Below are 144,179 nucleotides of genomic sequence, written 5' to 3'. Positions count from 1 at the left end.
AAAATCTCACTTTTACCTATCTGGCAGTTGTGCTGGAGTATGATTCAGTCTCTTCTGAGTCACACTGATTTTGGCCACAAATGTGGTCTCTCCCCACTTTATTTAAAAACACTTTGGCAATTTCCATTTCCACCTTTGCGGCTAGTTTTCACAAATCTGTTTGTGTTGTTAAAGCTTGTTTCATATCTGCTCTAGACTTTCATTTAAACCTAGTACAGCAGCACCGCTGGAATTATACAGCAGCACCCCTGAATTTATACAGCATAGGCAGCACCCCTGGAGTATTACACAGCACAGCAGACAGGCAACAGCACCCCTGGACTTAAATGGTAGTGGGGCAGCACCCCTGGAACTGATAGGGCAGAGGGGCAGCACCCCTGGAATGATGTGACAAAGAAAAGACATGCAAGATAGAATTGTCCTTGGGACCCACCACCCTTATGTTGTATAAACAGGACATGCACACTTTAACAAACCAATCATTTCAGCGACAGGGTCTGCCACACAACTGTGGCTGAAATGATTGGTTTGTTTGGGCCCCCACCAACAAAGAAGCAATTAATCTCTCCTTGCACAAACTGGCTCTACAGTGGCAAGATGTCGTCCCTCATCCTCAGATTCCTCACCCCTTCAGTGTTTACATCCTCATCCTCACAGAGAAATACTATTCACACAAATAAACCACATCATTTAGGTGTCAGTGGACTACTTACGCTATTACCAAAATTTTCTGAACTTGACGACTTATGATGAATGCGCTGAAGGTGACGTATAAAGGAGGATGTTTGTAGGTGGTTAACGTCCTTACCCCTGCTAATTATGGATTGACAAAGGCAACAGATGGCCTGACACTTGTTGTCCGGATTTGTGGAGAAATAATTCCACACCGAAGAGGTGGGTTTTTTTGTATTTTGCCCAGGCATGACAATGGGCTTTTTCATCCCATGGGCAACAACTGTCTCCCCAGGTGCCTTATTCAAACAAACCACATCACCATCAGAATCCTCATCGTTAACTTCCTCTGCAGCGCCAGCTACACCCATATCCTCCTCATCTTGGGTACTGCTACAGTGACATCCTCAATCTTAATATCAGCAACTGGACTGGCGGTGCTCCTCCCAGCACTTGCAGGGGGCATGCAAATGGTGGTAGGAGCCTCCTATTCCCATACAGTGTTGTGAAGGCCAGGCCTAGACATCGCAACTGCGGACAGTGCCAGATCCCCGGTATTTTCACAACACTCCTGTAATTTTACAGCATACAAGACAAGGCCAGTGTATATTTTCACTGCACCCCTGTATTTAAAAGCATACAGGACCTGTGTACTTTTATTTTAACATTAGCACCCCTGATTTTTTACAGCATACAGGGCCAGTGTACATTTATTTTCACTGCACCCCTGTATTTTTACAGCATACAGGACCAGTGTAGTTTTATTTTAACAACAGCACCCCTGAATTTTTACAGCATATAGGGCCAGTTTACATTTACTTTCACTGCACCCCTAAATTTTTTACAGCATACAAGACAGGGCCAGTGTACATTGATTTTCACTGCACCCTAGAATTATTACAGTATACAGGGCCAGTGTAATGTTATTTTAACAGCAGCACCCCTATATTTTACAGCATACAGGAGCAGTGTGCTTTTAATTTTTAACAAATGCACCCCTGAATTTTTACAGCACACAGGGCCAGTGTAATGTTATTTTAACAGCAGCACCCCTATATTTTACAGCATACAAGAGCAGTGTGCTTTTAATTTTGAACAACTGCACCCATGAATTTTTACAGCATACAGGGCCAGTGTAATGTTATTTTAACAGCAGCACCCCTATATTTAACAGCATACAGGTGGACAGGTACACCCATGTACAACTGCAGCACCCATACAGCACATGAAACACCAGTGACAGCCAGGACAGCACCCCTAACACAGCACAGGTACACCACAGTGACTGCAGAAGCGCCCCTACGGAGCACACCCTAACCCCACCCAACACCACCACCCACAGAGAGACAGAGGTCTGTCTCCCTCACTCTCCAAGTCCAGAGTGAAAATGGCGGCGACGCGCAGCTGTTTATTTGGAATCCAAAACCTGTGAGAATCCGACAGTAGGATGATGACGTTTTGCCTCATTCTGGTTTCCGAGTCTGGGGGAAGTCCTGAGCCAGACTCAGATCTGGGTTTGGAATGGGATGTTCGGGGGGTTCGGTTCTTTGAGAACTGAACCCGCTCATCTCTAATAATGAACAGATGTACCCTTTGGCTCATACTGTATATTGCATGTAAATCTGTCTCTGGTGCTAGCCAGTGGCTTCTGAGCCATTTAGCTCACCACACGTCCCTGATTTCTAGATGAAGATTTCCACTAAGTGGTGTTATACTGTACAGCCACCCCCACATGCTGTAGTGTAAGCCTTTCTTTACCAAGGGGTCTACATACTAAGCCTTGGAGAGAGATAAAGTGGATGGAGATGAAGTACCAGCCAATCAGCCCCTAACTGCATGTTACAGGCTGCGTTTGAGAAATGGCAGTTAGGAGCTGATTGGCTAGTACAGAGGTTCCCAAACTGTGTGCCGTGGCTCCCTGGGGTGCCTCGGGACACTTGCAGGGGTGCCCTGGGTTGGTGGTCCAGGACAAATTCAAATTATTCATGGTCAATGTAATAGGCAAAACCAGTGCTGGTGGCTGCCAGTCATAAAATATGTTGCCAAACAGAAGTCTTGTCCCTCACTACACAACTGACCCTAAGGATGACATATAAACGCGATCTACTTAATGTAATATTTCTTTCCAAATTTCTCAATAAGAAATTTTTGGCCTAGGGGTGCCGTGAAAAAAATTCTGATATTCTAGGGCGCCGTGATTCAAAAAAGTTTGGAAACCACTGGGCTAGTACATTATCTCCATCCACTTAATCGCTCTCCAAAGCTTAGTACATAGACCCCTAAAGGCCTTTTAAGCTGCATGTGCTATAGCGCTGGTGCAAGTTTTGATGATACGATCTTTAGATGCAACAAGGGAGAATATCAGAAATTTGGATGCAGCATTAGCATGCATGTTAGACAGCAGTATAATCGACCTACCAATAAGTTATATTATACTATACAGTATGTACAGTAATATATATTTTTTAAACATGGCGTAATATTTATTTCTGTTCAACACAATGTTAATACTCAGTAACATACAATAAATACACTGCTTTTGAGAGGTTATCTATTATTATAAAATTGGTCCCCGGTAAAAATTAGATGGTCTAGTTTCTGTGACGGCCCAATCGCAGCTACAGCATGCGCATGCTCTGGACAAAGAAGACCAAGAATGGGGGTATAACAGTAAGGTAGGGGGTATGGATGGGAGGGGGCTGGGATTGGATGGGAAGAGATGGGGCAGCTGAGGTGACCTGACTCCATTTATTAGTATAAACATAAGTCAATTTTATTATAGTAATTGTGCCAAATACATCACGGAGATGAAAGCATGCGCTGTGATATTAGAATATTGGGAAAAAATTAGTGATGAGCGGGTTCGGTTCCTCGGAAACCGAACCCCCCCCCCGAACTTCACCCATTTTACATGGGTCCGAGGCATACTCGGATTCTCCCGTATGGCTCGGTTAATCCGAGCGCGCCCGAACGTCATCATCCCGCTGTCGGATTCTCGCGAGAATCGGATTCTATATAAGGAGCCGCGCGTCGCCGCCATTTTCACTCGTGCATTGGAAATGTTAGGGAGAGGACGTGGCTGGCGTCCTCTCCGTTTGTGCTTATTGCTTAATTGTGGGGACTGGGGAGCAGCTGTATTATATAGGAGGAGTACAGTGCAGAGTTTTGCTGATCAGTGACCACCAGTTTTATCCGTTCTCTGCCTGAAAAACGCTCCATATCTGTGCTCAGTGTGCTGCATATATCTGTGCTCACACTGTGGGCACTGGGGACCACCAGTATATTATATAGGAGGAGTACAGTGCAGAGTTTTGCTGACCAGTGACCACCAGTATACGTTGTCTGCCTGAAAAACGCTCCATATCTGTGCTCAGTGTGCTGCATATATCTGTGCTCACACTGCTTTATTGTGGGTACTGGGGACCACCAGTATATTATATAGGAGGAGTACAGTGCAGAGTTTTGCTGACCAGTGACCACCAGTATATATAGCAGTACGGTACGGAAGGCCACTGCCCTACCTACCTCTGGGTCGTCAAGTATACTATCCATCTAGATTCTATACCTGTGGTGCATTTTAGTTTTGCAGTTTGCTGACAGTGACCACCAATATATATAGCAGTACGGTACGGAAGGCCACTGCTCTACCTACCTCTGTGTCGTCAAGTATACTATCCATCTAGATTCTATACCTGTGGTGCATTTTAGTTTTGCAGTTTGCTGACAGTGACCACCAGTATATATAGCAGTACGGTACGGAAGGCCACCGCTCTACCTACCTCTGTGTCATCAAGTATACTATCCATCTAGATTCTATACCTGTGGTGCATTTTAGTTTTGCAGTTTGCTGACAGTGACCACCAGTATATATAGCAGTACGGTACGGAAGGCCACTGCTCTACCTACCTCTGTGTCGTCAAGTATACTATCCATCCATACCTGTGGTGCATTTCAGTTGTGCGCAGTATATATAGTAGTAGGCCATTGCTATTGATACTGGCATATAATTCCACACATTAAAAAATGGAGAACAAAAATGTGGAGGTTAAAAAAGGGAAAGATCAAGATCCACTTCCACCTCGTGCTGAAGCTGCTGCCACTAGTCATGGCCGAGACAATGAAATGCCATCAACGTCGTCTGCCAAGGCCGATGCCCAATGTCATAGTAGAGAGCATGTAAAATCCAAAAAACAAAAGTTCAGTAAAATGACCCAAAAATCAAAATTGAAAGTGTCTGATGAGAAGCGTAAACTTGCCAATATGCCATTTACGACACGGAGTGGCAAGGAACGGCTGAGGCCCTGGCCTATGTTCATGGCTAGTGGTTCAGCTTCACATGAGGATGGAAGCACTCATCCTCTCGCTAGAAAACTGCAGTGCCACTCCTAGATGGGCCAGGTGTTTGTGTCGGCCACTTGGTCGCTTAGCTTAGTCACACAGCTACCTCATTGCGCCTCTTTTTTTCTTTGCATCATGTGCTGTTTGGGGACTATTTTTTTTAAGTGCCATCCTGTCTGACACTGCAGTGCCACTCCTAGATGGGCAAGGTGTTTGTGTCGGCCACTTGGGTCGCTTAGCTTAGTCACACAGCTACCTTATTGCGCCTCTTTTTTTCTCTGCATCATGTGCTGTTTGGGGACTATTTTTTTGAAGTGCCATCCTGTCTGACACTGCAGTGCCACTCCTAGATGGAAAAAGAGGGGGAATGGTCCTGCACAACCAATTATAAATGTAAATCAAAGGTATCACAATATGTAGGTTAAACCAGCAATAAAGAAAGTAGTTAATGGAAATAATCCAGATTTAATCAACCTGCTGGTGGTGCTACCCGAGGTAAATGACAAATAAATCACTGAAAAAAATTGTTCCTAGAAAGGGATCAGGGAACAGAGAAGTAAACCTCTTTGTGGGGGCACTCTTTAAATATTAATGTTATTATTGTTTAAAACGTAACTTTTATTATTTTTCAAATAAAATATAGTGTTTATCCTTTCCTTAACAGGGTTTTTTTTTGTAATTTTTTAGATATTTTTGTATATTTTTATTTATTTAAAAGTAATAAAGAAAATAAATCAAAAAACAAAAGGTAGATATTTTAATTCCCTTACAGTAGAGGTTTTATATTTTAATAATTCAGACCTCTATATGCGGGTTTACCCACGGGTGAAAATATAAGAGACTGTATAACAAATAGGTAATTCACAGCCAATCAGTAATAGAAAAATTTATATTTGTTAAAAAAGTGGTCAGAAACTAATAATCTTATGACCACAATGGCACTTTAGTGACCCAAACGGAGCTGCTTGCCTACAACATATTTCCTAAAGTATGAACATGAAAATTTGTATTTTTAGTATCTAAACAGTGCGAGAACTAGGTACACCAATTGCTATTAGTGTCAAATTATCAATCACGTCTTAGTTTCCAACGTACTCATAAAGTACCCTATTGTTCAATTTCATTGAAGACATAGGGCCTGAGCGCCACTAGTAGTAATCATGTATTATCAAGGATAGAACAGTAAATGTTTTCTGTTTAAGGGAAAATGAAGGGTAAAGGAAAAAGGGGACCCCACAGAGGTATTCAATTGTATTGCAAACAATTATTTGTAATTCCCTATTAAACATAACAGATCTGACGAGGATGTATAATCAATCGATATCATGCTGAAGATTTAAGCAAACAGTAAAGAAAGCTGATAAATATATCCTCTAATAAACAATTATCTGTTTCCTATTGGGAAGAAAAAGGAGAGAGAGAGAAAAAAAAGAGCTCCACGTAGATAGTAGCACTTATTTTGTGGCCACAGATGTATCAAAATGTTTCTTCTGTAACCTAGAAAATAATTTTTCATTCATTGGAAACATGACATTTGTTGCAAAAACAGATCAAGTGCCTAAGTGAGCTCAATCCCCCTGTAAATGAAAATAATCTATTGCATAGAACGTATCGCTTTAAGCTTGATAGTCTGGTTCCTTGGAAATATGACACAATAGTTACAAACTCAGATGTCACAGTGAGCTTAATCCTCCTGAAAATAAATTCACCTATAGCACAGACATATTACTAATGGCTGAGAATTATCATACTGGAAATCCTTGATAATTAGGTGCAATAGTGACCATAGAAAAATGTTTTCACATTTGTAATTTTTAAAGAATAATCTGTAGACAGTAAGTAGCCCGTCCCATGTGTCTGGCTAACTTCTGCTGCCTTCCCATGTGCGTGCTAGCACACAGTGCAGATGATGAGAGCACACTGAATACCTAACGGGGAGAGAGTATCCCCGTATGAAGCAGCCGCGGCAAGCGTCTCCGTCAGTGCCGATGGTCCGGTCCCAGTGACGTGTAGCGGGATTTCCGGAAATAGCGTCACATGACGCTCAAAAACTCCGGAAATCCCGCTACACGTCACTGGGACCGGACCATCGGCACTGACAGTGTGCTCTCATCATCTGCACGGCGGTACCTGCCAAGCCCTGCGATGACACTCTGTTAACAGGGCTGCAGGGTGCCGTAGCGGATGACAGCAGAATCACTTCTTTCTTCCTTCAGCCCGCCGCCGTCTGGTTAACTCTCTCACCTCCCATTCACTGTGTGCTAGCACGCACATGGGAAGGCAGCAGAAGTTAGCCAGACACATGGGACGGGCTACTTACTGTCTACAGATTATTCTTTAAAAATTACAAATGTGAAAACATTTTTCTATGGTCACTATTGCACCTAATTATCAAGGATTTCCAGTATGATAATTCTCAGCCATTAGTAATATGTCTGTGCTATAGGTGAATTTATTTACAGGAGGATTAAGCTCACTGTGACATCTGAGTTTGTAACTATTGTGTCATATTTCCAAGGAACCAGACTATCAAGCTTAAAGCGATACGTTCTGTGCAATAGATTATTTTCATTTACAGGGGGATTGAGCTCATTTAGGCACTTGATCTGTTTTTGCAACAAATGTCATGTTTCCAATGAATGAAAAATTATTTTCTAGGTTACAGAAGAAACATTTTGATACATCTGTGGCCACAAAATAAGTGCTACTATCTACGTGGAGCTCTTTTCTCTCTCTCTCCTTTTTCTTCCCAATAGGAAACAGATAATTGTTTATTAGAGGATATATTTATCAGCTTTCTTTACTGTTTGCTTAAATCTTCAGCATGATATCGATTGATTATACATCCTCGTCAGATCTGTTATGTTTAATAGGGAAATACAAATAATTGTTTGCAATACAATTGAATACCTCTGTGGGGTCCCCTTTTTCCTTTACCCTTCATTTTCCCTTAAACAGAAAACATTTACTGTTCTATCCTTGATAATACATGATTACTACTAGTGGCGCTCAGGCCCTATGTCTTCAATGAAATTGAACAATAGGGTACTTTATGAGTACGTTGGAAACTAAGACGTGATTGATAATTTGACACTAATAGCAATTGGTGTACCTAGTTCTCGCACTGTTTAGATACTAAAAATACAATTTTTCCTGTTCATACTTTAGGAAATATGTTGTAGGCAAGCAGCTCCGTTTGGATCACTAAAGTGCCATTGTGGTCATAAGATTATTAGTTTCTGACCACTTTTTCAACAAATATAAATTTTTCTATTACTGATTGGCTGTGAATTACCTATTTGTTATACAGTCTCTTATATTTTCACCCGTGGGTAAACCCGCATATAGAGGTCTGAATTATTAAAATATAAAACCTCTACTGTAAGGGAATTAAAATATCTACCTTTTGTTTTTTGATTTATTTTCTTTATTACTTTTAAATAAATAAAAATATACAAAAATATCTAAAAAAATTACAAAAAAACCCTGTTAAGGAAAGGATAAACACTATATTTTATTTGAAAAATAATAAAAGTTACGTTTTAAAAATAATAACATTAATATTTAAAGAGTGCCCCCACAAAGAGGTTTACTTCTCTGTTCACTTATCCCTTTTCTAGGAACAATTTTTTTCAGCCACTCCTAGATGGGCCAGGTGTTTGTGTCGGCCACTTGTGTCGCTTAGCTTAGTCACACAGCGACCTTGGTGAGCCTATTTTTTTCTTTGCATCATGTGCTGTTTGGGGACTATTTTTTTGAAGTACCATCCTGCCTGACACTGCAGTGCCACTCCTAGATGGGCCAGGTGTTTGTGTCGGCCACTTGGGTCGCTTAGCTTAGTCACACAGCTACCTCATTGCGCCTCTTTTTTTTCTTTGCATCATGTGCTGTTTAGGGACTATTTTTTTTGAAGTGCCATCTTGTCTGACACTGCAGTGCCACTCCTAGATGGGCCAGGTGTTTGTTTCGGCCACTTGGGTCGCTTAGCTTAGTCACACAGCTACCTCATTGCGCCTCTTTTTTTCTTTGCATCATGTGCTGTTTGGGGACTATTTTTTTGAAGTACCATCCTGCCTGACACTGCAGTGCCACTCCTAGATGGGCCAGGTGTTTGTGTCGGCCACTTGGGTCGCTTAGCTTAGTCACACAGCTACCTCATTGCGCCTCTTTTTTTTCTTTGCATCATGTGCTGTTTGGGGACTATTTTTTTTGAAGTGCCATCTTGTCTGACACTGCAGTGCCACTCCTAGATGGGCCAGGTGTTTGTTTCGGCCACTTGGGTCGCTTAGCTTAGTCACACAGCTACCTCATTGCGCCTCTTTTTTTCTTTGCATCATGTGCTGTTTGGGGACTATTTTTTTGAAGTACCATCCTGCCTGACACTGCAGTGCCACTCCTAGATGGGCCAGGTGTTTGTGTCGGCCACTTGTGTCGCTTAGCTTAGCCATCCAGCGACCTCGGTGCAAATTTTAGGACTAAAAATAATATTGTGAGGTGTGAGGTGTTCAGAATAGACTGAAAATGAGTGTAAATTATGGTTATTGAGGTTAATAATACTATGGGATCAAAATGACCCCCAAATTCTATGATTTAAGCTGTTTTCGAGGGTTTTTTGTAAAATACACCCGAATCCAAAACACACCCGAATCCGACTAAAAATTTTCAGGGAGGTTTTGGCAAAACGCGTCCGAATCCAAAACACGGCCGCGGAACTGAATCCAAAACCAAAACACAAAACCCGAAAAATTTCCGGTGCACATCTCTAGAAAAAATCACAACTGTTTATGTCCAATGCTCCTGCAGATGCTCCTCCAGCAGAGCAGCCAGAGATCCGAATAGTCTGCACAGTGTCACAATCTTTGCAGCAGGTATTTTAAACAGATGAGTTTTGTGGATCACAAATTGTTGTTTATAAAAGTGTGTAGGCCCAAATCGATACTTTGATCGGGACTTCCTGATCTCGTAATCGAAAGTAAAACATACTTGCCTACTTTTGAAAAGTAGTTACAGAGAGATTCCATTTGATGATGGAATCGCGTGCCGCGCCGACATGTGTGTGTGTCTTGCTCTACCCAAAGGTGAGCACTCAGTGGCAGTGAAGGTGTTAGCAGGTGACGGGGAAGATAGGGGCAGGTGACAGTGGCATGCTGTGGGGTTAGGCAGGTGAGGCAGAGCCTTTCCTGTCATACTAACATTTTTGCCAGAGTTTTAAGCATATAAAGTATATGAAAAATACAAAGAATATGGGGTCTATTCATGAAGCAGTGAAAAGAGTGAAGAAGTGAGCCTGTGGAGAAGTTGTCAACCAATCAGCTGCTCCGTACAACTGTACAGTATGCAAATTATTAATGTTACTTTAATGCTGATTGGTTGCCACGGGCAATTTCTCCACTGGCTCACTTCTCCACACTTCTCACTACTTCATGAATAGACCCCTATATTAGAAGTATCCTCTTTGTATAATTCTAATTATTTTTATAGTCAAAACGCTGGAGTAAAAAGTATATGGTAGGTAAGGCAGTGCCTCAATTTGTCTATCTTTTCTGGACCTCTCTGATTAAAACTCACCAAATTTCCAGCGGTATATACTGCTGCACCTGTGTATAATGCCCACATGAACCTTTTGGCTCATAAACTGTATTATGTGTAAATCTGGCTCTGGTACAAGCTAGTGCCTCCTGAGAAATTTACCTCACCGCACATCCCTGGCAGGTGAGTACCCAGTGTCTGGCAGGCAGGGAGTTAAGGGGGAAAGTGAGCACCCATTGGAAGGTGGTGGCGAGGGGGATGTGCACCCAGTGGCAGGGGGGTGCTATCAGGTAAGTACAGAGGAAGGTGGGAGCAGATGAGTACCCAGTGGTAACATAGTAACAAAGTAACTAAGGTTGAAAAAAGACAATTGTCCATCGAGTTCAACCTATTCATGGTCTCCTATGCAGTCTTATTATAGGACTAGTTATTTTTATGTTAGGACTAGTTATATTAACTATAATGCACGCCTATGCACCATAACCCTGAATATCTTTATCAAATAGGAATTTATCTAACCCATTCTTAAAGGTGTTGACTGAGTCCGCTGTTACTACTCTTTCAGGCAGGGAATTCTAAACACATGTTGTCCTTACTGGGAAAAAACCTTTTTGCCTCAATGTGCGGAAACTCCACTCCTCTAACCTAAGCGAGTGACCACGTGTCCTCTGTGCTGATCTTATAGAAAACAGGTCCCTCCCAAGCTCTGTGTATTGACCCCTTATATATTTGTAGATGTTGATCATGTCCCTTCTTAGTCTCCTCTTTTCCAATGTAAACATGCCTCGCCTTGCAAGCCTTTCCTCGTATTCCAGCGTCTCCATGCCCTTGATTAGTTTGGTCACCCGCCTCTGAACCTTTTCTAGCTCCAGGATATCCTTTTTGTAATATGGTGCCCAAAATTGCACACAGTATTCAAGATGTGGCCTCACTAGTGATTTATATAATGGGAGTATAATACTCTCGTCCCTTGCATCAATTCCCCGTTTTATGCATGCTAATATCTTATTAGCCTTCTTTGCTGCACTCCTACTTTGGGTACTGCTGCTTAATTTGTTATCTATGTAAACCCCTAAGTCTTTTTCCAGTACAGAATCCCCTAATATTACCCCATTTAGTATGTAGGTGTTATTTTTGGTCTTGCCCCCACAGTGCGTTACCTTACACTTATCTGTGTTGAATCTCATTCTCCATTTTGATGCCCAAGCTTCCAGTTTAGTTAAGTCGTTCTGAAGAGACGCAGCATCCCCCTCCGTATTTATAACCTTACACAATTTGGTATCGTCTGCGAAAATTGACACCATGCTCTCTAGACCTACTGTTAAGTCGTTGATGAAAATGTTGAACAAAAGTGGTCCAAGTACAGACCCTTGTGGCACACCACTTAGTACTTTAGTCCAATTTGAAAATTATCCATTGACCACAACGCGCTGCTCCCTATTATCTAACCAATTACTGACCCAAGTGCATATTGTGCTCCCTAGCCCTATTTCTTGTAGCTTATAGATAAGACGCATGTGTGGTACAGTGTCGAAAGCTTTGGCAAAGTTTAAAAAGATTACATCCACCTCCTTTCCCTGATCAAGGTTCACACTTACTGTTTCATAAAAGCCAAGTAAGTTGGTTTGACATGATCTGTCCTTCACAAATCCATGTTTGTTCCTTTTAATGACCGTATTTGCTTCAAGGAAACTTTAAATACTGTCCCTTAGAATACCTTCCAATACTTTCCCTACTATAGATGTAAGACTAACTGGTCTATAATTACCTGGTTCAGCTTTGCTCCCCTTTTTGAATATCGGCACTACCTCCGCTATACGCCAGTCTTTGGGAACCATACCCGATTTAACCGAATCCATGAAGATCAAAAATAGAGGTCTTGCTAGTTCAGCGTGCAGCTCCATAAGACCCCTCGGGTGAATTCCATCGGGACCAGGTGATTTATTAATCTTTAACTTTTTTAATCGGTCACCGACTACCTCCTCACATAAATAAGCATTTAGCAGTGGGACGTTATGTTTGTTGAGATTTTGTGTTAGACCCAGCATTTGGTCCTCTCTGGTAAATACCGTTGAAAAAAACTTGTTTAGTTTGTTTGCTATGTCATTATCATTTTGTCCTTTAAAGGGCCTATACTCCTTCTTTAGTCTCCTGCTGTTGATGTACTTAAAAAAAAATTTGGGATTCGCTTTGCTTTCCTTTGCTACTAGTTTTTCAGTTTCTACTTTAGCTGCTCGTATTCCTTATTTGCATAATTTGTTACAGTCCTTATAGTGCTGAAATGACTCCGCATCCCCCTCAGATTTGTATTTTTTAAATGCTCATCTTTTTTGTCCATTAATTCCTTTATATTTTTGTTAAACCACATTGGTTTGGGATTTTTATTCCTTTTTTTGCTGCTGGTGGGAATAAATTTACGAGTATTATTAATTAGCAGTGATTTTAATACATCCCATTTCTCTGTAGTATAGTAGAGGAGGGGGAGGAGACGGGTTCACTACGGCTGGCCGGCGGTCGGGCTCCCGGCGACCAGCATACCGGCGCCGGGAGCCCGACCGCCGGCTTACCGACAGCGTGGCGAGCGCAAATGAGCCCCTTGCGGGCTCGCTGCGCTCGCCACGCTACGGGCACGGTGGCGCGCTACGCGCGCCACACTATTTTATTCTCCCTCTATGGGGGTCGTGGACCCCCACGAGGGAAAATAAGTGTCGGTATGCCGGCTGTCGGGCTCCCGGCGTCGGTATACTGAGCGCCGGGAGCCCGACCGCCGGTATACAGAAGACCACCCGGAGGAGACAGGTGAGAACCCAGTAGTAGGTAGGGAGGGAATGGGGGGGAGGTGAGCACCCATTAGCTGGCAGGGAGGGTGGTGAGCACCCAGTGGCAAGGGGGTTGGGGGAGGTGACATCCAGTGGCGGTGGGGTGACAGCAAGTGAGTACATGGGAAAGTGGGGGCACGTGAGTACCTAATGGCAGAGGGGGTGGGGACAGGTGAGTACCCAGTAGCAGGGACACATACATAGTCTTACTTAATACTGCAGCTGATGCTTCTGCAGGCTACTGATATGGGCAGGCAGCTTGCATACTTAGGCCCACCCCTTGTGCTGTAATGCAGCAATTCGGAGGGGATACTGGAAAAGGGTGGGTCTTGTCATATTGGCCCCGCCTCTGTTGACAAGCAGTGTAGGTGGGAGAGAATTGGTGGCTGCGGGGAATTGAAAGCTTGGGGGGGGGGTCTGCAGCATGAGTGAGTTAGCTGTGAAGTACATGTGGCGGTGCATCAATTATAACACCTCAGCACATGTAGCTAGGGAACAGAAACTGCAGCAACAACGGGTGGGGGTGGGGGGCTGAACTGGAGTGTGATTATCCACTACACTTACATGAATGTATGAGTGCCAGCCACCAGGAAGAGTACCCGAGGGGGTTGGGCGCAGACAGTAGTAGAGCAGGTTAGTTGATGTTTCCACACTGAGGGAAGGGATCTGAGCCGATATCCCGCCCACCCCTAAGTTGGTTGGGCCACTGCTCCTGGCAGGGCTCTTCCCCCTCCTCAGTGCTGCAGCCACAGCTAGCTACCTACAGTATGCCCGGGGCTGGCCCTATCTGTATGTATACTGTGTACGACTGCAGGCAGCTGGCGGCCCCCCAAAGCTTTAATTGTACCTGGATGCCCTAGCCTGTCCATGGTTGCCAACTTCCGTCTCACTCTGCTTCACTATCAGTAATCAGGTGCTGCTTGCCGGGGAAGGGGGGGGGGGGGCAGTGGGGTTGAGGCTTGTGCTTGATGTCAGGGCTCAGGGTCCTCTCTTGGGGTTCACTATGGTATGCCGGCTCCCGGCGACAAGCATACCGGCGCCGGGAGCCCGACCGCCGGCTTACCGACAGTGTGGCGAGCGCAAATGAGCCCCTTGCGCGCCTCACTGCGCTCGCCACGCTACGGGCATGGTGGCTCCCTCCAGGGGGGTCGGGGACCCCCACGAGGGAGAATAAGTGTCGGTATGCCGGCTGTCGGGATCCCGGCGCCAGTATACTGTGCGCCGGGATCCTGTCAGTCGGCATACTGAAGACCACCCCTCTCTTGCAGGTTCCGCTACCATCACATTCCTGACAGGACAGGGACAGGAATCCGGTGTTTACTAGGTAAAAACCGGGGAAGCAGGAGACTCCACTGTAAATTGGGAGTCTCCCGCAGGATGCTGGAGGGTAGGCAACTATGAAGTTGTCCATCTCAGTGGCTGTGCACGGTCCATCTAAATGGCTGTGCTGTGTCCTATCTAAGTGGCTGTGCTGTGTCCATCTCAAAGTTGCTGTGTGGTGTCCATTGCAGAATGGCTGTGCTGTGTCCATGTAAGTAGCTGTGTGCTGTCCATCTAAGTGGCTGTGCTGTGTCCATGTAAGTAGCTGTGTGGTGTCCATCTCAGAGTGGCTGTGCTGTGTCCATGTAAGTGGCTGTGCGGTGTCCACCTCAGAGTGGCTGTGTGGTGTCCATCTCAGAGTGGCTGTGCGCTGTCCATCTCAGTGTGGCTGTGCTGTGTCCATCTCAGAGTGGTTGTGTGGTGTCCATCTCAGAGTGGTTGTGCAGTATCCATCTTAGTGGCTGTGCTGTGTCCATCTAAGTGGTTGTGCTGTGTCCATCTCAAAGTTGCTGTGCGGTTTCCATCTTAGAGTGGCTATGCTGTGTCCATCTATGTGGCTGTGTGCTGTGCATCTAAGTGGCTGTGTGCTGTGCATCTAAGTGGCTGTGTGGTGTCCATCTAAGAGTGGCAGTGTGGTGTCCATCTCAGAGTGACTGTGCAGTGTCCATCTCAGAGTGGCTGTGCTGTGTCCATCTCAGTGGCTGTGCACTGTCCATCTAAGTGGCTGTGCTGTGTCCATCTCAAAGTTGCTGTATGATGTCCATCTCAGAATGGCTGTGCCCATGTAAGTGTCTGTGTGCTGTCCATTCAAGTGGCTGTGCTGTGTCCATGTAAGTGTCTGTGTGGTGTCCATCTCAGAGTGGCTGTGCTGTGTCCATCTCAGAGTGGCTGTGCAGTGTCCATCTTATTGGCTGTGCTGTGTCCATCTCAGTGGCTGTGCACTGTCCATCTAAGTGGCTGTGCTGTGTCCATCTAAGTGGCTGTGCTCTGTCCATCTCAAAGTTGCTGTGCGGTGTCCATTTCAGAATGGCTGTGCTGTGTCCATGTAAGTGGCTGTGTGCTGTCCATCTAAGTGGCTGTGCTGTGTCCATGTAAGTAGCTGTGTGCTGTTCATCTAAGTGGCTGTGTGCTGTCCATCTAAGTGGCTGTGCTGTGTCCATGTAAGTGGCTATGTGGTGTCCATCTCAGATTGGCTGTGTGGTGTCCATCTCAGAGTGACTGTGCGGTTTCCATCTCAGAGTGGCTGTGCTGTGTCCATCTAAGGTGGCTGTGTGCTGTGTCCATCTAAGTGGCTGTGCTGTGTTCATGTAAGTGGCTGTGTGGTGTCCATCTCAGAGTAGCTGTGCAGTGTCCATCTCAGAGTGGCTGTGCAGTGTCCATCTTAGTGGCTGTGCACTGTCCATCTAAGTGGCTGTGCTGTGTCCATCTAAGTGGCTGTGCTGTGTCCATCTCAAAGTTGCTGTGTGGTGTCCATTTCAGAATGGCTGTGCTGTGTCCATGTAAGTGGCTGTGTGCTGCCCATCTAAGTAGCTGTGCTGTGTCCATGTAAGTAGCTGTGTGGTGTACATCTCAGGGTAGCTGTGCTGTGTCCATGTAAGTGGCTGTGTGGTGTCCATCTCAGAGTGGCTATGTGGTGTCCATCTCAGAGTGGCTGTGCGGTGTCCATCTCAGAGTGGCTGTGCAGAGTCCATCTCAGAGTGGTTGTGCAGTGTCCATCTCAGAGTGGTTGTTCAGTGTCTTTGTGGCTGTGCTGTGTCCATCTAAGTGGCTGTGCTGTGTCCATCTCAAAGTTTCTGTGCTGTTTCCATCTCAGAGTGGCTGTGCTGTGTCCATCTAAGGTGGCTGTGTGCTGTCCATCTAAGTGGCTGTGTGGTGTCCTTTTCAGCGTGGCTGTGCGGTGTCCATCTCAGAGTGGCTGTGCTGTGTCCATCTTAGTGGCTGTGCTGTGTCCATCTTAGTGGCTCTGTGCTGTCCATCTAAGTGGCTGTGCTATGTCCATGTAAGTGGCTGTGCGGTGTCCATCTCAGAGTGGCTGTGCTGTGTCCATCTTAGTGGCTGTGCTGTGTCCATCTTAGTGGCTCTGTGCTGTCCATCTAAGTGGCTGTGCTATGTCCATGTAAGTGGCTGTGCGGTGTCCATCTCAGAGTTGCTGTGCGGTGTCCATCACCTCCCACTGCATTCACATAAGCAGTGGGTAAAAAAAAGTTTTCAAAAAGTTAAAAATATTTGTATCATTTATGGCTCGAAGCTGAGTGAAGTGGGGTTCTATACTGCCCACTGGCTGGTGAGTGTTTACTAACAAAAGGGTAGCAGTGCAGGATGCTAGTACAGCTACTGTACATATGCAGGTATCTCTCTGGAGGTAAGTGTGAGACTTGTGTAGCAATCCCAGCACTATAAAAGTGTTACACCCAATTCACATTATGCCACACAGAAACCCCAGTTCACACTGTGTGCCACGATGCCCGCAGATTGGTGATATAGCTCTGTGCGGGGGGCGCCTGGGAGACTGCCCCGGCTGCCATGTTTTTAATATGGCACCGTCTCCCAATGTCGCTTGATATTATCATCTTGATTTAGATTTTTTTATGATCATTTGGGAAGCATCTTACTAAATATGCAAATGGTCTTACTATATTGCTAAATAAATTATAAGCCAACTCTGTGAATGTATGCTATCACAATTATTATGCTTTGAAATGTTTCATTGTATATTCCAATGCTCTTAACATTTTATATCCAGTTTATCCCCCTGTACACTGCTGCAGAATATTTTGGCAATAAATAATAATAATAATAATGATGATAACAATAATAATAATAATAATAATAATAATAATAATAATAATAATAAAAAGGGTACTTATAGATATTATATTGGGTACTTATCGATTTCAGCATATTTATTAAAATACAAAATTAATTATAAAATAACCTTCAAACACATACCCTAGGTAAGAGCTACATTTGGTCAAAACTGCCAACGGAGCATTATTATGGTAACTAATTTAAACAACTATACTTTTGATGAATGAAGAATTTCCTTTTGGGACAAAATTACAGGCTGTGTCAGAGCAGTTGTCTAGTGAACTGTTATTTGGAGTCAGGCCCCCTCCCCAAATTAAAAAAAAAAAGAAAGAAAGAAAAAAGTACAGTACACAAGTTAGCTGCAAACAGCTGCCACACACAGTTCAGTCATCCCTCGCAAACAGCACTGACATAAGATCCCCTCTTCCTTAGTCTTGTCTACTGGCTGCATAGCCTGTGTTATGTTTCTGAAGGTCTATTTAGATCCTTAATTACACAATTATACTACAAAATGACACTTCCCATCTCCTGCTTTTGTGCTGTAAGAAGAAATGTACAATCTTGTTTGAACACGAAAAAATAAAGATGAGAAGGGTTTTATATATTTTTCTCTTTTCAGAGAGCCGTGATTATCACTTTCTGTCAACAATTTTTGCCCTGTAGCTAAAAAATTTGCCTGTGATCCTCCCTCGGCTCCTTGAAGCAATGGAAAACTGTGTAATACATAAGCTGCACCAATTTGCTGTATGGTAAACTAGTGGCCCTACCTTAATGCCTTTTTCTTCAATGTAATATCATTTTGAATATCAAAAGTAAATTTCTGTGTGTTTATAATGATTATTAGTGATGTAAGACAGTAGGCTGTATTAATACCATACTAATAACCTTAACAAAATAATAATAATAATAATAATAATAATATTATTATTATAAGTATTATTATTATTTTATGAAATTGTGAAGATGCAATAAACATAGGCATATTTAATTGATTTTTTTCTTATTTATTTTCAGCGGGTGAAAATGGCTGGATATCGCAATTAATGCCTGATGGCAATTATCGCAGTATCCTATTACAAGCCGTTTTCATCGTCCGAAAAAACGGACCTGCTCCGGCAGCCGCTTATCGCCGATTATGCTTCAGGTGCCGCAAGCATAATCCAAGATAAGTGCTGGCATCGGGGGGAGAAGTCAGACACATTGAGGCTAATAGAATAGCCCCCGGCCATACAATTGCCCGCGGTCATCAACCCCCCCTTAAAGTAATTCACTGTCAGGTGGCACAACACGTTTTTTTTTTACCGATGCGGTAGACTGACGTGAATCTTTTACATGCTTACAAAGGAAAGGAAACAGGTCATTCCCACCATATCCCTATCTGTGTGGAGTTTGTATATTCTCCCTGTGCTTGCATGGATTTCCTCCGGGTACTCCGGTTTCCTCCCAAAATCCCAAAATATACTGGTAGGTTAATTGGCTCCCAACAAAATTAACCCTAACGTGAATGTGTATGCGTGTACATGTGATAGGGAATATAGATTGTAAACTCCACTGGGACAGGGACTGATTTGAAAGGACAAATATTCTCTGTGAAGCACTGCGGAATATGTGTGCGCTACTATATATAAATAACTGGTAATAAATATTATTAAATAATTACAGGATTTCTATTTTAAATCTCTTCTTAGAACGGTCACATTAACATACAGATATCAATTGTCTGACAAATTCAGGACCTACAAAAGGGTTATGAGAATGTACAATATGTACAGTATGTTACCTCTTATGTTAAGGTTTTACAGAAGGACATGGATAAGGGCATGTTATAGGAGAAGGGGAAAGATATGAGGGTATACTCATCATCATCCTCCTCCCCAGGGGATGTAGAAATTGTGACATCCATCAAACTCCGAAAATACATTATTTTCGGAGTTTGAAAGAGAAACTGTTTGCAATCTCTTTGCGGCAGCTTGTGCAGCGGAGGGGGGATGAGGCTGCAGCGATCCCTTCTGCAGCCAGGCTGTTCCAGCAATTAGGAGCCGCCTGGTATCCTTTGAGCTGCCCCGACAATTAGTTAGGAGCCGCCTAATCCATTGACACTGACCCTGATGGACTGCGCAGCTCTTCCCAACTCTTCCCAATCTATTATGTATATATATATATATATATATATACTAGAGATGAGTGGGTTCGGTTCCCTGAGAACCGAACCCCCTCGAACTTCACTACCCGAGCCCGGATCCGAGTCAAGCTCGGGTTTTCCTGCCTGACTCGGAAACCAGAACAAGGCAAAACGTCATCATCCCACTGTCGGATTCTCGCGGGGCTTGGATTCCAAATAAGGAGCCGCGCGTCACCGCCATTTTCACTCCGGCATTGGAGAGTGTAGAGAAAGGCCGTGTCTCCGTCCTCAGTGTCCTGCATCAGTTCAGTGGTAGTGTCTTGTGCTGCATCAGTCCAGTCACAGTGGTTGTGTCCTCTGTTGCCATATGTCCAGTCCAGTGGTGCTGTGTTGTGCTGCATCAGTCACAGTGGTGGTGTCTTGTGCTGCATCTGTCCAGTCACAGTGGTTGTGTCCTATGTTGCCATATGTCCAGTACAATGGTGCTGTGTTGTGCTGCATCAGTCCAGTGGTGGTGTCTTGAGCTGCATCAGTCCAGGCACAGTGGTGGTGTCCTCTGCTGCCATATGTCCAGTGCTGCTGTATAAGTCCAGTCCAGTGGTGCTGTCTTGTGCTGCATCAGTCCAGTGGTGGTGTCCTTGTGCTACATCAGACCAGTCACAGTGGTGGTGTCCTTTGCTGCAATATGTCCAGTGCTGCTGTATAAGTCCAGTCCAGTGGTGCTGTGTTGTGCTACATCAGTTCAGTGGTGGTGTATTGTGCTGCATCAGTCCAGTCATAGTGGTGGTGTCCTCTGCTGCCATATGTCTAGTGCTGCTGTATAATCCTGCATCAGTCCACTGGTGGTGTCCCTGTGCTGCTGTATATGTCCAGTGGTACTGCCGTATATGTCCAGTGATACTGCCGAATATGTCCAGTGATACCGCTGTATAATTCCAGTGGCACTGCCGTATAATTCCAGTGATACTGCCGTATAATTCCAGTGATACTGACGTATAATTCCAGTGATACTGCCCTATAATTCCAGTGGTACTGTCGTATAATTCCAGTGGTACTGGCGTATAAATCCAGTTTAGTGATACTGCCGAATATGTCCAGCGGTACTGCCGTATAATTCCAGCGGTACTGCATTATAATTCCAGTGGTACTGGCGTATAATTCCAGCGGTACTGCCGTATAATTCCAGTGATACTGCCGTATAATTCCAGTGGTACTGGCGTATAAATCCAGTGATACTGCCGTATAATTCCAGTGGTACTTGCATATAATTCCAGCGGTACTGGCATATAAATCCATTCCAGTGGTACTGCCGTATAATTCCAGTGGTACTGCCATATAATTCCAGTGATACTGCCTTATAATTCCAGTGGATCTGGCGTATAATTCCAGTGGTACTGGTGTATAAATCCAGTCCAGTGATACTGCCGTATATGTCCAGTGGTACTGCCGTATAAGTCCAGTGGTACTGCCGTATAATTCCAGTGATCCTGCCGTATAAATTCAGTGATCCTGCCGTATAATTCCAGTGGTACTGGCGTATAAATCCAGTGATACTGCTGTATAATTCCAGTGGTACTACCGTATAAGTTCAGTCCAGTGGTGCTGCCATATAATTTCAGTGGTGCTATCCTGTGCTGTATATTATTTACACCAAATAAAGGGGTTATTAATATTAAATCTAAATAATTTTCACAGGGCTTGCCCTGTGTGGTGTAGAGGTATGCTCTCCTGTACCAGTATGCTCTCCTGTACTGGTATGCTCTCCTGTACAGCATATTGTTATATGACTCCAGAAAAATAATGGAGAACAAAAATTTGGAGGATAAAATAGGGAAAGATCAAGAACCACTTCCTCCTAGTGCTGAAGCTGCTGCCACTAGTCATGACATAGACGATGAAATGCCATCAACGTCGTCTGCCAAGGCCAATGCCCAATGTCATAGTAGAGGGCATGTCAAATCCAAAAAGCCAGAGTTCAGTAAAAATGACCCCAAAAAATAAATTTAAATGGTCTGAGGAGAAACGTAAACTTGCCAATATGCCATTTACAACACGGAGTGGCAAGGAACGACTAAGGCCCTGGCCTATGTTCATGACTAGTGGTTCAGCTTCACATGACGATGGAAGCCCTCATACTACCGCTAGAAAATTAAAAGAGTTAAGATGGCAAAAGCACACCAAAGAACTGTGCTTTCTAAGATGGTATCACAAATCCCCAAGGAGAGTCCAAGTGTGTCGGTGGTTGCAATGCCTGACCTTCCCAACACTGGACGGGAAGAGGTGGCTCTTTTCACCATTTGCACGCCCTCTGCAAGTGCAGGAAGGAGCACTGACAATCCAGTTTCTGATATTCAAATTGAAGATGTCACTGTTGAAGTACACCAGGATGAGGATATGAGTGTTGCTGGCGCTGAGGAGGAAGTTGACGAGGAGGATTCTGATGGTGATGTGGTTTGTTTAAATCAGGCACCGGGGGAGAAACTTGTTGTCCGTGGGATGAATAAGCCCATTGTGATGCCTGGGCAAAATACCAAAAAAGCCGCCTCTTCGGTGTGGGATTATTTCTTCACAAATCCGGACAACAGGTGTCAAGCCGTGTGTTGCCTCTGTCAGTCTGCAGGAGTAAGGACGTTTACCACCTAGGAACATCCTCCCTTATACGTCACCTGCAGCGCATTCATCAGAAGTCAGTGTCAAGTTGTGAAACTTTGGGTAAGAGCATAAGCAGTCAACTTACACCTAAATCCCTTCTTCCTCTTGTACCCAAGCTCCTGCAAGCCACACCACCAACTCCCTTAACGTCAACTTCCTCCTCAGTCAGGAACATCAGTAGTCCTGCAGGCCATGTCACTGGCAAGACTGAGGAGTCCTCTCCTAATCGGGATTCCTCCGGAGGATCCTTGAGTGGTACGCCTACTGCTGCTGTTGCTGCCGCTGGGAGTTGATCGTCATCCCAGAGGGGAAGTCGGAAGACCACTTGTACTACTTCAACTAAGCAATTGACTGTCCAACAGTCCTTTGTAAGGAAGATGAAATATGACAGCAGTCATCCTGTTGCAAAACGGATAACTGAGGCCTTGACAGCTATGTTGGTGATAGACGTGCGTCCGGTATCCGCCATTAGTTCAGTGGGACTTAGAGAATTCTTTGCGGTAGTGTGTACCAAATCTCATCAAGGTTCCACATCACTCGGCAGGCGATACCGAGAATGTACAGAGACGTCAGAAAAAGTGTCCTCAGTGTCCTAAAAAATGCAGTTGTACCCACTGTCCACTTAACCACGGACATGTGGACAAGTGGAACAGGGCAGTCTAAGGACTATATGACTGTGACAGCCCACTGGGTAGATGTATTGCCTTCAACAGCAGTGGCACCAGTAGCAGCATCTCGCAAATATCAACTCTTTCCTACGCAGGCTACACTATGCATTACCGCTTTCCGTAAGAGGCGCACCGCTGGTAACCTCTTACGGAAACTGAGGGACATCATCGCACAATGGCTTACCCCAATTAGACTCTCCTGGGAATTTGTGATATCGGACAATGGGGGTCATACCGAGTTGATTGCTAGCTGCATTTGTTTGCAGCGCAGCGATCAGGCTAAAAACCGGCAGTTCTGCGCATGCGTATGCGGCGCAATGCGCACTCGCGACGTAAGGGCACAACAGACAATGCAGTTTTGCACAGGGTCTGGCGATGCATTTTAGTCGCACTGGTTGCCGCAGAGTGATTGACATGAAGTGGGCGTTTCTGGGTGGCAACTGACCATTTTCAGGGAGTGTTCGGAAAAACACAGGTGTGCCAGGGAAAATGCAGGCGTGGCTGGGCGAACGCTGGGTGGGTGGGTGGGTGACGTCAAATCCGGAACTGAATAGTCTGAAGTGATTGCAAGCAGAGTAGGTTTTGAGCTACTGTGAAACTACACAATTTTTTTTTGCAGGTGCACTGCGATACAACCGTTCGCTCTTCTCATAAGCTAAAATACACTCCCAGTGGCACAGCATTTGCATGGCTGCTAAAAACTGTTAGCGAGCGATCAACTCGGAATGACCCCCAATGCCACCAATATTGCGCGTGCATTATATCTGGGCAAATTCCAACACGTCCCATGTTTTGCACATACAATTAATTTGGTGGTGCAGAATTTTTTCAAAAATGACAGGGGTGTACAGGAGATGCTGTCGGTGGCCCTAAAAATTGTGGGCCACTTTCGACATTCTGCCACCGTGTGCCGAAGACTGGAGCGCCAGCAACACCCTTTAACCTGCCCTGCCATCAACTGAAGCAAGAGGTGGTAACAAGGTGGAATTCAACCCTCTATATGCTTCAGAGGATGGAGGAGCAGCAAAAGGCCATTAAAGCCTATACATACACCTACGATATAGGCAAAGGAGGGCGAATGCACCTGACTCAAGCGCAGTGGAGAATGATTTCCGTCTTGTGCAAGGTTCTCCAACCCTTCGAATTTGCCACACATGAAGTCAGTTCAGACACTGCCAGCTTGAGTCAGGTCATTCCCCTCATCAGGCTTTTGCAGAAGCGGCTGGTGAAATTGAAGGAGGAGCTAAGACGGAGTGATCCCGCAAAGTATGTGGGTCTTGTGGATGGAGCCCTTCATTCGCTTTGCCAGGATTCAAGGGTGGTCAATCTGTTGAAATCAGAACACTACATTTTGGCCACTGTGCTCGATCCTAGGTTTAAAGCCTACATTGTATCTCTCTTTCCGGCAGACACAAGTCTGCAGAGGTGCAAAGACCTGCTGGTGAGTAAATTGTCAATTCAAGTGGAACGTGACCCGTCAACAGCTCCTCCTTCATTTTCTCCAACCACTGGGGCTGCAAGGAAAAGGATGATTTCCTAGCCCACCCGCTGGTGGTGATGCAGGACAGTCAGGAGCGAGCGCTGACCTCTGGTCCGGACTGAAGGACCTGCCAGCGATTACTGACATGTCTACTGTCACTGCATATGATTCTGTCACCATTGAAAGAATGGTGGAGGAGTATATGAGTGACAGCATCCAAGTAGGCATGTCAGACAGTCCGTATGTATACTGGCAGGAAAAAAGGCAATTTGGATGCCCTTGCACAAACTGGCTTTATTTTACCTAAGTTGTTCCCCCTCCAGTGTGTACTCCGAAAGAGTGTTTAGTGCAGCCGGTAACCTTGGCAGCGATTGTCATAGGAGGTTACTTCTACAAAATGTGGAGAAGATGATGTTCATCAAAATGAATTACTGTATAAATTCCTCCGGGAAGACCTGTACCAGCAATTGCCTCCAGAAAGTACAGAGGGACCTGTGATGGTGGATTCCAGTGGGGACAAATTAATACTCTGTGAGGAGAAGGATGTACGCAGCGAAAGGGGTGAGGAATTGGAGGATGAGGATGAGGTCAAAATCTTGTATCTGTAGAGCCAGTTTGTGCAAGGAGAGATTGATTGCTTCTTTTTTTGGTGGGGGACCAAACAAACCAGTCATTTCAGCCACAGTCGTGTGGCAGACCTTGTCGCTGAAATTATTGGTTTGTTAAAGTGTCCATGTCCTGTTTACACAACATAAGGGTGGGTGAGAGTGCCCAAGGACAATTCCATCTTGCACCTTTTTTTCTTCGTATCATCATGTGCTGTTGGAGACTATTTTTTTAAAGTACCATCCTGTCTGACACTTCCGTATATATGTCCAGTGGTACTGCCATTTAACTCCAGTGATTTGGACGTATAATTGAGAGTTGATCACAGCAGCAAATTTGTTAGCAGTTGGGCAAAACCATGTGCACTGCAGGGGGGGCAGAAAAGGTGGTTTTGGCAAAAACAAGCCAAAACCAAAACACGAAAGTGGAATTAGAACCAAAACCAAAACACAAAACGCGAAAAGTGTCAGCCACACATCTCTACTTTTCTATGCTTTTCTGTAGTACTATGCAGATAATGTGTGTCTACCTGTTAATATATAGGGGCTAATTCAGAGTTGGTCGCAGCAGCAAATTTGCTAGCAGTTGGGCAAAACCATGTGCACTGCGGGGGGGGGGGGGGGGGGGGGCAGATATAACATGTGCAGAGAGAGTTAGATTTGGGTGGCGTGTGTTCAAACTGAAATCTAAATTGCAGTGTAAAATATAAAACAGTCAGTATTTACCCTGCACAGAAACAATATAACCCACCCAAATCTAACTCTCTCTGCACATGTTATATCTGCCACACCAGCAGTGCACATAGGGGGTCATTCCGACCTTATCGCTCGCTGCAGTTTGTCGCAGCACAGCGATCAGATTGGAACTGCGCATGCGCCGGCGCCGCAGTGTGCCGGCGCATGGCAGCTTTCGTTGCCTAGCGATCGCCTCTGGGACAGAGGCGGTTGCTGGGTGGGAGGGGGCTGAACGGCGGCGTTAAGCCAGACCGCCATTTAGGGGAGCGGTCTGGCCAACACAGGCATGGCTGGACCATTGGGGGAGGGCGGGCCGCGGCGGCTGCGTGACGTCTCACGCAGCCGCTGCGGCCAGCGGTGCGATGAACAATTATTCCTCACATACAAGGGCATCGCCTCTGTGCAATGCATTTGTATTTGTGCGGGGGGGGGGGGGGGGCCGGACTGACATGCGGGCGGACTAGCCCTGTGCTGGGTGTCTCCCCGCATGTCAGGGAACATGATCGTAGCTGTGCTAAATTTAGCACAGCTATGATCAACTCGGAATGAGGGCCTTGGTTTTGCCCAACTGCTAACAAATTTGCTGCTGCGATCAACTCTGAATTACCCCCATAGAGCTGTGCTTCTTTGCATGCAAACATTAATCTAACGTAGAGCTTTCTTGCACTCTGTGTATATTGACGCTTGTGCATAAAGGGGCTTTAAATATCAAGTGTCACGTTTTGTATGTTGCACTGCATTTTAACATATTTACAGCTATTTATAAAACCAGAAATCACCGAACAGCAAAAGAAACAGATTGTAAAAACAAGAATAAACATTGTAAAGTCAGTCTTCAACAGGATAAACAGAGCAATATTGTAACAGAATTTTAAGAAAAACAGCAGTAAAGCAAAAACAACTCACGACCAGTGCACATTGTTTTATTCTACAGAGGAAAACATATATTAGAGGAGCACAATATGGTCCAACCTGCTATGCTAAAGACTCTCACACAAGTCTAAAAATAGGGAAGGCAAGTTGCAGTTTTGTTAACAGAATTCTCTTGGTTATCACTGCACAGTTTAAAGTCACTTTATGAAATTATTTCCCCTTCTCCATTAACAGTAATTGTTCACTTTAGTGATAGGACTTCTCCAAGTGAAGATGTTTGCGTTTGAGCTTACATAAACTATAGATAGGCCAAACAGTCAAAACAAGCGTATGGATAAGAAAGGGTCAGGGCTGGCAGCTAATAGGAGTGATCAAAATGTAATGTGTCAGGGTAGCAGTATACAACAAACCGGCATCAGACAAGGGGCAGCCAGGGTTGTCAAAAAGCCATGGGTGACAAACCACTGGCACTGCAAAACAAAGCTAATGCCTCACAATCACAGAATCTCTCACTACAGCGCAAGTAACGATGGGTATCCATTCAGATGGTCGACAATGTTAAGGTCGACACTCATTAGGTCGACCACCATTGGTTGACGTTGACATGGACAAATGGTCGACACGTGAAAAGGTCGACATGGCTTTTTAAAAAAAAAAATATTTTTAACTTTTTCATACTTTATCATCCACGTGGACTACGCATGGGAATAGTAACCTGCCCAGCATGGCGAGCGCAGCGAGCCAAGCAAGGGGACGCGGTACACTAATTGGGGTTCCTGGTCATGCTATGGAAAAAATGACACCAAAAACAGGTCAAATATCCATGTCGACCTTTTCATGTGTCGACCATTTTCATGTGCTGATTATCTGTCCATGTCGACCATATCAATTTCGACCAATAGTGGTCGACCTAATGACTGTCGACCTTAACATTGTCGACCATTCATACCGGAACCGTAATAACGATGGACATGCAGCAGTGGCAGGAAAGACATTGCATACTGTATTTAAACAGGTGGCGGTCAACATCCTGCCGGACGGGATCCCGGCGGTCGGAATACCGACACCGGGATCCTTACCGGCAGAATCCCGACATATTCTCCCTCTGTGGGTGTCCACGACACCCATAGAGGGAGAATAAATTAGTGTGCTGAGCGTAGCAAGGCACCGGGTCCGCAGCGTGGCGAGCATAGCGAGCCCGCAAGGGGCTGCATTGCGTTCGCCCCCCATGTCGGGATTATGCCGGTCTGGATCCCGGTGTTGGTATTCCGACCGCCGGAATACCGTCCGGCGGGATCTCGTACTAATCCCATTTATACAAGGGAGTATTGGAATAACTGAGATTAGTGATGTTACTGTCTCTGAAACTGACACTACTCCTGAAAATGCACTATTGCAAATAAGTAAAACATATCTCCAACATTGTTTTTGCTGTTCAATTTTGGCAAATATAATATCACTATAAAAGTCTGTCATTGTGCAAAACATAAGACTTAAGTGAAGTACTATAATAAGTATACACAGTATATGAAATATTAAAAAATGGCGATTTAATCTCTTGCTGAAAGGCCAATCTTTAAAGTAGATACATGTAGCACTAGGGATAGATAAAATCAGGATTTTTTTTACCACTCCATGATTATGAAGACAGTGACATGCTTACAAGGCTCAGCTAATGCTGCGATAGTGACATTAAACACTCAGTTAATGCTGTGGTAGTGACATCACAAGGCTCAGCTAATGCCGCAGTAGTGACATCACAAGGCTCAGCTAATGCTGCGGTAGTGACATCACAAGGCTCAGCTAATGCTGCGGTAGTGACATTAAACACTCAGTTAATGCTGTGGTAGTGACATCACAAGGCTCAGCTAATGCCGCAGTAGTGACATCACAAGGCTCAGCTAATGTTGTGGTAGTGACATTAAACACTCAGTTAATGCTGCGGTAGTGACATCACAAGGCTCAGCTAATGCTGCTGTAGTGACATTAAACACTCAGTTAATGCTGTGGTAGTGACATCACAAGACTCAGCTAATGCCGCAGTAGTGACATCACAAGGCTCAGCTAATGTTGTGGTAGTGAAATCACAAGGCTCACTAATGCTGTAGTGGTGACATCACAAGGCTCAGCTAATGCCGCGGTGGTGACATCACAAGGCTCAGCTAATGCTGTGGTAGTGACATCACAAGGCTCAGCTAATGCTGCGGTAGTGACATCACAATGCTCAGCTAATGCTGCGGTGGTGACATCACAAGGCTCAGCTAATGCTGCGGTAGTGATTGCTAATGCTTACCTCTTTTACCACACATCAAATATTAAGTTAGGTTAGATAAATTAGGTAAAGCACCAAACTGTAAATATAAATATTTGACTATTTAGCCCAAATATCAGAATTTGCTATACAGTACGTGTAGGCCCATAAGGAGCTCAATCCCCCATTTATTTTATTATGATCCATCTGGCAACATGGAGAGTATCAAGGTAGAAGAAATTTACTAATACTAGTAGTAATGAGGACTGTACAGTACCACAGCTATATTACTGACACCACAGTCAAATGACCTATTTCACCTGTACCCACTTCAGTAGATGATTTCAGTGATAAACCATAACAGCTATGTTTACTACTTTGTAGCATAGTGTGTAGTTTGCGCTAGGCCTCTTTGGTTCCACACACGGTATTTACCTTGGTTGTAATGTTTGTCATGAATCACAAGTAATTGTTCTAAATTAAACATATGACTCACTTCGCCTGAATAGTCTACATGATCCATAGGTCAGAGTTCAAAGAAGGTGTTTTTTTCTGGACTTCCATGAAAAAATATCTGGTTGGAAAAGAAAACTGTTTTATTTGGGACTTGTAGACAGTGACTCAGATCTTTACTTTCCTGCTTCTCTCCCTTTACATATGCCTCTTGATAGACAGATATTTGACCCACACCTGCAATGGAAAGATCAGCAGGAGTTCAGTCAACCTTACTAAACAGTTACTCTCTTGTTCAAAAAAAGGGAATAACATTTAGCTAAAAACAGAATTTTGTGATATCTTTACATTGCAGTAGCTTGTACACAGGATGTTGCACTTTAATATCTTACAATTGCTCGCTACGTGTGTTGTCATAAAAATATCCTATGAAGAGCGTCTAGCGTTTCATCTTCTTAGAAGTCAGAATTAACTACTTGAATATTGCTGCTTTACTTGAAAGAATTTATATATTTGATTAACAAATTAAAAGTGTAATAAAAGTAACATCAGATCTACATTATTTGTTAACCCATAGAATACAGTATTAAAAATGAGCCCCAGCGTACACATACCGGTAAATAAGGTTTTATTTTACACGTAAATAAAATATAGAATACTAGTTAGCAAAGGTGCTTCTGTTAAGGGTGGTCCCTATATACAGTATGTTGGGTCACACATTCATGTGTTTGCAAATTGCGAGCTAACTTACCAGGAGGTACCTCAAGAGTCTTCAAAGTGACACTACAAGACTAATATACTACTTGTTAGCTACTGATCCCTTATATACTGTACCTCTCAGATAGCGATACAAAGATTGAAAGTTGTTCAAATCAATTTATAGGCTGAATTAGTATCTGCATTTTAATGATGCATATACAGTAATGCTTATGGTAGTGTTCAGGGTGCAATTTTTGTGTTTTCTTGTCTAGATAACCCCAACCTTTTGCACACCTGCCTCAGCCTATAAATTGATTTGTGCAATCTGTTTTAACATGACCATATACTGCAGTTATCGGCTGGATCAGCCAATAATTAGCTGATTGGGCCAATTACTGCACAGTGTAAGGTCATAAGCAAGCAGCAATTAACATTTTGTCAGGCATGAGATATCTTCGTGCATGCCCGACAGATGCAGTAATTTGTGTTTGGATTTGACAGTGGATATATTCACCATCGGACACATAGACCCATTATCATGGTAATGTCAGATGGTGAGTGTTATCTCACAGTGGGGGAGAAATATCAAACCTTGGAGAAAAAAAAGTACCAACCAGTGAGTGTCTGATTGCCATTTTACAGGCTGTATTTGAAAAATGGCAAGTAGAAGCTAATTGGTCAGTACTTTATCTCATCTCTCAACACTTTATCTCTCTCCAAGGTTTGATACATTCCCCCTGTGTATGGCCAGCCCACACCCACCCCCACCCCCAGTGTTTGGCCAGCAGTGTATGGCCAGAGTGGTATTGTGCTTCATGAATTTATTTAAAAATACCTCTGTGGACCTAGGGGGTAATTCAGAGTTGATGGCAGCAGCTAATTTGTTAGCAGTTGGGCAAAACCATGTGCACTGCAGGTGGGCTGATATAACATGTGCAGAATGAGTTAGATTTGGGTGGGGTGTGTTCAAACTGAAATCTAAACTGCAGTGTAAAAATAAAGCAGCCAGTATTTACCCTGCACAGAAACAAAATAACCCACCCAAATCTAACTCTCTCTGCAAATGTTATATCACCCCCCCCCCCCCTGCAGTGCACATGGTTTTGCCCAACTGTCAACAAATTTGCAGCTGCCATCAACTCTGAATTACCCCCCTAGTTCGTGCTGAATCATTTTTCTTTTGTAGTTGGCTATTCAAATATTTCACATTCATCAAGAAAATAAAAGTTATGTTGCATTGAAAACTAGTATATATTGGATAAAAAGTCAATATCTCAAACATATAGTAAGCGACAATGCCAGGATAAGATTAACAAACAGTAATAGATAATAGAGGAGGAAAATCAAGATGTAAGATGATGGGATGCAAATCAATCTATCTGCCCCTCAGGACCATGGACAGTGGATGGAGGAATAAGTGGCTTACACCGTATTGCACCATGTGGAAAAAATAATAATATATAAGGTGCTTTGAAACATAAAAAAAATCCCTGCCCGTCTCTTACTATGGGCAAACTTGGAAAGTAAAATGTTTGAATAAGAACATTTGGGAAAAAGCATAAATGCTGTATATTCTACAGTAACAGACTTTCCTCTTATTTGCCTAACTCATACTGGACTGATCAAAGATTATGTATCACTGGTTCCTTAGAGCTACAAAAAGTGTCGTTTGCATCTTGCTTAATAAATAACCCTTGTTATGCTTCTACCCTTCCGGATATATTCACTAGGTTTCTAATGTTTCCTGCGTTTACTGAGAAAGAAACCGTTCAAAGAATATTATAATAACGAAGGATAATTAATCAAAACTGTTTAGTTTACTTAATTCTCAAAATCTGTTTTATTTTGCAAACAAACCCACTGTAATAATAAACTGAAAGTGCAAAAGAGAAAAAAAAATCATTTTATCTTCTGTCATAACAACTTTATTTAGTTCACTTTGAAGCAGCAATCCCACAGACATGTTTTAAGTATCTGTTAAGTATGTATTTAATTTTTCTTCTACAAAACATTATCTCATTTTCAAAATATCTCTGGGGGGCAAACAAAAATAGTTAACAGTCAGTTTATGCAGGTGAACTAATTTAACGTGATAGCAAAAGGGAGAGATGGAAGATGTCACAGTTCAGACAGAGGGGGTAATTCCAAGTTGATCGCAGCAGGAAAATTTTTAGCAGTTGGGCAAAACCATGTGCACTGCAGGGGGGGCAGATATAACATTTGCAGAGAGAGTTAGATTTGGGTGGGTTATTTTGTTTCTGTGCAGGGTAAATACTGGCTGCTTTATTTTTACACTGCAATTTAGATTGCAGATTTAACTCACCACACCCAAATCTATCTCTCTCTGCACATGTTATATCTGCCTCCCCTGCACTGCACATGGTTTTGCCCAACTGCTAAAAAATTTCCTGCTGCGATCAACTTGGAATTACCCCCAGAGTTCAGAGGATCGTTTCAAACTTTCTCTGCTCACTACATCGTCTGCCATGCGACTGTGGTTACCATGGAAATCCAGAATCATTGGGGGTAATTCCAAGTTGATCGCAGCAGGAAATTTTTTAGCAGTTGGGCAAAAACATGTGCACTGTAGGGGAGGCAGATATAACATGTGCAGAAAGAGTTACATTTGGGTGGGTTATTTTATTTCTGTGCAGGGTAAATACTGGCTGCTTTATTTTTACACTGCAAATTAGATTGCAGATTGAACACACCACACCCAAATTTAACTCTCTCTGCACATGTTAAATCTGCCTCCCCTGCAGTGCACATGATTTTGCCCAACTGCTAAAAAATTTCCTGCTGCGATCAACTTGGAATTACCCCCATAGATCATTAGTAGCAGCCCGAAGGTAAAAAAACAAAGGGGAAGTTACAAATACAAACTTCTTTTCATACCTTGCCACAGTGATTTATGTAAAAAAAACCCAAAACATTTAATTGCTACTTTGAAATCAATGAAATAAGCATTCATTATTTTTCCCAAAACATGTACTATTAATTATATGTAAAACAAATTGCAGAATAATTTTAATTTACTTTTAACACTAAGTAACTGTATCATTGAATTTATTTAATTAAATATTTATTTATTTTTAAATATTGTTGCATTAGATGCATAATTGCAAAATTATATGGGGGCTTGTGTAATAGTCTGTGTGATACGATTCCAGCGAGTCTACACAGACTTTTAAAGCGGCAATCATTTTAAAAGCAAAATCAGGTTGGTTTTGTCTTTTAGATTATTTTTGCTTTAAAAATACAGTTAAACTTGCCAAATTTGCACCCGTGCCTGCATCTCACAGATTAAATTTATTATGCAAGCCCTATAGTCGGGACTCAGTCAATTTACCTGCTGTCGGGATCCCGGCGTTCAGGAGACTGACGCCAGAATCCCAACACCCAGCGATATCCTGACAGTCAGAATCCCGACCCCTGACGGATATTCCCAATCGGTTAGTGGGTCACCGCCACCATCCGAGTGGGAAAAAGAACCTGCGGTGAGCTCAGTGAGCACACGAGGAGACTCGCTGCCACGCCGCAGGGATTCTGGAAGACAGGATGCCGCTGTCAGTTTAGTGAAACCTAGTATCCCATCTGCCGGGATATTATTTATATCCCCTATAGCAGTGATGGGGAACCTTTGGCACTCCAGCTGTTGTTGAACTACACATCCCAGCATGCCCTGCTACAGTTTTAGCATGGCTAAATAGCATAACTGTAGCAGGGCATGCTGGGATCTGTAGTTCAAATACAGCTGGAGTGCCAAAGCTTCCCCATCACTGCCCTATAGCCTTATAGCATTATTAGGTCTTCAATGATTTATTAAAGAATGAATTAGCAGTCAACCATTTATTGCAATTGAGGTAAGAATATGTAAAATGCTGTACATATGTAATGCAGTGCCAATAGTAATTATAAGTGCCAATAACTTATTATACTGTGTTTATCAAGGGTACGCAATCATTGCACTAGAATACACACAGGGGGGTAAATTTACTAAGCTCCCGATTTTGACCGAGATGCCGTTTTTTCATCAAAGTGTCATCTCGGTAATTTACTAAGCAATAATCACGGCAGTGATGTGGGCATTCGTAATTTTTTGCAAGTCCAAGAAAAAAATTACGAATGAATACACCATCGGTCAAAACGCGGCTGTTTAAGTATGAATCTCGGTAATTTACTAAGAAGTGCAAAGCAAAAAAAAAACAAACACTGCCGTGAAAAATTACAACTCGTAAAAAAGTGCTAAAAAAAAACAGACCTGCTTTTTTTTTCCGTGATTGGATAGGCATGCAGGGATCCATGAGATCCGTGCATGTATATCAGTGGGAAGGGGTGGGAAAGTTGTTATTTTATTAAAATAAATTGCGTGGGGTCCCCCCTCCTAAGCATAACCAGCCTCGGGCTCTTTGAGCCGATCCTGGTTGCAGAAATATGGGGAAAAAATTGACAGGGATTCCCCCATATTTAAGCAACCAGCATCGGGCTCTGCGCCTGGTCCTGGTTCCAAAAATACGGGGGACAAAAAGAGTAGGGGTCCCCCGTATTTTTAAAACCAGCACCGGGCTCCACTAGCTGGACAGATAATGCCACAGCCGGGGGTCACTTTGATATAGTGCCCTGCGGCCGTGGCATCAAAAATCCAACTAGTCACCCCTGGCCGGGGTACCCTGGGGGAGTGGGGACCCCTTCAATCAAGGGGTCCCCCCCCCCAGCCACCCAAGGGCCAGGGGTGAAGCCCGAGGCTGTCCCCCCCCATCCAATGGGCTGCGATGGGGAGGCTGATAGCCTTTTGTGATAATAAAAAGATATTGTTTTTAGTAGCAGTACTACAAGGCCCAGCTAGCCTCCCCCGCATGCTGGTACTTGGAGAACCACAAGTACCAGCATGCGACGGAAAAACGGGCCCGCTGGTACCTGTAGTACTACTACTAAAAAAATACCCAAAAAAAGACAAGACACACACACCGTGAAAGTAAAGATTTATTACATACATGCACACAAACATACATACATACTTACCTTATGTTCACACGCAGGTCGGTCCTCTTCTCCAGTAGAATCCAAGGGGTACCTGTTGAATAAATTCTACTCACCAGATCGCGGGTCCCAGGCTCCTCGGGGCATCCATTTGTAATCCACGTACTTGCATAAAATAAGAAAACGGAAAGCCGAGCCACGAACTGAAAGGGGCCCCATGTTTTCACATGGGACTCCTTTCCCCGAATGCCAGAAACCCACTCTGACTGATGTCTAAGTGGGTTTCTTCAGCCAATCAGGGAGCGCCACGTTGTAGCACTCTCCTGATCGGCTGTGTGCTCCTGTACTGTATGACAGGCGGCACACGGCAGTGTTACAATGTAGCGCCTATGCGCTCCATTGTAACCAATGGTGGGAACTTTCTGCCCTGCGGTTGACCTAAAGTGACGTCACCGCTGAGCAGAAAGTTTCCACCATTGGTTACAATGGAGCGCATAGGCGCTACATTGTAACACTGCCGTGTGCCGCCTGTCATACAGTACAGGAGCACACAGCCGATCAGGAGAGTGCTACAACGTGGCGCTCCATGATTGGCTGAAGAAACCCACTTAGACATCAGTCAGAGTGGGTTTCTGGCATTCGGGGAAAGGAGTCCCATGTGAAAACATGGGGCCCCTTTCAGTTCGTGGCTCGGCTTTCCGTTTTCTTATTTTATGCAAGTACGTGGATTACAAATGGATGCCCCGAGGAGCCTGGGACCCGCGATCTGGTGAGTAGAATTTATTCAACAGGTACCCCTTGGATTCTACTGGAGAAGAGGACCGACCTGCGTGTGAACATAAGGTAAGTATGTATGTATGTTTGTGTGCATGTATGTAATAAATCTTTACTTTCACGGTGTGTGTGTCTTGTCTTTTTTTGGGTATTTTTTTAGTAGTAGTACTACAGGTACCAGCGGGCCCGTTTTTCCGTCGCATGCTGGTACTTGTGGTTCTCCAAGTACCAGCATGCGGGGGAGGCTAGCTGGGCCTTGTAGTACTGCTACTAAAAACAATATCTTTTCATTATCACAAAAGGCTATCAGCCTCCCCATCCGCAGCCCATTGGATGGGGGGGACAGCCTCGGGCTTCACCCCTGGCCCTTGGGTGGCTGGGGGGGGGGACCCCTTGATTGAAGGGGTCCCCACTCCCCCAGGGTACCCCGGCCAGGGGTGACTAGTTGGATTTTTGATGCCACGGCCGCAGGGCACTATATCAAAGTGACCCCCGGCTGTGGCATTATCTGTCCAGCTAGTGGAGCCCGGTGCTGGTTTTAAAAATACGGGGGACCCCTACTCTTTTTGTCCCCCGTATTTTTGGAACCAGGACCAGGCGCAGAGCCCGATGCTGGTTGCTTAAATATGGGGGAACCCCTGTCATTTTTTTACCCATATTTCTGCAACCAGGATCGGCTCAAAGAGCCCGAGGCTGGTTATGCTTAGGAGGGGGGACCCCACGCAATTTTTTTTAAGGATTTTACAGTGTTTAATTTAGAAAAAAAAAAAAAATGAACCCCAGCACGGATCACACAGATCCGGCTGAGATTCATTGTAAAAAAGTCGGCAGTGTTTTGCTAATCACTGCCGTAAAAATTAAAAAAAAAAACACGAATGACATCGACATCGGAACAAAAGAAAAACCCGAATACGGCAGCTTAGTAAATCCGTCATAACAAATTCAAAAAGTTGCAGTTTTACACTTTCGATGTCATTCGTGATTGAACTTTGACCTGAAACGGGAAAATACGAATGTTAGTAAATTTACCCCAATGTGTGCAGAGTGTATCAGATCATCTGTAAGCATTGGTCCTCCCAGGCTCTATACTAATACAGAACACATCTCTGGATGTGCAGTAACAGGTGGGTGATTATTTAGATGCAGTCATGAAAGAGACGGAGCAGAAATACTGCACAAAACAGATCAGAATTTAAGGGGCTAATTCAGACCTGGTCGCTGCTGTGCGTTTTCGCACATAGGGTAATCAGGTGTGAACTGAGTGCGCCGGCGCATGCCAGAGATGCGATTGGCATCTCAGCCTGATTGACAGGCAGAGGCGTTCGCTTGGCGGGAGGGGGGCGGTCCAGTGGCATTGAGGCGCCATTTTGGGGGCGCATTCTGGGCAACTCAGACGTGCCCGTACCATGCGGGGGGGGGGGGGGGCACGGCAGCTGCGTGACATCACACGCAGCCACTGCGACCCGGAGAGCGACGGGTAGCTTCCTGCCAGCGCACAGGAGCTGTGCTGGTAGGGAGCTACTCTTCAGGTACAGAAGCATCACCGCCGTGCGATGCTTTTGTACCTGTGCGGGTGGGGGGGACAGAGCCCTGTGCTGGGCGTCCCCCCGCATGTCTGTGAAAGTGATCGTGATGTGCTAAATTTAGCACATCTACAATCAAGTCTGAGTTACCCCCTAAATGCGCAGGAATTTTCACAGGATTGAGCACACTTACTACAGGACTACAGACATGACTGGTTGTTCTGCATTTTATGGCTTCCAATCCTTTACATCTAATTTGCTGGCAATTAGGTTTATGTACTGTACGTGACTGAATATATTACCATAATGGATGGGCCAGAAACCGCCTTGTGTCTATATTTATAATATTTGGACCATTGTCTACTCACTTATTAATAGGATGGGCACATCATATGTCACCACTGAAAGTTTCCATGGTGAACCACATCAGTGTGACATTTTAGAGAATCTACTATAGGTCTACTCTGGATAGTTCATGAGAAAAGGGCTCTTAATTTGTAACTTCCTACTGGGTAATATAAGGCAATTAGTAGTAGATGTTTAGATATAAAGTTTGATACCCTAGAATAGTTTTTATGTCTTATTGTCCTGAAGTTTGTCTTTTTTTCTTCTTGAAATAAATAGATCCAAAAAGTTTTTCTTGTAATTATTGTGTCACAAAGAACATTACTTTTCTGGCTCCTCCTAGTGATCTAATGTCTAAACCTTGTGGCTACCACTCCTCCTTGCCTGTTTGTTTGGTTACGTTCTGGAGAGCTGTATTGTTCTGACCACATCAGATCCTCTGCAACAGGGGTGGACTGGGAATTTTAAGTGGCCTTAGAAAGTGACCTCATATACTGTAAGTAGGGCCAAATCAACTGTAGTCAGGGCAACATCATTTTTGCAAGCAATGTAAAATAAAAAAATAAAAAAATCTCTTTGTGTACCTGTATCTAGAATCTCTAGCATCATAGTGACATATAATACTGAAAGCATCCTAGTGGCCAACATACAATTCAGAGGGTATACTAGTGACTGATATACAATACAGAGAGCAACCTAGTGACTGCCATATAATACACAGAAACAGTGGTGGTGGCTACCTGTTCACTACACTGGGGCTGCAGTCCAAATACTGGTGGTGGCATGGGACCCCTATCCATTTTGCATGTGCAAACAAAAAAATTGGTGCATGTGCAGAAAAATGGCATAGGTTATGGCAGGCATGTCCAAACTGCGGCCCTCCAGCTGTTGTGAAACTACATATCCCAGCATGCCCTGACACAGTTTTGCTGTCAGAGAATGCTAAAGGTGTGTCAGGGCATGCTGGGATGTGTAGTTTCTCAACAGCAGGAGGGCCTAAGTTTGGACATGCCTGGGTTAAGGGCTTCATGTGCTGCAGCCCAGTGGCGTGCGGTGAGGTCAGTGGCTGATGAGGCACTGCAGCCAAAATGTTCGACGAGTCCCGACGATGCCCGCTACCACCTCCGAGCTGAAGCCCGCTACCGCCACTGACCCTGCATGCCTTGAAGGCAAACGCGCTCCCAGAAAACTGGTTGTGGTCTTGCAGTGAGAGTGTGGCCTCACAACAAGAGGCGTGGCCGTGTGGAAAGGCAGAGGGTGACAGGAGAGAGATAGTGATGGGGAGACAGTGATGCAGGGGAGATACAGTGAGTGACAGGGAGAGGGTGATGCCAGGGTGGTGACAGGGAGATGGTGACAGCAGTGGGTGACAGGGAGAGGGTGATGTCAGGGAGCTGGTGACAAGAAGAGGGTATCAGTGAGAGGGTGCCAACAGTCAGTGCTAACTGTGGGTGACAGGGAGAGGGTGATGCCAGGAGAGGATGACAGGAAGAGGGTGACAGCAGTGGGTGACAGGGACAGGGTGCCATCAGTCGGTACCAGCTGTGGGTGACAGGGAGATGGTGACAACAGTTGGTGCCAGCTTTGGTTGACAGTAGAGGGTGACTGGGATAGGGTGATATTAGGGAGAGTACATTACTGTCCCACTCTGTCAGCAGTATTGCATACAGCACACAACATACGCAGTACAGCCTTGGGTCCCCCAATACAGCATGGGTGAGCTTAGCCCATGTCAAAATAAAGTACCCGCATATTTCCCCCATAAATCACAGCCAGACGCGGCTCATGCCGATAGCAGAGATAGGAATTAACAAATCTGCTCTCTGTGGTGGGGCTGCTCGTCCTCCAGCTGTTCCACTTCTAGAGGGCTGAGCGGCCTGCGCTGGCCGGTGAGTGCACCGCAGGCTGCTGGAGCCGGAGCAAGAGAGGAGAGGAGATAGCCAGGGACGTGCAGTCAGGGGAGGCAGGGGAGGCAGTGCCTCCCCTGTCATAATGATTAAAATAATAAAAAAAAGATATTTATAAGAGTCTGTTATAAATATTTTTTTTCATTATTTTAATAATTCCCCTGCCCCCCGTGGCTGCTTGTGAGGGTGGGCGGCAGCGGGAGAGGTGCCTCCCGCTGCTAACATTAAAACTCCGGGCAGCGGGGGGCGGGCAGGGGGCGGGGCGCAGCAATGGGCTGTGAAAGCCCATTGAAAATGAATGGGGAAGCGGCACCTATATTGGTGCCGCAATGACAGGGGCGTGCGATGAATGCACGCCCCTGTCAGTGCCCCAGATGTGATTGGCCCAGCGGATCCAGTGCTGGATCCGCTGTCCAATCACCCCCTTCCCGGCTGCAGCAGGCGCCGTGGCCTGTGTGGGCGCCCGCTGCAGCCAGCGCCGCTACTATGGGAGAGACGTCATGAGTCATGACGTCTCTCCCATAGTACAGAAGAGACGAGCCGGCGGCGGACGGACGGAGGACAGCGCTGCAGGAGCGGTAAGTATGTATGTGTGTGTGTGTTTTTTTTTTTTTTTTTTAAATGTGTTTGTGTTTGGGGGCAGCAACAGGGGCACCGCAACTGGGGGGCACAGCAACAGGGGCACCACAACTGGGGGGCACAGCAACAGGGGCACCACAACTGGGAGTCACAGCAACAGGGGCACCACAACTGGGGGGCACAGCAACAGGGGCACCACAACTGGGGGGCACAGCAACAGGGGCACCACAACTGGGGGGGGCACAGCAACAGGGGCACCACAACTGGGGGGCACAGCAACAGGGGCACCACAACTGAGGGGCACAGCAACAGGGGCACAGCAACAGGGGCACCGCAACTGGGGGGCACAGCAACAGGGGCACCACAACTGGGAGGCACAGCAACAGGGGCACCACAACTGGGGGGGCACAGCAACAGGGGCACAGCAACAGGGGCACCACAACTGGGGGGCACAGCAACAGGGGCACCACAACTGAGGGGCACAGCAACAGGGGCACCGCAACTGGGGGGCACAGCAACAGGGGCACCACAACTGGGGGGCACAGCAACAGGGGCACCACAACTGGGGGGGCACAGCAAAACCGCAACTGGGGGACACAGCAACAGGGGCACCACAACTGGGGGGCACAGCAACAGGGGCACCGCAACTGGGGGGCACAGCAAAACCGCAACTGGGGGGCACAGCAACAGGGGCACCACAACTGGGGGGCACAGCAACAGGGACACCGCAACTGGGGGGCACAGCAACAGGGGCACCACAACTGGGGGGCACAGCAACAGGGGCACAGCAACAGGGGCACCACAACTGGGGGGCACAGCAACAGGGGCACAGCAACAGGGGCACCGCAACTGGGGGGCACAGCAACAGGGGCACCACAACTGGGGGGCACAGCAACAGGGGCACCACAACTGGGGGGCACAGCAAAACCGCAACTGGGGGACACAGCAACAGGGGCACCACAACTGGGGGGCACAGCAACTGGGGCACCGCAACTGGGGGGCACAGCAAAACCGCAACTGGGGGGCACAGCAACAGGGGCACCACAACTGGGGGGCACAGCAACAGGGGCACCGCAACTGGGGGGCACAGCAAAACCGCAACTGGGGGGCACAGCAACAGGGGCACCACAACTGGGGGGCACAGCAACAGGGGCACCGCAACTGGGGGGCACAGCAAAACCGCAACTGGGGGGCACAGCAACAGGGGCACCGCAACTGGGGGGCACAGCAACAGGGGCACCGCAACTGGGGGGGCACAGCAACAGGGGCACCGCAACTGGAGGGCACAGCAAAACCGCAACTGGGGGGCACAGCAACAGGGGCACCGCAACTGGGGAGCACAGCAACAGGGGCACAGCAACTGGGGGGTCACAACTACAAGGGGCACAGCAACTGGGGGCACAATTACAGGGGTCACAACTACTAGGGGCACAGCGACTGGGGGCACAGCTATTGGGGTCAAAGCTACAAGGGGCACAGCGACTGGGGTCACAACTACTGGGGGCACAGCTACAGGGGCCACAGCGACTGGGGGCAAAGCTACAAGGGGCACAGCTACAACGGGCACAGCTACAGGGTCACAACTACTGGGGGCACAGCCACAAGGGGCAAAGCTACAGGGGGCACAGCAACTGGGGGCATAACTACAGGGGTCACAACTACTCGGGGCACTGCTACAGGGGGCAAAGCTACTAGGGGTACAGCTACTAGGCTCACAACTATTGGGGGAGCCTGCTCCATCCTCCCAGTTAGCAGCAGCACTCTCCTCTGTCTGTGCTAACGTCTTCCCGCGTCAGCGAGTGCATAATATTCATTCATTCTCTCTCTCTCTCTCTCTTTCTCTCTCTCTCCTCCTGTGGATTACTTTGTTTGTAAGTATAATTTTCATTTTTACAGGTACCGGCCCTATTGGATTCTACTGGACAAGTGGACGTGACCGGCATGGGATGTAGGTAAGTAATCTCTCTCTCATTTTTACAGGAACCACCTATTGGATTCTACATGGACAAGTGGACGTGACCGGCGTGGGATGTAGGTAAGTATGTGTGAGTGTGTGTGTGTTTTAATAAATTTTTACTTTCACGGTGTGTGTGTTGTGTTTTTATTTGGTTATTTTTTTTGTTGTAGAACTACAGGTACCAGCGGGCCCGTTATTTCCCCGAATGCTGGCACTTGAGGTTCTCCAAGTACCAGCAAGCGGGGGAGGCTTGCTGGGCCTTGTAGTTCCACAACAAAAAACAATATTCTTTTTCATACACACTTATGGCTATCAGCCTGGCACCCACCGCCCAGGGGTGCTGGGGACAGCCTCGGGCTTCACCCCTGGCCCTTGGGTGCCTGGAGGGGGTGGACCTCTTGATTTAAGGGGTCCCCACTCCTCCAGGGAACCCCGGCCAGAGGTGACTAGTTGGGGGGGTAATGCCACGGCCGCAGGGACCTACATAAATGTGTCCCCTGGCTGTGGAATTATGTCCCTGGCTAGTGGAGCCCGGTGCTGGTTTTAAAAATACGGGGGACCCCTACATCTTTTGTCCCCCGTATTTTTAGAACCAGGACCGGTCTAAGAGCCCGGTGCTGGTTGTCTAAATACGGGGAACCCCTGTCCAATTTTTTCCCAGTTTTTAAACAACCAGGACCGGCTCAAAGAGCCCGAGGCTGGTTACACTTAGGAGGGGGGACCTCACGCATTTTTTTTTTTTAATTTTTTAACCCATTGAGACCCTTCTCCATTAAGTTAATGGAAGCCCTGGACAACAAAATTGCATTCATGTCCTCCTCCCACTCCCTTCCCAAACACTAATTTTTATTTTTTTTCTATAAAAATGTACAATATATCACAAGTATGATGAGCAGGCAGGCAGCAGGCATTGGCGGCATCGGACTGAGGTGCAAATTAGTGGCGGACGGCTGGGTCAGTTGATGGTGGGCGAGTTTGTAAGCCATTGGCGGTGGCAGCAGGCATCGGCTCAGTGGCAGTAGCGGGCATTGGCTTGGCGGCGGTAGGGGTCATCGGCAGGATTCTGCGGACATTCTGGCTGTAGTGCCTCACCAGCCTCTGACCTCACCGCACGCCACTGGAGATAGCTGCCGTAAGGCTGGATTAAGCCTTCAGGGGGCCTGGAGCACCTCAGACAGGGGGCCATGTATCTCATGTCAGCATCGTGCCTCTGGATGTGCCCGCTGGGCCTCTGCCTCCTGTGCAAGTCATATATGTATATATATATATATATATATATATATGTGTAAAAACAAAATTTGATCTGGCGGCACTCGTGGTCAGTGTATAAATATTGATAAGGCGGTTACACCTATAAACTTCTCAATGTTTCAATTTTATATAAAAAAAATTCATCAAGATTAAAATAAGATAACTGTGGCTTGCCTGAAATACTCTTCACCAAGCCCCATGTGCAGTTATGCTTACTGCTGACCCAGACACCCACTGACGTCAGAATGGCGCCTATTCGCAGTGAGCATGACGTCAGCTGAATATTTTTTCATAAAATAAAATTGAAACGTTAAGAAGTATACATATGTAACCTGTAACCTCCTTATTATTATTTATACTGTGACCATGAGTGACGCCAGATCTCTTTCTTTAACCCCTGCATTGGAGGGCACCCACCAGGATGCTGGATATGAGTGGCGAGTCAATGTGTATATATACTCCCTTATATATTTAGTGCCCCCCCTCAACCCCACCCCTTATATATTTAATGATCCTCCCACCCAATAAATATTTAGTAACTCCTCTCACTCCCACCGTTTACATATTTAATTAACCTTTCACTGCCACCTCATCAAATATATGTAATGATGCCCCCAGTATGGCAAACCCCCCCCCCCCCACAAAAATTATCAATGGAAATCAAATTTTTTAACCCATGGAGGTCTGGATTTGGAGTCACACTCAAAATTAAAGTGGAAAAACACACTACAGGCTGATCCAACTTTGATGTAATGTCCTTAAAACAAGTCAAAATGAGGCTCAGTAGTGTGTGTGGCCTCCACGTGCCTGTATGACATCCCTAAAATGCCTGGGCATGCTCCTGATGAGGTGGGGGATGGTCTCCTGAGGGATCTCCTCCCAGACCTGGACTAAAGCATCCGCCAACTCCTGGACAGTCTGTGGTGCAACGTGGCGTTGGTGGATGGAGCGAGACATGATGTCCCAGATGTGCTCAATTGGATTCAGGTCTGGGGAACGGGTGGGCCAGTCCATAGCATCAATGCCTTCATCTTGCAGGAACTGCTGACACACTCCAGCCACATGAGGTCTAGCATTGCCTTGCATTAGGAGGAACACAGGGCCAACCGCACGAGCATATAGTCTCACAAGGGGTCTGAGGATCTCATCTCGGTACCTAATGGCAGTCAGGCTACCTCTGGCGAGCATATGGAGGGCTGTGCGGCCCCCCAAAGAAATGCCACCCCACACCATTACTGACCCACTGCCAAACCGGTCATGCTGGAGGATGTTGCAGGCAGCAGAACGTTCTCCATGGCGTCTCCAGACTCTGTCACGTCTGTCACATGTGCTCAGTGAAAACCTGCTTTCATCTGTGAAGAGCACAGGGCGTCAGTGGCGAATTTGCCAATCTTGGTGTTCTCTGGCAAATGCCAAACGTCCTGCACGGTGTTAGGCTGTAAGCACAACCCCCACCTGTGGACGTCGGGTCCTCATACCACCCTCATGGAGTCTGTTTCTGATCGTTTGAGTAGACACATGCACATTTGTGGCTTGCTGGAGGTCATTTTGCAGGGCTCTGGCAGTGCTCCTCCTGTTCCTCCTTGCACAAAGGCGGAGGTAGCGGTCCTGCTGCTGGGTTGTTGCCCTCCTACGGCCTCCTCCACGTCTCCTGATGTACTGGCCTGTATCCTGGTAGCGCCTCCATGCTCTGGACACTACGCTGACAGACACAGCAAACCTTCTTGCCACAGTTCGCATTGATGTGCCGTCCTGGATGAGCTGCACTACCTGAGCCACTTGTGTGGGTTGTAGGGAGGTCATACAGGCACGTGGAGGCCACACACACTACTGAGCCTCATTTTGACTTGTTTTAAGGACATTACATCAAAGTTGGATCAGCCTGTAGTGTGTTTTTCCACTTTAATTTTGAGTGTGACTCCAAATCCAGACCTCCATGGGTTAATAAATTTGATTTCCATTGACAATTTTTGTGTGATTTTGTTGTCAGCACATTCAACTATGTAAAGAACGAAGTATTTAATAAGAATATTTCATTCATTCAGATCTAGGATGTGTTATTTTAGTGTTCCCTTTATTTTTTTGAGCAGTGTATATATATATATATATATATATACACACACAATACACACACACAGACACACTAGTTTTACGGACCCAGCATATACAGGGTCACCTCAGTCCCCACCCCCGTGCTTGGCTCCACCCAATTCTGGAAACCCCCTCCATGCAAATCCTGCGTTTGCCACTGCCGAGAGCGGTGCCTCTGAAACACACAAAGCCAATTTTTAAAAGGCGGAAATGATTAAAATAATGTAAACGCTACAGCAGATACTTATGACACAGAATATGTGTCATAAGAATCTTCTGTGTATTATTTTAATCATTAATGACAGGGGAGGCACTGCCTCCCCTGACTACACGTCCCTGCTGCAGCCTCTAGAAGCCAAAAAGGCTGCTGTAATAAATGCAGAACCAGCTTCCCATTGTAAGTGCTTTCTGCAAATGACAGTCTGGACTGGCAGTCACAGAGGAAGAAACACCTCCCCTTGGTACTGCCTGTCTGACATGTGATTTGCAAAAAGCGTTTCCAATGGGAAGCCTCACAGGGAAGTGGTGAATTTTACTGGTGGGGGCTGCAGTCTTGCAGCTCCTAAGTAAAATCCACCACTACTTAGAAATATTTCTAGGGAAATGTACAATTCAGAGAGAATCATAGTATCAAATATTATAGACTACATCTTAGTGACATATAGAAAAACTCCTAGCTACTGCCATATAACACATAGAGCATCCTTAAGACCATCATACAATACAGAGATCATCCGGGTATCTGGCATCAGGGCCGTAACTACGTGTGTGCCAGCGGTGCCCGGCACACAGCGCAGTCACCCTGAGAGCGCAACTGCCCACAGCCCCGATTCCCCATTCAAGGGGCCCAAAGTCTGCGGCATTGTAATGAGTCAGACTGAGTCATTACAAGCCGCCTGTGATGTGTGCTGCCGCGGAGCGAGGGGAGGGGGACTCTGGAGCCGCAGCAGCACCCCTCACAATTGCCTGCTGCTGCGGACCCTCAGCTGCTGGGGAAGATAAGAGAGAGATGTTGTGAGAGCCCAAAGACAACCCCCTCCCCCCCTCCCCAGTTCACTCGATTAGTGGGGAGATCAGGCAGCAGGGAGAGGATGATCTTACCTTGGCCACGTTCCTGCAATACATCTGTCCAGGCCAAGCCAGTGGGAATGCTGGTGAATAGTACCAGTCACAGGCGGTAGCTATTACATTGCATCACTGGGGGGGGTGCCTTGAGCTCATGTCAAGGCACGCATGTCATAGCTGCCTCCCCTGGCATTGTTCCAATGCAGAGTTACAGCCTTTTGTGCGGCTCAGCCCACCAGCTCCAAGCACTTTCTGGTTACCAGAGGGAGGCAGAGCTATTGATGCCTCTACTCTGTCCCACTGTACGAGCAGTGAGTGCAACAACTTCATACTGCAATGAAAGCAGCAGATTTTTACACTCATCTGTGTTATAACACAGATCAGTGAAAAAATCAGCTGTTTTCACTGGAGTATGAAAGGTAAGGAGTATGACAGGTGACGATCCGTCTCTCCTGTCTCCCATAAATGCACATCCCAGTTACATAGCACACCTCATTCACATCATGATATGCTAATCTGCCCTCCTTCCCGTCTCAAAGTCAGTCTTCTTGTTCTCGACATTCTATTAAAATTGTCTGCCCAGCATCCCAGCCCAGTATGTCTTGCCAGCATGTCATAGACTGACACTTAGGGCCTAATTCAGATCTGATCGCAGCAGCAAATTTGTTAGCAGTTGGGCAAAACCATGGGCCTAATTCAGACCTGTTCGCTCGCTAGGTTTTTTTTTTTGCAGTCCTGCGTTCGCATAGTCATGGCATAAGGGAGTGTATTTACGCTTTGCAAGTGTGCGAACGCATGTGTAGCAGAGCTGTACAAACAGATTTTGTGCAGTCTCTGTGCAGCCCAGGACTTACTCAGCCGCTACGAACACTTCAGACTGTCCGGGACCAGAATTGACATCAGGAACCCTCCCTGCAAACGCATGGACACGCCTGCGTTTTTCCAACCCTTCCCTGAAAACGGTCAGTTGCCACCCACAAACAGCTTCTTCCTGTCAATCTCCTTGCGAATGCCCAGGCGAATGGATTCTTCACACAAACCCATCGCTGAGCGGCGATCACTTTGTACCCATGCGACGCGCCTGCGCATTGTGGTGCATATGCATGCACATTTTAGACCTGATCGCAGGCTGTACGAAAACGCAGCCTAGCGATCAGGTCTGAATTAGGCCCCATGTGCACTGCAGGGGGGGGGCAGATGTAACATGTGCAGAGAAACTTAGATTTGGGTGGGGTGTGTTCAATCTGAAATCTAAATTGCAGTGTGAAAATAAAGCAGCCAGTATTTACCCTGCACAGAAACAATATAACCCACCCAAATCTAACTCTCTCAGCACATGTTATATCTGCCCCCTGCAGTGCACATGGTTTTGCTCAACTGCTAATAAATTTGCTGCTGCGATCAGATCTAAATTACCCCCTTAGTACTATTACATACTAAAGGCCTGATTATGAGAGATAAACCACTTGCAGTGCCAATGTTCACGTAGTTGAGCAATTATTTCCTACTGCACATGTACAATTTATTTACCAAACCACTACTGCGCATGTGTTACTCTGCATGCACAAAGGTGCTGTTGCGTTCCGGTTAAATGGCATCAGAGAATGAGAAGAAAAGCAAAGGGCATTCCCAGGAGGTAGCCTGAAGTGAACGCATAAAACAGTCAGTCTAGTGGGCGTGTTATGGGGTGTCTCTAGTGCACCAATAGAAGCAGCAGCGTTCCCAAATGCATTGCCACTTCCACAGAGGCCATGTTCAGAGAAACTGCATTGGCAAGTGCAAGTGTTAATGGTGCCTCGATGGCGGAGTATCCAAAATTACCGGCACTGTTACAGCAGAAATGGGGTCAGATGTCTTAAGCCTGGAGAAGTGATAAAGTGGAAGGTGATAACACACCAATCAGTCAGCTTCTGTCATTTTTCAAACCCAGCCTGTTACTTGACAGTTAGGAGCTGATTGGCTGGTGCGCTATCACCTTCCACTTTATCACTTCTCCAGGCTTAAGACATCTGCCCCATGGACTCTAAGGGGGGAATTCAAATGTTTGAAAAGTCAGTTGGGTATCTGTTTTTTCCTGTCTATTAGATAGGAAAAAACAGACATCCAACTGACTTTTCAAACAATTGAATCTCCCCCTAAAAGTGGACGTCTCAGTGGTTGCACATTTAGGCGCATGCTAGTGAACAAGGGGGCATTTACATTTCATCCCTTAATTCTGACAGCAGGTGCTAGAGTTGGCACAGTAGCTCCTGTCACGATCCGGGTATCTGGACGCCATTACTTACCCTTCAGATGCCTCCTAAGGCTGGCTCAGCGTTCCAGGACCGGATCCCGCTGTTCCTGAGTTTCCACATGCAGAATGTCAGAGTGGTGATTTCATCAGCCGCGGCCTCCGCTGTGCCCGCGTGGTTAAATGTGCGCTTGTCAGTCTGGCGTCTCCTGTCTCCTGTGGCCGGCGTCGCCATTACTGTTTCAATTCTCACATGGATTACAAACCAAACTTCCCTCCAAGTGTCTGCATGGGCGCAGCCATCTTGGATTTTGTCATCTGAGCATTTCCACCAATCTGCTGTCTGTATTGTTGATTTGCATAATTGCCTAGCCAACCCCTTCCTTGCTGCAGGTATAAGTAAGCTGTGCCTGAGCAAGGAAGGTGTCAGTGCTTTGGTTGTCTAACCTAGTTCCAGTTTGTCTCTCTCCTGTGGTTGTCTTCCAGGTTCCAGCTCCTGTCTCCAGACTTCTGCTATAGAGACCCGCACCAGCATTCCATCTGCGGTGTAGCCTGACTCTCCGATCCATTCTGGACTCACCTGTTTCCAGTTACAACAATCACCTGCTTCCAGCCCAGCTTCCAGCAGTGTACAGCTTCTCTTAAAGGGCCGGTGTCCTTTCTGCAGTTTACCACTCTCCACCGGTATTATTATTTCACCGCTCTCAAACTCCAAACTTCATCAATCACCTGCTTCCAGCCCAGCTTCCAGCAGTGTACAGCTTCTCTTAAAGGGCCGGTGTCCTTTCTGCAGTTTACCACTCTCCACCGGTATTATTATTTCACCGCTCTCAAACTCCAAACTTCATTATTATTTCATCGCTCTCAAGTTCGTTTATTATTTAACTGGTTCCAGCCAGTATCCACTCCGTACCAACAACAGTCTGGTTCCAGCCAGTATCCACAGCAGCCGTTTTATCTTCAGCAACCCAGCCTTTCCTGGAACACCAGCTGGTACGATCCTGGGTTCTCTCCATTGCTACAGTCAGGTCTGGTAAGGACTTTCCAACTAGAAGATTATAAGAACTGTCTCACCCTACCAGTGCCTGTGGCCCTTGCCACCCTGTAGTACCCAGGAATTGTATTTATCCTCTGTTGACTTTTATGTTTCCTTTACTGCTGCTGTGTTACGGAGTTTGTCATAATAAACATCATTGACTTTTATCCTGGTTGTCGTGGTCACGCCTTCGGGCAGTTATTCTACATGTTACTTACATGTCTAGGGGTCTGATACAACCTCCCAGGTTCCGTTACATCTCAGCCCCTACAACTGAGGCTGCCTTCCGTCAGCTCAGGCCCTCAGTTGTGACAGCTCCCATCTCTGAATCATGTACTACACCTTTTTACAGTTTTGGGGATTTAAGGAAATATAGCAATTATACATAGGTATGGTTTGATTAGGTCGACAGTGTCTAGGTTGACCCAAAAGGTCAAAGAAAAAGGTTGACACAAGCAAAAGGTTGACATGAAAATGTCAGACATATGAAAAGACGTGAGTTTTTTTAGGTTTTTGGGGTGTCAATTTTTTACTTTTAGCACATAAACCCCCAATTAGTGTACCACGTCCCCTTTCATGGCTCGCGGCTTTGGGCAAGGTGCCTCACTCCCCTACTGGAGTGCACAGTTTACCGTTCCCAATCGTAATGCATCTGGATGGTAAAGTATGAAAAGTTCTAAAGATGAAAAAATTGTGAAAAACTCATGCCGTGTTGACCATTGTCCTGTCAACCTTTTGACCATGTCATCCTAATGCATCTTGATCAATGGGTCCAATCTATTGACTGTCAACCTTTTTACTGTCAACCTAAAGACCGGATACCATTATACATAATAGTAAGAAGCAAGTCGGCACTCCACAAAGAGTAACTTGCTCTGGTGCCCTCCCGGGTCAAAGGAGCCCAATAATAAGCAGTCTACACAGTCGGCACTCACGGGTCTTCACAGTTAGACTACACAGGACTACCAAGTCGTTTTGTTCAACGTTTCAGTGCTGCCACCTTTATCAAGATAAATACAGTATGTTCTTGATAAAAGGTGTCAACACTGAAACTCTGAACAGAACTACTTAGTAGTCCTGTGTATTTTTACTGTGAACACCCGTGAGTGCCACCTCTGTACACTGCTTATTATACATACTATAAATATTTCTAAATATCATGAGTGCCTAGCTCGAAAAATTATTTCCCAATTGAGCTGTTAATTACTACACTATCAGGTACATGTCCTGTCAAACTTTTCACACACACAAACAAGCACCACGTATTACCACGTATTACTTTATATTAATACCCCACACACAGGGGCTAGGGCAATAGCCTAACCGGCAATAGCCTAACTGGTTATCCAGCTCTACGCCTTCTGAAGAGCACATATCTAAAACCTTTTACACATATAGTATTCCTGTTTTCCTGTTATATATTTATACTACATGCAAGAGTTATACTGCGTAAGACCAATGAACTAATTTTAGTGGGAGTGAATGGGAAACACGAGTTATAAATATCTGGTAACCTCTCTGTGGATTTACTGTACCAGTGACGATTTATAGTATTAATCATCAACAAGTACAGAATAATATCACGCAATAGTTGGGTAGTATCACCAGCTCATGAAAATATTATTACTAACTTAGTCAGTGGCCCTAGTCACACCTGTTTGTCCAGTTTCTCATTTATTACACACATTATGGAATTATATTATGTTATTCATTTATTTTAGTAATGATTTTACAAACGTTTCACTTACATAAATTAACTTCTGTTATTTCACGCTATCACCTCTACGTCAGACCTGCGTTACTTTTCTTGCAATTTTGTGTAAAATTCAATATTTATTTCTTAAACGTATAACTGTTAGCTGAATTAGGGTTGTATATTACTGTTTTTTATTTTATATATGGATATCTGGATGCTGATCTCACTGAAGGGAGGGGATACGGAACGGCTGCTAGTGAGTTGAGGTGAATGAATCATCTAGGCACATTTTACAGATCTGAGTGATTCAGAACCCTCAAGAAAATTTGGAAAGTAATACAGCAACAGTAACATGAGACCAATTAGGATGTACTGTAGAAAGGATTTGTCGCATGGGAGTATTCTTAGTAAATGGTGGATTGATGGCAGTTCTGGACACAGGATTTTAAGATGCATTACTATTAAATGGAAAACACTTCCCGTTTTTTCAATTAATATTATTGCCCTTTTAAATACAGCAGCCAAAAAGTTGCTGTTTAGTAAATATGCCTCATGGTCTCAGATTCAAGAGTTTTTTTCCCCTAAGGAATCATTTACCATGTCAGTGTGTGTATATAAAACTGTGCCAGATTACGCTGATTACTGATTACATCCTACTGGGACTGCCCGTGGTACTTGAAATGGAGGATTGCTAGGATATTTCCATGGTAACAGGTGTTGCTAAGGAAGGTCAGTTATTCACAAGTGCCAGCAACAGTGTGTGTGCTAGGGTTTAGTTGGCGATTTAAAAAATAAGTCCCATTTCAAGTGTAATGAGCTATTCCTGTGTGCTGTAGGATCTAGCGTAATCATTTAATTAGGCAACATCATTTTCAGTATGGGTACCAGATGGCCATATTTCCCAGAGACAGTCCGCATAATAAGGGTTATATCCCTGGAAAAACCCCTGTGTGACCCTACCCCATTCTTAAATATGGGTGTTGTGGTTGTCCATAGCACAAAAGTACATAACACTGTACAATGTGATAGCATCTCTTACAAGTAAGCACTGTCATATGATGCAAATGCTTTGTTGGTACAGTATGAAGTGTGTAAATTTTTCTGTGATTGCATTTGGTTTTATGAAAAGTACAATAACCTCATGGTGGTGGAAATTGTGGGAGGTCAAAAAGTTTGCTTCTAATGATGGGCTGGCCAAATCAGGGTATTCCTACATATACTACTGCATGTGTGCTAGGTACTCCATGTACCTTGTCTTGTTCCCATATGCAAAGACATGACTTTGGGCAGGGCTGTAACTAGGGGGGGGGGGCGAAGGGGGCATGCACCCCGGGTGCAAGATTTGAGGGGGCGCCAAGGAGTTACAGAGGAGCAGGGTTTTTTTACCGGCAGTGCTGTGCTGCTCCAGTGAGACAGCAGACAGCTCCCAGGGCAATGTAGCTGACTCACCTGTCTGCCCGCAGCTGGCTCCAACGCTGTGCGGGTGACCTCCAGTACCTGGGATCTCTCCCATGTTGGCTACTGTCTTAAACTCTCTTCTTTGCCAGGCAGTGCTGCAACTAGCATGCGGTGCACCATACAAGCTACTATAGAAGCGCACTGTGCACCCAGTTAGCAGTATCAACCTACGCTTTGCCTCCCAGATGGGGGGATTTCGTGTAGCTTATAGGGGGGTGTAGTGCAGTGATGTAGTGTACCATATAGGGTATGTAGTGTGGTCATGTATTGCAGTATATAGGGGCATGTAGTGCACCGATGTGGTGTAGCATATAAGGGGATGTAGTGTAGTGATGTAGTGTAGCATATAGGGTATGTAGTGCAGTGCATAGGGGCATGTAGAGTAGTAATGTAGTTCAGCGTGTAGGGGATATAGTATAGTGATGTAGTGCAGTGGATAGGGGAGTAGTGCAGTGATGAAGTGTTATGATATAGTGCAATGTATGGGGGACACAGAGGAGCATGTAATTGAACACGCTGCTGGAGGTGCATGTGACGCATAGGGCATTTGAGGCACAAAGGGGAATATTGTCCAGTAGTATACCCTTTTTTCAAAATGTTTGATAATCTGATTATTTAAGTCTGATAGGGTTTGTTTGTTTTTTGTGTGTGGGGGAGGGGGGGTGAGGGGGTCTCCAAATTACTGCCTTGCCCCGGGTGACGAAAATCCTAGTTTCGGCCCGCTTTGGGCCTGATATAGCGGTCTATGTACTAAGCTTTGGAGATAAAGTGGATGAAGACAAGGGCCCTCATTCCGAGTTGTTCGCTCGCAAGGCGAATGTAGCAGAGTTACACACGCTAAGCCGCCGCCTACTGGGAGTGAATCTTAGCTTCTTAAAATTGCGACCGACGTACGCGCAATATTGCGATTACAAACGAGTTAGCAGTTTCAGAGTAGCTCCAGACTTACTCTGCCTGTGCGATCATTTCAGTGCTTGTCGTTCCTGGTTGACGTCACAAACACACCCAGCGTTCGCCCAGGCACTCCCACCGTTTCCCCGGCCACTCCTGCGTTTTTTCCGGAAACGGTAGCGTTTTCAGCCACACGCCCCTGAAACGCCGTGTATCCGCCCAGTAACACCCATTTCCTGTCAATCACATTACGATCGCCGGAGCGAAGAAAAAGCCGTGAGTAAAAATACTTTCTTCATAGTAAAGTTACTTGGCGCAGTCGCAGTGCGAACATTGCGCATGCGTACTAAGCGGATTTTCACTGCGATGCGATGAAAAATACCGAGCGAACAACTCGGAATGAGGGCCAATGTACCAACCAACCAGCTCCTAACTGTCATTTTTCAAACCCAGCCTGTAACATGGCAGTTAGGAGCTGATTGGCTGGTACTTTATCTCCGTTCTTTTTAGCTCTCTCTAATGCTTAGTAAATAGACCCCTGACTGTCTGTTTTGCTGATGGATCTTGAGATTTTTAGAAACTACCCATAAGTCAAAGCTTGTATGCGCACTTTGAGCAACTACTGGAAATACGCATCTCAGACACATCTCCACTTGTGGCTGAGTGGGTGTAACTGGACAGCAAATGGCCATTCCCAAGTATGTTCTGAGGGCATTTTGTGAGCATGGGGATTCTGATTGGCTGAGTCTTATTATGAAGATAAGACATAGCTCTTGATTGGCTGCCCAGCTATTAACAAACTGCATAGCCTGATTGATAAGCCACATCCATGGATCCTAAAGTCGCTTTGACCAGAAAGAAATATACTTCATTTATAAAACATAATGGATTAAAGCAAAAATTGTCATAATACATATTTGTGAAGACCTGTGTGTGTATGTATTTGTAACCCCTGGAAGTAATCAAACAGTGTGTCAGTAACACTTACATGTTCCATAAGGAAACTATTGGGATTACTTTTTCTGCAGGGAATCAACATAATACCCCTTTCACATTGCACAAATAACTCGGCATCGACCCGGCATATTGCCGGGTTGACATGGGTCAGTGTGTGGTGTGAAAGGGCCATGTCCAAATTCCTGAGTCACCTGACCCGGTAATTCAACCCGGGTAATAAGAAGGGTTATTCCCGGATTGAATACCGGGTCCGGCGCAGTGTGAATGGGTTTTCCGGGTTGATGCGACCCGGTACCCAGTCACAGCATAGGGAGAGGCGGCGCAGAGATGAGCTCATCTCCCAGCGTCACCTCCGCCCCCACTGCCGGCCCCGACCCCCACTGCTATGGCAACTGACCCGGTAATTTGCCGGTTCGGGAAGCCAGAAGATAGTCTCCAATGCCGGGTCCCACCCGGGAAGGATCTGTTTCCAATTCCCGGGTGGGATTCGGCATTGGAGATGTGAAAGCGGTATAACCAAATTTTCACAGATTTGCTGCTTGAGGGCCCTCAGGTCGCTGCCCTCTCCCATGCCCATCGATGACATAAACTAGGTACTATAAGCTTGACAAGTGGACAATGGATAAATCAAGTGGATTACCAGAAGTTAAAGTCAAGGTAGGTCCAGTCAGAACCAAACAGACAGAATCAGAGCCCAACCACCAGACAGGAGAAATGTTAGCAACCAACCCAGATCGGATGTACAGGAATCACTCACACACAACCAGGGCCTGGAATACAGGAAAGTAGGAGCACAGTCCAATATTCTGGCACAGATCTGTTGGAAGAGTAGCTTTAAATACCCTCCCAAGATTGAATGTCTCTATCTATCTACTGTATATATATATGTATATATATATATATATATTAGTGATGTGCACCGGACATTTTTCGGGTTTTGTGTTTTGGTTTTCGTTTCGGTTCCGCGGCCGTGTTTTGGATTCGGACGCGTTTTGGCAAAACCTCCCTGAAAATTTTTTGTCGGATTCGGGTGTTTTTTTTACAAAAAACCCTCAAAAACAGCTTAAATCATAGAATTTGGGGGTCATTTTTATCCCATAGTATCAGTGTCAGACAGGATGGCAGATTTAAAAAATAGTCCCCAAACAGCACATGATGCAAAGAAAAAAAGAGGTGCAATGAGGTAGCTGTGTGACTAAGCTAAGCGACCCAAGTGGCCGACACAAACACCTGGCCCATCTAGGAGTGGCACTGCAGTGTCAGACAGGATGGCAGATTTAAAAAATAGTCCCCAAACAGCACATGATGCAAAGAAAAAAAGAGGTGCACCGAGGTCGCTGGATGGCTAAGCTAAGCGACCCAAGTGGCCGACACAAACACCTGGCCCATCTAGGAGTGGCACTGCAGTGTCAGACAGGATGGCAGATTTAAAAAATAGACCCCAAACAGCACATGTTGCAAAGAAAAAAAGAGGTGCAATGAGGTAGCTGTGTGACTAAGCTAAGCGACCCAAGTGGCCGACACAAACACCTGGCCCATCTAGGAGTGGCACTGCAGTGTCAGACATGATGGCAGATTTAAAAAATAGTCCCCAAACAGCACATGATGCAAAGAATAAAAGAGGTGCAATGAGATAGCTGTGTGACTAAGCTAAGCGACCCAAGTGGCCGACACAAACACCTGGCCCATCTAGGAGTGGCACTGCAGTGTCAGACAGGATGGCACTTCAAAAAATAGTCCCCAAACAGCACATGATGCAAAGAGAAAAAGAGGTGCACCAAGGTCGCTGGATGGCTAAACTAAGCGACCCAAGTGGCCGACACAAACACCTGGCCCATCTAGGAGTGGCACAGCAGTGTCAGACAGGATGGCAGATTTAAAAAATAGTCCCCAAACAGCACATGATGCAAAGAAAAAAAGAGGTGCAATGAGGTAGCTGTGTGACAAAGCTAAGTGACCCAAGTGGCCGACACAAACAACTGGCCCATCTAGGAGTGGCACTGCAGTGTCAGACAGGATGGCACTTCAAAAAATAGTCCCCAAACAGCACATGATGCAAAGAAAAAAAGAGGTGCACCAAGGTCGCTGGATGGTTAAGCTAAGCGACCCAAGTGGCCGACACAAACAACTGGCCCATCTAGGAGTGGCACTGCAGTGTCAGACAGGATGGCACTTCAAAAAATAGTCCCCAAACAGCACATGATGCAAAGATAAATTAAAGAAAAAAGAGGTGCAAGATGGAATTGTCCTTGGGGCCCTCCCACCCACCCTTATGTTGTATAAACAGGACATGCACACTTTAACAAACCCATCATTTCAGCGACAGGGTCTGCCACACGACTGTGACTGAAATGACTGGTTGGTTTGGCCCCCCACCAAAAAAGAAGCAATCAATCTCTCCTTGCACAAACTAGCTCTACAGAGGTAAGATGTCCACCTCCTCCTCATCGTCCGATTCCTCACCCCTTTCACTGTGTACATCCCCCTCCTCACAGATTATTAATTCGTCCCCACTGGAATCCACCATCTTAGGTCCCTGTGTACTTTCTGGAGGCAATTGCTGGTGAATGTCTCCACGGAGGAATTGATTATAATTCATTTTGATGAACATCATCTTCTCCACATTTTCTGGAAGTAACCTCGTACGCCGATTGCTGACAAGGTGAGCGGCTGCACTAAACACTCTTTCGGAGTACACACAGGAGGGGGTGGGGCAACTTAGGTAAAATAAAGCCAGTTTCTGCAAGGGCCTCCAAATTGCCTCTTTTTCCTGCCAGTATACGTACGGACTGTCTGATGTGCCTACTTGGATGCGGTCACTCATATAATCCTCCACCATTCTTTCAATGGTGACAGAATCATATGCAGTGACAGTAGACGACATGTCAGTAATCGTTGGCAGGTCCTTCAGTCCGGACCAGATGTCAACACTCGCTCCAGACTGCCCTGCATCACCGCCAGCGGGTGGGCTTGGAATTCTTAGCCTTTTCCTCGCAGCCCCAGTTGCGAGAGAATGTGAAGGAGGAGCTGTTGACGGGTCACGTTCCGCTTGACTTGACAATTTTCTCACCAGCATGTCTTTGAACCTCTGCAGACTTGTGTCTGCCGGAAAGAGAGATACAACATAGGTTTTAAATCTAGGATCGAGCACGGTGGCCAAAATGTAGTGCTCTGATTTCAACAGATTGACCACCCGTGAATACTGGTTAAGCGAATTAAGGGCTCCATCCACAAGTCCCACATGCCTAGCAGAATCGCTCTGTTTTAGCTCCTCCTTCAATGTCTCCAGCTTCTTCTGCAAAAGCCTGATGAGGGGAATGACCTGACTCAGGCTGGCAGTGTCTGAACTGACTTCACGTGTGGCAAGTTCAAAGGGTTGCAGAACCTTGCACAACGTTGAAATCATTCTCCACTGTGCTTGAGTCAGGTGCATTCCCCCTCCTTTGCCTATATTGTAGGTAGCTGTATAGGCTTGAATTGCCTTTTGCTGCTCCTCCATCCTCTGAAGCATATAGAGGGTTGAATTCCACCTCGTTACCACCTCTTGCTTCAGATGATGGCAGGGCAGGTTCATGAGTGTTTGCTGGTGCTCCAGTCTTCGGCACGCGGTGGCTGAATGCCGAAAGTGGCCCGCAATTCTTCGGGCCACCGACAGCATCTCTTGCATGCCCCTGTCGTTTTTTTAATTAATTCTGCACCACCAAATTCAATGTATGTGCAAAACATGGGACGTGCTGGAATTTGCCCACATGTAATGCACGCACAATATTGGTGGCGTTGTCCGATGTCACAAATCCCCAGGAGAGTCCAATTGGGGTAAGCCATTCTGCGATGATGTTCCTCAGTTTCCGTAAGAGGTTGTGAACTGTGTGCCTCTTCTGAAAAGCGGTGATACAAAGCGTAGCCTGCCTAGGAACGAGTTGGCGTTTGAGAGATGCTGCTACTGGTGCCGCCGCTGCTGTTGTTGCTGCGGGAGGCAATACATCTACCCAGTGGGCTGTCACAGTCATATAGTCCTGAGTCTGCCCTGGTCCACTTGTCCACATGTCCGTGGTTAAGTGGACATTGGGTACAACTGCATTTTTTAGGACACTGGTGACTCTTTTTCTGACGTCTGTGTACATTCTCGGTATCGCCTGCCTAGAGAAGTGGAACCTAGATGGTATTTGGTACCGGGGACACAGTACCTCAAGCAATACTCTAGTTCCCTGTGAATTAACGGTGGATACCGGAAACACGTTTAACCCCGCCCAGGCTGCCAAGGCCTGAGTTATCCGCTTTGCAGCAGGATGACTGCTGTGATATTTCATCTTCCTCGCAAAGGACTGTTGGACGGTCAATTGCTTACTGGAAGTAGTACAAGTGGTCTTCCGACTTTCCCTCTGGGATGACGATCGACTCCCAGCTGCAACAACAGCAGCGCCAGCAGCAGTAGGCGTTACACTCAAGGATGCATCGGAGGAATCCCAGGCAGGAGAGGACTCGTCAGACTTGCCAGTGACATGGCCTGCAGGACTATTGGCTTTCCTGTCTAAGGAGGAAATTGACACTGAGGGAGTTGGGGGTGTGGTTTGCAGGAGCTTGGTTACAAGAGGAAGGGATTTAGTTGTCAGTGGACTGCTTCCGCTGTCACCCAAAGTTTTTAACTTGTCAATGACTTCTGATGAATGCGCTCCAGGTAACGTATAAGGGAGGATGTTCCTAGGTGGTTAACGTCCTTACCCCTACTTATTACAGCTTGACAAAGGCAACACACGGCTTGACACCTGTTGTCCGCATTTCTGTTAAAATAATTCCACACCGAAGAGGTGATTTTTTTTTGTAATTTGACCAGGCATGTCAATGGCCATATTCGTCCCACGGACAACAGGTGTCTTCCCGGGTGCCTGACTTAAACAAACCACCTCACCATCAGAATCCTCCTTGTCAATTTCCTCCTCAGCGCCAGCAATACCCACATCCTCATCCTGGTGTACTTCAACAGTGACATCTTCAATTTAACTATCAGGAACTGGACTGTGGGTGCTACTTCCAGCACTTGCAGGGGGCGTGCAAATGGTGGAGGCGCCACCTCTTCCCGTCCAGTGTTGGGAAGGTCAGGCATAGCAACCGACACAATTGGACTCTCCTTGGGGATTTGTGATTTAGAAGAACGTACAGTTCTTTGCTGTGCTTTTGCCAACTTAAGTCTTTTCATTTTTCTAGCGAGAGGATGAGTGCTTCCATCCTCATGTGAATCTGAACCACTAGCCATGAACATAGGCCAGGGCCTCAGCCGTTCCTTGCCACTCCGTGTCGTAAATGGCATATTGGCAAGTTTACGCTTCTCATCAGACGCTTATAATTTTGATTTTTGGGTCATTTTACTGAACTTTTGTTTTTTCGATTTTACATGCTCTCTACTATGACATTGGGCATCGGCCTTGGCAGACGACGTTGATGGCATTTCATCGTCTCGGCCATGACTAGTGGCAGCAGCTTCAGCACGAGGTGGAAGTGGATCTTGATCTATCCCTGTTTTACCCTCCACATTTTTGTTCTCCGTTTTTTAATGTGTGGAATTATATGCCAGTAATATATCAATAGCAATGGCCCACTACTATATATACTGCGCACAACTGAAATGCACCACAGGTATGGATGGATAGTATACTTGACGACACAGAGGTAGGTAGAGCAGTGGACTACTGTACCGTACTGCTATATATTATATACTGGTGGTCAGCAAAATTATGCACTGTTCTCCTACTATATATACTGCGCAAAACTTAAATGCACCACAGGTATGGATGGATAGTATACTTGATGACACAGAGGTAGGTAGAGCAGTGGACTACTGTACCGTACTGCTATATATTATATACTGGTGGTCAGCAAAATTATGCACTGTCCTTCTAATATATATACTGTGCAAAACTTAAATGCACCACAGGTATGGATGGATAGTATACTTGACGACACAGAGGTAGGTAGAGCAGTTGACTACTGTACCGTACTGCTGTATATTATATACTGGTGGTCAGCAAAATTATGCACTGTCCTCCTACTATATATACTGCACAAAACTTAAATGCACCACAGGTATGGATGGATAGTATACTTGATGACACAGAGGTAGGTAGAGCAGTGGACTACTGTACCATACTGCTATATATTATATACTGGTGGTCAGAAAAATTATGCACTGTCCTCCTACTATACATACTGCGCAAAACTTAAATGCACCACAGGTATGGATGGATAGTATACTTGACGACACAGAGGTAGGTAGAGCAGTGGACTACTGTACTGTACTGATATAATACTGGTGGTCACTGGTCAGCAAAATTCTGCACTGTTCTCCTACTATATACTACAATGCAGCACAGATATGGAGCGTTTTTCAGGCAGAGAACGTAGATATTTTCAGCACACTGAGCACAGATATTTGCAAGCACACTGAGCACAGATATTTGCAGCACACTGAGCACAGATATTTGCAGCACACTGAACACAACTGAGAGAACGCTGCACGTCCTCTCCCTATAATCTCCAATGCACGAGTGAAAATGGCAGCGACGCGCGACTCCTTATATAGAATCCGAATCTCGCGAGAATCCGACAGCGGGATGATGACGTTCGGGCACGCTCGGGTTTACCGAGCAAGGCGGGAAGATCCGAGGCTGCCTCGGACCCGTGTAAAATAGGTGAAGTTCGCGGGGGGGTTCGGATCTCGATGAACCGAACCCGCTCATCTCTAATATATATATATATATATATATATTAGGGATGAGCGGGTTCGGTTTCCAGAGAACCGAACCGTACTGAACTTCACCATTCGAGTCTGGTTCCGAGCCAGGCTCGGGTTTTCCCGCCTGACTCGGAAACCAGAAAGAGGCAAGACGTCTTCATCCCGCTGTCGGATTCTCGCAGGATTTGGATCCCACATAAGGAGCCGCGCGTCTCCGCCATTTTCACTCCGGCATTGGAAAGTGTAGAGAGAGGACGTGTCTCCATTCTCTCAGTGTCCGTGTCTTGTGCTGAATCTGTCCAGTCACAGTGCTTTTGTCCTCTGCAGCCATATGTCCAGTGTTGTCCAGTGGTGCTGTGTTGTGCTGCATCAGTTCAGTGGTGGTGGGTTGTGCTGCATCAGTCACAGTGGTGGTGTCCTCTGCTGCCATATGTCCAGGGCTGTCCAGTGGTGCTGTGTTGTACTGCATCAGTTCAGTGGTGGTGTGTTGTGTTGCATCAGTCACAGTGATGGTGTCCTCTGCTGCCATATGTCCAGTGCTGCTGTATAATAAGTCCCTTACAGGCCTTCCGGTGGGCGGGGCAGCTAGCCTGGCCGCTTTTTAACTTCTCTCTGCACAGGGGCTAGAGAAATCCACCTCAATCCTCCTTATCTTGCCTTCTAGGAGTTACATATTTTATGGGAGTATGTCCCCCAAGTGTGGAGGAACATTTTAATACCTTACAAGTCCCTGTGCACCTATTTTCCGCCGAAGTCGAGCCATTAATACTGACTGCGTGGGTAGATGCCTGGATTGGGCGCGAACTCCGGGAGGAACGCGCCTGAAGAAACAAAGCTCCGTCAGCTCTGCCCCCCCCCCCCCTCCCCACTGACTCTTCTCCTCAGCTCGTCTCTTTTTGGGAGACAACAATACTGGTTACTCAATACCTGCTTTGTGGGGCGGCGTCTCCACCATCAATGGCCGAGTCTCCGGCAGTGGGTCCCCGGGGCTGGGCTCTGGAGGCCTGAACCGTCGGCGGAGGATCACCCTGCCGTGACACCACTCCTGGATCTCCCGCCACGTACGGAGCTGCTATCTGTCGGAAAGCCTTCCTGCCTCCTCATATCATTGATCGGGGCGTGGTGCGAGCCGTCCCCTTGCCGCCGGCCCGACCGCTCCACAAACACAGCGGATTCCTCTGGGACATACGAGACCCACCCGACACTGTGCTGCTGGGGGTGCCCGCGGGGACTGCCGTGGCTGACCGCTCACACTGCCACAGACGCTTCACTGGCTGGAGCTACTGCTGCCCGCCCTGACCCGTGCCCTGGTGGATGACCGCGAGAGTCGGCGGGAGTGTATACCTGCCGAGCGGCTGTGTGTCCGTCCAGACGTGTTCCTGATTCCTATGGTGCCCCTTCTATACTTGTACCGCTGAGACCGCCCGTCCATACAGCTGATAACCAAGGGACCTCAGGGCTGCGTATCTCAAGGCCTTTGGTCGCTGGTGTTCCTGGAGCTGACCTGCTGCCTGCTGCTATTATTGCTCGCCTGCAAGGCCATGCAGCTACCCCAGGTACTAATATTGTTTGTCCCCCCTACTGCCTTTTACTAACAATCTCCCTGTCAGGGTTCTGGTTTTGTCTGTCCCCGGCGGGGGCACTAGTGGGTCAGTGTTAGTGCGATGTACAAAACGTGGAGGCAATATGAAAGTCCGGCGCATAAGCGCTGATGTTTATTACACAGGGATCACAGAGTAGATGGTATAGCAGTGAATGACAAACTGAAACCAGGCAATAAAGTAACAGTGATTGGTAATTGAATCCAAAATAACTGAAAAGTCTCTTGCAACAGAAATATATAGTAACTTGATGCTGAATGTGAATGAAATAAACAGAACTCCGGTAAGACTTGAAAAACACCCAGTTTCTGTATAACAAAGTCCTTATGGCCACACTAGGCCCAAGCAGGAGACAGTCTCTATGCAATGAGATGATATAACATGCAGAGATGCACAGATGATATGCAAATAGCAATGCACAGGTAGTAATGAATGAAACACCTGAGGACAGTCTCTTACTGCTTGATGAGCTGGTAACTGGCTGTGGCTGAAGTCTGAAGAAAACAGGAGAGCTGAAGTAAGATGAGATGACAGAAGGTAACCACGGGGGATTGCTGGAAACGGGAACACAGGAGTCCAGAGAACAAAGCACACCATATGTGACTCGTTGTTCAAGGCAATGAAACTGAACCAGGAACAGAGGTTTACACCTCTGGCTCAGTGATGATTGGATGCCAGATCCCTGAGTGAACACACCCTGCTGGATTAGATGTCCGGATCAGCTGAGCGCAGGTGTCATAGCAACAGCTGACCCGGACAGATGCCGGTACACAGCAGAGCACACGCTGGACGCAGTTCAGAGGCATGCAGTGACGTCAGTCATGGCGCTCGCGGGCAGTATACTCACGCAGCCGCAACTGGGGCCGTGACCTCCGGAGGCCTGCACACCAGCATGCTGGTAAGTGAGATGCTGCAAAACGCTGATTCCTGTCACTCCCCTTTCTTCTTCTACATTGCCCCTCACTTGGTACCGCCCCCTCCTGTGTGAACCTTTCCCCCCCCTCGCAATACATCCCTCTCCTCCTTGACCAAAAGCTACCCTCACTTGATCCTCTCTTTCCTTCTCCCCCCTTTTCAAGAGCCCCTTTTATACTAACGGAAGGGACTGGTCTACTGTGTTGCCATGGTCCTTGTGCCTACCATTTCTTCTGACGCTGCATAGCACCGGCTGGTGCTATATTGAGACATTCCGCTCCCATAGGAGGACTCTATACATCATTCCCCTGATTGCCGGGCTTAGGCTTTGTCTGCTATACAAGGGAAATCATATCACCTGACTTTGCGTTAAGGGTTGTGCAGCTTGCATAATGCTGCAACAGAGGGAATAGTGCCACCCAGTGATTCCTAGTTAGGAGACTCACAGAGAGATTGCATTCTTCTTCGGTGTCTCTTTGATTGCTTTAGCCATATATTCAGCATTGCTGGCTCCTGAAGCAACCTTTATGTACCATTTGTTATTTTTCTTATACCATTATGTGACGTTTGTTATTTTCATTCAGATACTCTATTCCGTATTGCTTGACATATCATATTGTTCGTAGATATATGTTTTCACCCCAGCCGAGAATTACCGTAGTTTGTTGTCGGGGCTGTTTCATGGGCTTTCTCGCAGGTTGCGGTATGCTCTAGATAATAAGATTTTGTTTAACACCTCCGCCCGAGCTTTATATGTAATCACCTCTGTTTTTCCACCACTGTCTATATCTGGGGGAACACTATTTGTAGGAGACATTGATTGTTCCACATTTCATTCTCTGGGGTATGGACAAATACCTCAACAAGACCATGCCTCCGAAACAATCCAACACCTCTTATAAAGCAGGGAAGGGGAAAGAGGCCCCCTGTAAATCAGGTCCACCCTCCCCGGTTGGACATGGGTCGGAATCACCTAGCTTACCTAGTGATAACCCCCCCCCCCCGCCCCCCTTGACGGCAAAAGAGATTTCAGATTTCCTTATGCCCTTGCTTGATAAGCGATTTGACGACCTACAGGCCCGCTTAGAAACGGGTTTGGCTCGCATAGACTCTCATGCGACGCATCTTACTGCATTGGAAACGAGACTGGGTGACACTGAGGACTTGGTCCAATCCTGTCAGGAGGAGATATCATCCCAATATAAATATATACAACAACTGTAGGATAAAGTTGAGGACCTGGAAAATAGATCTCGTAGGAATAACCTTCGATTTATGGGCATTCTGGAGTCCATGACGGGCCAAGCTCTCTCCTTCTATCTTTCTATAGATCTCCCTAACTCGTTGGGAATCATAGACGATATGGAAAACCCACATCTCGAAAGAGTTCATAGGCTGGGGGCGATGCAGGACGGAGCGCGGAAGTGCTCCCGCCCGGTCATTGCTCGCTACCTAGACTATAGGGCCAAAGAACAGGTTCACAGCTTATCGTAAAACTAGAGAATTGTTAGTCAAGGGTCACAAAATCTTGATATTTCAAGACTTTTCGACTGCAGTGGCTCAGAAAAGAAAGGAATTCTCTGACGTTTGTTCCCATTTACATAGTAAAAATATCAGGTTTGCCTTGTTGTACCCAGACAAACTGCGGGTCTCAGAGAATGGTAATCAAATGTTTTACACAGACCCGGAAGTGGCGAGATCTCACTTTCTGACTCACAAATCCCCTTCAAAGTCGCCTGTTAATTAGTGTATCTGTCGGTGAGGTGCCATGGGTTGACCGGTTCGGGTACTCCCGCCTCGGGCGGATGTGTGTTTGCCAATTATTTGGGTTTTTTTTCTTCTCCTATAGTTCATACTGTAATTTACTATAAGTATCTACTTTTACTAATTTAGTAATTACTTTGTTAGTATTTTGTGTGTGTACCACTATACCTAGTTGGTGCCCACCATGGTTTTTGTTGTTAGGAAAATGTTAGAAAATAGAGTTATGAGTCATTATGGTTCACTATTGTTATTTCAAACATTAAGACTGTGCTACACATTTCATGTTGCGCTGATGTTTATGCTGTTGAAATCACTGCTATACTGGCGGCCTTGGGTTGGGAGGGGGGCCGCCACTGTCCGCTTGAATTTATTGCTCGCCTATCAAGTTTCTCACAGCAGTTTCTTCCTCATCTGAGGTACTACCCCCGAAACCGATACAATTCATTTCTTGGAATGTAGGAGGACTTAATTCCCCAGTCAAACGACGACGTGTGGTCACGCACCTTAAACGCTTCCACCCGGATGTGATTTTCTTACAGGAAACACACTGGCTGGCGGGTGAGGAAAATGTATTGAAAGCACCATGGCTTGGTTCTTGTATCGCTGCTCCTTTTCGCACAAAAGCCAGAGGGGTAGCCATACTTTTTCAAAAAAACCTTCCTGTTACTGTTTTGACGGAAATCATTGATCCCGAAGGCAGATATATCATTATGGACATAGAGCTTTTTCATAACAAATATACCCTTGTCAACTTGTACGCCCTGAATGTTAATACATACACATTTATTCAGGACATTGCCCACATTCTTCTAAGCAGAACTAACTACTCCCTAATAGTAAGTGGGGATTATAACATGGTGGACGATCCTACAGTTGACATATCACCGACTGTGTCGAGAACCACTGACTCCCAGAGCAGACACCTGTTGGCATTTCGAGACTCCTTAGACCTCTCTGACCCATGGAGATTGCTACACCCAACTGACAGGATGCACACCCATTTATCGTTGGCACATGGAACTTTGTCTCGTATTGACAGGTTCTTAATTGCCGATGACTTAATGTCCCAGATTGCTGGGTTAGATATACTCGATATATTGATCTCTGATCATGCCCCCGTCACGCTAGCGCTGGCCCATCCCCATATGCATTCGACAGATCGTATTTGGCGATTCCCACAATACCTGACAGACTCGGAGGACTTTAAACTATACCTAACATATCATTGGACCAATTACGTTGATGACAACATAGAATATTGGGACAAACCCGAAATCTTTTGGAATGCCTCAAAGGCAGTGATGAGGGGTCACATTATTAGTTATGTCACCCGGAAAAAAAGAGATTCCAAATTGGAATACACTACGTTAAAAGCAACCATGTCCAGGGCCTTCCGAACATATACTTCTAACCCAACAGAGACTACCCTTAACGAATACAAACAGGCTAGACGCCTGCTTGAAACCTACTTAGCTACCCAAGCGAAACATTCCTTAGATTTCACCAAAAATAAATTTTATAGATGGGGCAATAAGGTTGGTAGATTATTGGTGGTCATTGCTAGACCCCCCCAAAAACGACATGTTATAACCACCATACACCACCCCTGGTCTGGCCGGGTTATCACTAAATCTCAGGAAATAGTAGAACAATTTTAATCCTATTTTAGTACTTGTTTCAATCGGCACAAAAAGATACTGATATACAAACACAGTTGCTCACAGATGAAGTATTGCCCCCCCTGACCAGAGAGAAGTCCTTGTGGGTCATATAACGGCGGAGAAAATTAACACTGCTATCTCCAATTTGCCCCATGGTAAGTCTCCAGGCCCAGATGGCTTGTCGGGCGATTATTACCGCATGTTACAGGCCCAAATTGTCCCCTCCTTACTGGAATTGTTTCACGCAATACATGAGAGGAGTTCTTCATCCCCGCTCTTTAATGAAGCCTTTATTACACTTATCCCTAAACCTGGTAGGGACACCAATTTCCTTTCCTCCTACAGACCAATTAGTCTCTTAAATGTAGACTACAAACTACTAGCCAAGATAATGGTGACGCAGCTTCAATCCATTCTCCCTGCTATCCTCACCACGACACAAATGGGTTTTGTAACTGGCAGACATGCGGTTAAAGCAATCCACATGGCTCTGGCGGCGGTAGCGGCGTCCCAGTCTCCCTGCACAGACTCAAACATGCTTCTTAGCCTCGATGCCAATAAGGCTTTTGATATGGTACTATGGCCACATTTGTTTGCCGTATTGGAGAGAAGGGGGTTTGACACAAGCTTTATTAACTATATACAATATATCTACAATGCTCCATCTGCCTCGCTATTAATTAATGGGATCAGAGGCCAACGATTCTTTTTGGAAAGGGGAACCCGTCAAGGATGCCCTCTATCGCCTCTGCTATTTAATTTGGCCCTCGACCCGTTGCTTAGGACATTACAGGATTGGTCTGTTTTTAGAGGTATAAAAGTGGGTGGTCAGGAAATTAAACTTTCAGCTTTCGCTGACGATATCCTTCTTTATATATCAGACCCCGAACATTCCCTTACTCAGATCTTAGACAAGATTCAATTATTTGGCCACATTTCGGGTTTTAGTATTAATATGGACAAATCTAAAGCCTTGTTGTTGTGTGGCAATGTGACGTGTCCGACTTGGGCCACACGTTTCCCCTTACACTGGGTGTCCACATATATTATATACTTGGGTATTATGGTGCCACGCTATATTTCAGAACTATACAAGCTCAACATACAAAAGGCCATACACACCCTAACTGATGATATTAAGAGGTGGGAGCGTCTTCCATTGTCATATCTCGGTAGTAGGGAAGCCAATCCCGGGCCATTTTTTCAATCCCGGGTATCGGGATTGAAAAATGGTCAATCCCGGGATTCCCGGGATACCTGGGATTGGCTTTAGACTGTGTCCGGCCGTCGCCCCGCCCCTCCCCACTCACCCTGCAGACATAAAAAAAAACTACAAACCTGCACAGAGAGGTAGCGGGTGAGGAGGATCCGGCGGGTGAGTGCAGGGGAGCCGGCGGGTGAGTGCTGGGGAGCCGGCGGGTGAGTGCTGGGGAGCCGAGAGGAGGCGGCGGGTGAAGTCTGCTGTACCTTCCGGCTCTGCGGGTGCTGACAGCGCAGCGTGACCTCACAGGCACAGGTCACGCTGCGCAGGGGGAGACAGGAGGAGGGAGCCGGGCAGCGTCTGAGCATCTGTGGATGCTCAACGCTGATCCCCCAATCCCTGGGATTGGAGCTTCCAATCCCGGGATTGAATCCTGGCCATTTTTGGGCCTAAATCCCGGGATCCCGTCGATCCCGGGATTGGCCTCCCTACTCGGTAGGGCTAACCTCTTAAAAATGGTGGCTATACCACGCATACTATACCCATTGTAAACGCTTCCCATACTGTTGACTAAGCAGGACTCACAACAGATTAATAAACTTATTAGAACCTTTATATGGAAGGGGGGCCGGGCACGTATTGCTTTGCGTAAACTTGCCCAACCTAAATCCAACGGGGGTATCAATTTTCCAGATGTAGTGGTTTATAATCATGCTGCTCTTTTGAGACATTTAAGGGACTGGCTGCAAAACAGCTCTATCTATACGAATACATCCCTCGAACAGTGCTTCCTACTGACTGTAGCCCTGACATGTTTCCTCCACCAACACGACTGGGAAATACCTGATCATATTCGGTCTAACACTCTTCTATGGTCTACTAGGAAAATGTGGCACATACTGTGACATGGGTGGTCATTCCGAGTTGTTCGCTTGTTGCCGAGTTTCGTTATATATTTGTTATGATTCCCGTACTCCAGACCAGAGGAGATCTTTATGGCAGAGGTCTGAGTACTGGAAGGATATGCTGGTACGGGAGCAGGAAAGCCTAGTAACCCCTGGCGCCCTAACTCCGTTGTCTCGCCCGTGTTATCAGAAATCCCCTGCGAGACTATGGTTGCTTGAGCCCATGGCAGCCGCGTTCGAAGGGCGGATTATGTCTGCCCAACCCCGATGCCCCCTCAGGTCTTAATGGGAGACAAAGGGAAATCCGAGACAGGGTGATAACAAGGGGCCCTCTGACTAAGCAACCAGGCCAGGGGTTACAAGCTATCTAACTTAAACCAAAAGTATGTGCGGACAAACCGCCAGGGAAAAGGACAACCAAAGATCCACTGATCCGTTACTCCTATCCAGCACCGCTGGATACCAGAGTGGATTTGTGGGAGCGGAATCCTCCGCAAAAGCTCCAGAACACAATAAACTAAATAATAAATAGTAGCGGTCAAGCCGCAACACACGGCTACGCCGCGACTCACGAACACCACAGGATGTTAAAGGTGCTCGGTCGGACTCCTGGAATAGATGACAAATTCCGAGTACTGGATCACTGAGGACAGGAACAACCGGGTTGAGCAGGACTGGAAACTCTCTGTAACTGACACAGCAAACAGGAAGCTATCACCGGCGTCTGTGAGAAGTCCTGAGAGTGCTTAAATTTGGGAGCCCTCCAATCATGATCCAGACAGGGTAATCACATAATGATGCCGTGCAGCTGCATGCTGCACGGCCAGAATACACAAGCACTGATTAATTAAGACCCAGCAACGGGGAACGCGGTCTGACCGTGGCGTCCCCGTTGCTAGGGTCTGAGCGGCTCCGTGCGCCCGGCGTCTAGCGTTGCTAGGGAGCCGGCGGCTGTCTGCCTGCGGCGTCCCTAGTTGCTAGGCGCCGGGCCGCACTGACGGGCGGACCCTCGGCGCCTAACAGTACCCCCCCCTTGAGGAGGGGTCAAGGAACCCCTAAGGCCAGGTTTCTGAGGAAATTCTCGAAAAAATGCCCTTTTGAGCCTCGGGGCATGGAGATCCTCATCCAGGACCCAAGACCTTTCTTCTGGACCATAACCTCTCCAATGTACCAAAAAATAAAGCCGACCCCGGGACAACTTGGAATCGAGAACCTTCTCCACTAAGAACTCCTGCTGACCCTGTACATCTATTGGTGATTTCCCCTGAGAGATCTTGCGAGGAAATCTACTGGACGAAACATATGGTTTTAACAAGGAGCAATGGAAGGTATTTCCGATCCGTAAAGTTTTTGGTAAACGTAACCGGAAAGCCACTGGATTGACTTTTTTGATAATATGAAATGGTCCAATAAATTTAGGACCCAATCTGGCTGAGGTTTGTCGAAGTTTAATGTTGCGAGTCGACAACCATACCCTATCTCCAACTTTAAAAGTGCACGGCCGCCGGAGCCTGTCAGAAAAAATTTTCTCCCGAAATGCCGCTTTTCTGAGAGCCAGGTGCACTTTTCTACAAATGAGTTTGAGATGAGAGGTCAAGGTCAGTGAGGAGACAGAGGAATGTTGAAAAAAGGAATTAGCTCTGGGGTGAAAACCAAAAACTGTAAAAAATGGAGATACATTGGTGGAGGAATGACAGGCATTGTTGTAAGCAAACTCTGCAAACGGAAGAAACTCAGACCAGTCATTTTGGAGTTTGGCCGAGTACAAACGCAAATATTGTTTTAATGATTGATTAACTCGCTCAGTCTGCCCGTTGGATTGGGGATGGTAGCCAGACGTTAAAGATAATTTCATCTTTAATGAGGCACAAAAAGACTTCCAAAATTGTGCAATGAATTGTGGACCCCGATCAGAAACAATATCAGTGGGTAACCCATGGAGTCTGAAAACATGGCGGAGGAACAAGACTGCCAATCCCTGGGCAGATGGCAATCGGGGAAGAGCAATGAAATGGGCCATTTTGCTAAAACGGTCCACTACCACCCATATGACTCGGCATCCGGCTGACAGAGGGAGGTCCACCACAAAATCCATGGAAATATGAGACCATGGCCTAAGAGGAACATTCAAGGGCATAAGTTGACCGATAGGCAAGGAACGGGGAACCTTATGCTGTGCACAGACCTGACAAGAAAAAACAAACTCCTTAATGTCTTTGGAAAGACCAGGCCACCATACCGAGCGGGAAACTAATTCAAAAGTTTTAGCGATCCCCGGATGCCCGGCAACCTTGCTATCATGAAACTCCGTCAAAACCGTTGCTCTCAAAAACTCGGGGACAAAAAGACGACCAGCAGGAGTATTTCCAGGAGCTTGATGTTGAAGCTGCTTTAACTGGGTAAATAAATCTTGTGTGAGACCTGCCCGAATGACTGAAGACGGAAGTATGGGAGTAACAGGACTGTTGTCTTGAACAGGAAGAAAACTGCGTGACAGGGCATCTGCCTTGGTATTCTTGGAACCTGGCCTGAAGGTGATAATGAACTTGAAACGAGTAAAAAATAAAGCCCAACGAGCTTGCCGGGCATTCAGCTGTTTAGCTGATTCAATGTATTGAAGATTTTTGTGATCAGTCAAAACTGAAATGGTATGAGTGGCTCCTTCAAGCCAATGCCTCCACTCCTCAAAAGCCCATTTAATAGCCAGTAATTCCCGGTTACCAACATCGTAGTTGGATTCAGCAGATGAGAATTTCCTGGACATAAAGGCACAAGGATGTAATTCCAGGGAATCCGGATCCTTCTGAGATAGGATAGCCCCTACTCCAACCTCCGAGGCATCAACCTCAACAATGAAAGGCAATTCTGGGTTGGGATGTCTGAGGACCGGGGCTGAGACAAAGGCTTGTTTCAAGGCCTGAAAAGATAACTCCGCTTCACGTGACCAGTTGGTAGGATCTGCTCCCTTTTTAGTCAGTGCCACAATGGGAGCAACTAGGTCAGAGAAAGAGTGAATAAATCTTCTATAGTAATTCGCAAACCCTAAAAAGCGCTGAATTGCTTTTAAATTGGTGGGTTGCGCCCAACTAAGGATGGCTTGGAGCTTCTTTGGTTCCATACAGAATCCCTGAGGGGAAATAATGTACCCTAAAAAGGATACCTCCGTGACATGAAATTCACACTTCTCCAACTTGGCATATAGGTGATTTTCACGTAATTTTTTTAGAACCTGACGCACCTGGGTAACATGTTGTTCAATAGAGTCAGAATATATCAAAATATCGTCTAAGTAGACTACAACGAATCTTCCAAGAAATTCACGGAGCACATCGTTAATGAGATCCTGGAAAACTGCCGGAGCGTTGGACAGGCCGAATGGCATAACCAGATACTCATAGTGGCCTGATTGAGTACTGAATGCCGTTTTCCACTCATCCCCTGACTTGATTCTGATGAGGTTATATGCTCCTCTCAGGTCAATCTTAGAAAAAATCACAGCCGAACGTAGCTGATCAAAGAGGACAGAAATCAGCGGCAAAGGGTAAGTATTCTTTACTGAGATTTTATTCAAGGCTCTAAAGTCAATGCAAGGTCTGAGTGATCCATCCTTCTTCTCCACGAAGAAGAAGCCTGCACTTAAAGGGGATTTAGATGGCCTGATAAATCCTTTCCCTAGGCTTTCTTTAACATACTCATTCATGGCCACAGTTTCAGGTCCGGACAATGCATATAACCTTCCCTTAGGCAAAGTGGCACCAGGAATTAACTCGATAGCACAATCATAAGGCCTATGGGGAGGCAGAATATCCGCATTGCCCTTGGAAAATACATCAACAAAATCCTGGTATTCCACAGGAATGGGTGCGGGAATGACAGCAGCTATTCTGATGGGAAGCGTAATACATTCCTTATTACAGATGGTACCCCATTGTAAGATCTCCCCCGACTGCCAATCAATGATGGGATTATGAAAGGCCAGCCAAGGGTGACCCAGAACCACAGGAACTGCTGGGCAATGGGTAAGGAAAAACTCAATCTTTTCAGAATGCAGAGCTCCTACCGAAAGTAGAACAGGAGGTGTACAGAGAGAAATAACCCCATTGGACAAGGGACTCCCATCTAAACCATGCATGGTGATACACCTACCCAAGGCTAACTGAGGAATACCTAAGGCCTTAGCCCATGTTAAATCCATAAAGTTCCCTGCAGCTCCACTGTCCACAAAAGCCGAGACCGAGGAACAGAGGCTGCCAAAGGAAACTTTAGCTGGAACCAACAGTGAATTATTTGAGGAGATAAGCTGCAGACCAAAGTGAACCCCCTCACAACTCACTTGGTCGAGGCGTTTCCCGACTTGTTCGGACAACTACGGGCAAAATGTCCCTTACCCCCACAGTATAAACAAAGACCAGAATTTTGCCTTCTGGTTCTTTCTTCAGGAGACAGTTTGGAGAGGCCTATCTGCATGGGCTCCTCTATGTCCACAGGAATGGAAAAAACACAAGGAGAAGACCCGACAGATGCTCCTTTTTCAGCCCTCCGCTCTCTGAGACGACGATCAATCTTAATAGAGAGCTCCATGAGTTTATCGAGAGTCTCAGGAGCGGGATACTGAAGGAGACTGTCTTTTATAGACTCGGATAAGCCGAGGCGAAACTGACTGCGCAGGGCTGGGTCATTCCATCCACAGTCGTTCGACCAACGGCGAAACTCCGTACAATAAATCTCTGCGGGATTCCTACCCTGTCTGAGAGCACGCAACTGACTCTCGGCGGATGCCTCTCTATCAGGGTCGTCATACAATAGCCCTAAAGACCCCAGAAAGGCGTCTACAGACAATAAAGCCGGATCGTCTGTCTTTAAGCCAAAAGCCCAGGTCAGAGGATCCCCCTGTAGCAAAGAAATAATAATTCCTACCCGCTGAGATTCCGTACCTGAGGAGACTGGTCTTAAACGAAAATACAGTTTACAAGACTCTTTAAAATTAAAAAACTGCTTTCTATCCCCAGAAAAACGGTCAGGCAGATGCATTTTTGGTTCAGGAATGACCCTCGGGGAAGTCCGTAACAGATCTTCCTGTGACCTCACCCGAAGGGACAGATCTTGAACCATCTGAGTAAGCTCTTGAATCTGGCTAACTAAAAGCTGGCCAGGATTTGGCCCAACACCGGAGGGATTCATGAGGCTGACAAATCTCCCAACAGAATAAGGGAAAAAAATTAACTCCTGTTTAATTTTAAATTTTAGTTTGGCCGGTGATAATGTTATGATTCCCGTACTCCAGACCAGAGGAGATCTTTATGGCAGAGGTCTGAGTACTGGAAGGATATGCTGGTACGGGAGCAGGAAAGCCTAGTAACCCCTGGCGCCCTAACTCCGTTGTCTCGCCCGTGTTATCAGAAATCCCCTGCGAGACTATGGTTGCTTGAGCCCATGGCAGCCGCGTTCGAAGGGCGGATTATGTCTGCCCAACCCCGATGCCCCCTCAGGTCTTAATGGGAGACAAAGGGAAATCCGAGACAGGGTGATAACAAGGGGCCCTCTGACTAAGCAACCAGGCCAGGGGTTACAAGCTATCTAACTTAAACCAAAAGTATGTGCGGACAAACCGCCAGGGAAAAGGACAACCAAAGATCCACTGATCCGTTACTCCTATCCAGCACCGCTGGATACCAGAGTGGATTTGTGGGAGCGGAATCCTCCGCAAAAGCTCCAGAACACAATAAACTAAATAATAAATAGTAGCGGTCAAGCCGCAACACACGGCTACGCCGCGACTCACGAACACCACAGGATGTTAAAGGTGCTCGGTCGGACTCCAGGAATAGATGACAAATTCCGAGTACTGGATCACTGAGGACAGGAACAACCGGGTTGAGCAGGACTGGAAACTCTCTGTAACTGACACAGCAAACAGGAAGCTATCACCGGCGTCTGTGAGAAGTCCTGAGAGTGCTTAAATTTGGGAGCCCTCCAATCATGATCCAGACAGGGTAATCACATAATGATGCCGTGCAGCTGCATGCTGCACGGCCAGAATACACAAGCACTGATTAATTAAGACCCAGCAACGGGGAACGCGGTCTGACCGTGGCGTCCCCGTTGCTAGGGTCTGAGCGGCTCCGTGCGCCCGGCGTCTAGCGTTGCTAGGGAGCCGGCGGCTGTCTGCCTGCGGCGTCCCTAGTTGCTAGGCGCCGGGCCGCACTGACGGGCGGACCCTCGGCACCTAACAATATTGCGATTAGTCGCTTACTGCGCATGCGCAAGGTTCGCAGAGCGCATGCGGGTAGTTATTTTACTCAAAAGTTAGGTATTTTACTCATGGCATAACGAGGATTTTTCATCGTTCTGGTGATCGGAGTGTGATTGACAGGAAGTGGGTGTTTCTGGGCGGAAACTGGCTGTTTTATGGGTGTGTGCGGAAAAACTCTGCAGTTTCTGGGAAAAACACGGGAGTGGCTGAAGAAACGGGGGAGTGTCTGGGCGAACGCTGGGTGTGTTTGTGACATCAAACCAGGAACGAAACTGACTGAACTGATCGCAGTGGCAGAGTAAGTCCCGAGCTACTCAGAAACTGCAAATAAATTTCTATTTGCAATTATGCTAATCTTTCGTTCGCAATTCTGCTATGCTAAGATACACTCCCAGAGGGCGGCGGCTTAGCGTGTGCAATGCTGCTAAAAGCAGCTAGCGAGCGAACAACTCGGAATGAGGGACATGATGCGAATTTGAACCCGTATCAATACTTACACTTACCCCTAATTAAAAACCCAGACTTTTTAGACGGCATGGCTGCCCACCCCTTCAAAATGAGGAGGGAGGATGGTATAACGTCAATTAGTTTATTGGTGTCTGTGGAAGACCACCGTCTGCTCACCCTTTCAGAGGTTTCAACGAGGCATGCTGTGATTGCTTCGTCTCCCCTTCCATTTCTACAAACACAATTCTATGTCAGGCATGTTCTTGCACACTTTGCGGATGGCGACTGGACCAACCCTCTGGATAGCCTCTTAACACACCCTGTACCGAGTCACAAGGCCATTTCCATCCACTATACTTTTTTGAGAAAAATATTAGATCACGCTACTGTGACAGGTGGTATGTCCACATGGTAGGCTCACTTTTCTGACCTGACCATATCAATTATGGAAAAATCACTACTTTACTCCCGAAAAGTCCTCCCAGCAAGCATGTACACTGAATTGTTTCTTAATGTGTATCATAACACTTACCTATCCCCATTGCGGTGCTTCCATATGGGAGCGACTGACTCACATTCTTGTCCAAAATGCCACCAGAGTGAGGCTGATACCTTTCATTGTTTGTGGGCATGTCTGATTGTGCAAGATTTTTGGCATCTAGTTAGGAGATATGTGGAGGCTAACTTAATAACCTATGTGCACTTTACCCCCGAATGGGCAGTTTTGGGTATCATTGACCCTGCTCTCCACATGCCATCGGAATGTAAAAAAATACTGATAGCCTTAAGTGCGGCGGGGAAAAAGACGATACTACAGGGATAGATAAATAGTACACCACCACAGATACCATTATTTTTAAATAAGCTAAATCATATTTTTAGGATGGACTGGGTGGAGGCCATTGTAGATAAAGGTAAACAAGTGGATCGATTCTTTAATCTTTGGGAATCCTATATCTCCACTTTGCCCCTTAATACACGTCTACCCATTCACAACAGCCTCAAGAACACCACATGGTACCTGACTAGATTGGCTGCACAGGACCAACCTATATCTTTGGTCTAGGAGCGGGCGATTGTGGCGGCCTCCCTCTTGGTTGCCTATACTGTGTACAATAACATCAGCGTAATACCTGTTGAATTCTTGGAAAGCTAATGTCTTTATTGTAAGAAAAAAAGAAAAATTGATGTACGTCTTTTGATTTTAATACCTTATTACTCCATGATCTATGTACATCTCACCTTGTGTTGTGATTTTCATGATGTCTCAATAAAAAAAAATTTTGAAAAAAAAAAGAAGTCCCTTACAGTGTTGCTGTGTTATACTGCATCAGCCCAGTGGTAGTGTCCTGGCCATCAGTCATTCCAGTGACCAGGCAGTCACAGTGGTATATGCTGCTGCTATATGTCCACTGCTGCCGTATTATAATAATAATAATAATAATAATAATAACAACAACAACAAGTCCCTTACAGTGTTGCTGTGTTGTGCTGCATTAGACCAGTGGTAGTGTCCTGTCCATCAGTCATTCCAGTGACCAGGCAGTCACAGTGGTATACGCTGCTGCTATATGTCCACTGCTGCCGTATTATAATAATAATAATAACAACAACAACAACAACAACAACAACAACAACAATAACAAGTTCCTTACAGTGTTGCTGTGTAGTGCTACATCAGACCAGTGGTGGTGTCCTGGCCATCAGCCATTCCAGTGACCAGGCAGTCACAGTGGTATACGCTGCTGCTATATGTCCACTGCTGCCATATTATAATAATAATAATAATAATAACAACAAAAACAACAACAAGTCCCTTACAGTGTTGCTGTGTTGTGCTGCATCAAACCAGTGGTAGTGTCCTGGCCATCAGCCATAAGTCATTCCTGTGTTGCATATTGTGTTATATAATGGAGAACAAAAATTTGGAGATAAAATAGGGAAAGATCAAGAACCGCTTCCTCTTAGTGCTGAAGCTGCTGCCACTAGCCATGACATACACGATGAAATGCCATCAACGTCGTCTGCCATGGCCGATGCCCAATGTGATAGTAGAGGGCATGCAAAATCCAAAGAGCCAAAGTTCAGTAAAAAGACCCAAAAAAAGAAATTTAAACGGTCTGAGGAGAAACGTAAACTTGGCAATATGCCATTTACGACACAGAGTGGCAAGGAACGGCTGAGGCCCTGGCCTATGTTCAGGTCTAGTGTTTCAGCTACACATGACGATGGAAGCCCTCATAACTGAGGCCTTGACACTTATGTTGGTGTTAGACGTGCGTCCGGTATCCGCCATTAGTGCAGTGGGATTTAGACAATTGATGGAGGTATTGTGTCCCTGCTACCAAAACCCATCTAGGTTCCACTTCACTAGGCAGGCGATACCGAGATTTTGCCATTTAATTCCAGTGATTTGGACAAATAATTCCAGTGATTTTGCCATTTAATTCCAGTGATTTTGCCATTTAATGCCAGTGATTTGGACGTATAATTCCAGTGATTTGGACGTATAATTACAGCGATGTTGCAGTATTATTTATTACAGTGATTTTGCAGTATAATTCCAGTGATTTGCCATTTAATTCCAGTGATTTTGGAAGTATAATTCCACTGGTAATTGTTTGTGTCGCTTGGCTTAGTCATACAGCTACCTCATTGCACCTCTTCAACATCTTTGCATGAGGTGCTGTTTGGGGCCTAGTTTTTGAAAAGTGCCATCCTGTGTGACAGTGCCATATGAGTCCAGGCGTACTGCTGTATTAGTCCACCAATTGCAGAATTTTTTTTTAAATGACAGGGGCGTGCTGGAGATGCTGTCAGTGGACCGAAGAATTGCGGCCCACTCTCGACATTCAGCCACTGCGTGACACAACTAGATGGGCCAGGTGGTTGCGTCGCTTAGCTTAGTCATACAGCAACCTCGGTGCACCTGTTTTTCTTTTTTGCGTCATGTGCTGTTTGGGGACTATTTTTTTAAAGTGTTATCCTGTCTGACATATCCGTATATGTCCAGTGGTACTGCCATTTAATTCCTGTGATTTGGACGTATAATTCCAGTGATTTGGACGTATAATTCCTGTGATTTTGCAGTATTATTACTAGAGATGAGCGGGTTCGGTTCATCGAGATCCGAACCCCCCGAACTTCACCCATTTTACACGGTTCCGAGGCAGCCTCGGATCTTCCCGCCTTGCTCGGTTAACACGAAAGGCGCCCGAATGTCATCATCCCACTGACGTATTCTCACGAGATTCGTATTGCATATAAAGAGCCGCGCGTCGCCGCTATTTTCACTCGTGCATTGGAGATGATAGCGAGAGGACGTGGCTGCGTTCTCTCAGTTTCTGTGTTCAGTGTGCTGCAAATATCTATGTTCTCTGCCTGAAAACGCTCCATATCTGTGCTGCATTGTCATTGTGCGCAGTATATAGTAGGAGGACAGTGCAGAATTTTGCTGACCACCAGTATATATATAGCAGTACGGTACAGTAGTCCATTGCTCTACCTCTGTGTCATCAAGTATACTATCCATATCTGTGCTGCATTGTAGTTGTGCGCAGTATATAGTAGGAGGACAGTGCAGAATATTGCTGACCACCAGTATATATATATATATATATATATATATATATAGCAGTATGGTGCAGTAGTCCATTGCTCTACCTCTGTGTTGTCAAGTATACTATCCATATCTGTGCTGCATTGTAGTTGTGCACAGTATATAGTAGGAGGACAGTGCAGAATTTTGCTGACCACCAGTATATATATATATATATATATATATATACTGTATATATATATATATATATATATACTGTATATATATATATATATATATATATATATATATATATATATATATATATATAGCAGTACGGTAGGCCATTACAGTACAGTAGGCCATTGCTATTGATATATTACTGGCATATAATTCCACACATTAAAAAATGGAGAACAAAAATGTGGAGGGTAAAACAGGGAAAGATCAAGATCCACTTCCACCTCATGCTGAAGCTGCTGCCACTTAGTCATGGCCGAGACGATGAAATGCCATCAACGTCGTCTGCCAAGGCCGATGCCCAATGTCATAGTAGAGAGCATGTAAAATCCAAAAAACCAAAGTTCAATAAAATGACCCAAAAATCAAAATTAAAAGCGTCTGATGAGAAGCGTAAACTTGCCAATATGCCATTTACGACACGGAGAGGCAAGGAACGGCTGGGGCTCTGGCCTATGTTCATAGCTAGTGGTTCAGCTTTACATGAGGATGGAAGCACTCATCCTCTCACTAGAAAAATTAAAAGACTTAAGCTGGCAAAAGCACAGCAAAGAACTGTACGTTCTTCTAAATCACAAATCCCCAAGGAGAGTCCAATTGTGTCAGTTGCAATGCCTGACCTTCCCAACACTGGACAGGAAGAGTTGGCACCTTGCACCATTTGCACGCCCCCTGCAAGTGCTGGAAGGAGCACCCGCAGTCCAGTTCCTGATAGTCAAATTGAAGATGTCACTGTTGAAGTACACCAGGATGAGTATATGGGTGTTGCTGGCGCTGTGGAGGAAATTGACAAGGAGGATTCTGATGGTGAGGTGGTTTGTTTAAGTCAGGCACCCGGGGAGACACCTGTTGTCCGTGGGACAAATATGGCCATTGACATGCCTGGTCAAATTACAAAAAAAAAATCACCTCTTCGGTGGGGAATTAGTTTAACAGAAATGCGGACAACAGGTGTCAAGCCGTGTAATGCCTTTGTCAAGCTGTAATTAGTAGGGGTAAGGACGTTAACCACCTAGGAACATCCTCCCTTATACGTCACCTGGAGCGCATTCATCAGAAGTCATTGACAAGTTCAAAAATTTTGGGTGACAGCGGAAGCAGTCCACTGACAACTAACTCCCTTCCTTTTGTAACCAAGCTCCTGCAAACCACACCACCAACTCCATCAGTGTCAATTTCCTCCTTAGACAGGAAAGCCAATAGTCCTGCAGGCCGTGTCACTGGCAAGTCTGACGAGTCCTCTCCTGCCTAGGATTCCTCCGATGCATCCTTGAGTGTAACGCCTAATGCTGCTGGCGCTGCTGTTGTTGCTGCTGGGAGTCGATCATCATCCCAGAGGGGAAGTCGGAAGACCACTTGTACTACTTCCAGTAAGCAATTGACTGTCCAACAGTCCTTTGCGAGGAAGATGAAATATCACAGCAGTAATCCTGCTTCAAAGCGGATAACTCAGGTCTTGGCAGCTGCGGTGGTGTTAAACGTGTGTCTGGTATCCACCGTTAATTCACAGGGAATTAGTGAATTGATTGAGGTACTGTGTCCCCGGTACCAAATACCATCTAGGTTCCATTTCTCTAGGCGGGCGATACCGAGAATGTACACAGACGTCAGAAAAAGAGTCACCAGTGTCCTAAAAAATGCAGTTGTACCCAATGTCCACTTAACCACGGACATGTGGACAAGTGGAGCTGGGCAGACACAGGACTATATGACTGTGACAGCCCACTGGGTAGATGTATTGCCTCCCGCAGCAAGAACAGCAGCGGCGGCACCAGTAGCAGCATCTCGCAAACGCCAACTCGTTCCTAGGCAGGCTACGCTTTGTATCACCACTTTCCATAAGAGGCACACAGCTGACAACCTCTTACGGAAACTGAGGAACATCATCGCAGAATGGTTTACCCCAGTTGGACTTTCCTGGGGATTTGTGACATCGGACAACGCCACCAATATTGTGCGTGCATTACATGTGGGCAAATTCCAGCACGTCCCATGTTTTGCACATACATTGAATTTGGTGGTGCAGAATTTTTTAAAAAACAACAGGGGCGTGCAAGAGATGCTGTCGGTGGCCCGAAGAATTGCGGGCCACTTTCGGCATTCAGCCACCGTGTGCCGAAGACTGGAACAGCAGCAAACGCTCCTGAACCTGCCCCGCCATCATCTGAAGCAAGAGGTGGTAACGAGGTGGAATTCAACCCTCTATATGCTTCAGAGGATGGAGGAGCAGCAAAAGGCCATTCAAGCCTATACAGCTACCTACGATATAGGCAAAGGAGGGGGAATGCACCTGACTCAAGCAGTGGAGAATGATTTCAACGTTGTGCAAGGTTCTGCAACCCTTTGAACTTGCCACACGTGAAGTCAGTTCAGACACTGCCAGCCTGAGTCAGGTCATTCCCCTCATCAGGCTTTTGCAGAAGAAGCTGGAGAGATTGAAGGAGGAGCTAAAACAGAGCGATTCCGCTAGGCATGTGGGACTTGTGGATGGAGCCCTTAATTCGCTTAACCAGTATTCACGGGTGGTCAATCTGTTGAAATCAGAGCACTACATTTTGGCCACCGTGCTCGATCCTAGGTTTAAAGCCTACGTTGTATCTCTCTTTCCAGCAGACACAAGTCTGCAGAGGTGCAAAGACCTGCTGGTGAGACACTTGTGAAGTCAAGCGGAACGTTACCCGTCAACAGCTCCTCCTTCACATTCTCCTGCAACTGGGGCTGCGAGGAAAAGGCTAAGAATTCCGAGCCCACCCACTGACGGTGATGCAGGGCAATCTGGAGCGAGTGCTGACATCTGGTCCGGACTGAAGGACCTGCCAACGATTACTGACATGTCGTCTACTGTCACTGCATATGATTCTGTCACCATTGAAAGAATGGTGGAGGATTATATGAGTGACCGCATCCAAGTAGGCACATCAGACAGTCCGTACGTATACTGGCAGCAAAAAGAGGCAATTTGGAGGACCTTGCACAAACTGGCTTTATTTTACCTAAATTGCCCCCCCTCCAGTGTGTTCACCCGAAAGAGTGTTTAGTGCAGCCGCTTACCTTGTCAGCAATCGGCGTACAAGGTTACTTCCAGAAAATGTGGAGAAGATGATGTTCATCAAAATGAATTATAATCAGTTCCTCTGTGGAGACATTCACCAGCAATTGCCTCCAGAAAGTACACAGGGACCTGAGATGGTGGATTCCAGTGGAGACGAATTAATAATCTGTGAGGAGGGGGATGTACACAGTGAAAGGGGTGAGGAATCGGACGATGAGGAGGAAGTGGACATCTTGCCTCTGTAGAGCCAGTTTGTGCAAGGAAAGATTGTTTCTTTTTTGGTAGGAGCCCAAACCAACCAGTCATTTCAGTCACAGTCGTGTGGCAGACCCTATCGCTGAAATGATGGGTTTGTTAAAGTGTGCATGTCCTGTTTATACAACATAAGGGTGGGTGGGAGGGCCCAAGGACAATTCCATCTTGCACCTCTTTTTTCTTTAATTTATCTTTGCATCATGTGATGTTTGGGGCCAATTTTTTTAAGTGCCATCCTGTCTGACACTGCAGTGCCACTCATAGATGGGCCAGGTGTTTGTGCCGGCCACTTGGGTCGTTTAGCTTAGTCATCCAGCGACCTCGGTGCAAATTTTGGACTAAAAATAATATTGTGAGGTGTGAGGTGTTCAGAATAGACTGGAAATGAGTGGAAATTATGATTATTGAGGTTAATAATACTATGGGATCAAAATGACCCCCAAATTCTGTGATTTAAGCTGTTTTTGAGGGTTTTTAAAAAAAAACACCCGAATCCAAAACAAACCCGAATCCGACAAAAAATTTTCAGGGAGGTTTTGCCAAAATGCGTCCGAATCCAAAACGCGGCCGCGGAACCGAATCCAAAACCAAAACACAAAACCCGAAAAATATCCGGTGCACATCTCTAATTATTACAGTGATTTTGCAGTACAATTCCAGTGATTTTGCCATTTAATTCCAGTGATTTGGACGTATAATTCCAATGATTTGGCCGTATAATTCCAGTGATTTTGACGTATAATTCCAGTGATTTTGCAATTTAATTCCATTGATTCTGTCGTATAATTCCAGTAATCCTGCCGTTTAATTACAGTGGTACTGGCGTATAATTACAGTGATCCTGCCGTATAAATCCAGTGATCCTGCCGTATAAATCCAGTGATCCTGCCGTATAATTCTAGTAATCCTGTTGTATAATTACAGTGATACTGGCGTATAATTACAGTGATCCTGCCGTATAAATCCAGTGATCCTGCCGTATAAATCCAGTGATCCTGCCGTATAATTACAGTGGTACTGGTGTATAAGTCCAGTCCAGTGATACTTTGTATATATATATATACCCTGTTGCAAAGCTGATTACTGAGGCCATAACAACTATGCTGGTGTTAGACATGCATCCGGTATCTACCATTAGTGCAGTGGGACTGCAGTGCCAACCCTAGATAGGCCAGGTGTTTTTTTTCCGCACACTTGTGTCGCTTAGCTGAGTCATACAGCTACCTCATTGCCCTATTTTACTTCTTGGGATGATGTGCTGTTTGGGGACTATTTTTTGTCTGACATCCTGTCTGACACTTCCATATATGTCCAGTTGTACTGCCATTTATTTCCAGTGATTTGGACTTATAATTCCAGTGATTTTGACGTATAATTCCAGTGATTTTGACGTATAATTCCAGTGATTTTGCCATTTAATTCCAGTGATTTTGCCATTGAATTCCAGTGATTTGGCCGTGTAATTCCAGTAATTTTGACGTATAATTCCAGTGATTTTGCGATTTAATTGCAGTGATTTGGATGTATAATTCCAGTGATTTGGACATTTAATTCCAGTGATTTTGCAGTATCATTCTAGTGATTTTGCCATTTAATTCCAGTGATTTGGACGTATAATTCCAGTGATTTGGACGTATAATTCCAGTGATTTGGACGTATAATTCCAGTGATTTTGCAGTATAATTCCAGTGATTTTGCAGTATAATTCCAATGATTTTGCCATTTAATTCCTGTGATTTGGACGTATAATTCCAGTGATTTGGACGCATAATTCCAATGGGAATTGTTTGTGTTGCTTGGCTTTTTCATACAGCTAACTCATTGCACCTCTTCTACATCTTTGCATCATGTGCTGTTTGGGGCCTAGTTTTTGAAAAGTTCCATTCTGTCTGACACTGCAGTGCCACTCCTAGATGGGCCAGGTGTTTGTGCCACTCACTTGTGTCGCTTGGCTTAGTCATACAGCAGCCTCGGTGCACCTCTTTTTCTTCTTTGCATCATGTGCTGTTTGGGGACTAGTTTTTGAATAGTGCCAACTTGTCTGCAACTGCAGTACCACTCCTAGATGGGCCAGGTGTTTATGCCGCACACTTGTGTCGCTTAGCTTAGTCATACAGCCACCTCGGTGCAACCTTTTGGTCTAAAAACAATATTGTGAGGTGTGAGGTGTTCAGAATAGACTAGAAATGAGTGCACATGAATGTTATTGAGGTTAATAATACTGTAGGATCAAAATTACCCCCAAAATCTATGATTTTCGCTGTTTTTATGTTTTTTTCAAAAATCATCCAGATCAAAAACCAAAACACAAAAGGGTGGTTTTGGCCAAACCAACCCAAAACTAAAACACGAGCGGGGAATTAGAACTAAAACCAAAACACGAAAAGTGCCCGCCGCACATCTCTACTTAAAACGCCCCTGCTCCCAGGTCAACTTGTGTGCATCATGGTGAGAAGCAGGAGGCTCAGTCAGCTCAGAATATAAGAGTTAAATTAGACCTTTTGATGAGGATCTCGAAGACATAACGATTTGACCATTGTATGGGGTCTACTCGAGAGACGATATTTAACCTTGGAGTGAAAATGCCTTATCTGGAAGAATTTGTAAAGTTTTTTTAAAGGGACAGCAAATTTGACTTGGATTTTTGGGAATGAGGGGAAAATATCACATTGAGGGTCAGATGTACTAAGCTTGGGAGAGAAAGTAACAGCCAATCAGCTTCTAACTGTCATGTGACAGGCTGTGTTTGAAATATGACAGTTAGGAGCTGGTTGGTAGTTTCTCTCTCTCCACTTTATCACTGTCCACAGCTTAGTACATCTGCTCCTGAGTGAGGTCATATAAGTATCTGACACCGCCTGCTGTCCATTGAATAAATCTGTTAACTGACATACCTGGGGGGAAGTCGTGGAATACGAAGTATTGGGATAATATATTTTTTAGATTATTATTATTATTATTATTATTATTCCTACTACTACTACTACTACTACTACTACTACTACTATTACAACTATATAATAATAATAATAATAATAACAATTAGCTGATGTGCCCAGTTTCAACCAGGCAGATGCTTGCAGCACAGGACATTTTATCCCTTTTCCACAGGATAAGTTCACCAACTGTCACTTTTTCCAGTGCACAATGGCGATGCTTAGTAAATGGCAGGTGGACGCTTTGCCACATAACTCTGAAACCAACCAACCAACCAACCAACCAACCAATTACAACGCCAATATTTATCTGTAAATCTAGGGACCAAGGCCTTTAATTTGGTATATGTGGCCTGCTCACACAAAGGCATCATATAACACTTATAAAAGGCGTTCTTTTGCTATTAATATATAGATAATTTTATAAGGAGAGATGATATGGAATGATTTATAAAAGCTGGGAGAGAGATAAATTGGAGAGCTATACATTGGAGAGAGATAAAATCAATCAGCTCCTCTCATTCTTCAAACTGTAAAATTACAGGATCTGACTTGCTGGAACTTTATCTCTCCCCAGTTTATCTCTATCCAAGCTTTGATACAGCTCCCCAATAGTGATGTACACAGAAGATTTATGAAACATAAATGGACTCTCTCTATGTAAAATTGCAAATTGTAGGATATGAGTGAACATTTCAACTAGTTAATCACCCTTACATTTAACACTTAGGTGGCCTACAATCATCTACTGAGAGGGGAGTATGTGATGGTAATATGTTTCCTCATACCATTTTCTAACTAATTCACACAAAAAAATTCAAAGGTATTTAAGTGCAATAAACACCCAAGAACATACTTGCCTACCTTAAATTTCTCCTCTCCGGGAGAAGCTCAGAGGGGAGACGCTGCAGGAGACTTTGGGGGGCGGGACCGGGCTGTGACATCATCAAGTCCCATCCCCACTTTGGAAAAGCCACGATTCGCGGGTCCGCAGGAAGGGGGGGGGGCTAAAATAACGCAATTTGCATAATTTTAACCACTTCCCCACCCCACGGACCTGCGTATATGGGAGATTATCTCTCCATCCTGCCCGCATCACTAGGGTGCGAGCAGGATGCGGGAGACCTGCCTACTCTTCCGGGGGTGCGGGGGGCTACCCAAAAAAATGGGAGCCTCCCACAGCTTTTGGGAGAGTAGTAGAAGTATGCCCAAGAACCAATCCTACTAAATGTAAGAATTCTAAATGATTAAAAGCATTTTTCAGGCATGGGGAGATGTACGAAGCCTTGAAAAATGATAACTTTCATGATGATAAAGTACCAGCCAATCAGCTTCTAACTAGCATGTTACAGGCTGGGTTTGAAAAATGACAGGAGCTGGTTGGCTGCAGGGACGTCCAGTGAGGTAAATGGCTCAGGAGGCAATGGCTTGTACCAGAGCCAGAGATACACACAATATATGAGCCAAAGGTTTATGTGGACATTATACACAGGTGCAGCAGGATATACTGCTAGAAATTTGGTGAGTTTTGATTAGAGACGTACAGAAAAGATAGGTGCCTCACCCCACCGCACGTCACTGGTTGGCCGGTATTTTATCACTGTGAAATTGATCACTTTTCAAGGCTTAGTACATATCTCCCTTAATCCGTTAGACCACAGGTTCTCAGACTTAGTCCCCCAAACTGTAATGTTTTCCAAGTAAACTAGCTAGGCACACTGCCGTGTTTCAGGCTGTGGCCCCCATTCAGCTTCATTTGTTAATTTGAGAAAATCGCAGATACAGTAGCTGCTTTTGAGTGTCTCCCACATTGCTAGCAAAGCATTATGTACGTATCTATATTTTACACAAGTCTTGGGCTTTATGATCACCTATATATTGTAACGGGTACCCATGTAGTGTGCTGGGCTATGCTGGACTCATATGCCTATGTCTTTGTCTATGATGTTTTTGCTTCAATAAAAAAATCTAAAATATTTTTCAGGATATTAAATTATTAATGCAATTATTCAGTCATGTCGTACATTGCAATATGAATCACTTTAAGGCAAAGCATAATCATTTTTGTATTTGTCCGTACAAGAATAAGTATGTGTTATTGTAGCAATAATAACACATTATCTTGATCTAGACCTCCTGGAAATATTTATGCCTGTTTATTAGTTTCCATGCTGCAAAAATAAAGCTATACACATACTCAACCCTGAATATTCTGACTATCCGAAAGACTCACAAAGCCTTACCTAGCTACAATCTGTAGACTGTGTATGCAACTTCTTTGGGAATTGGTGTTTGCTTTGGGGATACCTAGCTAATTCTTTAATCTGTAGACAATCTGAATGTGAATATGTAGGAATGTAAGAAGTGACAATATCCTTGGCACCGGGAGCTGTCTCTCTGAGCTCTGGGCTACAATCAAGGGAGTGTACCATGCCTGGCAGCTTTCTGCAGAACTCTATTTGTTTTTGTACAAATATAAAGCATATGCTATACTGTACATATGCTGTGTACTCTAAAATTATTTTATTTCAAAAAGAAGACATTTCTATAGCGCTATTATATAGAAAATATTTTGACTTTGATTATCCCATGGGTCATGTTATGTACCCATGGAGATTGTAAACATAGAACAGCTGTATGTACATTCACCTTTGGCCTTTATTATTACAGAATTGTGTAGATGACTGCCACCTGGACTGTTACTTTTATTACAGTTTGCAATCTATTATATGTCTCTGATATGGAATGTCATCTTTCAATTTCTATATAGAGATGTCCTTAAAAAGAGAATGAAAAGTAAATGTATGTGATAGATAGATATATCCTCACTATATATATATATATATATATATATATAGATATAGATATATATAGATATAGTGAGGATATGGAGTAATTAGCCAGGTGTGTTGGTGTAGTGTCCAGGTGCACCGTCTGTGAGGTCATGCTGTGATGTCATAATGGTAGCAGCTGCCTTTATCAGGACTTTGCTGCTGCTGCCCTGTGTCATACTCCTGCAGAGACATGGCAACACACGGCTCACCAACAGTAGGCGATATCACCGGAAAAGCTACTCACATAAGGTTAGTGACTGGGCAAAGATAAGGGCTGATTTAGTGCAATGTGGCAGCGTCAGACTTGTAGTTTGATTAAGGAGAGTAAGAAAAAATAGAAATTATTGACAGTTACACATACCCTTCATTATCCAACTAAAAATACTGGCAGGGTTTCAGTTAAAAAATTCACCCCTTCCAGGGCAGGGTACATCCTATATAATAAAAGACTAATGCTGCTGTTCACCTCTGTGGTGCTCCGGCCGTGCCTGATGGAGCAATTCAAGTGTTTTTCCCTTTGGACACACCTATCATGATCATGATGGAAGGAAGTGAATCTACTGCACTAATTAGTGTGTGTGTGTATTGTGGCAGGAGAGTTTTTTGCCACCTGTAAGCTACACACAGGGTCCTGGGGGTAGGTGGGAAGTGTGGATCGACTGGGTTCCCATCCATTGGGCCCCGACCAGGTCTTATAGGCTTCTTAGCCCAAAAAGCTGCTTCATCAGCCAGCACCAGGCTGCTGGGTTTAAAGCAGAGTCTCTCCCATGAGTCAGGGCTCCTGAAGGCAGTTAGTGTCCAGGTGATAGGCCTGCTAGGGACAGTGGGATCCAGAGAGCTGGGCCACTAGTGTCAGGATGTGGCCCAGTAAGAGGCAGTGTAAGAGGCAGTGAGGCAGGGCCTAACCTCCCTGATAGTTAATACTAAAGGCAGTGATCTTTGTTTTATGTATATCTTTGTTTTTGAGCTATCTGAATAAAAGGTATTTGTTGTTGTTGCATAAGACTGGAGTCGGTCGTTGGTGGAATTTTTGTAGTAGAGTGCATTCTAGCAAGACTCCTGTTACAAATGGCGCCTGAACAGGGACCCTTCTGCTAGTCGTGCCACATGTGGCAGAGGACCCAACAGCTGCAAGGTAGCGGCACACATACCAGCGAAACCCAGACCAAGCTGAACTCGTGGGCATCAGTACCAGACCAAGGGTGTTGTGAGTAGTGGTTAAACCCAACCCCACGGGGTAAAAATAATGATATGTTTTGTTTAAAATGAATGTGTTTGATTTTGGTGCAAAGGTTTGCATTGGCAGCAAAGATGTTAAACAGGGTGCATGGCCTGTTCTATCTTATATGCTTTGCATCATTCATTGAAAGTAGCTGTGCTGATTTGCTCTAAGGGGTTGCAAGCAGCTGATAATTGATGACTGAATTTCTTTTCCAAGCGTATATTTACCTTTGACTGCAAAATCTGGTAATGGGAGTCTGGTGTCCCTGTTAATTACTTCATTAAGACCAATCAAGCAAAGTTGAAACCTTTTATAAATGTGGTTCTATTTAAATAGAAAAAAATTGTGGCACTATGTGTCCCAGCAATCCCTGAGTTCTAATTTAAAGAGCCTGAAGGGAGAAGTTATTTATTTGCACTACCAGTGTAAGGTATATGTACATGCTACCTTTCAGTGCTTTGTTAAAAGCTTAATCTATGCTAAAAAGAAAAAAAAATGAATTTTTATTTTCCCTTTCACTTACAGTTTTCAAAGGTAACAGAGTGAATAAATATTTTCAGATATACAGCATATTCTGAAGTGTATAAAATCAAATCCCCATAGAGAGGGGAAAGGAAGGAGAAACCAGGTACAATTGAGGTGCACTCAACCCAACTGACAAGTTTTGATATAATTGTTATTATCAAGATATATATCCACAGCAATAATATCAACTAAAGCCTTGAATGCCCATTCACCTTAATTTCTATTTAATTTTTTTTTTTTTTATTATGGGACTTATCATGTCCTTTATTAACAATAGAGCGAAGTATTAAAATCCAAAGGTAAAGAAAAATTAAATGTGTTAAAGAATAAACCTAATGTGAATAAAGATTAAAAAAAACAGCAAATGTGTTATTCATTCTGTATATTGCTTTGTATTTGTTTCAAATGTGCATGAACATGCATATATTAATATGCAGCACTATATCAGTGCTAAATTTTCACGAGACCTATAATTTCCATGTTAGCTGGAGCTTTGGAGCTTTTACCATATGTCATAGAAGAGAATTTATTAACTTATTTTTTAAGTCACAGATGGTTACATAAAGTTGTAACCGTGGTATTAAAATATTGCAACCATGAATCTGTACACCTGCCACTCAGGCTGTGAGTATTCTGTATTATAGGTTAATGATATAATATAAAAAGGCCGAGCGTTAGCACGAGCAGGAGAGTCCAGCAATCAACCACGTCATCTAGCCGGCGCCGACGAGAGCAAAGACAGAGAGACGGTGTGCGGGAACCAGCCGGGCGGAGAGAGAGATAGAAGATTGAAGTCTCCGTACAAGGTAGGCAGAAATAGGGAAAGTTAGCCAGCTAGCCTCACCACCGCTGCTTTGCGGGATACGGCTTACTCACGGAACCCGCCTATGGACACCTGCACATGCACAAAAAGTGCTGTAAACATTACTAATAATTCTTTTTTACAGGTGTTTGCCATTCATTCTTTATTTTTTATACACTAAGTGCCCCAATTTTTATATTATAAACTGTATTATTTTATGGGAGCTGCTGTTTAAACATCTCAAGCGCGGGAAAATTTTATTACTTTTACTGCTATATTATAGGTTAATGGATGATTGAAACAATGTTGCTGAATATGTGGCCAATATATTAGATCATAAAACACCACGTAGTCCAACTAGACTTGCAATCATACATATACTACTTTAACACTGAGAGAACTGATTGAGATAATGTAAATGGTTCAATGAATCTGCACTTTTTTTTTCTTCCCCCCCAATGTGTCTTAAGATGATAACACATGTGGGGCCATATACAGATTTGTAAGTTGGTACTGTACAGCACGAGACTCAATTGCTGCTGACGTGCATTATATATGAGACACTAGTGCATATATATATTTCAGCAATAAAATGTATATACTTTCCCTGCATACTTACCAAGTATCCTCCTGTATAAGGAACGATATATCACCAGCACGGTTAACAGATAGTGGAGCAGATGTATTAACCTGGAGAAGGCATAAGGAAGTGATAAACCAGTGATATGTGCAAGGTGATAAACACACCGGCCAATCAGCTCCAATATGTAAATTAACAGTTAGGAGGTGATTGGCTGGTGTGTGTATCACCTTGCATTTATCACTGGTTTATCACTTCCTTATGCCATCTCCAGGTTAATACATCTGGCCCACTATTTGCTGCCGTGACACACTGAACAAATATAAATCAACACAGTGTAGTAAGATAGTCACTTACTTGGAATTTGTATTATATGGGAGATACCAACTTACCTTTTCTGCACATTTATTAAATACCTCTCTGCAATATATTACAAACACGGTCAGCGGATATTAAACGCTGCCGTGACATATTGAGTGGATACAGCTCAGTACAGTGCAATAAGGTAGTCAATCAGTATGGGTTCATATTACATATGAGATACCCACTTACAAATCTGTATATGATCCCACATGTGTTGTCATCTTAAGACACATCGGGGGGGAAGAAAAAAAAAAGTGCAGAATCATTGAACCATTTACATTACCTCAATCAGTTCTCTCAGTGTTAAAGTAGTATATGTATGATTGCAAGTCTAGTTGGACTACGTGGTGTTCTATGATCTAATATATTGGCCACATATTCAGCAACCTTTTTTCAATCATCCATTAACTTATATACCTGAGTGGCAGTTGTACAGATTCATGGTTGCAATATTTTAATACCACGGTTACAACTTTATGTAACCATTTGTGACTTAAAAAATAAGTTGATAAATTCTCTTCTATGACATATGGTAAAAGCTCCAGCTAACACGGAAATTATAGGTCTCGTGAAAATTTAGCACTGATATAGTGCTGCATATTAACATATGCATGTTCATGTACATTTGAAACAAATACAAAGCAATATACAGAAGGAATAACACATTTGCTCTGGGTTTTTTTTAATCTTTAATCACATTAGGTTTATTCTTTATCACATTTAATTTTTATTTACCTTTGGATTTTAATACTTCGCTCTATTGTTAATAAAGGACATATTTAAGTCCTATAATAAAAAAAATGTAAATATAAATTAAGGTGAATGGGCATTCAAGCCTTTATTTGATATTATTGCTGTGGATATATATCTTGATATTAACAATTATATCAAAACTTGTCAGTTGGGTTGAGTGCACCTCAATTGTACCTGGTTTCTCCTTCCTTTCCCCTCTCTATGGGGATTTGATTTTATATCCTTACCTAAACCAGTTGGTAGCACCTCTTCAGCCTTCAACTTTTCTCTCACATATATATATGTGAATCCCCGAAACAAGGGTTTGATCAGATTTGATGGAAGGCACCCCAACTTTGTAACATACATTACGACTAATTCATCTCGGTGCGGGTTACTCTCCTGACCTGGTGGGAGCTCTTTGCTCTACCAGTTGAAACCCCCATATTCTGAAGTGTCTCTTCAAATGGGTAACAAAAAGAGAATTCATGCTAAAAAAACAAAAGGGGTGACAGCGCTAACACCTAAGGTCAGAAACTTATGTGACCCTATTAAAGCCCCACTGTTGGAGAGTGAAGTGGAGAGCTTTTTGGGGAGTAATCCAGATCTTGGGGAAGATTTTAGCATGGAACCTTTTTTTTGTGTCACACGATAACTGACCTTGAAAATAATGTCCAATTAAAGGACCAGGAGCTAGAAGAGCTTAAGGAAAAATGTGATTTCTTCAAGAGCAGGTGAACACCTTAACGCAAAAGCTGGAGGAGAAGGAATCTCTTTTGTCTGACTCTCTGACCAAATTGGGAAGGAGTAGAGAAGAGATTTCCAAGCTCTCAGGCCAGGTGTCAGAGTTGCAGAAAACCTTGGCAAAGGCTAAACCCAGATCTGAAAAGTTTGTAGTACATAGCCAAGGACTATTAGAGGAAATCTCCTGTGACCAGACATGATATGGGAGTTTGGTGCTGGCCAATAAGGCTTTGTCGCAAGACTTGGCGGAGCTTCAGGAGGAGGTTTGTAAGCTAAAACTGTTGGCTATGCCTAGCTTCAGTTCAGAGACAGGTGTAGCTACACCAATTGCTGAAGACGTTGTGCTGAATGTTGGGTCAGAGAAATTATCAGCCGAAATGGAAATGCCATCTTCGGGGGAAATTACGGCAACGGTGGTGCAGGCTGTGGAAGAATGGTACCGTACTGCAGGCTATACTGGATTCCCTGTTCCAGCCAGAAGGAACAGAAAAGTTGAGCCAGAGCTGCCAGAGCCTAAGGCCCGGAATGCTCCCTGCTATGCCACTAGTAAGGCCATCTGCCTGGAAAGTGGAAATGAGGGCCCTTCCTCAGAGGTAGAGCATTTACAGGCACTAATGTCCATTCAGTTGGTATTGCCGTTCCAGAGCATAGAGGAAGCTGCAGCCATTATTGTGCAGCGCACAGAAAATCCACGGGAATTTTGCAAGCAGCAAGAGAGAGCCACATCAGATGGCAGTGTTTTGTTGTTAACCCCTAGGACGGCAGTGAGAAGTTCCTCCAAAGCAGGACGACCTCATTCTTTGGAAAAAGAATGTCGTAGTAGCTTGGGTGATGAGTGGAACAAAGCCCTGAGTTCAGTGGAACCTGTTCAAGATGGAGCATGGCAGCCACAGGGGCTCACAGAAGATGTGTTTATGGAGACACGAGATGAGGATGTGGGATTCCCGGCTGCTCCTCAGTTGACAGGGATTGAGGAGGAAGTGATAATGGAGCTGGGAGAGGTTTACTTGATGTCAAGTGATCATTCACCTCCAAAACAAGAATCCTATAATCTGGTGTATCTGTGGCAGAATGATGAATCCCAGGAATCTACCTGGACAGATGGCAATTTGATGACTACTCAAGAGCCCATCCTAGAACAGGAAGTCTTATCTGAGCTGGAGATAGCTTCTGTTGAGGTCTTGGAAACCCAGGTTCCTTCTCCTGTTGATGCGATGTACGGTCAGAAGTCAATCCCAGAAGGGACATCACAGGTTCAGAACCCCTGGTTCTGGATATTCAGTACACATGTGAGGCTTTCTCAGACGAATCACAGACAAAGACCGTACCTTTGGAGGTGTCTCGCCCAAGTGAGCTAGTCATGGCTGAGCTAGTGGCAATACAGGAGTCTACTTCCGAAGTCATCCAGGAACCTGCTTCTGAAGGAGTTCCACTCATGTATGAGGAGGATAAAGTGCAAGATTTCAATCTTGGGGTTGTTGCAACCCGGCATTATCCACCATGGGAGGCTCAAGATCCAATTGCTGAACTGGGACAGTTCATAAAGGACACACTAAGTAAGGAGCAAGAACCTGTCTAAGAGGAATTGGTGCAGAGTCCCATTTCTGAGTTTGCTCTACCCAGGGAGAGTTCTCTATATGAGACATGAGAGCTGGAAAATTTAAGGGGAGAGTTCCAAAAGCTGGCCCTAAGTAACAGCCTGCTAAAAGAAAACGATGAAGGAGATTCCTAAACTACAGAGTCGAATAAGAGACCTGGACAAGAGACTCAAAATGGGTTATGTGCCAGTCATAGATGGGAGATCGGAGGACGAAGCAGTCACGTTATTGAAGGAAATGTTATCAAAGCTGGAAAGACTGAAGGAACCACTAAAAGTTCAACAAATTAAAAGACTTTCTGAGACTCGGGACCAGTGCCTCACTCTGAGGGAAAGGGTGGGGGCAAAGTTGGACCATGACCTCAGAACAATTAAAGTCAGGGCAGAGACTAGGTGTTACCGGTGCCAAGAGCTTGGCCATAAAAGGTGGAATTGTCCATATAGGCCAAAACCAGTGAGGGGCGGGTGACTACTAGGACCAGAGGGGACTTAAAAACCTTCCCCAGTCCAGAGTTGGTTAATGTCAGGTGTCACAAACACCCAGAAAAGAATGAAGCGACTTCCTCAGTAGCCAGTAAATCCGAGCCCGATAAGGGAAACATCACTAAAAGTGGAAAGGTGAAGAGAAGGGGAAGTTTAGTAGGCAACAGGAAGTTGTCCATTAAAACGACCACTTCGGCCACTATGCCAAAGTGGAGGGAAAGGAAAGGTGGCACAGTGGAGTCGATACCACCAACCTTTAATGGAAATAGATTCCAAGGCCAGTTTAAAGGGCCTCGGACGTGTACTTGCGAGAGGAACTTGGGACCCAGGTGTATGGGCCCAAGTTATGTCCCAAAGATTTGTCAGCCCAAAATAATTGGCGAAGGTGAAACCTTGCCAATGTCACATGCTGCTTTTCTGAGCCACGAAAAGCTGAGGGAAAGGGTATGTGGCAGGAGAGGTACTTTGCCACCTGTAAGCTACACACAGGGTCCTGGGGGTAGGTGGGAAGTGTGGATGGACCGGGTTCCCATCCATTGGGCCCAGACCAGGTCTTATAGGCTTCTTAGCCCAGGAAACTGCTTCATCAGCCAGCACCTGGCTGCTGGGTTTAAAGCAGAGTCTCTCCCATGAGTCAGGGCTCCTGAAGGCAGTTAGTGTCCAGGTGATAGGCCTGCTAGGGACAGTGGGATCCGGGCGGCTGGGCCACTAGTGTCAGGATGCCGGGACCTGAAGGGTTCCTTATTATGTAAGAGGGAGTGAGGCAGGGCCTAACCTCCCTGGTAGTTTTATATATAGATATATATATATATAGATATATAGATATATAGATATATATATATATATCCACATACTGTCCCGCACTCTCATCTCAAGCTTGCTTACTTCTGTGGGTGCTCCCAATAGGTCATAGTCTGGTCCACTCGAATACCGCAATTTCCACCCAGTGATGGGGTGCTCTCTCACTTTAAAAAGAATGTCAATTCAGAACGTTCATTCAAAAGGTTCATTCAGGTCACAGGATGCTTTTACAGGTGACGTTTCGGTTCGATCACTAACCTTTATCAAGACAGGCTGTACATCATAGTTCAGAAAATCAGCAGTTACTTAGGTGTATAACACATCTGTAAGACAGAATACACAATCACGACTATTGCCTACCAGGCACCAAAGCGAACCATACATCAATATACAGAAAAAAATAACTACCATAGTCATGGAGTGATGTGTGTGTTTGTGTACATGTGTGTGGGGAAAGAGGGGGGGGGGGTCAAGAAGGGTTGCCCTGCATGCTTTATTGGTACTAGGCCTTTATTGGTACTAGGTTTGGAAACTACATAATAACCGGGTACTGTGTAGTAAAGCAAGAAAAGAACATCATAGGACCTAATGACGTGTCCCTTTTAATGTTATTTACTAAACTATCAACCATACGTCATCTGCAGATTATTATTCCTTTCAGTGTTTGGAGGGGGGCACAGTGCGTAAGTGTGACACAGTGGCTAGTATTGTTACCACATGGCAGAGGGATCTTGGGCCCAATTCTGACCAGGGCAGTATCTTTGTGGAGTCAGCATGTTCTCCTTGTGTTCCTGTGGGATGACTCCTGCTGCTCTGTTTTTCCTACTCCAAAAGGATAATGGTAAATTAAGTGACTTCTGACAACAACAACAAAAAAAAATGTATCCTAGTGTTTATGTGGTAGATAATCTAGAGTTTAAGCTCCGATAGGGCAGGGACTGATCTGAATGGTTCAATAGTCAACATGAAGGAGGTGCACACAGTACATTTATTTTCTTGAGATTTGCAGCATTAATGTAATAGATCATTTAGTAATGACTGTTCCATTTTAAAAGAATCAGCAATACAAAATTTTCTTTTTCTGCTGTGACTGGGCTCCACAGGGAATAACATCGGGGTGTAGAGTAGGATCTTGATCCGAGGCACTAACAGGCTCAAAGCTTTGATCTTCTTCCCAAGATGTATACCGCCACCTCCTCTATAACCCCGCCTCCGTGCTCAGGGGCTCAGTTTTGTAGTTGGTGCCATGCAGTAAGCAGGCATACAACAGGGGGTCTGCTCCTGCAGCCCTGAGAAGAGCTTTTCTAAGTGAAAAATGAAGACTTCAGGGGCTGCAGCAGTGACTCTGTGAGTATTAGATGTCAGTCTGACATCTCCTGCTGCAGCTCCATCACCTCCCCCAGTGGCGCTGTATACTCCCGCGCCCTGGTTGCCGGGTACTTACAGCGGAGTCTCCAGTTTGCTTCTCGTTAGTCACACACCTGCCGAAGTTCTCCTGGATCGCGTGGCTGCACTCAGGGAGGAGATAAGTGGGTCCCCTAGGCAGGTCCCGCTAAAATCGCGATCCGGCAAAAGCCGGTGGGAGGCGGGCCGCGCGCGCTGGCGTGGACACTGTGGTCGGACAGGGACTCCACTAAACCACCAGGGCAAGGGCACAGGTCGTTTTTTTTACCTCACAAAAAACGTTTTATTAATAGCCCATAGTACTAGTGGTGAAGTCCAGCAGGGGGATAAGGCTTGGACCCGTAGCCCCTCCCCCAGCCCCAGGGCGCCATTTATAGTAATGTACCACCCTGGAGCTGCATATATCTAATGTTCCCACCCTGGAGCTGCATATATCTCTCTCCCTCACTCCCAGTCAGTGTTTGGGCGCCATTACACAGAGCAGCACTGTTCCTGGGACTGTTTGGGCAAATCCTCCTTTGTAAAGCCACCTGCATGTCAGCGCTGTGCATTTTACAAGACACTTAAGTATTCTACATGTCTGTTGACAGTGTTCGTTAAGAAACAGTGCATTTGGTCAAGGTTATATAGTACAAGTACCCTGTGATATACTTCCAGTCTTTACTGTGCATTGTTATATCTGTTGAGTGTATAGCTATACTTAATACTACTCGGTATTGCTAGTCCTGTGCAGTTTTATTGCATGTCATAATTTCTGCATTGTACATTGTGAGTGACTATATGTGTGTGCATGTAGCTGCTGTGTGACCTCCATTTCGTGTCTCTCACTCAGATTGCTATACCTATATTCTATAACCTGAGGGGGCTAGGTGCGTCAGGTTTATCATTTAATATAGGTAGTTCACAGGATATACTTATTGAGTATTTTTCTCTGTGATTTTCAGTCACATATACCTCTTGAATTCCCTGTTTGTGCTAATACACTGGTATTGACAGGTATTGTGCTGCTGATATTGTACTGGGTTACCCTGCATTGAGCTTTCGGATATGTCAGCTACAAAGGGCAACGGCGCTGGGCCTGATCCCACATTGAGTGGTGGTGACGCTACACACACATTTGAGGAAAACATAGCAGCTGAGGGTTCAGGTTCTGGGGGTTCCTTACCCTCCCAGTGGGATCGTAGCAACAGGGTTCAAAATTACTCGCCTTGGGCTACCTTCTCCACGCTATTGAATACGCTGGTAACTAGACTAACGCCCCCTATGGGACCTCCTGTGCCGGTACAACCGCTTATGGTCCCCGTGGTTAACCCGCTATGGGCAGATTAGCTGTCTGCTCAGTTACAGCAATTGAACCAATCACTGACTAAGCAGAAGTCTAACCCTCGCCCGCCTAAGACCAAGGGATCCTCTAAGCGGGCTATTACTTCCTCACAATCCACCAACGTCACAGACATCTCGTCTGCTAAGAATGGTGTATATACTGACCCCACAGATTCTGACCCTGATGCTTCTGATGGGGAGTCTGTCTCACAGCTGGATGTTCCTGACTTGCTGGAGGCTATCAGGCTCATTCTTCAAATTACTGATGAACCGGAACCTGATACTGCTCCTTAGAAACCGGACAGGATTCAACGTCAGAAAGTGGTTAAACAAGTTTTACCTCACTCTGACCATTTAGTTGACCAACGTCAGGAGTACTGGGAAAATTTCCCAGGAAAGAAATTCACGCCTCACAAAAAGATGCTGGCTCGCTATTCCCTCGCTGCGGAGTTCAGTAAAAATTGAGAAACACCCTCGCCAGTGGATTCGCAGGTGGCGCGGCTGGTGGTATCCTCAGCTCTGCCAGTAACTACCGTCACGTCTCTGAAAGATCCGACGGATAAGCGTGTGGAGGGTTGTTTAAAGGCAATTTACACCCTAGCAGGTGCTGCGCATCGGCCCACCATTGCAGCGACTTGGGCTGCAGAGGCTATTGAAGCATTGGCTCAGGAGTTGGAAGCTGAGATGTCTTCCAACGCTTCTGATCATGCTAGACAATGTCTATTGTATATTGTCACAGCTTCTCATTACATTAAGGAGGCGGCTTCTGATGCCGGTATTCTGTCGGCCAAGGCTTCTACTATGTATATACTGGCTCGCCGTATTCTATGGTTGCGGTCCTGGTCCATGGATCTGGACTCTAAGAAAACCCTGGAGGTACTCCCTTTTAAGGGAGACATCCTTTTCGGAGAAGACCTCAACAAGATAGTGGCTGACTTAGCTTCTGCTAAAACAGCTTATTTACCTAGTACTGCTCCTTCAGTACCGAAGGGTAAGACTACTTCTTTTCGCTCCTTTCGTCCTTCAGGGAAAGCAAAGGGTCAGGCATACCCAAAACAGGCTCGCACTTCCAAACACAATAAGCCCAAACCCAAACGGGTTGCTTCCAAGACTGACAAGCCTGCCTCATGATGGGGCAGGTCTCCCTCTGGGGGATCCCAAGGTGTGGGGACGATTTCTAGGGTATACCCAGGGAAGGTTGAAGACCACTTCCGATGCCTGGGTACGGGATGTCGTCACTCGAGGTTACGCCGTACCCTTCAAAAATCGTCCCCCTCATCGATTTTGCCTGACAGACGGCCATTTAGATCAGGTGAAGGCAAAAACTCTTCATTCGGTGGTACAGTCCCTCCTGGACACAGGAGAGGTAGTACAGGTGCCTCTGGCTCAGAGAGGCAAGGGGTACTATTCACCGCTGTTCCTAGTCCCGAAACCGAATGGGTCCTCTCGGCCCATTCTCAACCTCAAGTCCTTGAACAAATTTGTGAGGGTCTCCAAGTTTCGTATGGAAACTCTTTGCTCTATTGTTCTGGCCTTGGAACCTGAGGATTATATGGTCTCCCTGGACATACAGGATGCTTACCTGTATGTTCCCATTGCAATGTCACATCAGCAGTACCTGAGGTTTGCGGTTGGCAACCTCCATTACCAATTTCAGGCGTTACCTTTTGGTTTGACCATGGCTCCGCGAGTCTTCACCAAGGTGATGGCGGTAATGACGGCTGTACTCCGTCGTCAAGGGGCCAGGATCCTGCCGTATCTGGATGACTTATTGATCCTGGCAAATTCCCCAGAAATTCTCCTACGCCATATAGATCTGACTGTCCAGTTTCTGCAAGCCCATGTGTGGCTCTTCAACTGTAAGAAATCTTCCCTGGTCACTGCGCAGAGCATGGTGCACCTGGGAGCATTGTTGGACAATCACAACCAGCGGTTGTTCTTGTCTCAGGAGAAGGTCCTAAAGCTTCAGGACAGGATTTGATGCTTCCTATCTCATCCGCAGGAGTCGATACATTCGGCGATGCAATTACTAGGTCTCATGGTGTCGACTTTCGACATGGTGGAGTACGCTCAATTCCATTCACGCCCTCTGCAGTAACTGATTCTTGCCAAATGGGACGGCCTGCCTCACCGGATCAGGTCTCACATGATCTCCTTGACTACGGAGGTCCGTCTGTTACTGAGCTGGTGGCTGCAGGACGGACGTTTGAGCTGGGGTCGTCCCTTCTGGATCTCCCAACTGGGTCCTTCTGACTTTGGATGCCAGTCTGAGAGTCAGGGGCGCAGTGTTGGAGCAACACTCCCTTCAGGGTCGGTGGACCAAGGAGGATTCTCTCCTTCCGGTCAACATTCTGGAACTGCGGGCGGTGTTCAATGCTCTGAACCTGGCCCAGCATTTAATTCAGAACAGATCTGTTCATGTACAGTCAGACAATGCAACCAGGGTGGCGTACATAAATCAACAAGGCGGCACTCAACTGGGAAACCGGGGGTCCTCAACTGGGAAACAGACTTTCTTAGTCGTCAGGATGTACACGCCGGAGAGTGGAGCCTCCATCCAGAAGTATTTCAACTCCTAGTGGACAAGTGGGGCCTTCCAGATGTGGATCTGATGGCGCCTCGACACAATCACAAGGTTCCGGTCTTCGGAGCAAGAACAAGGGATCCTCAAGCAGCGTTCGTGGACGCACTGGCAAGCCCATGGAACTTTTGTCTGCCATATGTGTTCCCTCCAGTGTCTTTACTGCCCAGAGTGATAAGGAAGTGCAAACAAGAAGGAGGCATACTACTTCTAATTGCTCCCACGTGACCCAGAAGGCATTGGTTCTCAGACCTACAGGGCCTCTAGTTAGAGCGCCCCCTTCTACTTTCACAACAGCCAGACCTCCTTGTTCAGGGCCCTTGTTTGACACAAGGGCCCTGAACGAGGATGTCTGGCCATTGTGGAAGGATTTGGCCTGACTGGCTTTGACGGCGTGGCTCTTGAAGTTCCGTACTGAGGGCCAAAGGTTTTCTGAGGTGGTCATTCAAACTATGTTGAAGGCCCGTAAGCCAGCTTCTGCTCGGATTTACCATAGGGTCTGGAATTCTTACTTTGATTGGTGTGCAAATACCAATCATTACAAGTTTAGTACGGCCAAACTTTTGGCCTTCCTACAGCAAGGCCTGGACCTTGGCCTTCGTCTGGCCTCACTCAAGGTTCATATTTCTGCCTTGTTGGTGTGGTTTCAGAGAAAAATTGCAACTCTGCCCGATGTTCATACCTTCACTCAGGGTGTGTTGCACATTCAGCCTCCTTATGTCCCACCTGTAGGCCCTTGGGATTTGTCGGTGGTTTTAGAGGCCTTGCAAGAGTCTCCTTTTGACCCTCTTGCATCTGCGGATCTTAAGTGGCTTTCCCTTAAGGTCTTGTTTCTGCTAGCGATTGCTTCTGCTAGATGTGTTTCAGACTTGGGTGCCTTATCCTGTAGGTCCCCTGGGTGCCTTATCCTGTAGGTCCCCCTATTCTAATTTTTGCACAGTGATCGGGCAGTTCTTAGAACACACCCTGGTTATCTACCTAAGGTGGTGTCTTCCTTCCACCTTAACCAGGAGATTGTGGTTCCTGCCTTTTATTCTCCTGAGTTGTCTTCCAAAGAGCGGTGTGTGGATGAGGTACGGGGGCTCTCTGTATCTATGTGAAGAGAACTGCACAGAAGTTTGACTCTCTCTTCGTACTGTTTAGTTTTCACAAACGAGGCTGGCATGCTAACAAGCAGAACTTGGCCAGATGGATTAGAATGGTGATTGCACATGCTTATGTACAGGCTGGTCTTCCAGCTCCTGCTACCATTAAGGCCCATTCTACTCGGTACGTTGGACCTTCTTGAGCAGCCCGCCCTGGTGTGACCCTTGAACAATTGTGCAAGGCGGCTACGTGGTCCTTAGTGAACACGTTCATAAGGTTCTATGCCTTCGATACTTCCGCCTCCCAGGATGCTTCCTTTGAACGCCGGGTTCTTGTTCCCGCTACAGTGCGTCCCCTCCCATAAGGAACTGATTTAGGACATCCCCGATGTTATGCCCTGTGAAGCCCAGTGCACCCCGCAGCAGAAAATGAGATTTACGGTAAGAACTTACCTTTGTTAAATCTCTTTCTGCGAGGTACACTGGGCTCCACAGGGCTCCACAGGGCGCCCACCCTGACGCACTTAGCTTCTTTGAGTTGGTATGGCATTAGCCGCTGACACCCTCTCATGTCGTGAGTGTGTGGTGTATGTGGCTGCTAACGATAGTCGTCTCTTTTACCTGCTACTGCATGGGACTGGTTAACAAAAACTGAGCTCCTGTGCACGGAGGCGGGGTTATAGAGGAGGCGGCGCTATGCATCTTGGGAAGAAGGTCAAAGCTTTGAGCCTGTTGGTGCCTCGGATCAAGATCCTACTGTACACCCTGATGTTATTCCTTGTGGAGCCCAGTGTACCTCGCAGAAAGAGATTTAACAAAGGTAAGTTCTTACCATAAATCTCGTTTTCTGGGAGATAAAAGTGAGTAATTTCATATTACCATGATTTGGATATGTGCAGCACAGATGTTGTAATGGTTAGTATTACGGTCTGACAGTACTGAGGTCCTGGGTTTAAATCCAGGGAGAAAACGCAGGATTTCTACAGGAGGCTTTCCTAATGCTTAATTTTAGAGCGAGAGTGGCCAGCACATGAAGAGGGCTTAATTAGAACATAAGAAGCAGTAGTCCGCTTCATACAAAGTGCAGTGTACGTAATACAGTAAGGGAGAGAGTATAAAAACCTTTTGTACCAAACATACAGATGTAACAAGACTCATTCTTACACACATGCGCATGCATTGCAGCAACAACTATGTACCCTGGGCTGCGACTATTTGCACCTGTGATCGCACAATGGTGGTCATTCCGAGTTGATCGCAGCCAGCAACTTTTGCTGCTGCTGCGATCAACTAGTCCACGCCTATGGGGGAGTGTATTTTAGCTTAGCAGGGCTGCGATCCCTGCTAAGCTAAAAAAATGTCAAGCAAAAGTTGACTAGGCCTGGACATACTTACCCTGTGCGACGATCTTTGCAATGCTGGAGCAGGTTTTGACGTCAGACATCCACCCTCCGTTCTGCTGGACACGCCTGCGTTTTCTTCTCCACTCCCCGAAAACGGTCTTCAATGGTCCGAATCCGCCCAGGTACGCCTTCTTTCTGTCAATCTTCTTTGCGGTTGGCTCTACGACCACTTCCTTCATAGGACGCGACGTAACCCGGCAACCCCTGTGACCGGGCAACGTTGCGCACGCGCACTGCGGCCGCCGTGCATGTGTATTCCGGACCCGTTCGCACCGCAGCGACAAACTGCTGCGTGCGAATGGGTCGAAATGACCCCCAATGTCAAGTGAATGGACCGCATGTATGCATATATGCACATGCCTGTGCGCGTGTACTGCGGCACACTGGTCACGGGTGTGAATAGCCGCGGCGTGAATTAACACAGATAGGTACATCTGTATATATCTCATATAAATAACATAAGTGGCCAGGAAAAGGTTAAACACCCCATAAATAATGTACATACATATTATATAATTGGGTGGAGACAACTGAGCTTTCCAAGCACACATTCTCCCACTTGATAGTGAGACGCCCTTCCCTTCTTGCTGGCAGCTGCTTTTTGCTCACTCTGGTACAGTGCCCTGATTGAGAACTCAGATCCACACATACGGTAGAGTTGATAGGAGAAGCTAATGCCACTGGGCACACACAGGAACTCCATTCCTTTTGCTGCATGCTATGCCGCAACTCTTGTCAAATCTGCTATTGTGGTCATGTTTTGGACCGCTGGCCAGGCTGGGGGAAGGTTGGGAGGTTTCAGGCAACTGCGGAATATGTGTACACTATATATAATAACTGCTATTAAATACATAATAATAATAATAATAATAATAATAATGAATAATATGACTCCTTTACTTTTGACTGTGTGTCATACTGTAGGTAGTAAAAATTGACATAGAATATGTTTGCATATTACAGCATTGCCAAATATGAAGCAAAGCACATCGCTAGCTACTATTGCAACAGTAACAAATAACTGTTAAAAAAAAAAGAACAAAAAAAAAACAAAAATTATTGGTGGATTTTTTTCAGTTCCTACAACCCAAAAATAGTCCAACGGCTCACAATAACCAGCAACAGAAAATCATCCCAGTGTCAATGAGGGTCTCATTCACAAGCTTCTTAGGGCATAATTCAGACCCGATCGGGGATCTACAATCAAAATCTCTGACATGTACAGGGCAGATGTGAAAGCATTGCCCAGCAGCGATGCTTTTGCTTCTGCCAAGTAGCCCCCTGTCTACGCAGCCTAACTGTGCGAAGGCAGGTTTTTCGCCGCAGCGGCTGCGTGTGACGTCACGCAGCCGCACGCCCCACAAACGGTCCGGACACGCCTGTGTTGTCCGGACCACGCCCCGAAAACGCAGTCAATAAGACAGAGGCCTTTGCATCTCACTGTGTGCAGACACAGTGCGGCTGCTGGGGGCACAGAGCACAGGACTTCAGCCTGCAACCGCTGTTGTAGCAGCATCCAGGTCTGAATTAGGCCCTTAGTCCGCTCTCTATTGTACCTTTAGTTAGTTCTGTCAGTAATTACATAATTTTCAAAATGACCTATTAATTGTATTAGATTAAGTGCCTTACACAACATCAAACAGACGTTTCCCAGCCAGCCCAGGCCAGTAAGATCGAAGCAGTTGAAACCCTCAGATCCGATAACTGCTGTAAACTGAGGGTGAAAGTTCAAGCTTCTTGTTTGTAGAATTCATTTTAACAGTACTGTAAATACTGCTGACTGCCAAGGGGTGGGTACAGTATGTAATTAACTGTCTTTCTTGCTTTTGACCCTTTGGCTACTAAGAACACATTAAACCTGTCCTATATGTAAGAGTCAGTACTCATGAAGATCGGTCCCACTTGTCCTGGCATGACGAAAAACGAAAAAAAATCACAGCACACGAGAATTTGGAACAAAAATTCCAAATGTTTCTTCATATAACAAATGACACGACGGGACCCATTTAATAACGATTCTTTCCAGCATCATATTTCATTTAGTAATGCAGTAATACTATCGGATATGCTGTTGATATTTAGCATTACTTACCTTGTTGGCGAGGTCCAGCGACGTCCCACTCCTCAGCTGCGTCCTCCTTTTTGCTGCTGGCACAGTTGATGCTAGATTCAAGTGGCCTAAGGGACCTTTTACCTCAGGGGGAGGAGCGAGGCCAGTGGGATAGTTCCTCTACTATCCACGCCACCAACTATTACCCTTTAGAAATCAGGTGGAGCAGAGGGAGCCACTGAGCCCGAAGCGTGGCGAGCGTACTTTTCGAGTACCCTGTTCGGCCGTAGCTCCTCCCCCTGATGATGTGTCTCCTCCCCTAGTGATGTCAGAAGGTCCCTTCTCCCACTCCGATTTAGAACCAACCCTGCTGGCACCCTGCCACTGCCAGTGCAGTTGTGTCATACGCATGAACGATGGACACTCTGTGCATGCGCAGGACACTTTTACCCGGCAGGCACTGGGCAACGCCTGGAAGGCTTCACTAAATCCAGAACCACATTGCCAGCAATAGGGACTGTAGCAGTATCGCCACCTATAGATGGCGCAAGCAGTATAGTAACAAACAGTGGTAAGCTAAGCTTCCCATTGTTTGTTAAATACTGAAAGGAGAACATCATCACTTTAGCTTGTGCTAAAGGGGTTATGTCTCGTGAAATAGAGCCCTATATACATAGGTGCATATCGTTACTAAGCTCAACAAGTTTTTGCATACATTGATTCTCATACACAAGGCCACTCCTGCATCACCAGGCACCAGAGCAGCTACCTTACATGCTGACATTGGAACTATTGCCACTACAGCTGGGTATGGCCACTATGGCACTCGGATGTGAAAGGGGTCTAGCTGTTGGATCACCTAATCAATGCCCAACTCTGTACTTTCTAGAATATATAGGGGCTGGAGCATGCAAAGTGGAGCCCCGTTTGGGCTAATTCATGCCTCCCCTCCCTAGTGCCCGTGCTCTCATTCGGTTAATACAAAATAAAAGGCACGGTGACACAAAGGCTAGTTGCTGTGCACCTCATCCCGAAGCATTATTCCAATGGCTACCTCCTCTGCTAATCCTCTGGACAATCCTCTTCCAATGGCTACATTCTCTGCTTAACATTGTTATTATTTAGTATTTACTAGGTAAAGTACCCGGGTTTACATTTTCAAGTTCTTAGGTTATCACAGAGTTGGAAGTAACTGTAAACATTTTAAAATATCAGCTCTTCCAACACACCCATGGGGTGGCTACTTAGTGCCTTTTTTTTTGTGGGGGGAGGGGGGGGGGTTGTGTTGCTCGTGGCCCTTATCCTCAGTTTTACTTTCAGTTTAGTTTTATAGTCAGTTTTACATTGTGAGATGTGATTAAAGTTCTCCTTCTGTTATCAATGTTGCTACAGTATTCCAAGGCTTTTGGGTACACAGTTATTTCAGGTCATTGAATTATGGTTATTCTGTCAGTTATTACAGTTCAATAAAGTTTTCATCAAAGTCCATCCTGTGGAAGGACCAGAACAGGCGACCTTTGTCAAACTTCTGCCTGGGGTACACCATCGGTAGGTCCGACCATGACCTCATCCCTTTAGTATGTCTTCTTGGACCCAATTTTATCACTCTGTGAAGTTTTTTTTCGGTGGGAGGCCCAGAACAGGCTCAATGGGTCAAAGTTCTGCCTGGTGAACACTAACAGGAAGTCCAACTAAGACCCCAACCTGATAGTATGTCTTCTGGGATATAATGTTACCACTCTGTGAGGTTATTATCCAGTAGAAGGCTCAGAACTGGCTCCTGGCTCAAATGTTTGTACAGCATACACCAAAGTATAGGAACAAGAGTACAGGTGCACCATACACTATTAGAATAAGAACAACCATCATATCCGAGGTTCTTGGCATATATTGGTCAATATATGAGCCTGCCCACCTACTTCACGGTGACCTCAACAGACAAGTACCTAACATTATAGGGGTTCACCTCTATAATGTTAGGGACCTGTCCGACGAGGTCCCTAACACTCATATCGCTCAGTGTGTACAGTGTGTACAGTCGGCCGCCGACCGACCGGCCCGGGAGGGGAAATATTAGACGACGTCGCTCATAGAGGTTGTTTTAGTCATTAATTTCACACCAGTCCCTACCCCAGTAGACCTTACAAGAAATATATACAGTATGCCCTAACACATGTACACACAAATGTACTATGGCTATTTTCTTTTTCTCAGAACCCAATTATCCCACTACCTGTAGTAGGTTTTTGGCTTGTGGGAGGAAACCAGAGCACATGGAGGAAATACACTGAAACACGGGGAGAACATACAAATTCCAGATTTATAGTGCCTTGGTTGGAATTGAACACAAGACCTCAGTGCTGAGCCACTCATCTTCATGCTAGAGAGATGACTAAATGGCACAGTTTCTCAGGTTTTTTGTTTTTTTTAAAACTTAATTGGTAGTCTACCACTTCCATTAAGTCTGACTTGTGTAAGCACAACGATATCACATACCCAGAACTCACAGAAAAAAGCTTGAAATCTACAGTAAAGGGGCTAAAAATTATGAATCTTATTTTCCCAGACCAGTGTCGCAATTTCATGCATTTCATAAATTCATTTCCCATGTTAGTTTTTTTTTCCACTTAATGAAAATGTTCCAATTTTAGACGCATTCAATCATTTTCTATTTTTATATCATAAAACCCCAAGCATGATTGTTGACCTTAAATTTAGAAAAATATGTTGCAGATATTTTCTAATGAAGTTAGCAGATACTATACATAACACAGTATGGTGAGACAAAGTTACATTTTATAATCCCCAAGATATTTGACCATATTTAGAAATCGATATAAAGTGTCTGCATCTGGAAATGTCATATCCCACCTCATGCTGTATCTTGCTGTATCTGTTCTATGTTTTCTTTGGGTTACGCGCTTTGCCACATATTTTGCTTATTGACATTATTGCATTAAAACATGGTTTCCAAATGGAAACATTGCTAAAACTATTTTAATATATATATATATATATATATATATATATATATATATATATATATATATCTTAAATGGCACTCTAGTGGAAACATATTATTACCAAAAATTATGGCCATGCATTAAAATGTCACTATCGTGCTACATAATATGTCAGTATATTAACTATGAAATTTTATTTTTTATCATAAACTTAAAAAACTGGGACATTTAGTTTGGTGAATAGTATGTGGAACTCGGATGAACTTAAAATGAATTTTAGTATGTAGACTTTTAATATGAACATATAGTGGATTATACAGCATTAGGAGGCGTATCCTATGCACTTACTATGAGGTAGGCGCATGTACATTTTATTGATGATAATCTGTAGTTAACCCATCGTATATTTTGTAGAGATGAGCGGGTTCGGTTTCTCTGAATCCGAACCCGCACGAACTTCATGTTTTTTTTCACGGGTCCGAGCGACTCGGATCTTCCCGCCTTGCTCGGTTAACCCGAGCGCGCCCGAACGTCATCATGACGCTGTCGGATTCTCGCGAGACTCGGATTCTATATAAGGAGCCGCGCGTCGCCGCCATTTTCACACGTGCATTGAGATTGATAGGGAGAGGACGTGGCTGGCGTCCTCTCCATTTAGATTAGGAGAGAGAGAGAGAGATTGACCTGAGGCTGATACTGTAGAAGAGAGTGCAGAGTTTAGTGACTGACCACAGTGACCACCAGCAGTGCAGTTGTTTTATTTAATATATCCGTTCTCTGCCTGAAAAAAACGGTACACACAGTGACTCAGTCACATACCATATCTGTGTGCACTGCTCAGCCCAGTGTGCTGCATGCCTGCATCATCTATGTATATATTATATATCTGACTGTGCTCAGCTCACACAGCTTATAATTGTGGGGGAGACTGGGGAGCACTGCAGTGCCAGTTATAGGTTATAGCAGGAGCCAGGAGTACAAGACAGTCACATACCATATCTGTGTGCACTGCTCAGCCCAGTGTGCTGCATCATCTATGTATATATTATATATCTGACTGTGCTCAGCTCACACAGCTTATAATTGTGGGGGAGACTGGGGAGCACTGCAGTGCCAGTTATAGGTTATAGCAGGAGCCAGGAGTACATATTATATTAAAATTAAACAGTGCACACTTTTGCTGCAGGAGTGCCACTGCCAGTGTGACTGACCAGTGACCTGACCACACTGACCACCAGTATAGTTAGTAGTATACTATATTGTGATTGCCTGAAAAAGTTAAACACTCGTCGTGTGACTTCACTTGTGTGGTGTTTTTTTTTTTATTCTATAAAAAACTCATTCTGCTGACAGACAGTGTCCAGCAGGTCCGTCATTATATAATATATATACCTGTCCGGCTGCAGTAGTGATATATATATTTTTTTTATATCATTATTTATCATCCAGTCGCAGCAGACACAGTACGGTAGTTCACGGCTGTAGCTACCTCTGTGTCGGCACTCGGCAGTCCATCCATAATTGTATACCACCTACCCGTGGTTTTTTTTTCTTTCTTCTTTATACATACATACTACTACATCTCTTTATCAACCAGTCTATATTAGCAGCAGACACAGTACAGTACGGTAGTTCACGGCTGTGGCTACCTCTGTGTCGGCACTCGGCAGTCCGTCCATAATTGTATACCACCTAACCGTGGTTTTTTTTTCTTTCTTCTTTATACATACATGCTACGACATCTCTTTATCAACCAGTCTATATTAGCAGCAGACACAGTACAGTACGGTAGTTCACGGCTGTGGCTACCTCTGTGTCGGCACTCGGCAGTCCGTCCATAATTGTATACCACCTAACCGTGGTTTTTTTTTTCTTTCTTCTTTATACATACATACTACGACATCTCTTTATCAACCAGTCTATATTAGCAGCAGACACAGTACAGTACGGTAGTTCACGGCTGTGGCTACCTCTGTGTCGGCACTCGGCAGTCCGTCCATAATTGTATACCACCTAACCGTGGTTTTTTTTTCTTTCTTCTTTATACATACATACTACGACATCTCTTTATCAACCAGTCTATATTAGCAGCAGACACAGTACAGTACGGTAGTTCACGGCTGTGGCTACCTCTGTGTCGGCACTCGGCAGTCCGTCCATAATTGTATATCACCTAACCGTGGTTTTTTTTTCTTTCTTCTTCATACATACATACTACGACATCTCTTTATCAACCAGTCTATATTAGCAGCAGACACAGTACAGTACGGTAGTTCACGGCTGTGGCTACCTCTGTGTCGGCACTCGGCAGTCCGTCCATAATTGTATACCACCTACCCGTGGTTTTTTTTTCTTTCTTCTTTATACATACATACTACTACATCTCTTTATCAACCAGTCTACATTAGCAGCAGACACAGTACAGTACGGTAGTTCACGGCTGTGGCTACCTCTGTGTCGGCACTCGGCAGTCCGTCCATAATTGTATACCACCTACCCGTGGTTTTTTTTTCTTTCTTCTTCATACATACATACTACGACATCTCTTTATCAACCAGTCTATATTAGCAGCAGACACAGTACAGTACGGTAGTTCACGGCTGTGGCTACCTCTGTGTCGGCACTCGGCAGTCCGTCCATAATTGTATACCACCTAACCGTGGTTTTTTTTTCTTTCTTCTTCATACATACATACTACGACATCTCTTTATCAACCAGTCTATATTAGCAGCAGACACAGTACGGTAGTTCACGGCTGTAGCTACCTCTGTGTCGGCACTCGGCAGTCCGTCCATAATTGTATACTAGTATCCATCCATCTCCATTGTTTACCTGAGGTGCCTTTTAGTTGTGCCTATTAAAATATGGAGAACAAAAATGTTGAGGTTCCAAAATTAGGGAAAGATCAAGATCCACTTCCACCTCGTGCTGAAGCTGCTGCCACTAGTCATGGCCGAGACGATGAAATGCCAGCAACGTCGTCTGCCAAGGCCGATGCCCAATGTCATAGTACAGAGCATGTCAAATCCAAAACACCAAATATCAGTAAAAAAAGGACTCCAAAACCTAAAATAAAATTGTCGGAGGAGAAGCGTAAACTTGCCAATATGCCATTTACCACACGGAGTGGCAAGGAACGGCTGAGGCCCTGGCCTATGTTCATGGCTAGTGGTTCAGCTTCACATGAGGATGGAGGCACTCAGCCTCTCGCTAGAAAAATGAAAAGACTCAAGCTGGCAAAAGCAGTAGCACCGCAAAGAACTGTGCGTTCTTCGAAATCCCAAATCCACAAGGAGAGTCCAATTGTGTCGGTTGCGATGCCTGACCTTCCCAACACTGGATGTGAAGAGCATGCGCCTTCCACCATTTGCACGCCCCCTGCAAGTGCTGGAAGGAGCACCCGCAGTCCAGTTCCTGATAGTCAGATTGAAGATGTCAGTGTTGAAGTACACCAGGATGAGGAGGATATGGGTGTTGCTGGCGCTGGGGAGGAAATTGACCAGGAGGATTCTGATGGTGAGGTGGTTTGTTTAAGTCAGGCACCCGGGGAGACACCTGTTGTCCGTGGGAGGAATATGGCCGTTGACATGCCTGGTGAAAATACCAAAAAAATCAGCTCTTCGGTGTGGAACTATTTCAACAGAAATGCGGACAACAGGTGTCAAGCCGTGTGTTCCCTTTGTCAAGCTGTAATAAGTAGGGGTAAGGACGTTAACCACCTCGGAACATCCTCCCTTATACGTCACCTGCAGCGCATTCATAATAAGTCAGTAACAAGTTCAAAAACTTTGGGTGACAGCGGAAGCAGTCCACTGACCAGTAAATCCCTTCCTCTTGTAACCAAGCTCACGCAAACCACCCCACCAACTCCCTCAGTGTCAATTTCCTCCTTCCCCAGGAATGCCAATAGTCCTGCAGGCAATGTCACTGGCAATTCTGACGAGTCCTCTCCTGCCTGGGATTCCTCCGATGCATCCTTGCGTGTAACGCCTACTGCTGCTGGCGCTGCTGTTGTTGCTGCTGGGAGTCGATGGTCATCCCAGAGGGGAAGTCGTAAGCCCACTTGTACTACTTCCAGTAAGCAATTGACTGTTCAACAGTCCTTTGCGAGGAAGATGAAATATCACAGCAGTCATCCTGCTGCAAAGCGGATAACTGAGGCCTTGACAACTATGTTGGTGTTAGACGTGCGTCCGGTATCCGCCGTTAGTTCACAGGGAACTAGACAATTTATTGAGGCAGTGTGCCCCCGTTACCAAATACCATCTAGGTTCCACTTCTCTAGGCAGGCGATACCGAGAATGTACACGGACGTCAGAAAAAGACTCACCAGTGTCCTAAAAAATGCAGTTGTACCCAATGTCCACTTAACCACGGACATGTGGACAAGTGGAGCAGGGCAGGGTCAGGACTATATGACTGTGACAGCCCACTGGGTAGATGTATGGACTCCCACCGCAAGAACAGCAGCGGCGGCACCAGTAGCAGCATCTCGCAAACGCCAACTCTTTCCTAGGCAGGCTACGCTTTGTATCACCGGTTTCCAGAATACGCACACAGCTGAAAACCTCTTACGGCAACTGAGGAAGATCATCGCGGAATGGCTTACCCCAATTGGACTCTCCTGTGGATTTGTGGCATCGGACAACGCCAGCAATATTGTGTGTGCATTAAATATGGGCAAATTCCAGCACGTACCATGTTTTGCACATACCTTGAATTTGGTGGTGCAGAATTATTTAAAAAACGACAGGGGCGTGCAAGAGATGCTGTCGGTGGCCAGAAAAATTGCGGGACACTTTCGGCGTACAGGCACCACGTACAGAAGACTGGAGCACCACCAAAAACTACTGAACCTGCCCTGCCATCATCTGAAGCAAGAAGTGGTAACGAGGTGGAATTCAACCCTCTATATGCTTCAGAGGTTGGAGGAGCAGCAAAAGGCCATTCAAGCCTATACAATTGAGCACGATATAGGAGGTGGAATGCACCTGTCTCAAGCGCAGTGGAGAATGATTTCAACGTTGTGCAAGGTTCTGATGCCCTTTGAACTTGCCACACGTGAAGTCAGTTCAGACACTGCCAGCCTGAGTCAGGTCATTCCCCTCATCAGGCTTTTGCAGAAGAAGCTGGAGACATTGAAGGAGGAGCTAACACGGAGCGATTCCGCTAGGCATGTGGGACTTGTGGATGGAGCCCTTAATTCGCTTAACAAGGATTCACGGGTGGTCAATCTGTTGAAATCAGAGCACTACATTTTGGCCACCGTGCTCGATCCTAGATTTAAAGCCTACCTTGGATCTCTCTTTCCGGCAGACACAAGTCTGCTGGGGTTGAAAGACCTGCTGGTGAGAAAATTGTCAAGTCAAGCGGAACGCGACCTGTCAACATCTCCTCCTTCACATTCTCCCGCAACTGGGGGTGCGAGGAAAAGGCTCAGAATTCCGAGCCCACCCGCTGGCGGTGATGCAGGGCAGTCTGGAGCGACTGCTGATGCTGACATCTGGTCCGGACTGAAGGACCTGACAACGATTACGGACATGTCGTCTACTGTCACTGCATATGATTCTCTCACCATTGAAAGAGTGGTGGAGGATTATATGAGTGACCGCATCCAAGTAGGCACGTCACACAGTCCATACTTATACTGGCAGGAAAAAGAGGCAATTTGGAGGCCATTGCACAAACTGGCTTTATTCTACCTAAGTTGCCCTCCCACAAGTGTGTACTCCGAAAGAGTGTTTAGTGCCGCCGCTCACCTTGTCAGCAATCGGCGTACGAGGTTACATCCAGAAAATGTGGAGAAGATGATGTTCATTAAAATGAATTATAATCAATTCCTCCGCGGAGACATTGACCAGCAGCAATTGCCTCCACAAAGTACACAGGGAGCTGAGATGGTGGATTCCAGTGGGGACGAATTGATAATCTGTGAGGAGGGGGATGTACACGGTGATATATCGGAGGGTGATGATGAGGTGGACATCTTGCCTCTGTAGAGCCAGTTTGTGCAAGGAGAGATTAATTGCTTCTTTTTTGGGGGGGGTCCAAACCAACCCGTCATATCAGTCACAGTCGTGTGGCAGACCCTGTCACTGAAATGATGGGTTGGTTAAAGTGTGCATGTCCTGTTTTGTTTATACAACATAAGGGTGGGTGGGAGGGCCCAAGGACAATTCCATCTTGCACCTCTTTTTTCTTTTATTTTTCTTTGCGTCATGTGCTGTTTGGGGAGGGTTTTTTGGAAGGGACATCCTGCGTGACACTGCAGTGCCAGTCCTAAATGGGCCCGGTGTTTGTGTCGGCCACTAGGGTCGCTAATCTTACTCACACAGTCAGCTACCTCATTGCGCCCCTTTTTTTCTTTGCGTCATGTGCTGATTGGGGAGGGTTTTTTGGAAGGGACATCCTGCGTGACACTGCAGTGCCACTCCTAAATGGGCCCGGTGTTTGTGTCGGCCACTAGGGTCGCTAATCTTACTCACACAGTCAGCTACCTCATTGCGCCTCTTTTTTTCTTTGCGTCATGTGCTGATTGGGGAGGGTTTTTTGGAAGGGACATCCTGCGTGACACTGCAGTGCCACTCCTAAATGGGCCCGGTGTTTGTGTCGGCCACTAGGGTCGCTAATCTTACTCACACAGTCAGCTACCTCATTGCGCCTCTTTTTTTCTTTGCGTCATGTGCTGATTGGGGAGGGTTTTTTGGAAGGGACATCCTGCGTGACACTGCAGTGCCACTCCTAGATGGGCCCGGTGTTTGTGTCGGCCACTAGGGTCGCTAATCTTACTCACACAGTCAGCTACCTCATTGCGCCTCTTTTTTTCTTTGCGTCATGTGCTGATTGGGGAGGGTTTTTTGGAAGGGACATCCTGCGTGACACTGCAGTGCCACTCCTAAATGGGCCCGGTGTTTGTGTCGGCCACTAGGGTCGCTTATCTTACTCACACAGTCAGCTACCTCATTGCGCCTCTTTTTTTCTTTGCGTCATGTGCTAATTGGGGAGGTTTTTTTGGAAGGGACATCCTGCGTGACACTGCAGTGCCACTCCTAGATGGGCCAGGTGTTTGTGTCGGCCACTAGTGTCGCTTAGCTTAGTCATCCAGCGACCTTGGTGCAAATTTTAGGACTAAAAATAATATTGTGAGGTGTGAGGTATTCAGAATAGACTGAAAATGAGTGGAAATTATGGTTTTTGAGGTTAATAATAATATGGGATCAAAATGACCCCCAAATTCTATGATTTAAGCTGTTTTTTAGTGTTTTTTTTAAAAAACACCCGAATCCAAAACACACCCGAATCCGACAAAAAAAATTCGGTGAGGTTTTGCCAAAACGCGTTCGAACCCAAAACACGGCCGCGGAACCGAACCCAAAACCAAAACACAAAACCCGAAAAATTTCAGGCGCTCATCTCTAATATTTTGCTAATGCAGAGGTGTAAGTATGTTGAGATGTTTGAAGTTCTGCGTATGTGTGGAAAGATATTAGTTTTCAAGTACGCTTCTATTAGAAACTCATGGAGAGATGTATCAAACATCTAAAGAGGATAACTGGCTAATACTCCTTTCAGACTGCCAACTTTGAACATGGGTTATTGGCACATGAGCGCACCTAGCCTGTTTTCATGTGCGGTCTGTAAGGTGCCAGGGGAAATATGCCGGTATTTCAACCCTGGTAGCGAGCAAAGTTGAACTCGTGTTTAACACGGCTCGCTGTGCGGTGTGAACGGGAGCCGGGTCGATGTGACCATTTTCCCGCTCACACTGTGTGGATGGGCAACGCTTGGAGATCATGTGATCTCCTAGCGCCGCCTAAGGTGGGTCGCATCCTGGGAGCTCCCTTGTCAGACTCCCGGGTGCGACTTGCCTCAGGCGGTCTGAAAGGGGTAAGTAGTGCCACAGTGAGCTGACCTCAGCATTGGCGTTTCTATAATGGGTGCAGTGTGTGCGAGGCACACGGGCCCTCAGGTCCAGGGGGGCCCACCCCGCACACACTGCACCCATTTGCTTAATACTTACCTCTCTGAAGTCCCCCGTCAAAGCCATCCCTCTTCGGCAGCGCAATAGAGTTTGAACACTAGGGGGAACAAACTCTATTGCGCCTGCTAAAAACTCCGGAAAGATGGCACGGCGGTCATTTTTCCGGAGTTTCGCGCATGCGCATTAGCAAAATCTTTGGGAAAATGGCAGCCGCGCCGTGTTCCCGGAGGTTTGCGCATGCGCAAAAGAGTCTGTTCTCAGACTCTATTGCCGCTGCCGCGGAGGATGGCACCGCCGGGGGACTCCAGAGAGGTAAGTATTAAATCCTGTGCATCAGTCAGAGAGGAGGGGGCCCTGAAGCAGAAGGCTACACACGGGCCTCCTCCTCTCTTAAAACGCCCCTGCTCCTCAGAATATCATCTCCGTTTGATGATATTCATAACAGCTTCTTTGGAGCATTTCATTTGTAATCAGGAGCACTTGGAGAACATATCACTTATAGGGGCAGATGTACTAAGCCTTGCAAAGTGATAAAGTGGAGAGAGATAAAGCACCAGTCAATCAGCTCCTAATTGCCGTTTTTCACATGGCTGTTAGGAGACGACTAGCTGGTACTTTACCTCTCTCCACTTTATCACTCTCATAGGCTAAGTACATCTCCCCCATAATGCAGGTCAATCATTTCTTATTTAAAGTATCCAGTAGAAACGTAGAAGTTACAGTATATGAATGGAACACTAAGAAATATAGTTTGTTTAGGTTGAGGTGTACAATTCCTTTGTGCCATGGCATTTAGTGGTGACAGCTTGAAGAGCATATTGTGGACATCAAAAACTATAGTGTCATTGAATTTACACCTTTTGCTAAAGATAAAATTTGTGTTTTTTACCATTAAAATGGTATCAATAAGCATCACATATGGTGTTCAATGTGGGGCTCTTTATATTATAGTATGTAATATAGTGCATGGGGAAATGTTTATTGATCTCTTCTTAAATAAAATGAAAATGTTTTATTCACTACTCTCAGATGGCTTCCAAGACCACAGCTTTTGATTGGTCTTTCTACTCATACGCCTCCTTTCTCTTTCTGTTAGGGGACTTAGCAGGCCATGATTGGGGAGAGGTGTTTGGGGTATGCTGTCCTGCATGTTCTGACTGTGTCAGAACACAAAGGGCTACGTCAGGCAACTGATAAATGACTGGCAGCTAGTTCCTACTCTGAAGAACCAGCTGCCAGTGCCTGAGCGGCTAATTCCAAGTACTCCCTCCCCTCCCTGGTACACTGCCCTTTCATCCGAATCCCTGCCCCCTTCTCTACTTCACTCTGTCTATTCAGCTACTCCCTCCTATTCCTGCCTGAGACTCCACACTCTTGAGTCCCCACCCTTTGCTCTGCTGTAGCCTTTCTGCATATATTTCATTCTGTTTCCTGTCATAGAGGAGTAGCATTACAGATGCAGAACACTCTCGAGCTCTGCAGGGACCAGACATATCCTCCCTTTGGACAGATAAGTGCCAGTGGAGGCGTGACAATGTTTTAATGTTATCTGTAGAAGAGGATAAATTTATACACTGGGGAGAGTTGTATTTGTATATTGTTTTTTGGCAGGGTTGATGTGAGTTTTAATACTGTCTGCGCACTCTGTATTATTTGGTAGTCACTGCAATGCTCTCTGTATTATATGGTGGTCCCTGCATTGGCTCTCTGTATTAAATGGTGGCCCCTGCATTGTTTCTGTATTATATGGTGGTTACTGCATTGCTCTCTGTATTATATGGCAGTCACTGCACTGTTATCTGTGTTATATGGCAGTCACTGCATTGCTCTCTGTATTATATGGTAGGCACTGTATTGCTCTCTGTATTATAAGGAAGTCACTGCAAAGATCTCTGCCTTATATGGCAGTCACTGTTGGTCTCTACATTATATAGTGGCCAATGAGTTGCTCTCTGTTTTGTATGGTGGTCTCTGTGTTGTCTCTGCATTATATGGCAGTCATTGCTCACTTTATAATATTGTGGATTTTGCAATGCCACACCCTTCAATCAGCTGGCCACACCTCTTCAGCTTTGCAATGCATCTCTTCAGTGGGCCCCTACCATTGCATTCCCAGTGGGCCCTTCATGCCCCAGTACGACACTGCTCGAACCTGATACAGCTGTGCAAATGGCCCCTTTTCGAAAAAATACACAGTACATTAAGTAGAGTTTAGTAGCAGTTAACATATTTCACATATTATGTTCGGAGTTGATAAATGTTTTCACTGTGCACCAAGTATGCCAATTTCTTTCATTCTCTGAGGTCCTGTCTCTCATGGCAAACCATCCTGCATTTTCTCTTACTTTAGATGTCATGAGCTCCAGAGCATCTATAGAAGCCCTTTATCCCTCATTCTGTTAGTGCAGTGTTTCCCAACCTCGGTCTTCAAGGCACACTAACAGTCCTGGTTTTAGTGATATCCAGGCTTGAACACAGGTGACTTAATTAGTAGCTCAGTTATTTTGATTTAACCATCTGTGCTGAAGCCTGGATATCACTAAAACCTGCACTGTTGGTGTGCCTTGAGGACTGCGGTTGGGAAGTCCAGGAGAGATATGTAGATATATAGCCAGGGGGTGGAAGAGGAGGCGGGGGCGCAATAATTAATGCCCAGTGGTACTGCAGTTATGTCATGTAGATAAGTCTAACCCTAATTTCACAACTTTACTTATTTTATGTCAACCCCATGAATACGTTTTTCCCAGACATAAGAAAATGTCTTTTTAATTCTTGCATCATCAAAAACAACCTGCACCAAACAGGTGGCAGACGGCTCTGGGCAAGCCAAGACATTAACTAAAAGTGGAGACTGTTGCCATGGAAAGAATGTTGACATGCTATTTTTCCATCTGTTTAAATAAACTCCAGAATAAAGCATATTAACATGTTTCCCTTACTAAGATTTCTGGAACAGAAAAACTTAGCAATTAATTAACATCAAATGACAACCATTGATTGGATCATTCATCAACCCATATATCAACTTAAAAATGGAAACATTTGCCTTACACATCATAATAATTATTCCCTGTCACTAGAAAGGTCATATTGGATCATCGCCCCATTTCAAATATATTTCGCTTATCTCTCAATACAGGGATTCTTATTACAGTACATGGATATGAGTCTCTTTTCTTTCATATTCCATCTGCATTAAGAACATGTACATAACATTAATGACTCTAGTGATCACTATTTCAAAAATGTGAATTCCTAACATATCATTCTATCAGAATATGTTGTAGGTGAACTATTGCAGAATAAATAGTCTGTTACTTCTGGTAACGATAATAAGATTCTCAGCACATATTTGTTCTTCCCTCAGGATCATTTGTAAAAGTCCGCATTCAGCAAATGAGTCAGAAGATAGCAAGCTGAGCAGTGTATAGAAGGAACGTCAATTCATTTAAGAATAATATGGAATTTGACATAAGTTAATACAGGTTGAGTATCCCATATCCAAATATTCCGAAATACGGAATATTCCGAAATACGGACTTTTTTGAGTGAGAGTGAGATAGTGAAACCTTTGTTTTCTGATGGCTCAATGTACACAAACTTTGTTTAATACACACAGTTATTAAAAATATTGTATTAAATGACCTTCAGGCTGTGTGTATAAGGTGTATATGAAACATAAATGAACTGTGTGAATGTAGACACACTTTGTTTAATGCACAAAGTTATAAAATATATTGGCTAAAATTATCTTCAGGCTGTGTGTATAAGGTGTATATATAACATAAATGCATTCTGTGCTTAGATTTAGGTCCCATCACCATGATACCTCATTATGGTATGCAATTATTCCAAAATACGGAAAAATCCCATATCCAAAATACCTCTGGTCCCAAGCATTTTGGATAAGGGATACTCAACCTGTATTGAATTACTGTATTTGTGTTTTACATTTTAAGAAGCAAAATAGAAAATGAAATAGAGATATGTAAAAATAAATGATACATTTATTTTGTAATAGAAAGTGGCAAAAAAATGACATGAAGAAGTGATATTTAGGGGGACATTTACTAAGCAGTGACAAGAGCGGAGAAGTGAGCCAGTGGAGAAGTTGCCCATGGCAACCAATCAGCACTGAAGTAACAGCTATAATTTGCATACTATAAAATTATACAGCGCTGCTGATTGGTTGATGGAGCAATTCTCCACTGGCTCACTTCTCCACTCTTATCACTGCTTAGTAAATGTCCCCCTTAGTTCCTTTCGGCAAAAACTGCTACTTATGTATTAATTATAAGCAGATGCATCCAGTGGGCGCTCCAGAGGTGGGGCTGCATGAGTACCATGGTGTCTTTACGCAGGATGTAGTTATGTGACCGGCGGTCAGGAGACTGACGGTCACAATACCAGCTTCAGCATCCCGCCCCCTCACAATCCCAACAGTCGACATACCGACTAGCAGGGACTATTCCCAATAGAACGTGGGAATAGAGCGTTTGGCAAGCGCAACTCACCACCGAGCCCACATAGTGGCGAGCACAGCAAGCACACAAAGGGCTTTGTTGTGCAAATCCCCCCCGCCCCCCCGGAGGCATTCTAATCCCCAGGATCCCGGCATTGGTACGAGATCCCAAGCGCGGGCCACCCGTGCCCAACCCCTTTACGCAAAGCGTTGCAGGACCGATTGAGCCGCATGCACCCTGGCATTCCTGTGCAACGACAGGGAGGTGGCTATGCAGACGCACAAAAATATTCTGTGTTATGGGTGGGTTAAGGGAGTGTTGTGGGTGTGTTGTAGGAGTGGAATTGCGTACATTGGAAGGTATACTCCGACGGAGATAATACACATAGCATGGGGTTGAACTTGATACAGGTCCCAACGGTGCTTCCAATGGTTGCGACTGCAGCTGCTCAAAGTGCACACCCCAGTGCTTGTGTATTCACATTGCGGCAACCCCAACATAGCTAATAGGGGGTGTAGTTGTGTGACCAGCGGTCAGGAGACCGCCGGCCACAATACCTTCGCCGGGATCCCAATATTTGTCATGCCGACTAATAGGGACTATTCCCAATCGTGGGTGTCCGCGACACCCATAGAGTAGGAATAGAACCTGTGGCAAGTGCAGCTAGTCACCGAGCCCGCAATGGGCTTCGTTGCGCTCGTCTCCCCACAGGCGGTCACACATACCCAACCCATTAATAGGACACTTCTGACATTAAGCTGCACTACCACCTAGGACAATATTTCCTTTAAGGATCCTCCTCTCCGTACCAGAGCTGCTACATGCTACAATTTTCTCCATGGACTTTTCAATAAAGCTTCCCAGATTTAAATGGTGGTGGAGAGGTGTATGAGCAGATCCACCAATCAAAAGCCACAATCTCTTGTTCTCTAGTCTCATAGTTATAAATCAATAAGCTATGCAGTCAGTGCCAGATTAAGGTCCACATGGGCCTGGAGCTGAAATTTCTGAAGGGCCTATTGTGTGCCGCCAGAGGGGAAAGGGGGTGGGGGGGGGGGGAAGGGGGTAAATGAAGACATTTTTTCCATCTTGCATTATATCATGCTGGCTGCTCACTTCTATCCGAAATCAACATTGTATAAGCCTGGCACTCCGCTCATTAGGTGTGTACGGCTTGCCTCATGCAGGATATATATATATATATACGTGAAACAAAAGAGGCGGCACTCAGAGACTAGTGAAAACATAATCCTTATATTGGCAAAAGGTTAACGTTTCGGGGACGTGCTCCCCTTCCTCTGAGGAAGGGGAGCACGTCCCCGAAACGTTAACCTTTTGCCAATATAAGGATTATTTTTTCACTAGTCTCTGAGTGCCGCCTCTTTTGTTTCACGTTTATGCTGGGGTATCCCCCCTGGGTGGAAGGCACCGGAGCAAGGCACATGTGGCCAGTCTAGGAGTGCCGGAGTTCACAACAAGTATATATATATATATATATATATATATATATATATATATATATATATATATATAATATATATATGGTAAAAACAAAGGCGGCACTCACGCAGGCTTTTGCAGGTGTGGAAAAGTCAGTTTAATTTACCGACATGTAAGGCCATGCATTCTCGGAACTGCCGTATGGTCTTGCCCACATAACCTATGTGGGCAAGACCATATGACAGCTTTTGATTGACCAAGTTCCTGCAGGGCGCCCGGATGATCAGACTGGCGCCGTGGAGGAGGTGAGCTTTATTCCATCATGATTGCTTGTCCGGGTTAGGTATAAATGTTTGTTTGTTGTTCAATTTGGGTTGTTAGGGCCCTGAGGATGGGGCTAGTCCCCGAAACATGTTGGTAAATTAAACTGACTTTTCTACTCCTGCAAAAGCCTGCGTGGACCCTTTGAAGAAGTCTGGTGTGACGAAACGCGTTGGGTTCCCTGCAGTGACCCCCTTGCCTATCTTAAAGTTAAGTCAGAATTCCTTACTTTTACAAAGACCTTTATGCTTTTACCAGTGTTTGTGAAACTTTTTATGTTTTATTCCACTTTTATATATTATTAAAAAACTTGTTTGTAATATTTTATATATTTTTTGGCTCATAAATTTTAAGTTTTAATGATCATGTTTTAAACAACACAAGTCGCCGGTACCCTTATCCCCCCACTCTATACTCTTTTTAGCAGTACTGTACCAGTACTGCACTCTTAAGGGGTGTCGTACGGTATGCCGGCGCTCGGGCTCCCGGAGACCAGCATACCGGCGCCGGGAGCCCGACCGCCGGCATACCGACAGCGTGGCGAGCGCAAAGGAGCCCCTTGCGGGCTCGCTGCGCTCGCCACGCTGCGGGCACGGTGGCGTGCCACACTATTTTATTCTTCCTCCAGGGGGGTCGTGGACCCCCACGAGGGAGAATAGTTGTCGGTATGCCGGGTGTCGGGATTCCGGCGCCGGTATACTGCGCGCCGGTATCCCGACATTCGGCATACAGAAGACCACCCCTCTTAAGGGTTGGCAGACACCCACAGTTAGGTTACGTGTGTGTTTTTAGTTCTTTAATTATTATAAGTGATTTTTAATTCACTTCCCTTACTGAGACTATACCCCACATGTGGCGCTGTATCATTTTTCTGCTTTTTATATATATATATATATATATATATATATATATCTACAGTATATGCACACGCCATGCTGAGTAGTGCAGAGGCTGCTCAGGGACAATATCGATGTGGACTCCTGGAAGTGGGCTCATTTCCAGCACTAAATACAGCAGCAGGGAGGTTCAGAGTCAGCAGATCCATGGACTGCTGGCAGGGGTGTAACTAGAACATTGTGGGCGTCCTGCTGTTGTCACTACAATGCCCATTGGGTGGGCAGGAGGGAGTGAGAGACAAGGAGAGGGTTTCATGAAAATGAGGGAGTGGGAGGAGAGAGAAGAGAGAGAGGGTGTCAGGTAGAGAGAAAGGGATAAGAGGAGAGAGAGAGGGCAACAGGGAGATAGAGATAGGGGAAGAGCAAGAGACGGAGGGTGCAAGCAGGAGTGAGTGAGTGAGAGTGTATCAGTGAGGGAGGGGGTGAGAAAGAGTGAGTTTCAGGGAGAGAAAGAGGGAGAGGAGAGTCAGTGAGAGAGAGAGAGAGTGCCAGGGAGAGAGAGAGGGGGATAGAGAAGGCAACAGTGTGAGAGAGAGAGAGTGAGACAGGGAGAGAGCAAGACAGTGTCAGGGATAGAGAGACAGTGCCAGGGAGAGAGAGAGAGAGACTGTCAGGGAGAGAGAAAGGCTGGGAGAGGAGCAAGAGAGAGAGAGATAGGGAAAGGGGGTGAAAGGAGGAGCAAGCAGGTGGCACTACTTGACTACAGCACTGGACGAATGGAGTTAGACGGACAGACAGATGGGGGGGCCTGGACAGACAGAGCACCATGTGGGGGCATAGACTGACAGACAGACTGGGGGGCATAGACGGACAGAGCACCATATGGGGGTATAGATGGATATACTGACAAGGGGCGGGGATGGACAGGGGGCATAGATAGACAGATGGATTTGCAGAGCACCATATGGGGCATAGACAGACAGGCAGATAGACGTGGGGGCATAGATGGACAGACAGAGCACCACATGGGGGCATAAAAGGTCAGAAGGACAGACAGACGTGGGGTGGGGGACATAGACAGTCAGAGCACAATATGATGGCATAGAAGGACTGGGCAGAGATGGATGGAGGGTGGGGGCATAGATGGATAGAACACTATATGGGGGCATACTGCAGATGAATAGACTGACGGGGCAGGGTACAAACGGACAGGGGGTGGGGGGCATAGACAGACGGGGGTGTGGGGGGCATAGACGATGGGGGGGGTCATAGATAGATGTGGGGTGGGGGGCATAGACAGACAAATAGACGGATGGTATGGGAGAGTGGGGCTCACCAGCAGCGGGACTGTGTTGCTCTGTCCAAGCACCACCCATCCGTCAGCCATGCAGCACAGATATGCTTCCAAGTTCTCTCCAACAAGCGGTTTTGGTCAAACATTGAGGACAACTCTGCACCCTGCCTCCCTCCCCGGAAGTAAATTGATTGGCCCTGAACCTGGCGCGCAGCAGTACTGATTTAAAAAAAAAAAAAAGACTACTGGGACTGCTGCGCTTGGGATGGGTGCAGAGGCGGCAGTGCTCTGATTGACACTACCTGGGCTGACACACTAGTCTGCAGGGTGACACAGTCCTCTTTGAGCTGCCATGCTCACTGCTGATATCGCTGGGGGCCGTGGCTTAGTGTAACCTCCGGTGGCATGGGGAGCGGGTTGGTCATGACTGCCTGAGGCTCTTTAGTGTAGCCTTGGGTGTGGGGAGCTCCGACGGAGGGAGGGGGAGAGGGCTTTAATGCCCATGGCTCACTATAACCTCAGGCGGGGGTAAAGGGGTCCGGCCTGCACTGTATATGCTCCGCAGTTAGGGGCAGGATCGGGTATTAATGCCTGCGTCTTCTTGTACCTCCAGTGGTGGTAAGGGAGTCCGGCCGCCACTGTATGCTCCAGGGGTTGGAGGAGGGTGGATTGGGCTTTATGGCCAGCAGCTCCAGGGAGTTCGGGCTCACTGTAACCTTCCGACGCCTGTGGTCAGGCAGAACTTTAAGCTCCGGGTGTTGGGGCGGCCGCGGGATGTCCGCGGCTGCAGTGTAAGCTTCGGCGGGAGAAGGGGAGCCTGGGGAGGCGGCGCTGACATGCAAGCACCTGTCCTGGGTGGATAGTAGGGAGGGGAGGTGACAGCCAGAGCCAGCAGGGTTTGCATAGGGCGGGGGCCTGGGAGGACGGCCGCTGGCAGCTTTTGATAGTAACTTTTTTTTCCTGTCAATTCTGCCTTTCTCTCTGATGGGCCTATTTTTATGGGGAGGCCTGGAGCTGCAGCTCCACCCGCCCCATTGTTAATCCGGCCCTGTATGCAGTATGCTCAAAGAAAAATGGGTTACTTGTATTTACCTAATTCAACTTCTGAGCTACAATTTAATATCTTCTATAATCTAACTGTGCATAATATATTATTTGGCGAATGTTGCGTTCTTTCACAACAGGGAAGATCCGTATTTTATAAATACTAATTAGGATTTGCCAGCAATAAAAGTGTTGCTATGGTTTCCTTGGCACCAGAAGAAGTTGTATTGCTCATGCTTTTGCTCTGTCACAAGATGAAAAATGCACAGGCATGTTAGCTGGCGCTGCTCCCGCTGCTTAACTTGTCACGGGATACAATCAAGGATTCCCTTATGACATCACAGGTGCTTTAGGTTTACACTCTTGTCTATTATTTGGAACGGTTCCTGTCCTCTTGCATACTTCTCTTTAAGTAGGGCAAACAGGTTATATGGAAATCACCAACGAGGTTAGATTATTTGTATGTTAAACAATGCTAAGTAGCTCAGACTTTCAAAGCGAACTTACGACTGCAAGGATTGAAAAGAAACCACAATGTGTTATTAACAAAGGCTCATAGTAACTATTATTTTATCAAAATACATTGATAAAAGAGAGAACCCTTTATACAACAAAAGTGATTAAGAGTTAGGTTAGTGATAATACCATTTATTCATAACAGAAGCCTCTGAGCAACGAGACTTCAGTGGAGGATCTGTCACTCACAGCCCGTCGCTGGCTAAAATTCGTAAAAATGTTCATTAAGTGGAACTATAAGGCCACTAATGTACAAGAGCTATTCAGTATACCTTTGTGGATTGCATATAGGTATAGGCGTTTCTATAATGGGTGCAGTGCACACGGCCCCTGGGTCCAGGGGGCCCACACCACATACCCTGCACCCATACATTATACTTACCCCTCTGGAGTCCTGCAGTGGCAGGGGGTCATTCCGAGTTGATCGCTAGCTAAAAATGTTCTCTGCGCAGCGATGATGCCAAAAAATGGCACTTCTGCGCATGCGTATGCGGCGCAGTGCGCACGCGCGACATGCTTTCACAACGGGCGAAGATTTTCAGTCGCAATGGCAGCCGCAGAGTGATTGACAGGAAAGGGGCGTTTTTGGGTGTCAACTGACCGTTTTCAGGGAGTGCTCGAAAAAACGCAGGCGTGCCAGGAAAAACGCAGGCATGCCAGGAGAAATGCAGGCGTGACTGGGAGAACGCAGGGTGTGTTTGTGACGTCAAATCCGGAACTGAACAGTCTGAAATGATCGCAAGTGCTGAGTAGGTCTGGAGCTACTCAGAAAACGCACAATATTTTTTTGTAGCCGCTCTGCGATCCTTTCGTTCGCACTTCTGCTAAGCTAAGATACACTCCCAGAGGGCGGCGGCATAGCGTTTGCACGGCTGCTAAAAACTGCTAGCGAGTGATCAACTCGGAATGACCCTCCAAAATCACTTGGAAAATGGCAGCCACGCCCATTTCCGAGTGATTTGTCCATGCGCACTGGAGATGTCCTCGGGAGTAAGGCGGTGGGCGATTTTGTTCCCGGAGTCCTGCGCATGAGCAGTAGCAGTAGACCCTGGCATTATGCCAGCGTCTACTTGCTGCCGGAGAGAAGGGGGCCTGCAACTGAAGCTGCACGCGGGTCCTCTCCTCTCCTAAAACGCCCCTGCATATAGAGCTTAGTACAATACAATACTGCCTGCTTTATTTTTACACTGCAATTTAGATTGCAGATTGAACTCACCACACCCAAATCTATCTCTCTCTGCACATGTTATATCTGCCTCCCCTGCAGTGCACATGGTTTTGCCCAACTGCTAACAAAGTTCCTGCTGTGATCAACTCAGAATTACCCCCTATGTTATATTATGTAGCTATGAATGCTTTGTACAAAACATATGTGCAAGCATTTGTCTTTGCTTTTAGCTGGCATCAATTCCAAAAGCCTTGAGTCTAAGGAGGGGCGTAGTTTGAACTTTGTGGGCTCTGTAGCAACACTTTAAAGGGGCTCCTGTCGCCCCCACCCTGTACATTTTTTACCACATAAATGAGCAGGTTCAGGGGCATAACTTTTAGAGTAGACCCCAAAGTAAGAGTTTGTAAGGGCTCCTATCTATCACTCCCTGGTGAAAAAGTATATAACCCATGTAACTGTGACAGGGAAGGTGGGCCCCCTCAGATCTGGGCCCCATAGCAGCTGCACTACCTCCACCTATGGCCTCTAAACCTTTGTGTATGAGCCAGAGATAGTCATGATTTCTAATGTTCTACCAATAGGTCTAGCCCTAGTAATAGTACTGTGTGTAGGGTTGGGATTGATGGAGAAGATAAAGGTCCAATAGCTTGGTGAGTACAGTGCTTTACCAGGCCCCATAGAAAAATCTGTGTAGGATCCATGGCTACTGATTACATATAAAATCTAACATCTCTGTAAATTCTGCCATCTGAATAAATCAAAAGTCTTTGGAGTTTTGAAATTCAGTATATTTAGGGTGTTTTCCCACGAAAGTGGTGAAATGTTTAGAAAAAGAAACAAATAATAATGGTAAATATATTTTTAAATATCCTGTACACTGACGTAGAAAAGATTTACATGAAATAACTCTGCAGTAATTTCTTCCATCAATGGGTATAAAACATTATACCCAACAACATAAGACAATCTATCCAGCAAAATCCAAAGCAGTAAGAATTTTCTTGCAACAAAATGCCACAATACAATCTTCTACACAAACACTCTGTGTAAACAGACATATGTTACAGAATGATCATTAATCATCTTTTGGTACAGAGGCTAAAATGTATGTATGGATGTTGTCTCAATGCTGACATCTAGTGGACAGACTCAGTTATACAATAAACAGAACTAATGAAATCTGAAGGACTTGTATTATTTAAGAAGACCAAAACTCACCCCCTTGGTTTGACCTTATGGACATCTTTTAATACAGCTTAAATATCAGTTCATCATTTTTTACTACTAAATAGCTATTCAGCTCTTAAAAAAATGTTTACATAGATTATTATTATACAAGTATTTAAAGACTAAAAAAAATCCCATTATGTTGCTTACTTTGTGATTCAAACAGATTCATGACATTTGAAGAAAGAAGTATGAAAAGTTATTAAATAGTTGCAAAATACACAGTCACAAATATGGATGTATTTATATTTATCCACCTTGGCCGTACTGTACTTGGGCAAATGCACATATTCTGATCTGAATGGATTATCCATACATACACTCAGTACAATGACTGGCATGTTTGTAGCGCGAGGTGAGAATGTACAGTACATGCCAGTAAAGGTAACAAAAATTACTTCAAAGTAACTAGTTTTCAATAGTTTCTTGCTGCTTACTAGTGCCTAATATAAGTTTCAACTAAGTTATTATTATTAACAGATATGTGTACAGATCCTAATTCATGTTTGTAGGCAAATACAGTTGCAATTGTGATTTGCTATGGAATTGCAAATGTTAGCAAGCAATGCTGCCACCCATAAATGAAGAGACGCCCATCGCAAACTCATTCGCAATTGCGTACACATTAGCAGACTATAGACAAATATGAGGAACATCAAGGCTGAGGGTAGGTCTGGCTAAGCCGACAGGACACGGTAGAAGCAACGCAGGTGCCATGTTCTTGCATGTACGACCTCATGTTATGAGCCACGGCTGTGGCTCATTCCTGTTTTGCATTTTGGTTATGTATTTTATGTTATACTTCTGTTTATGTTCCCCGTGGGTGTCATGGGGTGCTCGGAGCTCACCCTTAAGGAGAGGATACTGTTATGAACCACATGTAGTGGTTCATTCCTATTTTATGTTTTTAGTTCTCTTGCAGGCCAGGATTTTCCTTTGCTCTTGTTTAGAAGATTATTGTTTTCTGTCAGTGGTGAGTCTGTGTAATTGCAGCCTGTTTCCATGTGGTTGGCCTCACCTGTCTGCTAATTGCATCTTGTCAGTTTGGAGTCATGCAACAGGGCAGCTGCACGACATAATTAATTAGGCCTCTCTGTTATATGCTGGCTCAGTGCAATTCACAGACGCTGGTGATATTTCCTGGGTTCCAGAGTTCTTGAGTTCTGAGCTAGTCCCTGCCAGTTCCTGAGCTCCTGTCTAGCAGTGTCTGTCTAGCTGCTTCCAGTGTCGGTTCCTGTGTCGGTTCCTGTGTCGATTCCTGTGTCAGTTCCTGTGTCTGATTCCGTGTCCTGCCGTGAAGCATTCCTGTCCAGAAGTCCTGTGGCTTTGCCTGTGCCTGGTCGAGTTTCTGGCTTCTTGGTGTCCACCGGTCTGTCGTTTGGGATTCTGCCTGTCCTCCAGTTCTGAGAGTCTGTGTCGGCAGCATTGGAGGTTCCCGTCCGTTTGCCAGTATTTGTACCGGTTCTGTGAGTAGCGGCTTTGCCGCGTTCGTCGGCCTAGGCCGCTGTACTCCTTTGTTATATTTAGTTACTGGTGTTTTGCAGAGGGTTCTGCTTATGCTGTCACCGCCGGTACACAAAAGTATTGTGTCGGCGTGTGGACAGCATTTCCTTTGGTTGTTATTTTCCTTTGGTGGCAAGCCGCACATACATTTAGTTTTAGGCCAGTCAGTAGCCCCTGGCTTTGGTTGTTTCAGTTAGAGGTCCCCTTGTTATTACCCTGTCTCAGTTCACGCTTTGTCTCCCTTTAAGACCTGCGGGGGCATCGGAGTTGGGCAGACCTAATCCGCCCTTCAAACGCGGCTGCCATGGGCCCAAGAAACCATAGTCATGCAGGCGTGAACTGACCACACGGGTAAAACAACGGAGGTAGGGTGCTAGGGGCTATTTCCACACCACACCTTGTTTCAGCGTCACGTTCTGGTGCTCAGGACTCACTACGTAACATCTCCCTTGTTCTGAGCATCAGGAACCTAACATTATCACCAGCCATACAACAAAAAAGAAACAAAGCTAAATAGTAGTTTTTTCTTTTTTGGTCCAGTGTCTAGTCTAGAATCCAGTCCTGTCTAGAATTCAGTGTGCAGAATCCAGTCCGGTGTTTAGAATCCAGTCCGGTGTTTAGAATCCAGTCCGGTGTTTAAAAATCCAGTCCGGTGTTTAAAAATCGTGTCTAGTCTTGTCTTGTCTAGTTGAAAAATCGTGTCTAGTCTTGTCTTGTCTAGTTTTGAAATCATCCTATGCCTACTATGCAAGCCCTGCAAGCATCTCTCTCAGCACTGAACTCTGCTTTCAGTGCTTTGAAACCTGAGCGACTGGAAGTTTTGCAGCAATCCTTAAAGCAACTGCAAAACCTTCTGACTAAAATTTTGCTTATCTTGCCAGAAGTTATTGAGAGTTCATCTACCTCTAAAAAGACTCTTGCTCACAAAATGGTGACAAGAGAATCCTCAGGTTTAATTAGAGAGAAAAAGTTTGAAAGTTTTCTGCGGCCCAGGCTCTCAGAAGAGGAGCGGCTGCGTCGCAGAAACTTAGATTTATGCCTATATTGTGGGGGTCTAGGCCACTATTTGCAGACCTGTGAGTTGCGCAAGCCAAAGTGTGGCGACAAGTCCTGCCCTCTGGCCAAGTTTAGTCAGGACACAAGACCTACTCCTGTCTCTACTGTGGCAGAGGTACTTGTCACACAACCCACACTTAAAAGCACTCTGTCCTATAATTGGGGTCCTTGGGCTAGGGAGCCCCATTATAGATTCAGGAACCAAAGGAGAATGTTTCTCTCCTCTCTTGAGGTTCCTGTTGAAGCAGATTTGCAAGCCCCTGGAGTGGTGCCCGATGCCCAGGTTCCTGGAGTGGTGCCCGATGCCCAGGTTCCTGGAGTGGTGCCCGATGCCCAGGTTCCTGGAGTGGTGCCCAGGTTCCTGGAGTGGTGCCCGGTGCCCAGGTTCCTGGAGCGGTGCCCGGTGCCCAGGTTCCTGGAGCGGTGCCCGGTGCCCGGGTTCCTGGAGCGGTACCCGGTGCCCAGAGTCCTGGAGCGGTACCCGGTGCCCAGAGTCCTGGAGCGGTACCCGGTGCCCAGAGTCTGGGAGCGGTACCCGGTGCCCAGAGTCCTGGAGCGGTACCCGATGCCCAGAGTCCTGGAGCGGTACCCGATGCCCAGAGTCCTGGAGCGGTACCCGATGCCCAGAGTCCTGGAGCAGTACCCGATGCCCAAGGTTATAGAGGGACATCGAATATTATAGCTCAGGTGTCAATACCAGAAGGGGTCTCAGAAGCTGTTACCCCAGGTAGAGACTTGAAAAGCGCAACTCCAGAGAAGGTGTCTAAAACCATAGTTCTAGAAGGGAACTCGAGAAGCAAAACCCCAGAAGGGATCTTTGAAGTAATATCCCCAAGTGGGGTCTCGAGAGACAAAGCCCCAAAGAAGGGTCTAGAACTCGCTTCCCCAGGAAAGGACTCAAGAGGCATAGCGTTAGTGGAGGTTCTGAAGGTTATAGCTTCAGCAAAAGTCCCGGAAGTCTCAGTCCCGGGAGAAGTTTCGATAATTATCAACTCAGAGAGGGAGGCCGACGGCTCGGTCCCAGTGAGGGAGGCCGACGGCCCGGTCCCAGTAAAAGAATCCGAGGTGCTGACCCCAGCGGGGTTCCCGAAGGCCACTGCCCCAGCGGGGTTCCCGAAGGCCACTGCCCCGGGTGGGGTTCAGAAAGTCACTGCCCCGGGTGGGGTTCAGAAAGTCACTGCCGCGGGTTGGGTTCAGAAAGTCACTGCCCCGGGTGGGGTTCAGAAAGTCTCAGCCTCGAGTAAGGTCAATAGTGACCAAGTCCTAGCTAAGCACACTAGTCAGTCAGATGGGAAGGAAGCAGATCCTGACTCTGTTGATATCTCAACATCTATAATCTTTGAGGGGGACTTTGTCCAATTTCTGGCGCTTTACAAGCACTATTACACCATTTTGTTGTCTAGACCATTTCTGGGCATCACTTCAGAGAACCTTGTGCTCTATCTGATATATTCCTTTAGAGGAGAGCCTTTTGAGTGGGCGATCAGCCTAATGAAAGCTGAAGATCCCATTCTTCAGGATCCCCCAGCATTCAGTGATGCAGTTATTAAAAGATATGGTTCCAAAGAAATTGGTTCAGGTTCCTCTAGGTCACCCGTCTTATCTGCTGAGAGTTCACCGTATACTGTAAACTCGGCACAAAAGTCTCAGCCCGTTGTTTTGACTGCAGGATGTGCTTTTCTGTCTTCTTCTTATAGTAGTACTTTGCCTGAAAGTTCAGCTCCCAAGGTTAAGAAACCTATCTCTGATTTGAACGCAGCCTTGCTGGGTGGTACCATCAGTTCAGACAATGTTTGGGGAATTACCTTGGTCAGACCTCAAGAACTTTGTAAAAATAAGAAGAAGAAGAAAAAGAAATGATTATTGACTCTTGCCTTGTTAAAAAAAAAAAAAAAAGATTTTTTTCCCCCTTGTCTTGTGTTCAGTGGCCACCATCAAGTGGGGGGCACCGTTACAAGCTGTTGTCACAGCTTGTTTCTGTTAGACCAGTGTGTCAGGTTTTTTTTTTGTGTATCCCTTGTTTTGGAAAGTCTGAATTTTGGGGTCCTTTGACCCCTCCTCAAGGGAGGGGGGGGGTAATGTTATGAGCCACGGCTGTGGCTCATTCCTGTTTTGCATTTTGGTTATGTATTTTATGTTATACTTCTGTTTATGTTCCCCGTGGGTGTCATGGGGTGCTCGGAGCTCACCCTTAAGGAGAGGATACTGTTATGAACCACAGGTAGTGGTTCATTCCTATTTTATGTTTTTAGTTCTCTTGCAGGCCAGGATTTCCCTTTGCTCTTGTTTAGAAGATTATTGTTTTCTGTCAGTGGTGAGTCTGTGTAATTGCAGCCTGTTTCCATGTGGTGGGCCTCACCTGTCTGCTAATTGCATCTTGTCAGTTTGGAGTCATGTAACAGGGCAGCTGTACGACATAATTAATTAGGCCTCTCTGTTATATGCTGGCTCAGTGCAATTCACAGACGCTGGTGATATTTCCTGGGTTCCAGAGTTCTTGAGTTCTGAGCTAGTCCCTGCCAGTTCCTGAGCTCCTGTCTAGCAGTGTCTGTCTAGCTGCTTCCAGTGTCGGTTCCTGTGTCGGTTCCTGTGTCGATTACTGTGTCAGTTCCTGTGTCTGATTCCGTGTCCTGCCGTGAAGCATTCCTGTCCAGAAGTCCTGTGGCTTTGCCTGTGCCTGGTCGAGTTTCTGGCTTCTTGGTGTCCACCGGTCTGTCATTTGGGATTCTGCCTGTCCTCCAGTTCTGAGAGTCTGTGTCGGCAGCATTGGGGGTTCCTGTCCGTTTGCCAGTATTTGTACCGGTTCTGTGAGTAGCGGCTTTGCAGCGTCCGTCGGCCTAGGCCGCTGTACTCCTTTGTTATATTTAGTGGCTGGTGTTTTGCAGAGGGTTCTGCTTATGCTGTCACCGCCGGTACACAAAAGTATTGTGTCGGCGTGTGGACAGCATTTCCTTTGGTTGTTCTTTTCCCTTGGCGGTAAGCCGCACATACATTTAGTTTTAGGCTAGTCAGTAGCCCCTGGCTTTGGTTGTTTCAGTTAGAGGTCCCCTTGTTATTACCCTGTCTCAGTTCACGCTTTGTCTCCCTTTAAGACCTGCGGGGGCATCGGAGTTGGGCAGACCTAATCCGCCCTTCAAACGCGGCTGCCATGGGCCCAAGAAACCATAGTCATGCAGGCGTGAACTGACCACACGGGTAAAACAACGGAGGTAGGGTGCTAGGGGCTATTTCCACACCACACCTTGTTTCAGCGTCACGTTCTGGTGCTCAGGACTCACAACGCAACATCTCCCTTGTTCTGAGCACCAGGAACCTAACACCTCACAGCATACTTGCCTACTTTTGAAAAAGCATTTCAGGGAGATTGTAAAGTAACACCTATCAGCGTGGGCACGTACCGCTACATCTGAGAGACGTGTCATGAAAATGACTTGCATCCAAATGTAAATGAGACCCAAAGTTTGCAAGATCCACTTGTTGAAGAAAAGACACTGATATTTTTCAGGATTTGTTCGTGTATTGTGCTTTACAAGAGGTTCCATATAATATAAGTGGCCATGAGAAACCTTATTTGAAATGCATGTAGCCATAGATATCATTGTGCCCAGAGGCGGATTGGGCATAGGGTTTACAGGGAAAATTCCCGGTGGGCCGACGCACCCGTGGGGCCTGTTTTGTTTGAGGACATGTGGTCATTTTATATAGACATAATGAATAAGATGCGAAATAATTTGCATATATGAAAATGACTTTGCCACTTAGCCTGTGATTGCAGATGATCTAGTGTATGCTCTGTCTGCCTGCTTGGCTGACATATAAGATTGAGTGAATAGTGATTGGGATACGGTTGGTGTAATAAGCAAGAAAATATATATTTCTAAAGAATGATATAGTTTCCTAAATTCTGAAGGTGTATCATATAATGTGCTCATAATATTTAATTTTATTTCTTTTTAACTTCCCCCTTGATACTGGACATGCCCACTATCTGGAAAGTCTTGGGGGGAGGGTGCTGCTGCCATGGCCCATGGCTAGACCTTACACCTCTGGTGCTGCCCATGTGGGGCCACTAGTACAAATTTTCCAGGGCTGCTTTTTGTTTCCAATCCGCCCATGATTTGCCTTATCAACAATGCAGGAAATGGCACTGACAAGCTCATTTGAATGTATGTATCTCTGAATTCTTTTTCTCCCCCAAGAATGTAACAGCTACAGTATATAATGGGGTAAGGTGCAATCAGGGAGATTGCTGGACTATTCAGGAAGTGAGTGAGATTGTTACTATTTCAGGGAGTCTCCTGCAGAATGAGGGAGGGTAGGCAACTATGCCTCACAGCAAACAGCAGATATATGCCCACAAAATGGCCATGGCACTCCTTCATTTTTGTAACCACTCCTGAAACTCCCCGTTTAAACCTCCAAATTGTCACTTCCTGTCAATCACCTTTCCTCATTGCGAGCGGAATTGCAGCGGCACCTTGGCGCATGCGCATTGCAATCGCAGTACATGCACAGTCTGCGGGTTAACGCTCCATTGCGTGCTAATCGGCCATTCCATACAAACAGGAATTAGGCCCATAGTGCAGTGAGTGTACACATATTATGCAGAACTTTTCATCAGTCATTCACATCAGTCCCTGCACCAGTGCAATTTATTATCTATACAGGTTGAGTATCCCATATCCAAATATTCCGAAATACGGAATATTCCGAAATACGGACTTTTTTGAATGAGAGTGAGATAGTGAAAACTTTGTTTTTTGATTGCTCAATGTACACAAACTTTGTTTAATACAAAGTTATTAAAAATATTGTATTAAATGACCTTCAGGCTGTGTGTATAAGGTGTATATGACACATAAATTGTGTGTATGTACACACACTTTGTTTAATGCACAAAGTTATAAAAAATATTGGCTAAAATTGCCTTCAGGCTGTGTATATAAGGTGTATATGTAACATAAATGCATTCTGTGCTTAGATTTATGTCCCATCACTATGATTTCTCATTATGGTATGCGATTATTCCAAAATACGGAAAAATCCCATATCCAAAATACCTCTGGTCCCAAGCATTTTGGATTAGGGATACTCAACCTGTATTCCCTACCGCATGCATACATGTATACACACACACACACACACACACACACACACACACACACACACACACACACACACATATACACACACACACACACACACACACACACACACACACACACACACACACACACACACACACACACACCAATTAACCTACCAGTATGGTGTTTGGAGTGTGGAAGGAAGCCGGAGCACCCAGAACTATTCCACTTAAACATGTGGAGTACATATTAAGGAACTGAACTCATTACCTCAGGGCTGTGCGGCAGTAATGCTAATCACTATGCAGTTGTGTATCTATAATGTATATAGGGTGTGCAATGCACCCGAGCCTATGGGGGCCCACACCACTCTCCTGCTCCCATTCCTTCAGTACTTATCTCTCCCTAGCTCCATGTCTGCAGTGACAGTGCTGCACAAATCACATGGAAAATGGTGCATTGACATTAGAGATGAGCGCCGGAAATTTTTCGGGTTTTGTGTTTTGGTTTTGGGTTCGGTTCCGCGGCCGTGTTTTAGGTTCGAACGCGTTTTGGCAAAACCTCACCGAATTTTTTTTGTCTGATTCGGGTGTGTTTTGGATTCGAGTGTTTTTTTTTTAAAAAACACTAAAAAAACAGCTTAAATCATAGAATTTGGGGGTCATTTTGATCCCAAAGTATTATTAACCTCAAAAACCATAATTTACACTCATTTTCAGTCTATTCTGAATACCTCACACCTCACAATATTATTTTTAGTCCTAAAATTTGCACCTAGGTCGCTGGATGACTAAGCTGGGCGACCCTAGTGGCCGACACAAACACCGGGCCCATCTAGGAGTGGCACTGCAGTGTCACGCAGGATGTCCCTTCCAAAAAACCCTCCCCAAACAGCACATGACGCAAAGAAAAAAAGAGGCGCAATGAGGTAGCTGACTGTGTGAGTAAGACAAGCGACCCTAGTGGCCGACACAAACACCGGGCCCATTTAGGAGTGGCACTGCAGTGTTACGCAGGATGTCCCTTCCAAAAAACCCTCCCCAATCAGCACATGACGCAAAGAAAAAAAGAGGCGCAATGAGGTAGCTGTGTGAGTAAGCTAAGCGACCCTAGTGGCCGACACAAACACCTGGCCCATCTAGGAGTGGCACTGCAGTGTCACGCAGGATGGCCCTTCCAAAAAACCCTCCCCAAACAGCACATGACGCAAAGAAAAAAAGAGGCGCAATGAGGTAGCTGACTGTGTGAGTAAGATAAGCGACCCTAGTGGCCGACACAAACACCGGGCCCATCTAGGAGTGGCACTGCAGTGTCACGCAGGATGTCCCTTCCAAAAAACCCTCCCCAAACAGCACATGACGCAAAGAAAAAAAGAGGCGCAATGAGGTAGCTGACTGTGTGAGTAAGATAAGCGACCCTAGTGGCCGACACAAACACCGGGCCCATCTAGGAGTGGCACTGCAGTGTCACGCAGGATGTCCCTTCCAAAAAACCCTCCCCAAACAGCACATGACGCAAAGAAAAAAAGAGGCGCAATGAGGTAGCTGACTGTGTGAGTAAGATAAGCGACACTAGTGGCCGACACAAACACCGGGCCCATCTAGGAGCGGCACTGCAGTGTCACGCAGGATGTCCCTTCCAAAAAACCCTCTCCAAACAGCACATGATGCAAAGAAAAAAAGAGGCGCAATGAGGTAGCTGACTGTGTGAGTAAGATAAGCGACCCTAGTGGCCGACACAAACACCGGGCCCATCTAGGAGTGGCACTGCAGTGTCACGCAGGATGTCCCTTCCAAAAAACCCTCCCCAAACAGCACATGACGCAAAGAAAAAAAGAGGCGCAATGAGGTAGCTGACTGTGTGAGTAAGATAAGCGACCCTAGTGGCCGACACAAACACCGGGCCCATCTAGGAGTGGCACTGCAGTGTCACGCAGGATGTCCCTTCCAAAAAACCCTCCCCAAACAGCACATGACGCAAAGAAAAATTAAAGAAAAAAGAGGTGCAAGATGGAATTGTCCTTGGGCCCTCCCACCCACCCTTATGTTGTATAAACAGGACATGCACACTTTAACCAACCCATCATTTCAGTGACAGGGTCTGCCACACGACTGTGACTGATATGACGGGTTGGTTTGGACCCCCACCAAAAAAGAAGCAATTAATCTCTCCTTGCACAAACTGGCTCTACAGAGGCAAGATGTCCACCTCATCATCATCCTCCGATATATCACCGTGTACATCCCCCTCCTCACAGATTATCAATTCGTCCCCACTGGAATCCACCATCTCAGCTCCCTGTGTACTTTGTGGAGGCAATTGCTGCTGGTCAATGTCTCCGCGGAGGAATTGATTATAATTCATTTTAATGAACATCATCTTCTCCACATTTTCTGGATGTAACCTCGTACGCCGATTGCTGACAGGGTGAGCGGCGGCACTAAACACTCTTTCGGAGTACACACTTGTGGGAGGGCAACTTAGGTAGAATAAAGCCAGTTTGTGCAAGGGCCTCCAAATTGCCTCTTTTTCCTGCCAGTATAAGTACGGACTGTGTGACGTGCCTACTTGGATGCGGTCACTCATATAATCCTCCACCATTCTTTCAATGGTGAGAGAATCATATGCAGTGACAGTAGACGACATGTCCGTAATTGTTGTCAGGTCCTTCAGTCCGGACCAGATGTCAGCATCAGCAGTCGCTCCAGACTGCCCTGCATCACCGCCAGCGGGTGGGCTCGGAATTCTGAGCCTTTTCCTCGCACCCCCAGTTGCGGGAGAATGTGAAGGAGGAGATGTTGACAGGTCGCGTTCCGCTTGACTTGACAATTTTCTCACCAGCAGGTCTTTCAACCCCAGCAGACTTGTGTCTGCCGGAAAGAGAGATCCAAGGTAGGTTTTAAATCTAGGATCGAGCACGGTGGCCAAAATGTAGTGCTCTGATTTCAACAGATTGACCACCCGTGAATCCTGGTTAAGCGAATTAAGGGCTCCATCCACAAGTCCCACATGCCTAGCGGAATCGCTCCGTGTTAGCTCCTCCTTCAATGTCTCCAGCTTCTTCTGCAAAAGCCTGATGAGGGGAATGACCTGACTCAGGCTGGCAGTGTCTGAACTGACTTCACGTGTGGCAAGTTCAAAGGGCATCAGAACCTTGCACAACGTTGAAATCATTCTCCACTGCGCTTGAGACAGGTGCATTCCACCTCCTATATCGTGGTCAGATGTATAGGCTTGAATGGCCTTTTGCTGCTCCTCCAACCTCTGAAGCATATAGAGGGTTGAATTCCACCTCGTTACCACTTCTTGCTTCAGATGATGGCAGGGCAGGTTCAGGCGTTTTTGGTGTTGCTCCAGTCTTCTGTACGTGGTGCCTGTACGCCGAAAGTGTCCCGCAATTCTTCTGGCCACCGACAGCATCTCTTGCACGCCCCTGTCGTTTTTAAAAAATTCTGCACCACCAAATTCAAGGTATGTGCAAAACATGGGACGTGCTGGAATTTGCCCATATTTAATGCACACGCAATATTGCTGGCGTTGTCCGATGCCACAAATCCACAGGAGAGTCCAATTGGGGTAAGCCATTCCGCGATGATCTTCCTCAGTTGCCGTAAGAGGTTTTCAGCTGTGTGCGTATTCTGGAAAGCGGTGATACAAAGCGTAGCCTGCCTAGGAAAGAGTTGGCGTTTGCGAGATGCTGCTACTGGTGCCGCCGCTGCTGTTCTTGCGGCGGGAGTCCATACATCTACCCAGTGGGCTGTCACAGTCATATAGTCCTGACCCTGCCCTGCTCCACTTGTCCACATGTCCGTGGTTAAGTGGACATTGGGAACAACTGCATTTTTTAGGACACTGGTGAGTCTTTTTCTGACGTCCGTGTACATTCTCGGTATCGCCTGCCTAGAGAAGTGGAACCTAGATGGTATTTGGTAACGGGGGCACACTGCCTCAATAAATTGTCTAGTTCCCTGTGAACTAACGGCGGATACCGGACGCACGTCTAACACCAACATAGTTGTCAAGGCCTCAGTTATCCGCTTTGCAGCAGGATGACTGCTGTGATATTTCATCTTCCTCGCAAAGGACTGTTGGACAGTCAATTGTTTACTGGAAGTAGTACAAGTGGGCTTACGACTTCCCCTCTGGGATGACCATCGACTCCCAGCAGCAACAACAGCAGCGCCAGCAGCAGTAGGCGTTACACGCAAGGATGCATCGGAGGAATCCCAGGCTGGAGAGGAATCGTCAGAATTGCCAGTGACATGGCCTGCAGGACTATTGGCATTCCTGGGGAAGGAGGAAATTGACACTGAGGGAGTTGGTGGGGTGGTTTGCGGGAGCTTGGTTACAAGAGGAAGGGATTTACTGGTCAGTGGACTGCTTCCGCTGTCACCCAAAGTTTTTGAACTTGTCACTGACTTATTATGAATGCGCTGCAGGTGACGTATAAGGGAGGATGTTCCGAGGTGGTTAACGTCCTTACCCCTACTTATTACAGCTTGACAAAGGCAACACACGGCTTGACACCTGTTGTCCGCATTTCTGTTGAAATACCTCCACACCGAAGAGCTGATTTTTTTGGTATTTTCACCAGGCATGTCAACGGCCATATTCCTCCCACGGACAACAGGTGTCTCCCCGGGTGCCTGACTTAAACAAACCACCTCACCATCAGAATCCTCCTGGTCAATTTCCTCCCCAGCGCCAGCAACACCCATATCCTCCTCATCCTGGTGTACTTCAACACTGACATCTTCAATCTGACTATCAGGAACTGGACTGCGGGTGCTCCTTCCAGCACTTGCAGGGGGCGTGCAAATGGTGGAAGGCGCATGCTCTTCACGTCCAGTGTTGGGAAGGTCAGGCATCGCAACCGACACAATTGGACTCTCCTTGTGGATTTGGGATTTCGAAGAACGCACAGTTCTTTGCGGTGCTACTGCTTTTGCCAGCTTGAGTCTTTTCATTTTTCTAGCGGGAGGCTGAGTGCTTCCATCCTCATGTGAAGCTGAACCACTAGCCATGAACATAGGCCAGGACCTCAGCCGTTCCTTGCCACTCCGTGTGGTAAATGGCATATTGGCAAGTTTACGCTTCTCCTCCGACAATTTTATTTTAGGTTTTGGAGTCCTTTTTTTACTGATATTTGGTGTTTTGGATTTGACATGCTCTGTACTATGCCATTGGGCATCGGCCTTGGCAGACGACGTTGCTGGCATTTCATCGTCTCGGCCATGACTAGTGGCAGCAGCTTCAGCACGAGGTGGAAGTGGATCTTGATCTTTCCCTAATTTTGGAACCTCAACATTTTTGTTCTCCATATTTTAATAGGCACAACTAAAAGGCACCTCAGGTAAACAATGGAGATGGATGGATACTAGTACTAGCTAATAATACTAGTACTAATACTAGCTAATAATAATAGTACTAGCTAATAATACTAGCTAGATACTAGCTGCTAATATAGACTGGTTGATAATGAGATGTAGTATGTATAAAGAAGAAAGAAAAAAAAAAACCACGGGTAGGTGGTATACAATTATGGATGGACTGCCGAGTGCCGACACAGAGGTAGCTACAGCCGTGAACTACCGTACTGTGTCTGCTGCTAGTATAGACTGGATGATAAATAATGATATAAAAAATATATCACTACTGCAGCCGGACAGGTATATAATATTATATAATGACGGACCTGCTGGACACTGTCTGTCAGCAGAATGAGTTTTTTATAGAAGAAAAAAACACCACACAAGTCACACGAGTCCACGACGAGTGTACTTTTTCAGGCAGACAATCAATAAATATAGTACTATAGTACTGGTGGTCAGTGTGGTCAGGTCACTGGTCACAGTGGTCAGTCACACTGGCAGTGGCACTAGTCTCTCTCTGGCAGCAAAAGTGTGCACTGTTTAATATGTACTCCTGGCTCCTGCTATAACCTATAACTGCTCCCCAGTCTCCCCCACAATTAAGCTGTGTGAGCACAGTCAGATATTAATGACGGACCTGCTGGACACTGTCTGTCAGCAGAATGAGTTTTTTAAAGAAGAAAAAAACACCACACAAGTCACACGAGTCCACGACGAGTGTACTTTTTCAGGCAGACAATCAATAAATATAGTACTATAGTACTAGTGGTCAGTGTGGTCTGGTCACTGGTCACAGTGGTCAGTCACACTGGCAGTGGCACTAGTCTCTCTCTGGCAGCAAAAGTGTGCACTGTTTAATATGTACTCCTGGCTCCTGCTATAACCTATAACTGCTCCCCAGTCTCCCCCACAATTAAGCTGTGTGAGCACAGTCAGATATTAATGACGGACCTGCTGGACACTGTCTGTCAGCAGAATGAGTTTTTTAAAGAAGAAAAAAACACCACACAAGTCACACGAGTCCACGACGAGTGTACTTTTTCAGGCAGACAATCAATAAATATAGTACTATAGTACTGGTGGTCAGTGTGGTCAGGTCACTGGTCACAGTGGTCAG

Source organism: Pseudophryne corroboree, chromosome 4 (assembly GCF_028390025.1).
Source record: "Pseudophryne corroboree isolate aPseCor3 chromosome 4, aPseCor3.hap2, whole genome shotgun sequence".
Classification (NCBI taxonomy): Eukaryota; Metazoa; Chordata; class Amphibia; order Anura; family Myobatrachidae; genus Pseudophryne; species Pseudophryne corroboree.
Note: the sequence above shows the minus strand (reverse complement) of the source record.